Consider the following 141634-nt stretch of genomic DNA (forward strand, 5'->3'; position numbering starts at 1 on the left):
GCATTATTGCGTCGTCTTCAGACGTGCAGCAACCGAGCTGCAAGCCATGCATTATTGGCATTGCCACTCCTCTCAGCTACTTGCTCCTAGTCGTCGTCGCAGCTGGCGCAGCCGCGCGTCAGCGTATATTTGTGCTGCGTATGCGGATAAAGCTACTACGTGCAGTCCTCGACCGACCGACTAGACTAGCTAAGCCGGCCTGCATCATCAACTACTGCTGTGAACAAATAAATTGGCGCGCTCATCCCCATCACTACAGACTTCACACTAGTAGAGAATTGGGCTTTAGTCCCGGTTGGTAGGGCGCAAATATCCCGAAAATGCATCCGGGTCGTCGTCGTACCTGTCCGGGTCCAGCGTGCGGCGGAGCTGCTCCCCGCCGGCGGCGGCGTCGAGCCCCGGCGGCGGCAGGCCGCTGCAGTGGCCCAGGAAGGCGGCGGTCATGTAGTCGTAGTAGCTTCTGTGCATGCTAGCTAATTAATAACAGCAGGTAACAATTAACTAATAACAATGCAATCAACATCACGCGCAGTAGCTAGTGCAGGCACGTACGGGTGGGTCGGGGTAGCGTTGCCAGGTGCGCCGGTGCCGTAGTTGGGGGTGTAGCCAGGATCAGCCATCGTCACCGCCCTCCAGAGTGATCCAGCAGCTGCTGCTAGCTACACCAGCACACACACACACACACACACACACACACACACACACACACATATATATATAGCGCCTCCGATCCATGCATCCAGCAGCTCCTAGCCGGGGACGTTCAGAGACCTGACATGATTCGTTCAATCCATCTACCGCGCGTCAGCGTATATATTTGCAGTCCGCGCCCCGTGAAGCGAATCACATCGCATGCCGGCCTTGTCAGTCAGATGATAATGCATGGTGAAACGTACATACGTACAGTCAGCAACTGTGCGGTGCATGCGGCAGGCAGGCAGGCTCTTTATGCATTATTGCGTCGTCTTCAGACGTGCAGCAACCGAGCTGCAAGCCATGCATTATTGGCAATGCCAGTCCTCTCAGCTACTTGCTCCTAGTCGTCGTCGCAGCTGGCGCAGCCGCGCATCAGCGTATATTTTGTGCTGCGTATGCGGATAAAGCTACTACGTGCAGTCCTCGACCGACCGACTAGACTACCTAAGCCGGCCTGCATCATCAACTACTGCTGTGAACAAATAAATTGGCGCGCTCATCCCCATCACTACAGACTTCACACGAGTAGAGAATTGGGCTTTAGTCCCCGTTGGTAGGGTGCATATATCCCGAAAATACATCCGGGTCGTCGTCGTACCTGTCCAGGTCCAGCGTGCGGCGGGGCTGCTCCCCGCCGGCGGCGGCGTCGAGCCCCGGTGGCGGCAGGCCGCTGCAGTGGCCCAGGAAGGCGGCGGTCATGTAGTCATAGTAGCTTCTGTGCATGCTAGCTAATTAATAACAGCAGGTAACAATTAACTAATAACAATGCAATCAACATCGCGCGCAGTAGCTAGTGCAGGCACGTACGGGTGGGTCGGGGTAGCGTTGCCAGGTGCGCCGGCACCGTAGTTGGGGGTGTAGCCAGGATCAGCCATCGTCGTCGCCCTCCAGAGTGATCCAGCAGCTGCTGCTAGCTGCACCTGCACACACACACACACACACACACATATAGCGCCTCCGATCCATGCATCCAGCAGCTGCTAGCCGGGGATGTTCAGAGACCTGACATGATTCGTTCAATCCATCTACCACGCGTCAGCGTATATATTTGCAGTCCGCGCCACGTGAAGCGAATCACATCGCATGCCGGCCTTGTCTGTCAGATGATAATGCATGGTGAAACGTACATACGTACAGTCAGCAACTGTGCGGTGCATGCGGCAGGCAGGCAGGCTCTTTATGCATTATTGCGTCGTCTTCAGACGTGCAGCAACCGAGCTGCAAGCCATGCATTATTGGCAATGCCAGTCCTCTCAGCTACTTGCTCCTAGTCGTCGTCGCAGCTGGCGCAGCCGTGCGTCAGCGTATATTTGTGCTGCGTATGCGGATAAAGCTACTACGTGCAGTCCTCGACCGACCGACTAGACTAGCTAAGCCGGCCTGCATCATCAACTACTGCTGTGAACAAATAAATTGGCGCGCTCATCCCCATCACTACAGACTTCACACTAGTAGAGAATTGGGCTTTAGTCCCGGTTGGTAGGGTGCAAATATCCCGAAGACACATCCGGGTCGTCGTACTACCTGTCCGGGTCCAGCGTGCGGCGGGGCTGCTCCCCGCCGGCGGCGGCGTCGAGCCCCGGCGGCGGCAGGCCGCTGCAGTGGCCCAGGAAGGCGGCGGTCATGTAGTCGTAGTAGCTTTTGTGCATGCTAGCTAATTAATAACAGCAGGTAACAATTAACTAATAACAATGCAATCAACATCGCGCGCAGTAGCTAGTGCAGGCACGTACGGGTGGGTCGGGGTAGCGTTGCCAGGTGCGCCGGCACCGTAGTTGGGGGTGTAGCCAGGATCAGCCATCGTCGCCGCCCTCCAGAGTGATCCAGCAGCTGCTGCTAGCTGCACCTGCACACACACACACACACACACACATATAGCGCCTCCGATCCATGCATCCAGCAGCTGCTAGCCGGGGATGTTCAGAGACCTGACATGATTCGTTCAATCCATCTACCACGCGTCAGCGTATATATTTGCAGTCCGCGCCCCGTGAAGCGAATCACATCGCATGCCGGCCTTGTCTGTCAGATCATAATGCATGGTGAAACGTACATACGTACAGTCAGCAACTGTGCGGTGCATGCGGCAGGCAGGCAGGCTCTTTATGCATTATTGCGTCGTCTTCAGACGTGCAGCAACCGAGCTGCAAGCCATGCATTATTGGCAATGCCAGTCCTCTCAGCTACTTGCTCCTAGTCGTCGTCGCAGCTGGCGCAGCCGTGCGTCAGCGTATATTTGTGCTTCGTATGCGGATAAAGCTACTACGTGTAGTCCTCGACCGACCGACTAGACTAGCTAAGCCGGCCTGCATCATCAACTACTGTTGTGAACAAATAAATTGGCACGCTCATCCCCATAACTACAGACTTCACACTATTAGAGAATTAGGCTTTAGTCCCGGTTGGTAGGGTGCAAATATCCCGAAAATACATCCAGGTCGTCGTCGTACCTGTCCGGGTTCATCGTGCGCCGGGGCTGCTCCCCGCCGGCGGCGGCGTCGAGCCCCGGCGGCGGCAGGCCGCTGCAGTGGCCCAGGAAGGCGGCGGTCATGTAGTCGTAGTAGCTTCTGTGCATGCTAGCTAATTAATAACAGCAGGTAACAATTAACTAATAACAATGCAATCAACATCGCGCGCAGTAGCTAGGGCAGGCACGTACGGGTGGGTCGGGGTAGCGTTGCCAGGTGCGTCGGCGCCGTAGTTGGGGGTGTAGTCAGGATCAGCCATCGTCGCCGCCCTCCAGAGTGATCCAGCAGCTGCTGCTAGCTGCACCTGCACACACACACACACACACACACACATATATAGCGCCTCCGATCCATGCATCCAGCGGCTGCTAGCCGGGGACGTTCAGAGACCTGACATGATTCGTTCAATCCATCTACCGCGCGTCAGCGTATATATTTGCAGTCCGCGCCCCGTGAAGCGAATCACATCGCATGCCAGCCTTGTCAGTCAGATGATAATGCATGGTGAAACGTCCATACGTAGAGTCAGCAACTGTGCGGTGCATGCGGCAGGCAGGCAGGCTCTTTATGCATTATTGCGTCGTCTTCAGACGTGCAGCAACCGAGCTGCAAGCCATGCATTATTGGCATTGCCAGTCCTCTCAGCTACCCACTCCTAGTCGTCGTCGCAGCTGGCGCAGCCGCGCGTCAGCGTATATTTGTGCTGCGTATGCGGATAAAGCTACTACGTGCAGTCCTCGACCGACCGACTAGACTAGCTAAGCCGGCCTGCATCATCAACTACTGCTGTGAACAAATAAATTGGCGCACTGATCCCCATCACTACAGACTTCACACTAGTAGAGAATTGGGCTTTAGTCCCAGTTGGTAGGGTGCATATATCCCGAAAATACATCCGGGTCGTCGTCGTACCTGTCCGGGTCCAGCGTGCGGCGGGGCTGCTCCCCGCCGGCGGCGGCGTCGAGCCCCGGTGGCGGCAGGCCGCTGCAGTGGCCCAGGAAGGCGGCGGTCATGTAGTCGTAGTAGCTTCTGTGCATGCTAGCTAATTAATAACAGCAGGTAACAATTAACTAATAACAATGCAATCAACATCGCGCGCAGTAGCTAGTGCAGGCACGTACGGGTGGGTCGGGGTAGCGTTGCCAGGTGCGCCGGCACCGTAGTTGGAGGTGTAGCCAGGATCAGCCATCGTCGCCGCCCTCCAGAGTGATCCAGCAGCTGCTGCTAGCTGCACCTGCACACACACACACACACACACATATCTAGTGCCTCCGATCCATGCATCCAGCAGCTGCTAGCCGGGGACGTTCAGAGACCTAACATGATTCGTTCAATCCATCTACCGCGCGTCAGCGTATATATTTGCAGTCCGCGCCCCGTGAAGCGAATCACATCGCATGCCGGCCTTGTCAGTCAGATGATAATGCATGGTGAAACGTACATACGTACAGTCAGTAACTGTGCGGTGCATGCGGCAGGCAGGCAGGCTCTTTATGCATTATTGCGTCGTCTTCAGACGTGCAGCAACCGAGCTGCAAGCCATGCATTATTGGCATTGCCAATCCTCTCAGATACTTGCTCCTAGTCGTCGTCGCAGCTGGCGCAGCCGCGCGTCAGCGTATATTTGTGCTGCGTATGCGGATAAAGCTACTACGTGCAGTCCTCGACCGACCGACTAGACTAGCTAAGCCGGCCTGCATCATCAACTACTGCTGTGAACAAATAAATTTGCGCGCTCATCCCCATCACTACAGACTTCACACTAGTAGAGAATTGGGCTTTAGTCCCGGTTGGTAGGGTGCAAATATCCCGAAGACACATCCGGGACGTAGTACAACCTGTCCGGGTCCAGCGTGCGGCGGGGCTGCTCCCCGCCGGCGGCGGCGTCGAGCCCCGGCGGCGGCAGGCCGCTGCAGTGGCCCAGGAAGGCGACGGTCATGTAGTCGTAGTAGCTTCTGTGCATGCTAGCTAATTAATAACAGCAGGTAACAATTAACTAATAACAATGCAATCAACATCGCGCGCAGTAGCTAGTGCAGGCACGTACGGGTGGGTCGGGGTAGCGTTGCCAGGTGCGCCGGCACCGTAGTTGGGGGTGTAGCCAGGATCAGCCATCGTCGCCGCCCTCCAGAGTGATCCAGCAGCTGCTGCTAGCTGCACCTGCACACACACACACACACACACACACACATATAGTGCCTCCGATCCATGCATCCAGCAGCTGCTAGCCGGGGATGTTCAGAGACCTGACATGATTCGTTCAATGCATCTACCGCGCGTCAGCGTATATATTTGCAGTCCGCGCCCCGTGAAGCGAATCACATCGCATGCCGGCCTTGTCAGTGAGATGATAATGCATGGTGAAACGTACATACGTACAGTCAGCAACTGTGCGGTGCATGCGGCAGGCAGGCAGGCTCTTTATGCATTATTGCGTCGTCTTCAGACGTGCAGCAACCGAGCTGCAAGCCATGCATTACTGGCATTGCCAGTCCTCTCAGCTACTTGCTCCTAGTCGTCGTCGCAGCTGGCGCAGCCGCGCGTCAGCGTATATTTGTGCTGCGTATGCGGATAAAGCTACTACGTGCAGTCCTCGACCGACCGACTAGACTAGCTAAGCCGGCCTGCATCATCAACTACTGCTGTGAACAAATGAATTGGCGCGCTCATCCCCATCACTACAGACTTCACACTAGTAGAGAATTGGACTTTAATCCCGGTTGGTAGGGTGCAAATATCCCGAAAACGCATCCGGGTCGTCGTCGTACCTGTCCGGGTCCAGCGTGCGGCGGGGCTGCTCCCCGCCGGCGGCGGCGTCGAGCCCCGGCGGCGGCAGGCCGTTGCAGTGGCCCAGGAAGGCGGCGGTCAGGTAGTCGCAGTAGCTTCTGTGCATGCTGGCTAATTAATAACAGCAGGTAACAATTAACTAATAACAATGCAATCAACATCACGCGCAGTAGCTAGTGCAGGCACGTACGGGTGGGTCGGGGTAGCGTTGCCAGGTGCGCCAGCGCCGTAGTTGGGGGTGTAGCCAGGATCAGCCATCGTCGCCGCCCTCCAGAGTGATCCAGCAGCTGCTGCTAGCTGCACCTGCACACACACACACACACACACACATATAGCGCCTCTGATCCATGCATCCAGCAGCTGCTAGCCGGGGACGTTCAGAGACCTGACATGATTCGTTCAATCCATCTACCACGCGTCAGCGTAAATATTTGCAGTCCACGCCCCGTGAAGCGAATCACATCGCATGCCGGCCTTGTCAGTCAGATGATAATGCATGGTGAAACGTACATACGTACAGTCAGCAACTGTGCGGTGCATGCGGCAGGCAGGCAGACTCTTTATGCATTATTGCGTCGTCTTCAGACATGCAGCAACCGAGCTGCAATCCATGCATTATTGGCATTGCCAGTCCTCTCAGCTACTTGCTCCTAGTCGTCGTCGCAGCTGGCGCAGCCGCGCGTCAGCGTATATTTGTGCTGCGTATGCGGATAAAGCTACTACGTGCAGTCCTCGACCGACCGACTAGACTAGCTATGCCGGCCTGCATCATCAACTACTGCTATGAACAAAAAAATTGGCGCGCTCATCCCCATCACTACAGACTTCACACTAGTAGAGAATTGGGCTTTAGTCCCGGTTGGTAGGGTGCAAATATCCCGAAAATGCATCCGGGTCGTCGTCGTCGTCCCAGTTGGTAGGCTGGAGGCGCGAGGCTGGAGACTGAAATATGCGCGTGCGTGGTTCATGGGATTCGAACCCACAGCCTCCAGCCTCGCGCGTAGCTTCCTTGCCATCCCACCTACACACCACATCTGACTGTGTAGGGGATGCTATCCTTTTGTATTAACCCTTTTATCAAATTTCAGTCTGCATCTTTATTGTAGGATTTGTTAGGGTAAAAACCGTCCCAAAGAGGGGCCTACAAGTTTCTAAAATGAAGAGAACGAAATGAACGAGAAAGACAAGAGTTGTAAAATGACTTCGGGAGAGTTGGATAGAACTCCCCTTCCGTCCCTCAACGTCCCCCTTTACATATTCCTCTCGATTCCATTTTATAGAGCTATAATTTTTACACTTTATAACACATCGCCCTCCTTTATCACTTTATGCGAAGCATATTGGATGGTATTACAGTAACATTACGCCACTTTTGCCACACTCTTTACAACTCGTCCCTTTACAGCCAGGATGGTGTGGGGCCCAAACGCCGAAGACGTCATGTCCACTTCGCTGGAGGCTGAACACGCAAGCGGTCTTCCCAGATCTCCGCCGCCTGCACGACGACTTCGCGACCACTGCTCCGTCCAGGCCCTAGCCTCCATCGCAGCTCCGAAGTCCATCCGCTGCCTTGGTTGCTCACAACATCTCTTTGTGGGCCGGTCATGTTAAACAGTCTCGAAGTCCGGAAATGGCGGGGGGGTACCGCATGAAGTCCTCTTCCCCAACAGTAGCCCCTCGCTAGTGAGGGTCATCTTCAACGAGCCAAACTAGCGACTTAGCTCCTTCTGAGTTGGGGAAGTCAAGACCCCCCGAAGCGCCTCCCCATTTCGGCTCGTTCGCGCATTGACAACCCCCCCTTCTTTTTTTTTCTTTTTTTATGCATCCTATCAACAAGACGTCTCCTCGTATCACGTTAACCGCTTCCTCCATTTCGAATTTTGCGCCCCTCCCTTGGTCTATATATATCCGGGTGTCCTTTAGGGTTTTACACATTCTCCTTGCTCGCTGCCAGCTTGCAGCTTTTGGTTTTCTTGTGCCATGTAAGTTTTCCTTCGCTTCGCTCTCCCTCTTTTTTACTTCGCATATTTTTTCTTATTTTCACTTCGCATAGGATTTTTTCTTCTACCGCGGTCTTCGCCTAAGACGTCTTCGTTGCTTATTTTTTTCAGTATTAAACCATGGCTACTAAAGCTCCCAAGCTTCCACCCAACTACGGTCTTCAGCCGCAGTCGTGTGACTGATAAGATGATTCGTAACTTCGTTGCATCTGGACTGATAGAAGAAGGTCGAGGTTGAGCCCCTGGGTCCGAAACTACGCCTCTTCCCAAGGACAACGAAGTCGTCGTTTTTCACGATCTCTTTACGGCTGGACTTCGTTTTCCATTGGACCCAGTTATTGTTGAGATTCTGCGCAAGTATAATATGTACTTGCACCAACTTACGCCTAATGGAGTGCTCCGCCTGAGCAATTTTATGTGGGTTTGCAAAAGTATGGGCGTCACTTCGACCGTTGAAAATTTTGTGCGCGCCCATATTATTCATCACCAGCCGAAGAATGTGGAACGGATTGGAGAGAAAGGTTCCTTGATTAGGGAAGAGGCCCAATTCGGATGCCTTAATTTCCGTTACAGACCCGAAGTTGCCTCCCCAGTGACTTTGTACAAAAACAAATGGGAAGATGACTAGAATTGCTTCTGGTTCCACCATACTGTCGAAGTGGATGCTGCTACCGGTACTCATCTGCTCGTTTGCAAGGAATTCAAGAATATTCCTAAAGATAAGAGTTGTGATACTGAAGATACTAACACACTACCGGAAACACGAATTTTGCCGAGTGTAAATTCTTTGCCGAGTGCTTTCTTTCGGGCACTCGACAAACCACAGCTTTGCCGAGTGTATCCTGGCAGACACTCGGCGAAGATTATACACTCGGCAAAGTTGTGGTTTGCCGAGTGTCCCAAATAAGACACTCGACGAACGTACACACGACACTCGGCAAAAAATTCACACTCGGTAAATGCCAGCACGTGGCTCGCACGTGCACCCGCCGTCAAGGGGAAGTGGCCGGCCGTTAGTACTTTGCCGAGTGCCCGACGCAGAATCATATTGGGGGCAGTGGCCACCTGCACATCCTCCTCGGTGACTTGTTATTTGTGTGCTTGTGATGCAAACTTGTGAATTACTTGTTTAGACGAGAACTTCTTAATGTTATTTGTGTGCTTGTGATGCCTGTGGTGCAATTTATATGCCTGTGCTTCTGTGGTTGTTTTTTGAGAGGGGTCCTTTATACGTAATATTTCTATTTTGCAGGAGGTGTATGGACACTTTGCAGAGTGGCAAAGAGGCCATTTTCTGTTACTGGTTGACGACTTTGCCGAGTGCATCGTCAAAACACTCGGCAAAGGTGTCATAAAAATTTGGCAGGAGGGGCTTGTTTGCCAAGTGCCAAGAGGCAGGCACTCGGCAAACATTTTATTTTCGCCGAGTGTCACTCAAAAATACACTCGGCAAACATTTTATTTTCGCCGAGTGTCACTTAAAAATACACTCGGCAAACATTTTATTTTCGCCGAGTGCCACTTAAAAATACACTCAGCAAACATTAAATTTTCGCTGAGTGTCTTCCGTCTGGCACTCGGCAAAGGTGCCGTTACCGTGACAGTCCGTTATCGCCTTTATGCCGAGTGTTTTATTTTGCCGAGAGTTTTCCGACACTCGGCAAAGCGTTTGCCGAGTGCCTGATGTTCGACACTCGGCAAATACACTGTTTGCCGAGGGAAAGTTTACCGAGTATAGTTCGCCAAGTGTTACATTCGGCAAACCCTTTGCCGAGTGTATTTGGGCCTTCGCCGAGTGCCTGGGGCACTCGGCAAAAGTACTGTTTCCGGTAGTGACACTTCGCGACTGTTCATGGTTGCTTTTCGTGAACTCGCAAAATCTTACGGCATCCGTGACCTTGTCGAAGAATACTGTGCTGTGAAAGTCTTTCCTGTGAAGGTTGGTTGGTCCATTGCTGCCTGGAAAGACTTTTCCAGCTCGATCAAGATTCCTGACTTCGAGAAAAGTTTTAAGTTGTCGAAAACGGGTTGGTTTTTCCTTCGTCATTGTGCTTTGTAGTGAATTCTCTTAATTTTTATATGTTGGTTTGCTTACTTGTCTTTTTGTTTTATGTTAGACATTGATGTGAAAGATATGGAGGAGCGTGCTAATCTTATCCTGGGCCCGAAGGCGCTAAGGAGTATAATGAGTTGGAGAAAAGGTTGGACGGTTCTCGCAGCAACCATGTCTTCGAGTTCTCTAGGGGCCCCCGCGAAGCTACTGTACTTCGCAAAGAAGCTGCTCTGAAATGTGCCCTTAAGAAAGGCACTGCTACTTCTGACGAAGCTGCTGCCCTACCTGCCCCTCGTCGCAAAGCGCCAAGTAAACGAAAGAAGTCTCCAGCTCCTCGCGCTAAAAAACATTCTCGTTCTGAACTCGCCACTTCAACAGAAGTTGTTGAGTCTAGCCCCGAAGAGAGCCAGAATCAAGGTGCTGGGGGTGGGGGGTGGCACTACGGGAAACAGTAAAGTTGCCGAGTGTAAAATGTTTGCCGAGTGCATTATCTCGGGCACTCAGCAAAGGCGGTGTTTGCTGAGTGTCTCCGTGACAACACTCGGCAAACATTTTACACTCGGCAAAAATCCTATTTGCCGAGTGTCAAACAAAAAATACTCGGCAAACTCGCAACCGACACTCGGCAAACAACAGACACTCGGCAACCCTTAACCATGTGATCGGCACGTGCGGCGTCCGTTAGGGGGTGTGCCGGATGTTAGTTGTTTGCCGAGTGTCCGCCATCGACACTCGGCAAAGATGAAGATTTACCGAGTGTTTAATGGGACACTCGGCAAATCCTAAATAGTTGCCGAGTACTCGGCAAAACCAAAACAATTTTTTCCTCCTCCACCCTCCAAACTTTTTGTACTCCCCACGTATGACATTTGGCACTGCATGTTAGAAGGTGGACTATTTATTGACCCGTTTGCTATATATAATGAATTAATTTCATTTAGAGTAATTTGTTGATTTAAGTCAAATTTGAACTGCAAGTGATTGGAATAATGGAATAATATGAGTGGAAAAATCATATTCATGTTAATGAGTCCGAATTGAGGTCTCATCCGCGAAATGAAAAGAAATTTCGAACATTTTGTTAAGAAAAAACGATTACGAACATGTGGCCGAATGATTTTTTAATTCTCAAAAATACAAACGAAGTTTGAAAATCACGAGATTTTCCAAGATGCTATGATTTCATATGTGGAGGCTGTGGTAAAGAAATGAGAAGGTTTTGCACAAATTTTGACATATGATTCTTGGAAATCGAAGCATCTACAGAGAGGATTCGTACAAGTTGGAAGGATCCGGTAAGATTTTGAGTCGAATCGATACTTGAATTTGTCATTGAGTTCAAATTTTTTTTATAGGCCATAGACAACATAGATTGGTTCATGTCAAATTTTAGGAATTTTTCGGATCCGTTTGATATTTTTTATTTATTAATTGTAATTATATAAATTTAATATATATAAATTCAATATGAGCTATATATCCATGAAATAATGGAATAATATTAGTAAAAAAATGAAATACGCATTGTTTAGTGAATTTGACTAGGTTTTTACAAAGTATACAGACTTTAAATTACTAAAACAATGGTTTGAACATGAAATATAAGCGTACTTTGCCAAGTGTCGCATCGAGGCACTCGGCAAAGCAGTGGTTTGCCGAGTGTCAAGCCTAGGACACTCGGCAAACATCCACCTCCTGTCGCTTGTTTGCCGAGTGTTTGGGCTAACACTCGGCAAAGATCTACGTATTTGCCGAGTGCCACGACCATGACACTCGGCAAAGTTCCACGTATTTGCCGAGTGCCGAGGCGCCGACACTCGGCAAACAGCCTCGACTTTGCTGTGTGCCTCAAGGGCGACACTCGGCAAAGGTCCAGGTGTTTGCCGAGTGTCTGCCGTCTGGCACTCGGCAAACTCGTCGTTAGCCTGGACGCCGTCACTACCGTTGTCACCGAGTGTGTGTTTTCGCCGAGTGTGTTTTTGGCCGTCGGCAAAATGTTTGCCGAGTGCATGAGTTTTGACACTCGGCAAACATCTGTTTGCCGACACAAAATTTGTCGTGTGCCATATGCCGTGTGTTACACTCGGCAAACTCTTTGCCGAGTGTTTTTACTGTTCCCGTAGTGTGGGGGGGGAGGAATGAAAGTAACTTTTTGGAAAACGCATTGAATGCGAGCCCCACCCGCGAAGAGGATGTTGAGATTACCTCGCCCTCACCTTGCCGTGCTATAGAGGATCGAAGTGCTCCTTCCAACATCTCTGCTGCTGAAGATATTGCTGGCACTGCCAGCAAACCCTTTGAAATTGAGTATAGCGAAGATGAGCCTGAAAGCGACGACGAGCCTTTAATTCGTCCCCCTCGAAGTTGTATTTCCCCTCCCGCTGTTGGTACTGCTGCTCCAACTGTTTACCCCGAAGCTCCTCCCGCTCCCGTAGAGGAAACAGTTGTTGAAGAGGAAACGGCTGCTGCTGGGGTGATGTCTCAACGTGTGACACATACTTCTTCGGATCAAAGCCAAAGTTCTGACTCGAAGACTCAAAGTGACGATCTGAGCAGCGTTCTCTTTGTTAGCGCTGAGCCCCCCAGCATGGCTGCGACTCGCCTGGATTTAGCCGAAGGCACCCGTCTCTTTGGGGGTAATAAATGTAAACTGCTCTAGTTCTCTAGCCGCAATCGTGAACACAGTGTTTTGCAGAAGGATAAAGATAGCTTCAGTTTTCCCATCATGGAGGAAGACCTTGGCGAGGACTCACGCGCAGGATCTATCTATGAAAGCCTTTGTAGCCTGCCATGTCGCACAACGACACGTTTGCAAAGACATGCGCAAGAGTCAACTGTCTCAACAGACTTCTGAGGATGCACTATCCAAAGAGATTGAAGTTGTTAAGGGATTTCAAAACAAAAAAGAAAACTTTACTGCCGGCTTAGAGGCTGAAAAGAAGAAAACAACTGAGGTTGCTGTTGAAAAGGATTCTATTTCTAAGAAGAACAATGAACTTGAAGCCAAAGTTCAAAGGCTTCGCACTCTTGCTGAAGCTGCTGAGGCTGAAAAAGGCTAGAGCTGACCAGCTACAAAGATCTCTCGATGCTAAATCCAAAAAGGTTGAAAATCTTTCTGTTGTGCGCTCATGAAAAACTTAAGAAAGATTATCAAGAGTATGCTGGTGAAGTTGAAGATCGTTGTCGCCATGTTCATGCTGAACTTGCGAAGCTGCTCATCGACTTCAGGACATCGCCGGCACCACTTAATATGGATGACTGTTTTGCTGGGGGATATCTTCAAATGGATTTCCGAAGGCATTCATTCGCTTGGCGTCCAAGGACGAGCTTTTGGCGAGCTTGGCACTGTTGTATCTGCGCGAACCCTTGCTCATGCTATCTGTACATTGATGATTACCCCCTCCGACGGCGGTGATCAATTTATCACGAAATCTGAATTGAAATGACTTCGTGAGCGTGATTAATCATGCCCGAAGATGCTTCTGCTGACAAGATCCTGGCCTTCCCGAAGAATATTGCAAAGAACTTTATGAGAGATTTCTTCCAACGTGCAGGCTATGCTCTCACTGTTGAAGAAGGGCGCCATCTTTTCCGTCAGGTTCTACCTTGTTCCAAACTTTTCCTCTTCGTTTGACACTCCTTTGCCTTCTTCGCTTCACTACCTATGTTTTTACTTGTGTAGCAACGAAGTCAAAGCTCGGATCCAGTTGTGAATGACTAGCAATTCATTGTAAATATTTCTTGTCATTTATTGTTATAAAATGTACAAGTATTAGTCATTCATTTTTGTAGTCATTTATTGATACAAAATATATAAGTATTAGTCATTCATTTTTTAGTCATTTATTGTTACAAAATGTATAAGTTATAATCATTCTTTTTTAGTCATTTATTGTTACAAAATGATGTCTAGAATTATTTCTTTTAGTACAAAAGGATGTCTAGAATTATTTATTTTAGTTTCATTTTTTTAGAATTACTTTCTAAATACCTTGTTTTTTCTAGTTAAAATGCGAGACAGGGAGGAAGAGGAGTTCATTCAAAATATTATTAATGAAGGCAACAACTACAACGTAGAAGTACATGATGCTTTAGGTGAAGAGGATGATGGCAACCAGTACCTAAATACGATGATGGCAACCAGTACCTAAATATGACTGGTGATGGCGGTGATGATGCTCCAGCCGAAGAGGAGGAAGAAATTTCCGAGGTATATGAATCCCTATATAGATGTACATAATTTGAATTCTCTACCTATCAACAATGGTTATAATTAATGATACTATTTTTGTAGCCATCTGGCCTTGACGAGGCCTAAATGGAAACAAGGCAGGAAGAAAAAGTTGGAGGGGCATACCATCATCACAGAAGTGGATGATGAAGGCGCACCAATTGGTCCCCCCGGTGTTTAGACGACATTTGTCAATCAATGTGGGTATATTATTCGGGAAAACATCCCCATAAGCATTAAAACAATGGAGAGCAACCGCACTTACTGATGCACCTAAAGATCTCGTCCCTGACCAAGAGAAGGAATTGTATTGGCAATAGTTGACACTTCACTTCACATATCCAAAAGCGAAAGCAAAAGAATTGAAGAAATTTGCCTTTAAGAAGATGGAAATTGCTTTTCAGACGTACAAGAAAAACTTGCACAAAGACTTTATCAAGAAGGGCATTGAACCAGATTTGGAGAACAAGTTCCAGAAGCTAGCACCTTATTGGGACGAATTCAAGAAATACAAGTTGTCGGAAGATGCCAAAAAGCAAACCACACAAGCTACAGAAAATACAAGCAAAAAGAAATATTTTCATCATCTAGGCCAAGGAGGTTATAAGACAGTGATGCCGAAATGGCAAAGGATGGAAGATGACCTAATGGCAAAAGGAATTGTGCTGGCAACTCTCGATTGGCCATTGCGAGCAAAGAACTTTTTCTACGCTCATGGCAGCACGCTAAATAGGGAAAATGGATCGTTTATTACTACCGATTCATTAATAGCAGAATTCAACAGGTTGCAAGATGCACTAAAGGCCAAACAACAAGGATCTTTCAAGCCTGATAGAGAGAAAGACGAGCTAACTTATGCACTTAGGAATCTGGAACACAGTGGACCTGTCCGAGGCATGGGTGTAGTTCCATGGAAGAAAGGCTTCAGTGAAGATAGTCTTACAAAAGTTCAAGAAGAAGCAAGGTCGCAACAAAAGAGAAGTTGTGTGTCCTAGAAGAACAAGCAGCTTCATCTAATGAAAGAATGGATCGGCTTCAAGAGACATTAGCACTTAGCCAAGCAGGAGCTGCATCTGCTGCTAATGTGGGCATAATAAGCCCCACTTCCCAGCGTCGTAGCAGCATCGCTTCCACAGAGTTCCAACTAGTAGAAGAATCGTCTGACATGATTGAGGGCAACAACGAACACTACCCCATGGATGACACCACTGTGAGGACCCTATGTGAGCTTCTTACTCCGATGAGGAAAACAGTCAAAGTAGTGGCACATTGTAATGCTGAAGTACCGGTACCTGGCGGGATAATTCATGGGGTGGAGATTCCTAAAGGATATGCTAGAGTCCAGGTTGACCGAGTGGAAACAGGATGGAAAGACTTGGACTTTGAGATCCTTATAGGCAATGGTGAAACTGAACTGGGATACGCCATCCACACCTGGATTTGTTGGGACAAGCGCTACATAAGGTTTCTGCAAGTAGCCACAGTTCCCGCATCATCCCTTCAGAGCTCAAGGCACAGATCACCAACACCACCATCTAGGGATGCACCTACTCCAAGGGACCAAAGCATGAGTCCATTGTCCCCACCAGATATAAGGGACCATAGCATGAGTCCACCGTTACCTCAGCCTCCACTTCCTAAGAAGAAAAACTCAAAGGGTTGGGTCCCGCCACCTTCGAAGTAGAAGAAGAACCCACCTCCTAAGAAAGCAAAACCTCCACCTCCGAAGCTTCCATATGAACGAACTATGGAGGAAAGTGAAGCGATATCTATGGCTGAGGTTGTTCCTCACTTCGCGCCAAAGAAGAAGCCCGTGGAACCACCAATTGATGAAGCAACGAAGAAATACTTTAAATCCCTAGTGGTTAAAATAGTGGTGAAAGAACCCATCTCAGACAATGCTCGCTCAATCAAAAAGTCATTTCAAAAGAAAAAAAGATCACGGTCCACCATTCCCTAGCTCGGAGAACAATCTCAACAATCAATCGATCCACTCAAAGTGCTTTCAAAAGATGATGAGATTCTAGCTCAATGAATTGCTGAGACCAATCTCACAAAAGAGCAACTCCTAGGGGCGGACCATATCGAAACTCACCCAAGTGCTGGTAAATGGGAGTTTAAGTTGGGGGAACCTCTTATATGGCCACAGTTGGTGGATCACCTGCCAACGAAAATGTGTGCACTTCATAAATGGTACATGGAGGCACCTGGAATGTCACACCCTAGAATTTTCAAATTTTAGGATGTGATTAAAAGTAATAATTAAACAACGATTTTCTATAATTTAAAATTTTTGCCAACATTTATTTTCTTTACAGGAAATTTAGCATAGGAAAAATAATTGTTTGTTATTTGGAATTTAATAAGGTTGATGTTCTCTATCCGTGCATTCATGCTGATGTATCTTGGTGTTTCATGAGTGAAAAAGTTTCAAAAATGCGTTTATATGTTGTCCAAGTTCTTCTAAGAATTTTCCAGTTTTTCTGGAATTTATTCTCCTTTTCCTTAAGCTTAATCCAATTTTTTTGGATGGTTCTAAAATCCTTGTCACGAGCTCCAAATATTTTATTTGGATTCGTCGTATCCCAAAATGTCTCTACGAATTTTCCTGGAATTTTTGGGGTTTTCAGAACATTTTTCGTGGTTTAAATTATTTATCTAGAATTTTCTAGATTTATATTCCCACATAAAATAATTTCTAAAAATCAATCAATTTCCTTTGGGCTGAATCTTGGGCCCGACCCACCTCAGCTCAGCAGGCCGTTTCCACCGGCCCAACCGCCTCCTCTCTCCCCATCTTCCTTTCCACCGACCCAATGTTTCCTCATCGACCTAGCAGGACGGCCCACCTCACCCCTCCCTTCTTTTCCTTTCTCGGCCTATAAAATGCGCCCCTCTCTCACCCGGCTCCCCTCCGCCCGATTCTCGCCACCACTCGCCACCCAAAGTGCCACGCATCACATAGCGCCGCCGCCGCCGGATTCGTCGAAGCGCCGGTGCACGCCGGCCGGCCGAACCCACCCCCCCCCCCCCTTCCGCCTGTGCACAAGGTTGAAGAGGATAAGGTGGTTTTGCAATAAGTCCCCTGAAGAATCCTACAAATCTCTACCTTTTTCCTGTGTCTTACAAAATCTTCATATAACCCCTGAACCTTTCAAATCCTTGCAATCTAATCCAATCCTTGACCTTTTGCAGATCTAACCCTAAGCTTTCAGCTTTTCGCGAGCTCTATTCTCTGTGTCTTGGTCATCTTCTCTGCTAACCCCTGAAGCCTATAGTTAATCTTGTTTAGGTCCTTAGAACCTTATTTAGTCCGTAGATTTCACGTTTTAGATCCGTTTTACTCCGTTCAAGTTGCGTTAGATTCTTCACAACATAAAGTACACGTTAGTAGTGAACATAATTTCCTATCTTTGAAAATAAATTTATTGTTAATTTGATTAATTCCTATTGGAATGCCTTTTCCTAATAAGAATTTAAGTAGGATTTACACCGGTTTTTCATAATCAATATTAATTCAACTAATTCTTATTCAATTAGTTTTATAAATAAAAGTTGCTTAGGTTCTATTCCGATTTTCATAAACTAAGGTTTAATTGGTTAATTCCTAATTATAACTAGCTTTTCTAAATAAAAGATATCTAGGTTATACATCGATTTTCATAAATAAAGTTAAGATGCTTAATGATATCATAAATGCATTTTCAATAATAATATGTTTAGTTAAACACGAAATACAAAGTTATTCAATTAGATGTCTTATACATGCTCTGAGTTTCTAAAGTTAATTGTTAATTTTGAATAATCTGTACTTTAATATTTACAAATAAAATATAATTAAGTTTACCTTGTATTCAATGATTAAATGTAACTTGCTTAATTCCAAATAGGGTATTTCTCTGAAATAACCTATGTCCATGTTTTATTTAATTAAAATGGATAAAGCATATAGTCTTTTTATTTCTTTGATACATCAAACTTCTCGATAGTTCTGATCTCAGTGTTTCCTGTGTTTGCGTGACCTTAGATCAATCCTTGTCCTTTAGTACGCTCTTTTAAAGCCTTTCTTTTATTTTGGTGTATTATTCTTAGTTGTACTTGTTTGTTTGTTTGTTGCCGATGTTTTCTTCGATTAGAAGGATCGATGCTCGGAAGCTTTGAAGGTTAAGAGCGGCATGGACCCTCACATGATTAATTAAACTTGAAGATGGACTTAAATCGTTATTCTGGTTAGTTCATGTAGCCTTGCTGAGTTCCAACCATAAGTGTACTCACCCTTGCTTACTGCTGCTCAGAAGAAGAAGCTGCTATGAAGTTGCTATGAAGATAATGCAGAGTTCTAGGCGTACGCAACCCCAAGTTATTTGCCTGTGAAATTTGGAGCCTCCATTTCCAAGGTTTAAGCTGTGTGTCTCTGATAGTATTGTAAGTCTTTGTTTATCTTTTTGCGTGATATTGTTCCTGTTATTCACTTATGACGTCACTATATGTATAAAACTTGATCCTGGCATACATATAGGTAGCACTTGGTTTTGTTTTCAAACCGGGTGTGACATGCAAATGGACGGATCATGTTTACTGCTCGGATTCAAGATCGTGATTACTTTCGAGGGCCAGATGATATATGGATTGAGTTTGAAAGTCTATGGTACTTGTACCATCAAGACGCCCTTGACAAGTCCCTCATTAGTGCATGGGTTCTGTAAGTGTTTGCTCTCATTTCTACATCATAGCTCCTACATTAATTCTATGCCATCTCATCGGTACTCTTTTATTTTGTATCATGCAAAATAGAGATTCAACAATGCCGGTGAAAACAGATCTATCATGTCCGCTTCATGGACCCGCATATTATAAACGATGAAACCTTACTGAAATGGCCAAATAGGATCATGAAGACTATTTTCAACTTTCTGGATAAGCAGCATCACATGCAATTCATACTTTTGTCGTACAACTTTAAGTGAGTCATTCATCCCTTTTTTCATCTGTTTAAGTTAATAATAAGTATATCTAACATTGCCTATGTATATTTATATGAATAGATTCCACTAGATACTACTTGTTACCGAGATTGATCGAAGCTACATCACGGTGCTGGACCCGAAGAAGAAACCAACATCAGAGTATCAAAGCCTCGTAGACACACTTAATAGGGTATGGGCTCGCTTCATAAAAAAAAACACTCAGGACAGTTCAGGGATCAAATTCACATTAGGGATAACTTTCCGGTATGAATTCAATTTGAACAACTTATGTGGATGGAAACAATTTGAACAATTTGTTAACTTTCCTTTCCACTTGAATATTTCATAACCCATACATTTTTCCATATTTAGTGTTTGAGGCAGGAGGACGGAAACAACTTATGTGGATACTACTGTAGTCAGTTCATCCACAACTTTATAGTTCACAAGAAAAATCCGGACGAACAACACAGAGTACGTAAACACAATTCATAACTTTTTTCACTCTGCACATATATTGCTTTAAATTGATGATGTTAATTTGCATGTGACAGATTAAAGAAATAAAAGAAGAGCTCATCGCCCAAGAACGACTCAGGGCAATTCAGGAACAACTATGTGGATTCCTTTTGGAGGAGGTCGTAAATCCAAAGGGAGAATTTTATGACGATGGAACAAGTGTGGGTCAACTTCATCCAATCAGGGACTCGGATGAGCGTAGTGCATATTCAGAATACTTGGAACTTTTGAAGTGTATATAAATTGTATAAATATAATATGTGTAACCTTCACTATGCTAGATCAATATATATATATATAAGCGTAATATTACTACTATACGCAAACGGATACTGTACACAAATACAAATATGAATAAGAATTAAATGAATTAAAATGAAAGGAAAACAAAAAAGGCGATAACCATTTAGTACCACTTAGTACTACCGATCGGTACTAAACTGCCTTCCACAACAGTGCAACGTGGCTCGCACTTTAGTACCGGTTGGTACTACCGACCAGTACTAAATGGCTCCTTTAGTATCGGGCATTTTGGCTGGTACTAGTTGGCGTGGCATTTAGTACCGACCAAGCAGTACCGGGCGGCATTTAGTACCGACTGAGCAATACCAGTCAGGCGCCCGGTACTAAAGGGAGGTTAGTGACCGGTTCCAAAGGTCGATTCGGAGCATCAAGAAGATATACCGCAACTAGGCCACTCGCTCGTGCTACCCATACAATGATTGGTAGCATCTGATGCACAAATCTATTATGGTATCCCCTTTGTGTTTTCTTACTGAATAGCAAAAGCATGGTTATATCTCATATGCAAAGGCATGGTTGTATCTCCCAGAAGATTATTGACTCTGCCCGCAGGGCCCCACACACTCGATTCTAGCCATTCGGCTGTTAAAACGTTATACACATTTCGAATCGATGACGACGAAGGCGTATGACGCCCGTGCGCCTTCACCTTGCTGCGTCCACTGCATCACGCCCACGAGCCGCATACCCCATCCGACTCTGAAGATCGGTCATCCTGGCATGGAGCATCTGGAACTCTGCATTGGCACCCATTCCACATGAAACAATCCAATAGATCGAGCCACAGGTGGATCCCGTGCCCAATCCTTCAGGCTTCGAATGAATCTCTGTGAAATTCCTACATGGCAACTAAAGCTATCTTCTAAACATAACCCATTGTTGCTTCTCAAGTTCCTCAAGGGATGCCAACACAAAAGTTTACAAAATTCCATTCAGCTCACATCCAGTTTCTCAACTCTTCCTGCAATTTTCTTGTCAAACAAAATGTTGAGAGCTTCACAGCATCGTACTATCTCAACAATCAATACAAAAAAAAAAGAGCTTGACACTGTGTATCAGCTTACTTAGCAAGGTAAGCTAGAGCTTACCATAATACTATTATTATCATAGTGACTTTGGAGATTGATGATAACATTATCATTAGGACTAATGTGTTTGCAATATATATCTTTGTAGCAAGGGCGGAGTTAGCCTAGTTTTTTTTTAAAAAAAAGGAAAACTAATGTGGGGGAGTTCCCCACAGCAAATATATTAAAACTAACAGCAACACAAAGGTACACACGAGGGCATACTTACAAGAGATACGTACAAAAAAGGAGGGTAGAAAGAGAGGAGGAGGGGAAGACGATGGGGTTACAGAGTTAGATAGATTCTAGCCATTTAACAAAGGAAGATTTATGGGACTCTTTGAAACGGTGAAGTTGAAGGAGAGCCTGTTCTTTGAACCATATGGTCCAAAGCTGCTGATTTGGCCTTGGTGAATCGAAGATAATGGCATTGCACATCTTCCAAATTTCCCAGGAGGCGATGACGAAGATTTCCAGTGTGCAACATTTCCAAGAGATCGTGTGGATGCAATTCGCTCATGCACATCCGCTGCATCTGTCCAGATGATCTGCACTTTGAGCCAGCATGCCTGTGAAAAAGGGCAGTCAAAAAAGAGATGATCTCTGGTTTCTTCCAATCCTCTGTCACAGAGGACACATTGCACTCCTGATTGCACATTGAGGTGTCTTCTGCTCAACATATTCCTTGTGTTTAAACGGTCAACCAAGAGCAGCCAGCAGAAGAATTTGAGACGTCGGGTGCATTTAGATTTCCATAGCCAGTTGAAAGTCGGTTCCACTTGCAAGCTTGAGAAGATTGAGTTGTAGAATCGTTTGGCGGTGTACATATTGTTCCCCCAAAGGTAAGACCACTGATCTAGCGCATGTTGATCATATGGAATATTTTGCAGCAGGGCTTGAAGTTCTTGTAATTCAGAGAAAGCTTCCTCAGAAATAGGAAGATTGACAATGGTTGCCAAATCATCTTCCTCCATTATGTTCTGGACCGAAAGTTGGCTATCCAGAGCAACGGAAAAGAGCCTGGGGAATTGATCGGCTAAAACAGTCGAGACCCAGAGGTCCTCCCAAAACAAAACTGAGGATCCATTACCAATAGTGCATCTAGCTACACCTCTGAACATGATATTGAGTTTAAAGACATCGTTCCACCAGAAGGAGCCCACCTCCCTGCTTGCATGAGGTACCCTATTTGTATAGTAGGTGTCCCAGATCAAATGAACCTAGGGAATGTCCTTCCTGGTATAGAATTTATGCAAATGCTTGAGCAGCAGGGCATCATTTTGAAGTCCAGGTTTATAACACCCAATCCACCTTTTGCTTTTGGAGTTAGCCAGCTGATCCGATAGATTCTTGTAAATGCCGTAGAAGATCATTATTCTAGGGATGAAAACGGACGGGAACGGGCGGGAAAACCCCCTCTCCCGTTTCCATTCCCACCTTTTATTACCGAAAACGGACCGGGTCCGGAATAGCCGGGAACAGAAGTGGGAGCGGGATGAACGGGATTACGAAAACGGGTGGGGGAACCGGGTACTTCAACAGGAACTCATACTTTGGTACGCACACACGATATTGTTTGCTTTTGTTGACTGCTAGTTGACAACCATGTTTTGGTAACTCAAAGAACTCTTAGACTAACAATCTTTTAGAATAAATATAGGAAAATGTGAGCACCTATGCTGAGTCGAGGACTCGAATCTGGGTGAACAGGTTTCATTAAAAAAATGTTTCTCCTCAGTCCACATCATTCGAAATTGTTTGCCCTCTTTTACGCTGGTTATATCACTTAGTTGCACATGCCTTTAATTTAAGCATACTCTTCATTGATTTACTGTTGCTATAACTTAGCCGAATGTGCATGACCGCACGATAACTTAGCCCCATCCCTTAAACTTCCAATCTTTAAGATTCGTGCAGCTGTTCTCGACCGCACAATCCTACTTTCCTTCCTTCTTCCTCCTCCCATCACATCCCCGCATTTCTCTCTCATCTCACACGCGCGCCGCCGCTGGGATCCAAGGTCGTGGGAGGAAGCTTGCCGGAGGGGCGGGAGGTGGACAGGGACGGCCGGTGGCAGGTCGCCGCCGGCCGCGAGCGGTGATCAAGGCCGGTGGCACTTAGGGTTAGGGTTTCGAGTTTCTGGGGGGCAGGGCTTCAATGGCCGTCGACCTTAGAGGAGAAGGTCGGGAGGCGGCAATGGCGGTACGCCCGGCGGCGGAGGGTGAGGCGGCACGGGAGGGTAGAGCAAGATGGCCGGTGGCCGGTGGCGGGTGGCGGGTGCGACGACAAGCCTCAGGTTAGGAAGGATGGGGTCCAGGGGCGGATTTGGGCCCTGGGCTGCATCCCGGGGTGAGGCCCATGAATAGTGGAAAATTGCTTCATAAAAATGGCATAAAAAGGCCTATCAGCCCATTAGCCCACCCCGAGAAGGAGAAAGCCTAGCAGGCCAGCAGGCCGTCGCGACGCCGCCCTAGCCTGGTTAGCAGCATTCACCCTCGGTCCCTCGCGGCCTCGCATGTCGTCCCGCCTCCCGTGTCCGCCTCCCTCCCGACTCCCGCGAGGCCGCGACGGCGCGACCTTCTGCCTTATGGCGACCTCCGTCCCGGCCCCCGGGCTCCGGCAGCGCGCCTCCCATCTGGGCTAGCAGGCTGGTCCCGACTGCACCGCGCCTCAGCCAGCCGCGCGCACCGCCACCCGCTGCCGGCGGCCCTGGTGCCCAACGGCCGCCATCCCCAGCTCCCCACGCGCCAGGGCAACCAGTGGCCCGTCGCTCCCCCCCCCCTTCCCCCGCCGTCACGCGGTGCCGGCCTCATGTGGCCGCACCCCCGCCGGCCCCCTGGCCCCTGCGGACTGCGGCCCTGCCCCCTGCTGAAGTGTTGAGCGCCTGACTGAGGTTGATTTCTAGTTTCTTTTTTTTTGAAAATTGCTCCATGATTGCTACTAGGAAAGTCATGAATATTTCATTTCATTGAGCAGGACTGGTATTTGATACTTTGCAATTGCAACATTTCATACCTTAGAAGTTAGAATGGAGAAACACTATGCTAAAAAAGATGCGTCAAAGAGTGGTGGTAGTGCCGAAACTATAGAGAACCGGGTTGAGCAAAAAAAACCATGGATTGAACTTGATATGAGAGATATAATTGCTGATCCAGGAGAAAGGAAGCCAATTGATGATGTTCATCATGACATTAGGGATGAGGCAAGGAGAGCATATCTACAAATAGGTCCATGTAGGCCAGCTGGTCATAAGTTTCCAAAAATGAAAAAAGATGGTAAATGCCAATCAAGAGGATTTGCTGGATCATGGTTTGATCAATTTGATTGGTTAGAGTACAGTGTAGTCAAGGATGCAGCTTATTGCTTCTATCTCTTTAAGCCACAACAAGCTGGGTTTCATAGTAATGATACATTCACCAAAGTTGGGTTTAGAAATTGGAAGAATGCAAAGGATTCTTTCAAGGAGCATGCTCAATCAATTGATGGCTTTCATAATAGTGCAAGAAAGCGTGCACTTGATTTCAAAAATCAGAGGCAAAGTGTTGAACATGTGTGGACTGTTACAAGTGCAGCAGAAGAGGAGGCATATAAAGCTCATTTAACTATCATGTTAGACATTGCTAGATTTCTCCTTTTGCAAGCTCTAGCCTTTCGTGGACATGATGAGTCTAAAACATCAAGAAATAAAGGGAACTTTATGGAGATGCTTGAATGGTACAGAAAGAAGGATCCTAATGCTGCACTTGTGACCGGTGAAAATGCTCCAGGGAATAATCAAATGAGTAGTCCAATGGTTCAGAAGGATTTGGCTAGGGCTTGTGCAGAGGAGACAAGTGAGTTAATTAAAAGTGAAATAGGAGATCGTTGTTTTGCGGTGCTTGTCGATGAGGCTCGTGATGCATCTATTAAGGAACAAATGGTTGTGGTTGTGAGGTATATACCTCCTCTCCATTTTTTTATTTCGTTGGTTTTGTTTTGTTGCTTTCAAGTAACACTATTTTCTCTTTTCTCTTGTAGGTTTGTCAATGATAAAGTAAGTGTGATTGAGAGGTTTCTTGGCATTGAACATGTTTCTGACACCACATCAACTTCACTAAAAGAAGCATTGGATACTATGCTTAGAAGATATGGTCTATCTATTTCCAAGATTAGAGGGCAAGGATACGATGGAGCTTCAAATATGAGAGGACAATTTCATGGGTTACAAAGACTGGTATTGAAGGAAAACCCATGTGCCTTTTACATCCACTGTTTTGCTCATCAATTGTAGCTTGTGGTAGTTTCTGTAGCCAAGTGTTGTGGCTAAACTTTTGATTTCTTCAATTATGTCACTTCAATCGTCAATGTTGTTAGTGCTTCTTGCAAGAGGAAAGATCAACTCCTTCAAAGTCATCATGATAAGCTTGTTGAGTAGTTAGATAGTAGTGCTATTTTTTCTGGGAGAGGGAAAAACTAAGAAACTAGTCTTGCGAGGCCTGGTGATACACGGTGGGGTACACATCACAAAACATTGGCACGTCTTATAATCATGTGGTCCTCTATACTGGAGGTGTTGGAGAATATTAGTGAAGATGGAACTGATGGGGAAAAGAAAACTATAGCCTCTGGATTGATTCAAAGAATGGAGTCATTTGAATTTGTGTTCATATTACATCTTATGATCAGAGTACTAGGGATGACTCAAGACTTGTCACAATGTTTGTAAAAAAAAAATCAAAACATTATTCGTGCAATAGGATTAATTGGCTCTGTGATGAGAAATATGAATGAAATGAGGGAAAATGGTTGGGAAGCTCTTTTTGAAGAGGTAAAGGAGTTTTGCCTCCTCAAAAATATAGAAATTCCTAATATGGAAGATATGATACCAGTTAGAGGTCGTTCGAGATATCGTGGTGCTAAATTAGTGAGTTACTACCATCATTTTCATCATGGAATTTTCAATGTTGTGATTGATCAAGTTTATTGTGAGTTAAACAATCGATTTCCAGGAAGATCAACTCAACTCTTGAGATGTGTTGCTTGTCTTGATCTGAGGGATTCTTGATCTTCCTTCGTATATTCATTGATGAAGTTAGAAATGATGATAATTTTGACACTTGTACTGATCTTGGTAACTTTGCTGAGAAGATGGTTCAGACTGGAAGAGATACAGCTTTTCCTTTGGTGTATCGTCTCATTGATTTTGCCGGTAGCAACAGCAACAGTTGAAAGAGCCTTCTCTGCTATGAATATTATCAAGACTGAACGAAGAAATAAAATGAATGATGATTGGCTGAATAGTAGCATGATGTGCTATATTGAGCGGGATTTGTTTGCGTCGATTGAAGATGAAAAAATTCTAAAGCGCTTTCAAGGCTTAAGAAACCGTAAGATGAATTTGCCAAACGAGGGCTCAAGGTGCGTGTTGTTTACTTATATTAGTCTATTTCAATACATAATGTTATCTTGCTTTATAAAGGGCTGAGATGTTGAAAATTTTTATGTAGAATTGAGGACGTCGGAACAAGTGGAAGTGGTGTTAATTCATGAAGACATGTATGGTTCTTTTTTTGTCATGGAAGACTCTTAATTTGGTACTTTTCTACCTTGAATGTTCTATGTATTGTTTGAGTCTATTGGTTAAACACTTGGAATCTAGAGAATTATATAATTATTTGTGTTTTTTGAAAATATGTTATATCTAATAGTGTATGGCTAGTAAGATTTTAAACCTTATATTAGTTAGCTCGGGGCGGAGCCCGTTTCTGGATCCACCACTGGCGGGGTCGACGGTGGCGGTACGACCGGCGGCGGAGAGCGAGGCGGCGCAGGAGGGCAGAGCAGGATGGCCGGTGGCAGGTGTGACGACAAGCCTCGGGTTAGGAAGGGCGGGGTCGAGGGGGCAACGGCGGTTGGCGGGCGGGCGGTGCGGCAGCCACCGGCCGGGGTGGTGGAGGAGGTGGCAGGGATGGGGGCTTGCCGGGGAAGAAGATGAAGGGAAGCATGGATCGAATTTGGGTTGGAAGTTTCAAAGATAGATAGGAGCCTCACGCCATGGTCGGTCGTCGCGTCAGCACTGCGAGCATTGCAGCAGAATTTGGCGGGAACAAAGCGCGCGGGGGTCGATGACGCGCTCCTCGGCGTCCGCCACGCCCTGCTGTGCCGCGCGAGGGAGAGGGTCCGGCGTCAACGTCCTCAGCTCGGCTACTACAGCGCCGGCGACCCCCGCGTGAGGCGCCACGCCGGCCGCATATCGTCGCGCTCGCCGACGCGCCGGATGCCGTCCCCTCCGTCCCCTTCTTCGGCGCCCGCCCCAGCCGCGCCGCCCTCCACGCGCTACCTGGAGATCCGATGTGAACCTTGGTGGCTGGCGCTGTTCAATTATTGTAGGCCTTACATGACCGTGGACACGTGCACCGTCGAGATGATCCCGGAGGAGGGAGATGCTCACCTGCAACCTCACCGCCCTCATGTCGATCTGAACGCGCGTGTTTTGTGCTGCAGGCATGATTGCAGACTTTCGAGGAAGAGTTCTGAAACTGATCTTCTGCAAGTTGAACAAAGCAAGTGCAAGTCTGAAATTGATCCGGCAATCCTATCATCATCTTCTGATGCATAGACTGTAATCGCACTGGATTTGCATGGTACTTACTTTGGAAAGTTTAATTTAGCTGAAAGGAACCTGACGTTGTCATATAAAGGAGTTTGGTGTTAATTGAATGTCTAGTGTTATCTGCTCCCTTGATATCTACTGTTTGTTGCAAATGCTCAATGATTGTCCTAGGAGAACGCATAGCGATTGTGATGCTTCACGCATGTCGTTTGTTGTGCCGAAGGTATGCTGACTGAGTGCCTCCAGAGTGCAGAAACCATGACAGGGCCGGATCTACTGTGGCAGAACTGAAAACACCTTGTTTTATTAGTAACTCTAGAAGTGCAGTGTAGTGTAGCTATTCCTATTTTTTTTAAACTACCTTATGTTTTCTCAAATGGAAAGCCAACTGTTGGCTAGAAAATATGTGGTAGAACACCCTACGAGGCTACGACAATAAATCGGCTAAAAAAACTCTAAAAAATATGATAAAATACCCTAATCCGCCCTCGGTGGAACCTCTGTTGTTAGGTTGGTGAATTTGTTCCATTCTGCTACGGCTAAAACCACAGTTCTCAAAAACCTTGATTTCACCAATGTAAATAACAGCTCCCTTTTTCGCCCCGGTATAACATTCAGAGGCAATTCTTTATTACATAGTAGATAAAACATAACACGACATGCAGCTCATTATTCAGAGCATCCTATCCCCATGCTCAAAGCTGAACAGCATCAACATACCATCCAGTCGTTTATTACACCCAAACCATCAAACCATGCCCAAAGCTGGAAAACCTCAAAGACCCAACATGTACTCCACAAGATCATCGAGTGCCGAACTAGCCGGCCCTCCTTCCTCCACACACTGCCTCGCTTGCCGCATCAGGAGGCGAGCCCTCTCCCTCGGCGCCTGCGGCCCCAGCTCCCGCGCCATCAGCCTCCTGATCGTCCTCGCCATGGCCGTCCTCTCGAACACCCTCCCGACGTCCAGCCCCGTGCCCCACCGGTGCGTCACGTACCTCGCGCTCACCGTCTGGTCGCCGAAGCACGGCTGCACGAGCATGGGCACCCCCTCGCACACTGCCTCCAGCGTCGAGTTCCACCCGCAGTGCGTCCAGAACCCGCCGACGGCCGGGTGCGCCAGGACCTCCCTCTGCGGCGACCACGCCACGATCTTGCCCCTCCGCCGCACCGTCTCGATGAGCTCCTCCGGGAACGGCGGCGGCGCGTCGTCGTCGCCAGCGCCGCGGACGGAGCCCGGGCGGATCACCCACAGGAACGGCACGCCGCTGCCGGCGAGCCCCCACGCCATCTCCTCGAACGCGGTGAGGTCGATGGTGGCCACGCTCCCCAGGCTGACGTAGAGAACGGAGCGCGGCGACCGCTCGTCCAGCCACGCCAGGCAGCCGCGGTCCGGCGCGTGCTGCTCCTCCTGCTGCGCCGCCGGGGCGAGCAGGTGAAGAGGACCGACGGCGAAGGCCGGGCGGGACAGCTCTTGCCGGATCTTGGCCAGCTCCGGCGCCTCGATGGCGTCGAAGGTGTTGAGCACGACGCCGGACGAGGAGGCGCGCATGGCGTCGGTGACGCAGGCGATGAAGTGGAGCATCGTCTCGTCGTCGCTGCCATCGACGCGGATCAGGTCTCGCACGCGCAGCGGCTCGAGCCCCAGCACCACCTCGTCCAGCCGATCTCCTGCAACGAAACGAATCGATGGTTAGCAGGCGTGCCACAAGATTCGCAGCTAGATTTACTAGTGCACATGCCATTGATGGGGAAGTAGCCGTCGGCGCGGAGGCGCGGGGTGGATAGCAAGGTGAGGAACGCGGCGGCGCCGTCGGTGCGGAGCGCGAGGGCGGGGACGCCGACGCGCCCGGCGGCACCCGGCATCTTGTACCACTGCCCGTCGACCACGACGCAGGCGACCTCGCGCTGCCCCGACTGGCCGCCGCCGCCGCGCGCCAGCTCCGCCGCGAGGGCGGCATGGAACGGGGCCTCGCAGACGTCGTTGAGGCCGATCATCTGCTGGACCAAGTCGGCGCTGGTGGCAACCTCGTCGGGGATTGACTCGCGGATGGAGACGAAGGCGAGCTCCGGGTGGCGCGCGGGGTCGGGCGCGTTGAAGTCGGCGTGGAGCATGGTGACGCCGAGGCCACGCGCGCGGAGGAGCCCCGCGAGCTGGAGCATCGGGGTGGTGTGGCTCGCGAACGGGAAGGGGAACATCACGACGCGGCGGCCGGTGGTGGGAGAACGCCCGTCTCCGGCCATCGTCGCCATCGTTGCTGCTGATGAGCTCTGGCGGCTGTGGCTGCGAGAAGGGAGAGGTTTTGGCTGGCACTGGCTCTGGCACGCTGTCTTGGCGAGGTTGGCGAGGAGCTGTGCGAGTTATGCTGGCGTGGAACCTCGTGAGGCGTGTGAAGGGCGTCGTGAGGCATCAGTGCATGAGCTTGCTTACGTTGTCGCGTTACCTTGCAAAGTGAAACGGAAAAGAAGCGGCCGCTTCTGGGGATTGAGCTCGCTCGGAGTGGCATCCATATCGGTTTATTCAGGTCAGCTGTTTAACGGATAAGCCCAGCTCGTATTACTGTTCATTTTAATTTTTATAAGTACATGAGAAAAACTATATATGTAGATAAAATATATATTTAGATGAAACATGTATATCTAGAAAATTCAAAACGAATAGTAATTGGAGATGGGGTAGCTAAATTATCCGTGCCATGTTTGAGTAGTGTTCACCAGCTAATTTCAGGGGTGGATCGCCCCCACCAACCCAACTGCCCAAAAGCTCCATTAGAATCAGAGGAGGGGGTGAGGAGAAGGGAGGAAAAGAAGAAGAAAAAAGAAAGAAGCGGTAGAGAGATCGAGGAAGAAGAAACAAGCCCCAAAAACCTGCCTCCGCCAATGACTAATTTTATCTTATTCATGCCAGCTCAAAATAATAACCACCATGCATACTCGAGGACTATCTGTGCTAGCTCTCTATAGAGTCTCGAAACAGACCATTTCCGTCTTTTTATTTTGAATTTCATATTGTATCTGGAAATTTGTTACTTTTGCATATGGGCTTAGACTGAAACAATTTTTTTTGGAAAATGCTAGATTCCAACGAGGTCTATAACTTTGTTGTTGAAAAATTTTATTTGAAGTTATTTAGATGTCCTAATGCTGGATTAACAATAAGGTTAAAAAGGAATAGAATTCCCTATTGTATATATGAAGCAACGACATACAGGTAATATGTTAAGGAGTGATCATGTGAGGCGGAATGTCGTGAGTTCAAGGCTGGACGCTCATGCAAAAAAACATTTTTAGCTATTTTTATTGGCAAATTTTTATTCCGATGCGCAACTATGGGATAGATCAGGATGGCTCTTCGTGCTAAGAAATATTTTTTTTCAATCTTTTGCTATTTTCATTTGTAAGACATGTTCCTTCGCGTGGAGGAGCCCCATGAGCGGGAGCACGAGGGTGATGTGTGATTTTTTTGGTGTTGGCGCATGGCTCAGCCATTCGGGCTGTAGCTGCGAGAGGAAAAGGCTAGGTGTTGGCTGGCACTAGCATGCTGTCTTGGCAAGAAGCTGTGCGAGTTATTCTCTCCATTTCAAATTGTAGGTTATTTTGACTTTCCGATTGATGCATACATTGATACGTAAACATATGATACCTTAATAGATAACATCTACAATAAATTGTCTCGTAGCAGGCAACGATAACTCATACAATGTTAGTGGAGTCATCATTAGTTCTAAAATTTAATTTATGATATTGTTGCTTAGCAAAACAACCTCCCTCACTTGACTCCCTTCTCTATATCATCATAAATCCTATGTGCTGCCCACCTCTATCTATAGTTAATATGATTCCAGAAAGATTTTGAAACAAGGGTAAAACCACCATTTTATTAACAATGAGCAAAATATGTGGTGCATGACGGTGTATCAAATCCAAACAGCTATTCCCTCCACTCCAACAAAATGAAAGACGTTTTAAGTTTCGTTCTAAGTTAAGCTTATCTAACTTTAGCTAAAGTCTATAAAAAAGTGCATATACAATACCAACTAAATGCACAGTCAAATATATTTCATGACGAATTTAATAAAATCTAAAATGATATTTGTAGATGTTGGTGTCTTTTTTTTGTTGATAAACTTGGTTAAAGTTAGATAAATCTAAAGTAGGGATGGAGGAGTAGACAACATGGGAACATAAAGCCAATAGCCAACGATACAAAATGACCCACATCCATAATTAGCCAGTGAGACAATAAATATTATGCTACTAGGTATAACCGAACAAGGTAAGACCAATGATATAAACTGGTTGAAACAGTTTATCTTTTCAGAAAGGATACACATTCGCATCCATAAAACTAAAGGCTATGTTGCTTTCAAAGCTCAAACGAAGGGTAGATGTAGAATTTGGTATCAGAAACCTCACATGTTGGTTTTCCCTATTGCGCCACCAATAGAAGGATAAAAATTAGAGATGTAATTTCTCTCTCGAACACCCCATGTCACATTGGTTTACATAGTAATACATCAAAACCCTAGAACCAAAAAGGAAGACATAATATTGCACCACAAAATGAAATTTCATCTCAGTTCACATTTTAGGCTGATTTCCAAGAAGTTGTCCGACTAGATTAGTTACCTGAAGTAAATCAGAAAGAATGGTGAGAAATAAACTGAGGAAAATTGAAGGCTAATGGCATGTCATGTGAGTAATTCTAGTTTCTGTATCGATATATAAAACTAAAGCAAACAGAGATGTCGTAAGTATCTAATCAGAATTATTTTATGCTTGAATTAATATGAAGGCATATATAGCAGAAACATGAAAAACAAATAAACCTGAACCATGTGACACCATAGCTAGAACATGAGAAAAAAAATCTATTACCAAAATTTATTTGCTTCTTAGACATGAATGCCAAGGGAGGGAAAAGGCAGACTACCTTTTCAGGTAGAAGCATAAAGAAAACAATCAGAGACTAATTTTTTTGTTGAGATCAATGAAAAGTACTAAAAAGGGATTAAAAAGGTATTTGATTTTTTCTGTAGCACTAGTCCAAAAGATCAAATAGAAAAATATTTGTCTGCCCCCAGAGCCCAAAAGAACAATCAAGTATAGATGTCTCCAAATGCAGCATTTCACATTTTGTCAAGCTGGATTATCATGGACCAATTATCTCTTCACTAAAAAAGGCCAGTATACCCTGTAGGAAACCTGATGAGCATTGAATATGAAATGGACCAACATAGAAACAAACTTGCCTGCCAGTATTTTGAAACACATCGATCAATGCAGCTGTTCTCACCCATGTTGAGCTCAGCTTCTTTGTGCCTAGAGATACAGAGAATAGAATCCAACTCATTCACATGTTATTCACCAATCCATGCACTCACTGACATCATGGCAATGACTCAAAAAAAAACTGCGGGGGGTAAGACAGCCCCCGGGCTTTTTGCTAAGAGAAAACCTTCTCACGCAGACTGAGAAAACCCCCGAACCTCTAGCCCACCCTTACACAGTAAACTTTAATGTCGGGAATTCTTTCGTATAGTTGCATCTTTAATATTTTAACTATATTGTATGATTATCTTCTTCACATCACATATGGGTTTACAGAAGCACATATAACATCCTTGATCAAAATATAGTTCACATATATGAATGCTATAACTTAAAAAAAGGGCACATATGTAACAGGAATTTAGAACAAAACTAGAGGAAAATGAAAAACACATGCCAAATTCAGGTGTACCTCTTCTCGATGCACTTGGCAAAACATGTCTGTGTAAGCCTGCATACAGTGAAACAAAGACCAAAGATGGAACATCAGAAACTGCCATACATAATGTCATCCATTCTATAGTTCAAGTATAATACATCAATCACTTTGCATATTGTTTTGATTTAAGAACATATACACTAGCATGTTCGAGAGAGAAAAAAAAAGAATATAGACAATATGCCAGGCAGAAGAAAAAAACCCAGTGGTATAAGTGATGCAAGAAAACTCAAAACTCTTAATATAGTGAAAGAATCAAATAGATATTGGATCTGAACCCACTAACCGATTGAAAAGATCAACCCTGTATTCCATCTCTTTCTCAGCCAATCCAAACATCTATTGAGACACAAACGACGAATGATCTCAGAAAAGATTCAGGTATAATATAATGAAAAAAATATTATGAATGACATTGTTTACATGTAGAGGAACTACAAAAGGAAAAGATAGATTGGCATCCAAAGAACAACAAGGTTGAAACTAAATATCAGAAAATCTTGGAGGCATGGGTAGTGGTAACTGCAACAAAATGCTTCTGATACTTAGACATGGCTAGAAATCTACAACTGTATCGCTAGGCATAAATATCGACCATGTCCATACAATCATAACTAGCATGCTTACCTTCTTGCCAATTGAAACCATAATCTCATTAAAATTCCAGAGATGCACAATAAGTCAATGTTACGCTTTCTTGAAAATTTGGACTAGCATAAGCTTTAGTACGACTGCAGTTCTTCAGTGTCAGAGTGGTACTCAATGGAAAGGCGCATCAGAATAAAAGCTCAGTATCAATATAGCTAAAACATTAAATCCCTGGGACAGCTGTAATTATTCAGTGTAACCTGGTTACGAAAGTTAACTATTGTAACAGTATTGCTAAACATTCAAAATCTCAAATCCCTGAACAGATGCAATTATTCAGTGTAACCTGAAAAGATACCAAGTTAATATTATTTAAACAATATCATGTGTTCCTTCCTTCCATTTCAAGGATAATCAGCAAGCACTCGTTTCCTCAAATCACATGGTGTACATCAAAGGTGCGACAATTTGAACATGGGCAAGGTAATCTGCAAGCAATTAGGGGCACACACCTGTTCCTTCTGCATATTGGTCGGCGCACCACCCGCTGCCATTGCTGCGGCTCACTTCAAGCAAGCATCAAAAGGCTAGCAATCAGGAGACCGGACCAATCCAAGATCCAAGAAACAACATAGACGAAAGCCTAGAACCTGAGGGGATAGGAAAGAGGCCGAAGATCCGAGGACAACTTACCAGATGGAATCACGAACGAAGCGGGGAGTGCGGCGCGGAGTTCTGGAGCTGACGGGTTGGGGATGCCGGCGGCGGCGGGATCCCCGTTTCAGCGAGGCAGCGGCGGAGGAACGGAACAGAGGCGATGAGAATGTCGGAGGGTTTTGCTGGAAGTCTGGAACAAGAAAAGGTAGTGTGGCCCAGCAGCCCTTCACGGCCTTGTCTCGTCCAATTGGGCCTTGCAACAGATGTGCGCCTTGTCAGAAGGCCCAAGTAAAGAGCCTGTCTTTTTTTTATTTTTAAGAGTGGTACCTTCGTGCTCTAAAAAAGAGTGGTACCTTCTGTTTCTTTCCTTTTCTCAAGAATGTATGGCCATTCGGATTTTTGTAGTATATACTTTAATTCTTGTGATACGAGAGTAGTTCTCATTCTTAAACTAATAACTATACCTTTTTGTAAAAAAAACTGATAATGATGTGACGGCGAGGGATAAGGTGGGCTTAATAGATTCGTCTCGTGAATTACACTCCAACTGTGCAATTAGTTTTGTAATTAGTCTATATTTAATACTTCTAATTAGCATCCAAACATCCGATGTGATGGGTGTTAAACTTTAACAGGGTGGAGCCAAACAGGCCTTTATTGCATTGATCAAACTAAACAAAAATTTGGTTAGGTCATAGGTATGAAATCAGGATAGGATAACCCATCACTAACTCACCTTCAAACCAAAGACCGTATACAAAGTCAAAATATACAAATTGAAAACTTCTCATATCTACGAATAGATAGAGTATGACTTAGAGACGGTTTATCTGAGCTGCAGTTTTTGGAGATTTTAGAAAAGCTACTACTAGCTTTTGGTTCTAAAAATGTAACAATAGATTTTAGAATATGTATTTATCTTTTCGAAAGTTACACGAGAAGTTCGATGTTTGTTTGAGCTTGTGAATTTCACGCTGAGAGGCCGGTAGGAAGTTCAAACAAACAAACAGGTCCTTACGGGAGTCGTGCTAGGCTGCCACGGTCCAATCAAAGCATTTTACATATTTTTATTATCATATAATTAAAAAAACCCCACTTAAACTGCACGATTTAGCTTCAGAGATTAAAGTGCTGATGTCTGCAGACAGAAAATGCAACTTAAGTTGGGAGCATTTAACTTGCCCGTTAAAATGCCAAAATCCCATGGATATTCTGTCACCCACGAACTACCGCGAGGACCATATCACACATCGGCCGGTGAGATCACACAGAACTGAACTGCGCTGGTCCGGATAAGCCGCTTGTGGACGCCACGAGCTTCCGGGCCAGATACAAGAGCCTGAAACGCCACAAGAACTCTTGGTCCCCGTCCACGCACGCAGTACGCAGAGACACACACACCCATGGCGTCATCAGTAAGCTTCGGCACGGTCGCGCCGGCAGTGGCATCGCCGGCCGGCGGCAGGAGTACTCTGGGCCGCCGCGCGGCGCGCCCGTCCACCGCGCGCACCATCCCCGCCGCGACGAAGATGGTGGCGGCGGCGAAGCAGGAGCAGAAAGGCCTGTTTGACGCCATCTTCGGCGCGCTGTACAAGGAGGAGCAGCTGCTGGAGACGGACCCCATCCTCAACAAGGTCGAGGGCAAGGCCCCCGCCGCCGCGCCGGCGTCGAAGACAGTCGCCGGCAAGGCGGCGGCGGCGGCCGAGCAGAGCGGCGGCAATGGCGGGTTCCTCGGCGGGCTCTTCAACAACTCCAAGAAAGGGTGAACGTTCTTTGTCGGAGCCCATGGATTGGAAGGCTCGCGAACACAGGAGTTCTTGCTCGTGAAGTATATCTCGTCGATCAAATCTTGTTCAGCCGCCTCCATTGTAAAGCGCTTATTTTACCATTGTTTCAGAGGAGCCATATCTCTAGGCATCCCATTAAGGAGATCATCTCCAGTGCAACTATCTTCTTGCTCCTGTAGTCCTGTGTCACAGTATATTATTGTAAAAAAGCAACATCAGAGCACCTGAGGAGGGTTTTTTTTTTCAAGCAGGTTGGCTGGTGGCATTTGATCACCAGTATTAGCAGTTTTGTGCTCTTGAAGCCGGATGTTGCTTCATGTATATGCTACTACATCCTTTCCTGTCATTCTGGACGTCAACATGATCTCTAATTCCACATGCTTTTCATCGTCACCTTTTCATAAACATTAGTTTTCAAGAAGAAGAAAAAATGACCCAACCAATCCCTTCCAAAATTGTCACCATTAGCTTCCCTCGGCAAGCACCACCGGTAAATAATGGTCGACAGCACCGTCCACAGTACGATGTCACGATGATAACTTTTGCTTACAAAAAAAAAAAAAATAGCCAGTTACATAACTTCATATGCTGAAATGTGGATCATTCTGATTAAAGAAAAGGGACAGGAACCGCCCTTTATTTGCTACTCTGTTCCTTATATAGTGCCCTATACCACTGTTCTCTCGGACTGTAGCTATCTTTCGCCTCTACATGTACAATTACTTGCGTAAATTACTTCAATAAAAAAAAGTTGCCCTGTGCGCGCCAGCACTAGCTGAAGCTTATGAAAGAACCAGCAATGGTCTCATCTCATGGTCTGGCCATGCTGCTGGACTGCTGTGCGCTGCAGTTGCAGGTCCTCTGTTCCTTTATCCACACTCCAAAGTTCTTAAGCTGCACCGCCCGTCTTGTGATCTTTTTGCGCTGTTGAGGTTTTATTCACTGCATCGGCGTCGAACTCTGCTGCAAGCTTCAATGGCGTGTTTCAGAGGTAACACTTCATTGAGGGATTGGTATTCTGCAATTTACAGGCATGGATTCATGAATCAGTGACGAAGCATAGTCTCAAAGGAGTAACCAGGTATTTCAAAGCATGCATGTTTTGTTCACAAGAAAGCTTAACAGCTGGACTCTGTGCAACTGCCCATGCAGGTCTTTCCTCTGCCATACTACCTTATGATAATGTTTATTTGTACAAAACTATCATGTGCAGTTCCATTAAGACAAGGACTGGAACATTTCTAGTTGTTGGAACTTGGAAGCCAATACTGACCATCTGTGTCATATTAGAATAATCTTATATCACAATGCACAGCTCTAAGATCTTGCCCTAATAATAGATGCCTCATGTAAATCCAAAACATTGACTTCACTATGCTCCCTAATTGGATTTTTTTTTGTTGCATGTTCTTACCTGCAGACAGTTCCTATGATCTTCTAAATAGTTGTACCATCTGGAATCACTGCATTTTTAAGCACCACAGTTATCCCAGAACGAATATAAAATCCTTCCGCTGGCCTGTCCGCTTCTTGCACATTCTGCATTCACAAGCAAGGGAATACTGTGAACATCTATTCCTCAAAAATTTTGACAGCGAAGCGTTTCGTAGCATGAACAAAAACAATGTTAGCAAAATACATTATCCTAACTCTACATAGAATTGGCCAAAGTCCCACCACAGTATTTAGAGATTAAGCTTTTTCTATGTTGGTTTTCTAAATAAAAAATGCATATACCACTACTATTGTAAAGGTACCTGCAACCCTACCTACATGCTTCGGATCAAGTAAGTTCCAATGCATTAAAGCTGGCATACTCTATTATTCATAATTAGCCAAAATAAGGATGGAATCTACGAATCATTGACCGATAAATAAGTCAAACTACTCAAATTAAGAAAGCCTAAGCATTGCATTAATAGTTCACTTCCTTAATTCATCTTATTTCATCAGTAAATGGCTGAGGAAGTGAACTAACAAATATTAAAGTGTGTTGCATGTATGTATTAATTTGAAGGGATTCCCTCAATAATTAAAATATATCATGTTCTAAAGGGGGGTGGGGAGGAGGGGCATACATCTGAGTTCATAATGACAACATTCTTTCCGATTCGAGCATTTTTGTCAATAATACAGTTCCTGTATGACAAAACTCCAAGTCAAACGATTGTGCATGATACCTGTGCAACCAAGTTTATATACGACTGAAGAAAAATAACCTTATTATAGTATTTTCTCCAACACCAACTGGAACTTTTCCATCAGACAGTTCAGAACATCTCTCAGCTTCAGTTTGGTAGTAATCTGCCCCCATCATCATGGTGTCCTAAACCAGTTTATCATTCATGAATAGACTTGAAAAAAGTTAAGCAATCCATAATATTCAAAAAGAAAAAGAAACCACTCATTATGAATACTAGATATTAGCAATCCCATTAGCATAGAAAACTCAGCAATTAACTAAGCTTACGCATTTTGCTTCAAAACTAGAGAGCATTACAAAATCGGCAAGAAAATTGCTCAATGATGCATGGTGAAATTGCTATAAATATGTACTAAAATATGGTATAGTGTATTGAAGAAAACAAACAAAAATAGATAGGCACTGCAAAGCACTAATTTGATGACACTGGTTACAAATTGGGCTACTCATCTGATGATTTACTTAGCACTTCTAACTATCATTAGTAAGCACTAAGCAGTAGTTGCTTTTCAAAATAATTAAGATGATCAGCCATGCAATTTGAGTGCCAAGGGGCAAGTGCCAACGTTTTCCCCACCTGCCCAGCAGGTCAGCACTCTCATGCTTCCTCACTCAGGAAAGTTTTGGACTTGCTTTGCAACTGCATAAAATTAAAAATACTTTGTACTTTACCTTAAGCTGCACCCCTTGTTCTAATCTTGAGCGGATACCAATGACAGAGTGCTCAACACTGCACTCTGTTAGAAAGCAGCCATGTGAAACTATAGAGTTCAAAACCTGCATAGAAATAGGTATATCAAGCAAGCCTGCCAGGTATTGCATTATCAACAAACGATGTATAGTTGATAGGAGAATCTGACCTTGCAATTTTCTACCCTGGTTGGAGGTAAAAATCTAGGAGATGTGAAAATAGGCTTCACAGGATCGTAAAAATAGAAGTTGGGAGTCTACAAAGACAATAAATGAAATTATTATCATGCACAAAAATACTAGAGCTGGAAATGACGTCAATCAAAAAGTAAACCTGATCAGTGAGAGCAAGGTTTGCTTCAAAGAAAGACTTTATTGTTCCAATATCTTCCCAGTAACCATCAAACAAATAAGCCTGGAACCAACAGAAAAACATGGTATTCAGAAACATGTGTTCATGAAAACTAATAATGGGTATCATATATTCATTTTCGATTTTGGAGAACAGTAGAGCATAAATACCTGCACATCATAGTCTTTTGCAGCCATCGGAATAACTTCTGAGCCAAAATCATTAGCTGTAGGATAATGGCCTCTAATAAAGATGCACAACAAACAAAGAACATAAGTGTCATCAGGCCCAACTGCATCAAAACACGAATGCCAGTGCATGGAGAAATCACAAAGATGCAAAAGAAAACCCTAGGTCTTACAAATCAGAAGAGGTAACAATTCTGTGGCTTCTGAACAAATTTATGTTCATTACACACCACGAAAGAAAAAGGCTAAATTAAAGAAAGTTAGGTGTATGGTTATGCATAAGAGTGTGAACACAAAGTACCATAGATACATTGCTCTTTCATGCAAATAGATTTTAAAGGATCATGGAAATTCTTACCTGAGAAGCTTTCGGAGAACATCTGCCTTGAATACATATATTCCCATTGAAGCCATGTATTTGTATGTATCTGCAAGCTCTGGGGATAACCCAAACAAGTCCATATCCACTTGCTGCATTAACATGTACCTTAGATTATTTACAAGCTTTTCCATAAAGTAAACAAATAAAAGGGAAGCATTTGAAATGAAGCTGGGGAAACAGAGGCGTGAACTCAAATATTTTAGGCAACATTACAACAGAAAAGGAAGCCCCATGAATAAAAATGTTACTTAGCAAAAGAGGCAATATGCTTTCAATCTATACTTGTCCTAACAAATGATTGATTAGTTCTTTGTCTTCAGGGTAGGTGTGAGGGCATGTACCATTGATTTCAAACTTTCACCCTTGGGCTTTTCAAGAAAATCAGTAATGCGACCATTCCTGTCGGCCTTCATCAATCCAAAATCAGAAGCTCGACTGCATGTGGATGAGATAATAAATAAAAAAAATTACAGGAGGGATATATGCTAGTGTGGGATATGTCAATAGAAAACAACGCCATTATGCGCTGAGTACTTGCTGGTTCTTATAAAATGCAAAGCAGCATGAGATACCCAAAGCATTCCAGCATGTATATTAATGATGAGCATAAGACAAGTACGCTCTAGCGAATCAACAGTACAGTACAGTATTAATGACTAGCTAAGATATCACTTTTCTTTGTTAGCAAACCGAAGACTAGTTGGAGTATCAAGACAAAGAACACATTCAAAAGGGAGTAAGGGAGAAAAGTGAATGACCTCTCATCCATAGGAACACAAGCAACTGAAATATCAGCACCAGAGTCAACATGCTTCTGCAAAACAGTCACAATAGCATATCTTTGTGAAGCAGTGAGAAATAACACTGAACTTAAAGCATCAGCCTGGAACAGAGAGGAGACCTGCACAAAGTCCATGTAATCCATCCTGTACAGATGATCACCAGACAGAATCAGTATGTTTTCTATACATTTCAGCCTTGCATCCTTCACAAATATCAAGCAACATTTAATATTAAAAAAATTATAGCATCCTAAGAAAAATATTGCAATAAATAAGAGATGACCCAAGAAGAACCTCAAAAAGCCAGAGGAACTGCCTGACAGCATCAGCTGTTCCCTGGAACCATTTCTTTCCGGATTCCCCGGCTGTCTGGGTAGCTGCCAGCACCTGTCCAATATTCCAGTGTGTAAAACGGTTTCATCAGTTACACGTTCACTCACCCATCCCATAACCCGAAATGGTAGGATTACTTCTCACAATGACTGTTGTTAGAATCAGAGCGTACCTCTACGGACCCACCACTGAACCCAACTCCCTCACCAAAGTTGTATGTCCGCGCGATGTGGCGGTTGAGCGACTGGGAGTTGAATTGGGTGAGGACATATATCTTGTTTATCTTGCTGTTGATGCAGTTGCTCATCGGGATGTCAATCAGCCTGTAGCATCCCCCAACGGGCACCTGAAAGCAGAGACACAGCAATTGACGAATATCTCCTGCAGCTATCGCACAGCTTAATCAATGGCATTGGCATGGATCGCAACGGGAATCCGTGACTGCTACTCATAAGTCACAAATCACAATTCGTGTAAATGCTGAAGAAATGGCCGACGAAATGCGACTTGTGAGCGATCGAGAAACAGAGAGAGGAGGACGAGGGTGATTAGATTACCGCGGGCTTGGCCCTGGTCCGCGTGAGCGGGAAGAGGCGCGTGCCGGCGCCGCCACCGAGGATGATGGACGCCACCGTGTCCGGGCTGACGTCCCTCCGCGCCGCAGCCGCAGCCGCCGCCTGGGCGCCCGCATCCGCCTGCTCCACCTGTCGGCAGCACAATGTGACCACAACCCGAAAAATGTGACCGACACGCCCACTCCCCTACCACCACGGACACGGCCACGCGACGCGGATGACGCCGCGCTCCAGAGCAGCCAGCGTGGCGTGGCGCCGTGGCCTAGCTAGCGGTGTCCTGGATTTTTTTTTTTCTTTTCGAACCACGCGGGCCTCGGGGCAAATGCGATGCGCGGGCGCGAGACTGACCTTGATCCCCCGGGGGGCGTCGGCTAGGACGCAGCTGGTGGCGGCCGCCGCCGCCGACACCGACACCGACGCGCGGGTGGCGCGGCGCGGGGCCGTGGATGCGCGGCGCGCGGGACGGGGCGACGCCGCGGGGAGGAAGGCCGCGGTCGCGAGCGGCGCCGCTGGGGACGCCATCGGCCGTGCCGCCGCGATGCGTGCACGGGAGGAGGCCGCGTCGAGGGATTGAAGGCGGGGGAAATGAGACGGCGAGGACGCGAGGTGGCGCGCGGCGAGGCAGTGGGGAAGGGACACGGAGGGGAGAGTCTCTCGCAGTGGGGGAGCAGCTGGGGGTTTTGTACGGGACGGGACGGGACGGGACGGAGTCACGGAGCGGGGGTGGGGGGAGCCGAGAAGAGTGGGGAGGCGCGTGGGGGCACGGGGGGGGGTTTCGGATCCAGCTCCGCGCGCGGCTCGAGTCACGAGAGCTTGGCTGGCCGGCCGTGCGGCGGTGACCCGGCTCGGCGCGTTCCCCACGGGTTGCGTTCCACCGCTCGCGCTCGCGCGTGTTCCTAGGCGCTGCTGCATGGTCACATGTTGTGGCTCACACAGCGCCACACACCCCACACACGCGTGGCGGGGTAGAAATGGTTTTCTTTTCTTGAAGAGAAAGGCCAATTTGCTGCCAATATCCGGCGTATATTCGAGATGAATGATCTCTAGTATGGAAATAAGATGGATTATGCTCGAGAACAACATGCTACAATAACGGACTCTCTCAGTACCAAAGAAAGGTTTAACCTATAAATTTACCTCTCATTTTAAACTGTATGTCATTTTATTTTTTCTAAATTTATAGATACTATTATACACTTAAACATATACTATATCTAAATGCATAATAATACCTATGAACCTAAAAATCTAAAATGACCTACGATTCGGAGTTTGCTACAATAAACCATATGATCTCTGCACAAAACCTATGATGCAAATTGCAAGCATCCGCACGACATGTGCAAGTTTGATCGCGGGTCATATGGTGAGTTGAATATTTATGTATATCTTCCTAATCATGAGATCTAAACTTTTGCAGCTTTAACAAATACATTATAGTGCTATACGGTCTTTAACCTTTGTACTTGTACATATTGCATTTTGCGCAGTGGCGGACTTAGGATTTTACCATAGGGTATGCCGAAAAAAAAAATCTTAAAATCTTATGCAATTGGATAAAACCATTTACAATTTAGTAAAACCATATTCTAATTTGGAATGCCACATGCACTAAATAACATGATAAGTCTTAAATTTAAAGATTAAGCTAGAAACAATAACAAATCATAGTATAAATAGTTCAAATGAAATACAAATAGTTCAAAATATAGCATAAAAGAAACTTACAATAAAAGAATCATGTTTTAAACTTTCGTGTAGAAAACTTACAAATCACAGCCTCACAAGATATAAATTTAAGAATGTTGATGGATTAACTCACGAACTGAAATAAAAAAGCACTCATACATATATAAATAAAAATATTTAAGAACATAAGATTTTTCAAATAAGAAAAGAAATAGAAGATAGATTAATTTTAAACCTCCCTGTGGACGATCAGAAGTTCTCCTTGTGATCTTGTGGAAAACGAACTTGGTTGTGGTCTTGTGCGAGAAGTCCTGTGACAGGCGAAGGTGGCGGAGCTCCGGTGTGAGCTTTTGCCTCTGGTCGCCGCAGAACTGCAGAAGAAGACTCCCACGCGGATGCGGCACATGCTAGCCCTGGTGCGGCAGTGCCGCGGCGGAGGAGTCGTGGCATGGCGGCTCAACTTCGATGGATGATTGGATGACCAGGCGTCGGGCGTATCCGCATATACCATTACCATGCTCAACTTAGGGCCAGGCAGCCGGCGTACATAAGGCGACATGCATCCAGGCGCATGCCGCATACCGGCGTATATCTGATTAGTTGGGCCGACCCAGGGTACACCGTGGCCCACCCGATATACCCTGTGGGTCCGCCCCTATTTTCGCATGTTATGAAAAACACAATAAAGGCTAAGAATAACTAACAATGCTTTATCACGCGAAAGGCCCTCTAGTCTAGTGGTTAGAGCACATGAATAGCACCAAGCATGTCCGGATTCGACCCCTCATGGGATCAAATTAAATGGGCCTGCAATAAAAAAATAGTTAGGGCCTTCCCTGCTGAATCCTAACGATCGTGATGTTACCGACCATCCAAAAAAAAAAACCTAACCAGTTAGGGCTTAGATGTTTTCATTCTGCATTGTCATATTCCCCTTCCCAAATTCAAACTGTGATAATAGTGGAAGCTCAAATGGCTGTTGTGCCGTCTTTGAGGACATTACTCATGATCAAGCCATCATATGATGGTGTTTTATATTATCTGATTATTAGGGCAGTTGAGGGAGGTTCCAAGGTATTTTGTGATCTCTAGTATACTATATCCAAACGCCTTCCTCACTCCTGTGTTTCTCCTCAATTTTCGATTGGAAAGTGATGAAAAAAGAGCCTAAGTGCTATAAATACACCAGTCTCCTTTATAGCCATTTTTGTTTTTTCGCTATTTGTTCAAATTCGATCAGATCTTCTATAAACTCACTTGAAACTGAAATTGAAAAACTAGTTTCATCAAATTTGAAATTGACTAGAAGTAGTTAAAGTGTACAAAAAACTTGAACTTTAGAAGAACATAAACCTCCAATTCTGTATTTTTTGAACGTAAAACCTCCAATTATGTATATTATTACATACTTGATACTCGAAACATGAAACATAATTTGTTTCTTGAAACCTGTAATGGCTTGTGTTTTTGTGTCTCCTACCCTGCCTCTCTTACCACTACATCATCATACTCTTCACCGCACTTTTAACTCGACATCTATGAGCTAGAATAGCTATCCATAACACGAAATGAGATCCTCTACAGTCGGTTGGTGCCTCTTCAACTGCATCATTGATGTGTGGGACTGAGTCCACACGTTAGTGACTCAAATGCAGAGGATTCCTGTCCCATAACACCGCACTCGTATTTTCATCCTTTAAAGTTTCCTCATGGAGCATATGGGTCGTTGGGTTGTAGGCTTGTAGCTTACGTTACGTCGTACACCTAACTCCCTTTTATATTTTACTAAGCAAATATGCATGTGTGATGTAATGGAAGAAAAATACCTCGTACGCTCCTATGCCAATAAACATGACAAAAAAATCCAGGTGATAGCTCGTTAATTATGACCCACTCCAATACTGTCTTGTTGCCGTTGGCACCCTCGCCTACTCAATGAGAAATCTTGTTGCCGTTGGCACCCTCGCCTACTAATGAGAAGAATTTTTTTTTCTCACACATCCTTGACCCAATAAACATGCTCAGGTGATATATCAATACAATTAGTTTTCCGGTAACTTGGCCTACCACATGATGTATGCTCTTGCTGCGCCACGGCTGAACCATGAAAACTGTAAGATCTCCAACGGGTCCAGCTGAAGGAACACTTGAGAATCTATCATAAGCAATAAGTTCTAATTTTGACCTGTAGAAACGCAATCAGTAAAATTGCAATGCTTCTAGCGTTGATATGGGTAAATGATATACGTATAAATTATCACACTACAATGCTAAAACTGATTAAAATTGCATGCGCCAACGCAAATGGCCTTCTCTATCTCCGAAGACGGAAGGCTAGAGCAGGCACAGGACCAGCTCGTAGCATGGTCCCAGCCCCCGTGCTTGGTCCTCTAACAGGGTTGTGGTCGGCACACGAAACCCGACACCTCCAATATGGATGAGCCTGATGTATATCCTCCAATGGCGATGGAGTCGGCTCACAGGCTCCAATGTGGTTAGCATGCCTCCATCATCCATCAATGCTAGTCACCTCTTTTGCCTCGAGGGCAAGTGAGGCAACTTTTCCCTCATCCCTGATCTAATCTAGTGAAGAATTCTTTGAAATTGAATTGGATTTTTGCCTAGATTGTTTGTGTGCTGCGGTTACCATTGGCTGGCTGGGTTATCATACACCATGTATTGGATTTTTCTTGTTTCGTCGATCCGGTGGCACTTGTTGGTCTTCTTCTCGTTCTTTTTCTTCGATTCATAAAGTGTAGCCAAATTCGAGGATTGATGGTTTGAAGTCCTGTTGGTGCTATAAATCGGTCAACCGAATCCCAGCGACCGACACACGACCCGGGAGAATCTGCTTAGCTCCTGTTCGGGTGAATGCCCTGGTGCGGTTCGCGCGGCGTGCCAGCCAATCTGACCTGTTGATTGGCAAGGAAGAACGCGTGTCAGGTCCAGAAATTACGATCGGCTAGGTTTCCGATCGAGAGAGTTTATCGGCGAATCGGCCGATTTTCTGTGATAATGAAATCGGCTACAAGACAGCCTGATCTCTATAGCCTTGTAGACAGGAAATTACTAAAGTAATCGGAACAAAGCTTACGATGACAACACTAGGAACAGATCTAATCGGCAATAGATGAATCTAACGACAGAAAATAAAGAAAGCCGATACTACCGATTCCTAGCTGGATAACTGGTGATAAAAACTAGAAAAACAGGTAAAAACCTATGAATCTAGCAAATATCGATAACTAGTGAATAAATCTAAACGAAACAACAGCGATGCGCCGGAAGTTAAAGCTTAGATATTACTCGATAAACGGAACTTACAGAATCGGCCGGAGATCAAGATGATGCAGCCCTGCCAACCCGCACGAACTCGTGAAAAGAGAAAGTAATGGCGAAGTCGCCCGCTCGAAAGTAAGTACGAAGAAAAAGTAGCTTGTTGTATTGATTGGTTGATGACTACAGATTTACAAAGGTAGCTATTTATAGCCCCATACAGATAACTTCTTAACCGACTAGAATTCTATCTCTAATTCAAACAGAAAACGAATATCTACAAGCACAATTCGTGCTAGGTTAGTTATTCCACGCTTCGTGGGCTAACCTCCACCTTATCCTTCCATCCCTTTCCAAGCCCATACAGGCCCAATTAGTCCATCCTCCTAATCGGCTGATTTCTCATCGGCAAAAGATTACCGATTGGGATTCTGGCGCATTCGTCTTGAAGAAAGACAAAAGTCGCCAGCCGATTCCGCACTATAGAATCATCTGGCCGATTCCCAACTGTGCTTCCCCGATTTCCTTTCTTCTTGGCGCCGATTCTACTGGTGCCGAAATCCGGCGTCAACACATGCCCCCCAGTTTCGGAGTAAAACACAGTCTTTTATTTCGAAATTCTTTATAACTTCCCCTCCGAAACGGCCACAGTGAAAATATCCTTCCGTTTCGCGGTCTCCCAGCTGATCATTGCAATTTTTGAAACGGGCGCCCACGACAGCCACTACCCCCAAAAAACTCGAAGCGCCGGCGCGGTGAAAATTCCATTTTTACCCCCTCTTCAGGCATCCTATAAATAGTGCTTCACCGCACCTCATCTTCAAGCTCACGTCTCTTTTCCCAACGCGCGCGCATCCTTTTTCTTTCAACACTTTCCCTTGCCACCGAAGTTTTCTAGTTCCAGTTCCTGTTACTTCTTCCCTCTTCCCTTCAATGGCGGCTCCTTCCGGCAGCTCCCCCGCACGCGATGCTCCAGAGACAGCGCCTCCGGTGGTGGTGGCGACGACCGTCACTCCATCCACAGATGAAAGAGCTTCATCAGAAATCCCAATGGCGATCCCAATCGCGGCCCCATCATCCACATCCGCATCGGCGACCACACCGATTACTCAGAACTTCATCCCGGAGGTAAATACCGAATCCTTCCCCTATCGGCAACGTATTTATCTTAGATCTGTTCCTTACATTTCCATACCCCTTTTTCCTTTTTTAGGCAGTTAGGCATAGAATTACTATTCACCTCACGGGAAGTCCTGGCCTTGTTTGCCTCGGTCCTATGGAGGCCCAGATCCGGTAGATCTTATAAATTCGGAAACCGACCGGATACCCTTCAAACGATCCGATATGAACTTAGATCAATGGGTAGGTACTTTCAGATCCTGGCCGAATGAAACCCCAGGTTGGAGGGAATGGTACCAACGGATGGCTGCATCAAAGAGCGTCTCGTGGGAAGAGCTCAAAATCGGCCAGTGCATCAACCTCTCCCTGTCTCAAATGGAGAAAAATGAGCCGTTAGTGATGGCGGCTTCCTATTTTTGGTCTGACGCACTTAATGTGTTTTTATTTGGGCACGGTCCTATGACCCCTACACTGGCCGATGTGATCCTCTTGACCGGCCTGAACATATCTTCTCCTGATACACCCTTCCGCCTTTTGACCACAACGTAACATCGGCTGGAAACAAGGGGAATCGACGGCTGGAAAGGCTTCATCAAAAGTAACAAGAAGACCGGAACCGTTGATAACAGGGAGCACACAGCCTTCCTGATGATGTGGCTAGAAAAACACTTCTTCTGTGGAAGAGCCGCCGGTCCAACAACCAACACCCAATCCTTAGCTGAAGCACTGTCCAGAGGGGACCATATTCCTCTCGGGAAACATCTACTGGGTGCCGTGTACCACATGCTTCATCAAATCGGCACAAGACTTTCCAAGGGAGAACCGATCGGCAACCCAGGCGGGCCTTGGTGGTTTGTCAATCTATGGTTGAACCTTTACATGAGCAGAATCACCCGGCAGCCGGTGGACCATATGATGTTCCCCAATATCGAATCGGCGGAGGATCCCACCGAGCGTCGCCGATGCATGTCCTTTGGTGAAGCGGCGTCAGCTTTTCCGGGTTGTGCGTATTCTGCTACAAAGGTAGCCGAGTACTTTCGGTGCTTCTACAATGGATTTAATGAAGACGCAACTATTTGGTTTCCGTACCAGCGAGACAACCCGGTCTTTGAGCTCCCCACCTGCTTCGATTCAACTTCTGGTCGGTTTGATGAAGATCTTTATGAAGGACTGATCAAACCAGGACTCCTACCGGCCAACTTCTTTTCGGGAAAGGATGCCCCTACGTACGAATTCTACAACCCGTCCACTGCAACACGACAATTCAGCATGGGTCAACTGCCGATACAGGTGTATTTTGCTGGCCGAATCAAGTTCAGAGATGTGCTCACATCTGGCCTGGATTACGGTCGGTTGCGAGACCGAATTCCGGACTCCAGTACAATTAACTTGAATGACTGGCTATTATTTCCATTTGCCGTCCAGCCGTTCAAACTTTGGTGGGCCGAATGGAAGCAATTTCTATTTTGTAACTCAGCATCGGCATACTGCAATCTTCTGGACCCGGCCAACATTGATCCAAACGCCGAGGTACTTCTCATAGCTGATTTCTATTCTTTTCAACATGATTGAACACTAATGTTTTTATTGTTTCTTAAGGCCGGGAATCGGACCCCTCCAACGCACAGCCGCAGCGGACGGTTAATAGAGAGCTATCCATACACCACCTATCCTCTTATCGGCTACGACGCCCCGTCAGTTGACATGATCGCTGGCCGATCGAAGCAGGTTCATAAGAGGATCATCAAGAAAACGAGTCGCCGAGTCCGGGCTCGTACGGAATCGGCGGATCCTCCTGTGCTTGTATCGGCAGAAACTTTGACTGCACCACCTTCCCAGGTCACACAAAGTGCCGATACTCAAGCCATCACACAAGCCGGAGTAGCTGCCGCATCATTATTGTTGGAAGCTATACAAGTAAGTCCGAGCTTTACCATCTCCGATTGTCATTTTGGTGTTAGCTCTTCTTAACTTTGTACTTCTTAGAGCACCTCTATGGAAATACCACAATCGGCGACAACTCGACCGGACACCAATGCGCCCCTGCCCTCATCCATTGAGGTACGGTACTTATCTTACGGATTTCCTTCGGGTATTTGCGTAATGTACTTAACCGATTCTTCGTCGCAGGCCATCGGCACACCGAGCGCTTCTCGACCACCGATTTCTTCTCAGGAGGCTGGTCCGAGCACCGCGCCGATTGTCGTGGAGTCCTCTTCATCAGATGAACCTATGGCGCAGGCCACTGAGCAAGACACGACGGCTTTACAAGCGCAGCATGAAGAAATTCTCTTTAAAATGGTAAGTTCCTAAACCAGCTTTCAACCAGCCGATTTGCTCTGATTCCCTGCCGATCCACCCCTTTTCCTTATTTTCTTAGGAACAAGACTCCCCCGACAACAGCCTCTTCTCCTTCGCGGTTGCTCTTTCTGATGACGAGGAAGTCGCATCCCGCCAAGTTGCTTTAAGCTCCGTTCCTGATGACGTCCGAGCTAAACTTACCAACATCCGATCCCTCCTACAAGGGGACATCGGCCGACTAGTAGAAGATGCTTCGCCAATTCGGCAGCTCTTCAGTGACGTCAGCGGACGAGTACCAGAGGAAGCGGAAGAGGCCTTGGCACCGGCGGCTTTCATCGAGTCCATGAGGATCCCAGTCTTTAGGGCCCTTCGTCACATGGCCGATCGCGCGAAATTGGCCAAGACTCGTGAAGATGAAGACGCTTTCAAGCGTCAGGCTCAAGAAGCGCATCGGCGTATCCATATTCTAGAAGACTCACGCCCGGCGATCATTAGTGAAATAGACCGCCTCAAACGTCGGAGGGCGGAACTTGCCAAAGAGATGGAGCAAGTGACCAAGGCAATCAGTGCCGAAGAGAACAAACTTCAAGAGTTACCCTCTGCTATTGCCGATTTGACACGGGAGAGGCAGCGTTTTGCTCATGAAGCTCTGAAACTCCACCGCAGCGCATCGGCGGTCCCTGGATCGGCGGAAGAAGACCAACGGGTTCTTGACTTTGCCGATCAGATCCGGCGCCGGGCCATCACAGCTATCGATACCCTTTTGGGTAATCTGTAAAACACTGACCGCTTTGTACGAACATTTACTATCTTCTTTGACCGTCCCTTCGCGACGCCCTCTCTATTTACTGCCTTCCTTATTACCGATGGGACATGGCCTCACCAGATTTCCACGTATTTTTCCCCATAAATATCGACCTCGGTGCCTACTCCCGATAGTATCGACTCGGCTCCCATTTCACTTTTCTTCTTGTTCTCATCAGCGCGACTATTTCATCATGGCCTCATCGTCGTCTTCTTCTGTTAACCAGGTGAAGCCCCGACTTCTTCTCTTAGATCTTTAGGAAAAGAACGCTTCGCCTTATCCCTTCTTTGTTTCAGCCCCAACGCCTCAGTCTGGAGCTCGTGCGCGCCATCGAGTGCATTCACTCTGAAGATCCATTGACCCCGGAGGACAAGGCGCTGATTCTGGCGCACCGAGAGGAGCTCCAAGACCACATTACCGCAGAGGCTCGTGCGGTCTTGGATTCCGTGGAGAGCGAAGGTCATCGCCGATCTCCAACCGTGAGGGGTCGTCATCGTGACGCGCCTGAAGATGACGTCACCTCGGCAGCCCGCGCGATCCTGGACTTCATGGAGAGGAACGGCGGCCAGCGACTTCCCACCGATAGGACCCGTCTGCTTCCTCGGCCAGTCATCCTTGCGGCGGCAGAGGCCTCACGTCTCCGTGTTGTGAATGAGCTGGGGCGGAATGGGAAGGCATCTGAGAAGAAGAATAATTAGTTTGTTCTTTGTATTTTTTGTTCTAAGGGCGACTAATGTTTTGTCGGCCATGTAATCCGTCGCCCGTACCGAATGAATGTAATCAGCCGCTTCGGTGGACTTTATGTGCTTCTTAAACCGACTTGTATCGGCTATGTGTGATCGTGTTACGGTTGATTTCTTAGGCTCCGACCCATATACTTGGGTAATATCTTTTTAAGTACCTTCCATTCAGAGCTCTAGTGAATTCTTCTCCTTCTATTGTTTCCAAAATGTAGGCATTCCCTGGAGCGCATCTGCCAATTTTATACGGCCCTTCCCAGGTAGGGGACCATTTTCCGAATTTAGGATCTTTCGACCCGATCGTCAGTACTAACTTCCATACCAAGTCTCCGGGGGAGAATTGTTTGACTTTGACCTTCTTATCGTACCACCTGGCTACTCTCTTCTTATTTTCTTCAATACTCATTAGGGCCCTCAATCGTTGACTAGCCAAATCGTCGAGCTCCCTTTTCATAAGTGACGAGTAATCATCGGCCGATAACTGGTCCTGGAGCGAAATACGCCTCGATCCTGCCCTCGATTCCCATGGTAGTACTGCATCATGACCGTACACCAACTGATAGGGAGACAACTTGGTAGCCCCGTGACAAGCCATTCTGTACGCCCACAGGGCTTCAGTCAAGCATAGGTGGCACTTCTTCGGATATTTTCGATTTTCCGTTTGATCAACTTGATTATCCCTTTGTTGGAGGATTCTGCTTGACCATTGGCCTGGGCGTAATACGGAGAAGAATTTAACAATTTGATGCCCATATCGGTCGTAAATTCCTCAAATTCCCCGGGTGTGAACATTGTTCCTTGATCGGTTGTTATAGTCTGAGGGATGCCGAATCGGTAGACAATGTGGTCTCTTACGAAGTCGGCCATGATAGCCGATGTCACGGCTCTCAACGGAATCGCCTCCACCCATTTGGTGAAGTAATCGGTAGCCACCAGAATAAACTTGTGCCCTTTGCTTGACGGTGGGTAAATTTGGCCGATAAGGTCTATTCCCCATCCCCTGAACGGCCATGGCTTGATGATGGGGTTCATGGCCGATGCGGGCGCACGTTGGACATTTCCGAACCTTTGACATTCCTGACAACCTTTATAATATTTGAAACAGTCTTCAAGGATTGTAGGCCAATAGTACCCGTTGTTCCTAATCATCCACTTCATCTTATGTGCCGATTGGTGTGCTCCACACACCCCTTCATGAATTTCCCCTATTAGAGTCTTGGCTTCTTTTGTTCCAAGGCATTTAAGAAGAACTCCGTCGATCGTTCGGTAGAACAGATCATCTTCGAGCAGTACGTATTTGGTGGCATGAAAGCGTACTCGTCGCTCCACCTTTTTAGACGGATCCTTCAGGTAATCGGCAATTTCTTTACGCCAGTCGTCGGCTGCAAGTTCTAAGGCCATAGCACCTAGAATCGGCCGATACCCAGATGCGTGCTGGGCGAGCTTGTTTGCTTCTTCGTTGTGGTCCCTTGGAACATGCTCGATTACTGCCGATCTGAATTCTTTTAAAAGCTGTAAGCAATCTTCGTGATAAATTCTTAATACGTCATCTTTGCACTCAGCCCTTCCGGTTAGTTGATCCACAATAAGCATAGAATCCCCGAAGATCTCAACAGAATCGGCCTTGACTCCTCTCAATAGCTGTAAGCCTTTTAATACAGCTCTGTACTCTGCTTGATTGTTAGTAGCGGCGGTTTCTATCGGCAGAGAAAAATCATAGCTTGCCCCCCGAGGCGATATGAGAATGATGCCGATTCCTGATCCGACCCCGCATGATGACCCGTCGAAAAACAATTGCCAAGGCGCCAGTTCCACGAGGGCGATCTCCGGTCCACAGTGCTGGGCGACGAAATCGGCCATGACTTGACCCTTGACGGCTTTTGCCGATTCATACCGCAGGTCAAATTCTGATAAAGCTAAGATCATTTACCGATTCGTCCTTTCAATATCGGCAGTGATAGCATGTATTTTACTACGTCATCTTTGCATACGACTACACACTCTGCCGACAGTAGATAGTGCCTGAGTTTGGTGCATGAGAAGTAAAGACACAAGCACAAACGCTCTACCGGAGGATATCTTGTTTCGGCATCCAGGAGTCTTCTACTGACGTAATAAATTACCCGCTCTTTGCCTTCAAACTCTTGGACTAGAGCCGACCCAATAGCTTTTTCATCAGCTGATAAATACAGTTTAAACGTCTTACCAGTTTGAGGGGGAACCAAGACTGGCGGTGAGACCAAGTATCGCTTGATATCTTCTAACGCCTTGCGCTGTTCTTCTCCCCATATAAATTCCTGGTCTGGTCTCAACTTCAGAAGTGGCGTGAACGCCTGAATTCGTCCAGATAGATTAGATATAAATCTTCTGATGAAGTTTACCTTGCCGATCAGAGACTATAGCTCAGTTTTGTTCTGTGGGGCCACGACTTTGTTGATGGCCGCTATGGTCTTCTGATTGACTTCTATACCTCGTTCGTGCACCATGAATCCTAAGAACTGTCCGGCGGAGACGCCGAAAGCGCATTTGTTGGGATTCATCTTAAGACCGTGCTTTTTGGTACACTCTAGTACCTTTCGCAAATCGGCTAGATGTTCTTCGTGACTCTTGGACTTGACCACAACATCATCGATGTAGATTTCTACCAGGAGGCCAATGAGTTTGTGAAAAATGTAGTTCATGGCTCTCTGATATGTAGCGCCAGCATTCTTCAAACCGAAAGTCATCACCACCCACTCGAATAAACCAAGATGGCCTGGACATCTGAAGGCCGTTTTGGGTATGTCCTCTTCAGCCATAAGTATTTGATTGTATCCGGCGTTTCCATCCATGAAGCTAATAATTTTGTGTCCCGCGGCGGCGTCGATCAGTACATCGGCCGTAGGCATGGGGTAACCATCCATCGGTGTGGCCTGATTAAGATTCCTGAAATCAACGCAAACGCGCAACTTCCCATTTTTCTTGTACACCGGCACGATATTAGAAATCCACTCGGCATAACGACATTGCCGAATAAATTTTGCTTCAATCAGCCGAGTTATTTCAGCTTTTATGTCTGGTAAAATTTTAGGATTGCATCGCCGTGCGGGTTGTTGGTACGGCCGATACCCTGGCTTTATGGGTAGCCGATGTTCAACAATAGATCGATCTAAACCGGGCATCTCGTGATACTCCCAAGCAAAACAATCCTTGAATTCTCTTAATAAATTTGTCAATTTACACTTATACTCTGGATCTAAATTTGCACTAATAAAAGTCGGCCTTGGTTTGGTCCCGTCACCTAAGTCTATCATTTCTAATGAATCGGCCGACGTGAATCCGTGCCCTAGCTTCCCATCTTCTCGGGCGAACTGATCCATCTATTCTGAGTCTTCGGAGCCGACTGCTCGGATCGGCTGTAAACCAAAATCGGTGACCTTCAGGAAATCGGTCTCCCACACCCTTCCTGATATGCACCTGACGGTTTCGCAGCTCCATTGCTGTGCGTCGGCTGCTGCGATGCTGTACGCGGAGTCAGCTTTGACCACCTCGATGTTATCGCCGACCCATTGTACGAGGCACTGATGCATAGTTGACGGGATGCAGCAGTTTGCGTGTATCCAGTCTCGGCCAAGAAGCATATTATAGGACCCTTTGCCATTAATGACGAAAAATGTGGTAGGAAGGGTCTTACTGCCGATGGTGAGGTCGACGCAGAGAGCACCGCGAGCGTTTGACACCTTGCCTTCGAAGTCCTTGAGCATCATGTCCGTCCTGGTTAGGTCGTCGCCGCTCTTCCCCAGCTTCCGGAGTATGGCATACGTCATGATATTGACAGCAGATCCTCCGTCGACCATCAATCTAGTGAGGGGGCGACCGTCAACATGCCCTTTAAGGAACAACGCCTTCATATGTTGTCGTTCGTCATCTTCGGGCTTTTCGAACGTGGCCATCATTAGCTCTAAAGCCAACCGTGCTGTTTGTCCCTCTATCGCCGATACGTCCTGTTGATCGGCGGGGGTCATGAACTCCATTGGCAGTATGAAAACCATACCGATCTCAGCTGCCGATTCATCACCCGCTGACTCATTGTTTCCCTCGTCGTTTCTTTTGGGGCGCCACACCCGAGGCCTCCCTTCCTTCTTGTCCGTCGCGCTCTCTTCTTCTTGCTGTTCCCATTGGCGGAGACGTTGGATCCTCCGTTTTTGTGATTTGGTCAAACCATCGGGGCACCACCTGGGGTTTATTGGCCTCCCTTCTTTCCTGGCGCGTTCCCACTCCGATTCGCGTCCTAACGGGTTATCGTCCGTCACCCGAGCATCGGCCATGTCTTCGAGCCGGCTGTGAACGCTAGCTTTGTTGTTTGACTGATCATGTCGATCAGCCCTGCCCCCCTGCCTATCATGGCGTCTATCTTCCGACCGATCATATCGGTCACTTCTGCCCCCCAGCCGATCACGCACGGGAGGGCGTTGGTCATCTTGGTTGCGCCAATTCCTGCTGATCGGTTCTGGCCTTCCGTCCCTGGAGCGAGACCTGTTGAACGGCCGATTGCCTCGATAAGGACCGTTGCACTCTGGGCAAGTATCGGCCGATGGTAACCTGAGGTTATTTTCCCAACAATGAATGAAGAACGGGCATCTCCAGTGCTCCTCGTGCCGACGCATTGCTTCTTCTCGGGACCTTGAGCGTTCATGTTGTCGTTGGTACTTCTGGAGCAAGAACTGAGAGGTAATGCGTGGCCCTTTTGACTCACCATCGTCGTCCTCCATTCGCCGCTTTCCCTTGACATCTTCAGACGTAGCTTGATTTCTGGGATCGACAGCGCCGCTCTTTTTGGCCGACTCGGACGTCAGCACTTTTGTTTGGAGAGAATTCTTTCCCGTATCAACCATGTTGGTAGGAAAGGGGTGCTGGTCGATCTTCATTGGTTTGGCCGATTTTGCCGGTACTTCAAATTTGAGTCTGCCTTGCTCAATGGCCGACTGTATTTGTTGCCTGAAGATTTTGCACTCGTTGGTATCATGTGATGTGGCATTGTGCCACTTGCAATACTTCATCTTTTTTAATTGTTCGGCAGAGGGTATTGTATGGTAAGGCGAGAGTTTAATCTGCCCTTCCTGGAGTAGAAGATCGAAGATTTTATCGGCTTTAGTTGTATCGAAACCAAATGCTTCCGGCTCCTTTTTGCCGAATGGGCATGATATCGGCTTCTTTCCTTTAATCCACTCCGCAAGTCCGATTTCGACATCTTCCTCATCCTCTAATTCTTCCAGGAATGCCACTTTCTTCTGGAAATTCCTTCGCGGATCGAATGGACGCACTTCCTGCCCGGACAATCGGTGAACAATCTGGCTCAGGCTCTCGAACTCTTGTGAGGCATATTTCTCTTTAATGTGTGGCAGAAGGCCTTGGAAAGCTATATCGGCCAACTGCGCATCGGTTAGAGCCAGGGAGTAGCATTTGTTTCTGATTTCCCGAAACCTCTGTATATACGAGGGTATCGGCTCATCACTTCTCTGCCGGAGGCTAGTCAAATCGGACAGCTTCATTTCATGGACCCCAGCATAGAAGTACTTGTGGAACTGTCTTTCTAGATTGGCCCACGTGATAATTGAGTTTGGTGGCAAAGTCGTGAACCATTGGAAGGCCGATCCAGACAAGGATGACGAGAACAACTGTACCCGCAGGGCATCTTGCGTAGCTGCCTCCCCGCATTGAATGATGAATCTATTCACATGCTCTACGGTCGAAGTGTCATCCATCCCCGAAAATTTGGTGAAATCAGGAACTTTGTACCGATGGGGGAACGGCAACAAGTCATATGTAGATGGGTATGGTGTTCTATAGGTATAAGTTTGCATTTTCGGCTTCAAGCCGAATTGTTCTTGCATTACCTCCGCAATTTGCGCCGACCAATCTGGTTGTTGCTGGGGAATGGTCGGCTGCGGTACCGGCACGTGCTGATAAATCGGAGGCTGAATAAAAGGAGATTGATGAAAAGGTGGTATCTGAGTATAAGCCGGCGGTGTGGTAAAGGTTGGCTGTTTGAATGAACCACTCGTTTCATCATATAGCATGAGCTCTGACGTCTTGTTGACCTCCGGAGCGACAGGCTGGTATGGTGGTATGGTCGGCCGGGTGGCCGTTTGGGAGAGTGTCTGGAACGGAGGATTTCCTTGACTGTCTGATTGATTCAGACCGGCCGTGTTTAAAGGTGCCCCCCAGGGTGAAGGGCTGACTGGAGGGAATGGTGCAGAGGACAGTTGGATGGAACCATATCCCAAAGGAGTCGATGACGCAGAAGCACCGGATCCTCCAACAGAAGATTGGATCGGCTGTGAAGCCGGATAAGCCTGATTTGGTGGAATCGGCTGAAAATACGTCGGTCCCCTGTATCCTTGAGGTATGCCTCCGGCGAAGGAGTTGACAACGGCATTGTGCACCATGTTTGAAAGCACCGGGGATTGATTGATGAAGGCGTGATGAAGAGATTGTTGAATCATATCGGACATTTTATCCGAATCCTCAGAAATTGTGATCTGACGGGGAGTAGGGAAAGGAGTTTTCTTAACAGTTTCCCCGCTCCTGGAACGACTGAAGGATTTTAAGCAAGTTTTCCGGACTTGTTCCATATACTTATTCAGATCTTCCTTTTGGTCGTCCTTTAGATCTGCTTCCGTCACTTCGATGACGTTATCTTCAGAGACTTCAGCAGCTTTTGACATGATAGCGGTTGTATTGGTCCCACTGGGCGTGCCAAAAGTGTGTTGGTGCTAGAAATCGGTCAACCGAATCCCAGCGACCGACACACGACCCGGGAGAATCTGCTTAGCTCCTGTTCGGGTGAATGCCCTGGTGCGGTTCGCGCGGCGTGCCAGCCAATCTGACCTGTTGATTGGCAAGGAAGAACGCGTGTCAGGTCCAGAAATTACGATCGGCTAGGTTTCCGATCGAGAGAGTTTATCGGCGAATCGGCCGATTTTCTGTGATAATGAAATCGGCTACAAGACAGCCTGATCTCTATAGCCTTGTAGACAGGAAATTACTAAAGTAATCGGAACAAAGCTTACGATGACAACACTAGGAACAGATCTAATCGGCAATAGATGAATCTAACGACAGAAAATAAAGAAAGCCGATACTACCGATTCCTAGCTGGATAACTGGTGATAAAAACTAGAAAAACAGGTAAAAACCTATGAATCTAGCAAATATCGATAACTAGTGAATAAATCTAAACGAAACAACAGCGATGCGCCGGAAGTTAAAGCTTAGATATTACTCGATAAACGGAACTTACAGAATCGGCCGGAGATCAAGATGATGCAGCCCTGCCAACCCGCACGAACTCGTGAAAAGAGAAAGTAATGGTGAAGTCGCCCGCTCGAAAGTAAGTACGAAGAAAAAGTAGCTTGTTGTATTGATTGGTTGATGACTACAGATTTACAAAGGTAGCTATTTATAGCCCCATACAGATAACTTCTTAACCGACTAGAATTCTATCTCTAATTCAAACAGAAAACGAATATCTACAAGCACAATTCGTGCTAGGTTAGTTATTCCACGCTTCGTGGGCTAACCTCCACCTTATCCTTCCATCCCTTTCCAAGCCCATACAAGCCCAATTAGTCCATCCTCCTAATCGGCTGATTTCTCATCGGCAAAAGATTACCGATTGGGATTCTGGCGCATTCGTCTTGAAGCGAGACAAAAGTCGCCAGTCGATTCCGCACTATAGCATCATCTGGCCGATTCCCAACTGTGCTTCCCCGATTTCCTTTCTTCTTGGCGCCGATTCTACTGGTGCCGAAATCCGGCGTCAACAAGTCCATATCTGTGCATTTATTTAGTACTAACCCTCACTATTCTAGGACTTTGGGTATTTCTGCTTTTTTCAGAAATATGCTATAAATACATGAGAAATCATATAAATGGAGCATATGTGATTATGTTGAAAAAAGACCATAAAGTATGGCCAAAGTAGACGATATTGTAGATGATTTTAGATACGGAATTGGACTACACCATGTCGGAGGACGATCAAAATAAATATAAAGTTCATTTATTTTGGAGATCAGAGGAAAAAAAACAGCTTCGGAAGGATGTGGAATGATGATCTCATCGTATCACCTTTTTTTTTTTTTGTTTTGAGGGTCTTCGTGTTATCTGCTGTGGTGCTTAGCAGGTAGCACCACCGGCCAATTTGGCCTGGCACAAATGCGCGGATGGCATTGCCGTTGCTGGTTGATTGTGCGCACGCATGAGGGCTGGCCCAGGTGTATGAAGCTTGGCCCAGGAGGCGGCATCACATGCAGCAGCCAGGCCCAGGAGCGGGGAGCGGCGGCGCTACAGGAAGCGAGGGCGACGCAGCTGGTTTTTTGCGCGGGGGGTTTTCCTCATGTAGAAGTCCGCCTCAACTGGTTTTTTCACCGGAAAACGTGGGTTCACCGTTTTTTATTCCCAACGATTTACGATTACAAATAACTCGGAAAAACTCTGCAATTTTGTTGTTGAGCGCGTTGGAGTTGAGCACTCCAAGCTAATCTGACCCTCACCGCCGACGGCAGCGCGCGAAGAGTCTTGCATTGCAGCCAAGTCCCCTGACGAAACTTTCTTCTTCTTCTTTTTTGAATTAAGCTTTCTTTTTTCTCCTGACGAAACTTCAGCGTTCAGATCCGCTCAACTCCGAGCAGTCTCAAAAGTCAAAACTGAGGAACCCAAATCCCAATTCCCGTCACGCCTGTACGCCACGCGGAAACATCCGTCCCCGCCCGCTCGAATCTCGATTGCCTTGCCCCCGGCATCGCCACCTCCGCCTGCCTGCTCCCCCGCTCGCCCCCATCCTCGCCGCTTCCTCCTCCTCTTCCCCCCTCGCCGCGGGACGCCTAGGGTTTCCCCTCGCGGGCGGGCGGGGCGGGGGCGGGACGGGACGGGGATGGAGGGGTGGGCCACCGCGGCGGCGTACACGGCCGCCGCGCTGGCCTCCGCCGCGGCGGCGACGGTGATGGCGCTGCGCCTCGTGCACCGCCACCTCCTCCACTACGCCGAGCCCACGCACCAGCGCTTCATCGTCCGCATCATCCTCATGGTCCCGGTACGCCACCGCTGCTGCCGCGCCACCCTGTAGGCCGGTTCCGTAGGCGAATTTTAGCTGTTTGCTTCAGCTCTTCTAGCTCGTAGCTGCGATTTGTGGGCGAACTGTGACTTCTGACTGGATTTCTTCTAAAGCTATAACGTTTTGGTTATTGATGCTTCTATGAAGTTATGGAGTACCACGGGTAGCAACAAACCAAGAGTTAGTATTCATGCTTGGGTTGCATACTTGGGTATGCAGACAGATTGCTAAGCAAATGGTATGCAGCGGCTGCCTTAGCATCGATAATTTTGTCTCAACAAACAAAGGGTCCCTGTTTCAGAAGGTTGATACGCTGATATTTGGGTTTTGGGGAATAAGGTTGTTTTCTGAATATTGTACATCATTTTTATGTTTCCTTTGCGATGGAGGACGAAACCACTTTTTCTGAATTTTCCCACTTGCCACTGCAACAGATAGCTGGTGCACCTATAATGTCGCGATAAGCACATGCCAACAGATAGCTGGTGTACTTGAAGCTGAAAATGATGCTTGGAACTATTAAACCATATATAGCCCTGTGGGAGTTGAAGTAACTTGCTGAGTGGAATGGCTTATATTCTCGTTCTGCACCCTGCCTCAGATATTCTTTAATTAATCTCCTAGAATGAATTTTGGTTGTAGTGGAAGTGTGGAACTATCAGAACAACTAGAATGACACAGATTATCTTACAAATGTGAATTTTCAGTTCTGATTCCTGCGCAGTTTGTCAGCCACGTGCAGTTAGGATCCACTAGTTATATCACAGGGGTTTGGTTAGGCCATTTGTTCCATGCCTTTGCTCTCTTTGGTTTAACACAGTACATATGATCAGTATGCTTGCTCTCCGTGCATCTAAAGTGAATATTTGTCCTACATAGCTGGTATAAAGTGTCAGCATGGAATCGTATATGTATGCATGTGGATTGTGTTCAATTTTTTAGTTTTATCATCCTACAGATGCACCTTGTATCCACCTTTTATTAAATTAATAACAATTTATAAGTACATTATTTGCAGGTATATGCAGTGATGTCATTTCTTTCCCTTATCTTACCGCGTAAAGCAATCTACTTCAATTCTATTCGAGAAATGTAAGTTAACTCCTTGCAGCTAAAACCTATTTTGTTTTATTCTGTGTGTCACCTGGTTCATGTTTATCACTTGAAGCATGTATACATGTATTTCTGATGGATAATGATGCCCTCATAGTAAGAATTAATAAATAAAACTGCTCTAGTAGCACTCTTTTTTAGCACCCATCTGTCATAAGCCCTGTGAATTTATATGATCCATCAGACCATCACCTTAACCAATGACAAATTGCAGTGTCGCACGAAACAAAGCTTAAGGTGGGAAGGGTGTGAACTTTCAACTTTGTTTAGTTATGGTATTGCAGTAGTTGTATTGCCATTTAATATGCCTGACATAGGGGAGTAACTCAAGTTGCTTATGTCACTGAACTAGAATCTGTTTTTAGTCAACCCGACCAGTAGTGAGGCATGACCTAATGGAAAGCAAGAACGTTAGTTCAGAAGAATTAATGGATTATACATGAAATTATATGGGTAAGCTACTTCTAACACTGCAGTGCAGAAATGGTTTCTGCTGATCTTTTGGCGCATAATTGTGGGGAGTTTCCCACAGTGCCGGTTCCTGCTGATTAATGAAGTGAAGTTCAATTGTCTTCATACTTATCCAATCAAGGACTAAGTCATAGAGATAATTGGTCATGTGGGCTGGTTTTCTAGATATGCATGCCTACCATAAAATCATGATATTAGCTTTATGAGCAATATCTTACTTGGCTCATCTCATGACTGTGGTTCCTATGACATATCGTAGTCCATGGATCCATATAGCCTATCAAATAATTGAGATATGGTAAAAAATAATACTTTGTGTTAGTAAATGATCAGTGCTGAACTTACCCCACTTCTAGAAATGTTCATAGCAGGTAGATCCACAATCAAACAACTATTTGATCATGCCATGTATTTTGTGTTTTTTGTGTCGAACTGCCTATTGAATTAAAACTGTTCTATTTTCTAGAGACGTTGATCTATGTTTCATGATCGTTCCTTTTAAATATTATGGATACTTAAGTTCTATTGAGTTTGTGTAATTCCCTGAGTTCAGTTAGGTAAAATCAACCAGAGTACCTTACCCCATAACTAACACTCAGAACTGTTTCACTAACAATAACTACATGCTAATGCTTATGGCTCCAGTAAATGTGAAATTACCTAGATTATAACTCAGACTATTTTATTGTTCTTTTTTTAATGGATGATTTTATTGTTATAGTTTTTTTTTGAAAATGTATGCTCCAGATAAAATGATGCTTAGTTATTTGTTATCCCTAGTGGGCTCATTGTTGAACTATAGATCACATAACATTTCTAACCATCCTTTTTCAATCTTCATTATCATTGAACTTTTTATCTAATTTTGTCGTCTCCTTAATATTGTTCCTGTGACCAATAAATCCATGATATATTTTTCTTCTCAAACACGTAGAAGAACTGTGTGTCATTGGCTCATTGTACTAAGAAGATAAAAAAGGTTGCAGTACAAACAAACACCAAATACAAAAAAATCATGATATATTTACCCAGCATTTTTAATTGGAATTCTTAATCCTATATTTGGGTTGCATGTATGTGCTGACAACAGTTGTTTAGTGCCCTTGGGCATAGGAACCATGAACTCTTTATTAACTACTCCCTCTTGTCACAAGTGAGTGAAGTTTTGGAGACCATCAGTCTCCAAAACACAGTTTTACCATTAGTTTTTGTTAAAATACATTTGTAACACATAGCAAAAGTACACTATTGTGAACCTACTTTTCAATACAAATCTACTCATCTTTTCTTTCAAGTATCAATCTCAATGCACAAGAGATAATTTGTACTCTTTAAGTTTGACATGGTTGACTTCAGACAACCCTAAAATTTCACTTATTTGTGACTAGAGGGAGTAGTGGAGACTACCTCTCTTAAGACTCAGAGGCATGAGTGCATTATTGATTTATTGTAGCACTTATGCAGATTGCAGAATATCACTGATTGTAGTAATATGATGTCAAATACATTGAACAATATTTTGGTCCTCTTGAAATGATCTTTTGGCATGTTGTGGATTCTTCCCAACACCCTGGTGTAATTGCTGGCAAATGACAGACGTAATGATTCACTCTTTTATGTTATTATTTTTTATATCTGTTTATTTTCGTAAGTGGTAATTTGATTAGCTGCCCTAAGTATTATTCCTCCTGGTGTTCTTGTAGGATAGTCAAGGTTCATGTGTTGTACCTCCTGTTGTCTTTTATTGTTTCTGTAGTTCCCTGACAACTTTGAGCTATTTCAAGCAGTACAAAAGCTAGAATCATATCAAAACTTACTTGCTGAATTGTGTTTTAGCTATGATGCTTGGGTCATCTACAATTTCTTTTCACTTTGCTTGGCATGGGTAGGAGGCCCTGGAACTGTGGTGGTAAGTTTGAGTGGCCAGTCTCTGAAACCCTCATGGTTCCTGATGACTTGCTGTTTACCAGCTATTCCTCTAGATGGGTGCGTAATTCTCCTTTGTGTGATTGTTTGATCAACACAACTTCTTGTGCAAGTGCTAAATGGTCGTATTTTGTGTTCCTGACAGGCGTTTCATAAGGAGATGCAAACAAGGCTGTCTGCAGTTTGTAATCCTGAAACCAATCTTGGTTGTTATCACCTTCATACTTCATGCTAAAGGAAAATATGAAGATGGAAACTTCAGTGTGAACCAGTCTTATCTATACATAACTATCATCTATACAATCTCATACTCTATGGCACTGTTTGCTCTTGCACTGTTTTATGCGGCATGCAGAGATCTACTTCAGCCATATAACCCTGTCCCAAAGTTCATCATAATAAAATCAGTTGTGTTTCTCACGTATTGGCAGGTAAAGTCCATTGTAAGGATATATTCATGTCTTTCTCTGAATCTACTTGGGAGCCATTAGCCTGCAAGCAAAATGATCCCACCAGTATTTCCTGTTACTCAGTGAAATATTTTTTTTTTTGTATTAATTTGAAAGCTTTTCTCACAGGGCGTGTTGGTTTTCCTTGCTGCAAAATCTGGATTCATAAGAGATGCTGAGAAAGCAGCTTATCTCCAGAACTTTGTTCTGTGTGTTGAGATGCTGATAGCAGCCATTGGGCATCGATTTGCATTCTCCTATAAGGAATACGCTGGCTCCAATGCTCGTCCTTTTGGTGGTTTCAAGGGAAGCCTTCTTCATGCTATGAAATTCAACGACTTCTATCATGACACTGTACACCAGGTAAATTAGCAGTCCCTTCACAACTCATCCTGGTCCCAGATGCGAAACATACGCATGTTCTGTCTGCATCTCAATTTCCAGAGTGCAGTTTCAACTTTGTTTGATATAACTGTTTTCTCCCATGTTGCAGTTTGCACCTACATATCATGAATATGTGCTCTACAGTAATGAGGAGGAAGATGAACCTACAAAATACAGCCCCAGCACTGTTGTGCCAACTGGAGAGCAATTAGTAGAGCTGGCGGAAGTCACTGTCGTGAGCTCAAAAGCTCCAGCAATGTCAAGCTTACCGCTGAACAAGGCAAATCAGGCAGAAACAATGCCCACTCAAAGTTTGGAAGTCAAAACTGCTACTTCAGCAGAACCGTACGAGCTGTCGAACTTCCTCAACGTAGAGTTATCTGATTACCCTGCCGAGGTCCCCGTGATTCCTGATGTGAGAGAGCAATGACCTGGCGCTGTATATTTGGGGTGTAGATGGGCAGTAGCGCTGTTGAGCTAATCGTAGATTACGTTGTACATAGAAATGTTGCGTGTTGGTTACGTTTCATTGTTCGCCCATTTGAAGGGCATGCTCATTTTTTTTTTCTGAATGGGTTAAAGATGAACCAATCTCACAGATCAACTGAAGTTGTCAGGGGAATATAAGTACGGGGTAGGAGTGTGAGCAACATGTCTCGGATTTGCTGTTGCTGATGATGTGGGGTGTGTATTGAACGTGGTCTCTGTACTGACCTTATAAAGGTTCACGTGTATAGCTAGCTTGCAAGATTGCACTGAGATATGGATTTACTTCAGTATCCTTCATACGAGCTCATAAGGGAGTGGAATAATGCATTTGATTTTCTTGTTGCTGTAATGGCATATTTCATTCTTGAATGCTCCAAACTATGATCCTGTTTGGCATGGTTCCAGCTTTGGGTGAAGCTGCTCTACTCCAAAACTCCAGGTAGAGTCAGCTCCACTTTAGAAATAAAATGGGGTGTTTGGCTAAATGGGTACTCTCAGCTCCAAAAAAAATCAATTTCAGTGTTAATTGTCATTGTTGCCCCCAATTCAGGCCCCACTTGTTATTCTCTCCCCCTCCTTTCTTCCTCCTTTCCTTTTCCTCTCTCTGCCGTTGCCCACTGATCACCCGAAGGAAGAGGAGAGGAAGGCACCAGCAGGTGGGTGGTGCTGCCGGCGGTGGGGGGTGCGGCCGACGGCGGGGCTCGGGCGGGCGGTGGTGGGAGCAGCCGGCGGCGGGGCTCCAAGGCCGGAGCGTGCAGGACGGAGGGGCCACGGCAGCCGACGGCGGGAGCGACGGGCGGCGCTAGCGCGGTGGAGACCGGTGGAGACGAGCGCGTGGAGTCTCGGAGGAAAATAGAACGAACCGTTTTTTCTATGTAACCAATGGCATTGGTGGGTAATTATCCACCAACTCCACGAGGAGGTTCAAAAGAGTGGTTTCTGAAGTAGCAAAAGAGATGCTCCAAAACTCCACCTCCATTTGCACTACAACTCCATGGAGTTGGCAACTCCATGGAGTTTTGAAGTTAGGGTGTTTGGCTGAATTTTTTGATGGAGTTGCTGGAGTTTAGGGCCTGTTCGCTTCAGCTTATTCAGCTGACTTATCAGCCACCAAACAGTGTTTTCCTCTCACAACAAATCAGCCGTTTCAGCTTTTCAGCTGGCTTATAAGCTGAAGCGAACAGGCCGTAGGAGTGGAGCTGTGCCAAACAGGACCTATAGCTAATCCACATCACAAAGGACTGAATAATGATTAGTGAGTCGGGCCTGCTGCAAATTATACGTCTACAAAACATTGATAGTCATAGGTAGTATACAAATGCTGTTACTGGAGGAATTAATTTATTGATACTCTTTTCTGAATCCCATAGGGTGTGTTAGTGTACACTGACCGAGTCAAGTAACTCACTTTGGCAGTTCATATTCATCTGAAACAGGCCAACCTAACCGCATCCGTCATCTCCTCAGAAGGGTTCATCCCGGCAGCTTTCATCTGGTACATGACTCGCGCGGCCTGCTTGTACCGTCCGCCGCGAGCATACGCCATGGCCATGGCGTTCCAGCACACCGCGTCGGGCCTGCCACCGATCGCCTCGAACGCCCTGGCGGCGTCCGCCAGCCGCCCTTGCTTCGCGTACATGTGCACCAACCCAGAGCCGACGAACTGGTTCGTGTCCACCCCGCGCTTGATGGTGTCGGCGTGCACCTGCTCCCCGCAGCACCCTTGGTGCTGCTGGTTCTCTGACTCGGCAAACACGGCGAGGATGCTCGACAGCGAGAAGCTGCTCCTGGGAACGCCGGCGGACGCCATGTCCCTGAAGACGTCGGTGGCCTCGTCCAGCAGGCCGTCCCGGTGGCAGGCCGTGATCAGGCTCGTCCAGGCTGCTTCGGGAACGGTTTCATGGCAGTGGCGCTCCATCATCATCGCGAGCACTTGCCGTGCTCTTCTGTGAAGGCTGCCGCTCTCACAGTAGAGCTGCACCAGTGCGCTGCCGATGGCGCCACAGACCCTGCCTTCCTTGACGACAAGCGCCTGCACCTGCTCGCCGAGATGCAGCTCGCCCGCGCGGGTGCACGACCGCAGCACGGCCACAGTGGCGTGGGCAAAGCCGTCACTGGTGAGGTCCCGGGCTTCGTGGCACATGAACGCGAACAGGCGCATCGCGTCGTGGTGGAAGCGCGCGTCCGAGTAAGCCGAGACCATGGTCGCCCACGCCATGCTGTTCCTGGCCGGCATTTCGTCGAACACCCGGCGGGCGGCCCCGATGTCCCCGCACGCGGCGTAGGAGAGCAGCACCCGGTTGGCGAGCGGCAGCGGGAGGCCACCGCCGGCGGGGGCGCAGGCGCAGCGGCGCGCGAGGTGCGCGTGCACCGCGGCGACCTCCGCGGCGCTGGCGCAGTCCCTGAGGAGGGAGATGTAGACGTCCTCGTCGGGCGGGAGGCCGAGCGCGTCCATCAGGCGGAGAACGTCGCCGGCGCCCGACGAGTACGGAGGCGCGGCAGCGGATTCCGGCGGTGGCTTCTTGGTGCAGTCCTTGTCGTCGGCGGTGCCGGTGGTGGTGGGGTTGGGGACGGGGAGCTTCGGGCGCGAGAGGAGAGGCGGCGGCGGCGGTTTGGCCGGTTTGTTTAGGGCCGGGAACCGTGGCTTGCTGGTGGAAATGGCCGGGGAAGTGGCGTTCGCGGAGAGATGCCGGCGGCGGCGGCGTGAGAGGCGGGGAGTCGCGGTGGCGCAGAACGGCTTCGCGTGGGAGCAGCGCGCCATGGTTGGCTGCAACTTGCAAGGTTGGCTGAATCGCTGAAGCACTGGAGGAGGAATGGACCCAAAGGCTTTTTTTAACAGCCCAGCCTAAGGCTTCGTTGGAATGGCCAACTTTTCAAGCTGGACCTGCTCGTTATTGGGCTGGGCGTTGCTAGAACCCAGCCCAAATCTGGGAACTGCTTTTCCTATTTTTTGTTAGGATCAACCGATCAAACCACAAAAGACTAGACTGATGACAAATACTTTTCACAACTAAAAACATTCGACTGCCGATGAAAAAAACCCAAAAGGATCAATATTGTCCTCCAGTTTCACCAAATTTCGTTGTTTGGCTCTCGAAATTGGTCCAAATGTTCATTGCTTTCGTATACAGTGGCAGTGAGCCACGCGGTAATGTGATGCAGTAGTCATTTGGAATTGTAGGGATTTATATTCAAACAATTCCTTTTAGAAAATAGCATTGTTGCCCCTTCAATAAAGAATTTTTTTTTCTAAATTCTACCTCTGCCCCTGAGCTCATCTACCAGTGACTTGATATATTGAAGATGAAGCTCATCTTTTTCTCACCTTCTTTTTATGACTGCAATTGTAAGGGCATACTTGGGACAATCCGTGGTCATCTGTGCGCATGTAATGAGATTTAAACTTTTTTTCCTAGAATATTTTATTGCCACATGCTTTGTCGTGCTCTTCATGTTGGTGTACAACCCCACGTGATAACAACCTGCTGTACAGTGCAGCTTCTCCATGGAAAATAAACCAAACCTATTTAGATTTTAGACAGTCAGATCGAATTAATTTCAGGCATGTCTAAACCAAAACTATCTGTCCGAGGTTTAGGGGGTGTTTGGATACCCCACGCTAAAGTTTAGCACATGTCACATCGAATGTTTGGATGCTAATTAGGAGTATTAAACATAGGCTAATTACAAAACTAATTGCGCAGATGGAGTCTAATTCGCGAGACGAATCTATTAAACCTAATTAGTCCATGATTTGATAATGTAGTGCTACAGTAACCATTTGCTAATGATGGATTAATTAGGCTTAATAGATTCGTCTCGCGAAATAGCATAGGGGTTCTGCAATTAGTTTTATAATTAGCTCATGTTTAGTCCTAATTAGCATTCGAACATCCGATGTGACACTGCTAAAGTTTAGCACCTAGTATCCAAACACCCCCTTAGTCACGCAGAAATTTTGTGTGGCTTGCATGTATATATGTGTGTGTATATACATACATACACACACACATATATATAGTTTTCCTACTCAATTACAAAGGGGAACTGCAGAAGGGGAAAAAGAAAGAAACACCAAAAAACCTTTGAAAATTGAAACGATCCCATTCAGCTCATTTGTGTTACCCAACGCCGGGAATTAAACTCACTTCAACCGTTCCAAAAAATAGCCATCCTTCTTATATGATCGATCGATGAACACCCGAGAAACGCAGAGCCTAAGCATTTCACCATGGCCTCCCTCCAAGCTCTCTTCTGCGCCGCCACGCTCCTCCTGCTCGTCATCCCGCACGCGTGCACGGCCGCCGCCGCCGCCGCCTCCACCACGGTGCAGGAGCAGTGCGACAGCTACGCCGCCGGCGACCGGAGCAGCTACGACTACTGCGTCTACAAGCTGGGGCGCGACAGCGGCAGCGCCACCGCCGACGCGCGGGGCCTCGCCGCCATCGCGGCGCGGGCCGCCAGGGCGACGGCCAAGGCCACGGGGGAGAGGATCGCCGGGCTGCGGGCCAACGAGACGGTCCCGGCGCGGCGGAGCTGCCTGGCGGCGTGCGCCGCCGAGTACGCCGCCGCTGTGCGCCGGCTCGGGCGCGCCGCGAGGGCCGCCGCGCGGCGCGAGGGCGGGGACCTGCGGCGGGCGCAGGCGCTGCTCGAGGAGGTGACGGGCACCACCGCGCGCTGCGACGGCGCGTTTGCGGCCGCCGGGCTGGAGTCGCCGCTGGACGGCGCGGCCCGCGGGCTCGACGACGAGGTCGAGCTGGCCATCGCCCTCTTGCCCTCGCCGCCATCGCCGTCGCCACCGCTGCCGACTAGAGCGTGAAAGATGCGCACGCATGCGTGCGTTACGTTGAGCAATATTTTTTTGTTAAGTTAACGTGATGAACAATAAATCTTTGACATCATGCATGAGTTGTTAATGTTCTTGTATGTGCAAGGAACTAGAGAACAGACTGAACACAAGTTCGATCACCATTCCACCCAAGATCCATGTCCATGTCACGTTCTCTAACAAATTGGAACTGCACTGCATTTACCTAGACACAAAAAAATTACAACGGCAACTCATATGCATGAACAACTGATTGCTGAGTCAGCAGTTCGACGAAAGCTAATTTCATCGAACAGCTACGGCTCCATAGACGACGATGCTGGCAAGAACGGCTTGTAACAATGCGATGATGGAAGACGAGGAGCCCTGCAGCCTCGATGCTTCTGTGTATGTGCAGCAGGACGAAGATCCAGATTCGAATGAGAAATCAGCGTCAATCACGATATCACATCAAAATTTTCACAAAAACCGTTCAATCTATTAGCTGCTCACCCGACGACGATGGCGGCGGCGGCACCACGGCAGTAGTAAACGTAAACTCAGGTGTCAGCGGCGGGAGCGGCTTGCCTGCGAAAGAAATTAACAAAAAGCAAGAACGATCGATCACGATGAATCAAAATCCATGGCTCTAATAATATTTGCCAGTTGGAGAAACTTCACGGGGATTATTAATGAAGAAGGAAGAACCTGAGCAGTTGCGTGTGAGGGAGACGAGGACGTGGGCGTCGCCGAGGCACTCGGCTGTGACGTTGACCATGGCGCGGGTGCTGTCGTACTCGGGTCCGATGAGCCTGGCGGCGTTGCCGCGCATGACATGCATGAGGCAGCACGGCTGCTCCGCCACCGTTCTCCTCACCTGGACGCAGCACGGGACGGGGATCTCCTCCGCCCGGTGCTCGATGAAGTCCAGGCACGACAGCAGCCGCTGCAGCGACGGCACGCACGTCGTCGTCTCGTCAGGTGCCGCAGCGGCCGAAGCCGGTGCCGAGAGGAACGCCGCCGCCGCCGCGACGGCGAGGAAGGAGAGGAGGAGGGCACGGGCGAAGATCGGTCTGCTGGACCGCGGCGCCGCCATGCCGCCGTCGTGTGGTGTGGCACGCGTACGTGCGGCGTATGGAAGGGGTTTGGTCGTCGTCGTTGCATGTAATGAATGACCGGTTGGTATGTATAGCCGTGGAATCTGATGTGGGCACGGATGCTGGCCGCAGCATACGTGATGCACCCTGTCTCTATCCCGGAAGTGCACGTCGGTTCAAGTGTACGGGAAAAAATTGCGCGCAGGAGTCCTGCAACCTGCCGCGCGTGCAGGACGCTGCCAGATGAAAGACGCGTGGCTGTCCAGGAAATCGAACGCGCGCGCAGATCGGGCGGACGACGAGCCAGCGCCGCTGAACGCGCGCGCCCCTCGTGCGGAAGATGAGCCAGCGCTGAGCCGACGGAAGACGAGCCAGCGCTGAACGCGCGCGCCCCTCAAGCCGGCGGAAGACGAGCCAGCGCTGGAGCCAGGATTTCTGTGATTCGTTTCACAAACAAAATCTGAGATATTCCGTAATCTGAAAAAGGGTTAAATCTAAAGAGTGGTACATGGAAGTGATGTGTATAAAAGAATAACAGATCCATAAAGTGTGATGTGATCCTTATCAAACAATATAAATGAGTTACACAGTACCAACTGACATAATACAAATCTAAATAAAATTTTATGTAACACAACAAAGGTTACATGTTTTCTTGATTTGACATTCCACCAAAATTTAATTTCTTAACAACCGGCTGTAATGTGGCAGCTTGATCAACTCCAAGTAAGAGATTCGTATATCCTTCTTGGATATAAGGAGCGCTCACGGTAGAAGAATCTCTGTACATATTAAATTATGGCATTATTAAATTATGGCATTATGGCATTAGCGTATCCACCTTGGATGAAAGGAGCAGCCATGGACGAAGATTGTCCATACACATCATTTGCAGAGTTTGGCATCGTACTGTTAACATCGATGCTACCATCATTAAGATCCTGTACCACAGAAAATGAAACTGCCGATAAATAGTTGCATATAAGGAAATCAAATATGAAAAGTGGATATAGTCCAACACATATGACTTACGATAGATTGATCTAGATCAACGCCTTGAAATTAGAGGGACCTCACTGGCTTTTTGTTGCATCTTGCTTAGAGAATTATCTGCTTCCAAGTCCAACTTATCTACGACATTCTCCAAATCAACAAGAAGTTCTTTGGACAGTGAACACTTCAATGCAATGGATGTCGCCTTTCGTGCAATACGTGCAGCATGCGTTTTCAAGCTTTCCTTCTCAGATCCTTATTTCTCAATATAGAATCCTCTCTTTGCATATTTTGTCCATCTGTTCAATATGTATTGAGATGGCAATAAGAAAACATCGTTTGCATTGAAGACTTTGAGGGCATGCTTGCATAATAGACCTATATGTGGATATCATATTTCATTAATTTGTATTATAAACTATACAATTGCAATTAAATTTTTTTACTATGGATTCGTATTTTCTGCAAGCACATGTAATGGTAATATCTGCTTTGTTGAACACAATCGTTGCTCCATAATCAGAGTATATATATGTAACCGTATATGTCAAAATCGACACCTACAAGAGAATGAAAATTGTTCATTAAATTCTTCCTGAAACTCTTTATACATCCGACTTGTATATGACTTAGCCGCGGTCTTCAAAAGAGGTATGTGTGCAACTGGGCTCTTTCGACATGATTGAAAAGCTTCATCCAACTCATTATTACGAAGACTAGCAAAAACCTTATCACATTCTTCAAATAGTTCCGAAATACCCAGTTTTCTACAAAATCTTTTCTTGAATACGTTATTCATACCTTCGCTTCTTTGAGTGGAGTTCATATCAGTTGTAAATGAGTCATGGTATATAGCAGCCCACTTTGTCCTCAGATCATACAAGGTTTAACATCCATTCATTATCCTTAAGGTTGTACTCACACAACAATTCATCCCACTTCTTGTTCAAGTAAAACTCAGATATATCTTCATAGACACATCCCTTAAAATCATGAAGAAACTTCTCTGGATGCTGCTGGATTACATGACCGAGATTGTTAGCAGCATTTAGATAAATATGCCACAAACAAAGATGATGGCTTGTATCTGGGAATACATAAGCAATTGCACCTGCCATGGTCATATCTTGATCAGTGAAAATTGTGTTGGGATGCTTACCTGACATTGCTGTTAAAAAGGTTTCAAATAGCCAAACAAATGATTCAATAGTCTCATTAAACAATAATGCAGCCCCAAAAATTATAGTCTGCTTGTGATGGTTGGTTCCCAGGAGTGGAGCAAAAGGCATTTCAAACTTATTAGTCTGAAACGTGATGTCAAAAGGCACGGCATCACCAAAACATGTGTAATCCATGATAGATTGACCATTTGCCCAAAAGAAGTTAGCCATCCTGCCATCTTCATCTATTTGAATGGCATAAAAAAATGTTGGATCCTCTATCTGCTTATTTTTTAAGTATTCCAACAATGTTTGTGCATCATTGGATTCTAAGTATTTTTTGCACTGCCGACCAATCTCAGCATGAGAATGGCACTTTGTCGGCTCCTCCATAAAATTGCACCATAAACTCAAACACCTGGGCTGGCTTCATTCCGCCCTCACTCATTTGGCCAATTAGCTTCTTGTCCCCTTCTTGAACACGTCATTGGGACCTAAGATTCTGTCTTTTATTTGGACTTGCAAGGTAATGGTTGTGATCAAGCACAACCTTCCTGCACTGACTAAACCCCCTCCTTGCTGACACTAAACTGAATATGAGCATCGCAACCTGTCCTTGTAGTGTCCTTTGATGACTTAATTTGTCGATGACCTTGACTACTGCGAACTATATATTTGAGATAGATACTGCCATCTCTTCGACGCTTTGTGTCGCTCTTTCTAATATTGAACCCAACCTTGCCTGCATAGGTGTTGTACATATCATAAGCTTCCTTGTCAGATTCAAAAGACATTCCAACTTCAGGAACGATGAAATAATTTTCCGCAACTTCATCAACCACATGTTGTACAATGAGTCAAGAATTAAAGGTGCCTTACAACAATACAGACTATTATAGTATCACTTCAATTTGTTATTCACGTTCCTTCAGTTACCTCATCTGGCCCCTAATCACCGCTACTGCCGCTGCTTCTCCCCTCTCCTCACGTCACTGTACATGCAGAACGATAATCAGGGTCTGTACGCTAAACATTACATACTAGGGAACAATGACACTGCAATTCACTCCATGATGAAAAGATAGTCACCTCCAGATTCTGCTCCATGCGTGCCCTCCGTTCTGGAGCCATGAAGCACGAGCACGAATGCACCCCTGACGACGCCTTGCCCCCTCGGCTAGGTAGTCGATGGCGCCTACATGATGCTAAATGTCTCGATGCCGCCGGGCAAGGCATGCTCCAACGAGTTCGCCTACAGACCCGATGGCGCCAAGTCGATCGCTCCATCGCTGCCACCCGGCAGGGCATGCTCCAATGAGTCAGCCTCCAGATTCGATGCCGCCATGCCGATCGCTCCATCGTCGCCGCCCGATAGGGCTTGCTCCAACGAGTCCGCCTCCAGACCCGATAGCTTCATATGGATCTCCATCACCGCCACTTGATTCTGCACGCGTGACGGCTCAAACCCTAGGCGGCAATAATACGGAGGACGAGAGGAGCTCCTACATGTGGTGACTCCGTGACTAGGAAATCGAGACGCAGCATTGGCTCGTCTTCCGCTAGCTCGAGGAGCGCGTGCGTTCACCGCTGGCTCGTCTTCCGCTGGCTCAGTGCTGGCTCGTCTTCTGCCTGAGGGGTGCGTGCGTTCAGCAGCGCTGGCTCATTTTCCACCCGATCTGCACACGCGTTCGATTTCCTAGACAGCCATGCGTCTTTCATATGGCAGCGTCCTGCACGCGCGGCAGGTTGTAGGACTCCTGCGCATAATATTTTTCCCAAGTGTACACCATGTTCAAGAGTCAAGGAGAGTACACTTAGAATGATTAGCAAGGGGAAAGTGGGGGGGTTAGTTCCTAACCCCCTTTAGTACCGGTTGTGCAATCGGTATTGCTACTTCGGTACTGAAGGGGGATTTAGTACCGGGTCAAATAACCAGTACTAAAGAGGTATTAAAAAAAATAAAAAAAAAATCTCGCTGCCCTCCCTCCGCTGTCCGCCACCATCTGCCGCCGCCGCCCTCCCGCCTCGCCCTTTCGCCACCGTCCGCCACCGCCGTCCACCGCCATCTGCCGCCACCACCCTCCCGCCACTCCTTGCCCGGCCCCGCCGCCCTCCCACCGCCGTTTGCCGCGCCCTCCCGCCGCTCCTTGCCTAGCCCCGCCGCCTTCCCGCCGCCGTCCGCCGTGCCCTGCCACCGCCGTCCACCACTCCTTGCCCTGCACCCTCCCGCTGCTCCTTGCCCGGTCACCCCGCCCTCCTGCTGCCGTCCGTCGTGCCCTCGCGGTCGCTGTTGCCTTCCGCCACTCCTTGCCCAGCCCCACCACTCCTTTCCCGGCCCCACCGCCCTCCTGCCGCTCCTTGCCTCCTGCCACCGCCCTTGTCCCCGTTGCCGCCCTTGGCCCCGTTGCCGCGGTGCTGAGAGAGAGAGAGGACAGAGAGAGAGAGAGAGAGAGGAATATAGGGGGAGGGGGCAGAGAGAGACGGAGCGGGTATAGGGGGGAGATGGATAAGGTGGATGAGGTGACGGGGTACTAAAGGTTGGGAGCTCCTTTAGTACCGGTTGGTAGGTCCAACCGGTACTAAAGGTCACCCATTAGTACCAGATGGAGCCTCCACCCAGTACTAATGTGCTCGTGGGCCTTTAGTACCAAGTGGAGCTCTCAACTGGTACTAAAGGGGGTCATGGGGGGCTCCTGAGGAACTAGCCGTTAGCATTAGTACCAGGTCAAAAACCAACTGGTACTAAGAGATAGGACCAATGCTCAGTTTTCCAGTAGTGAAAAGTTCTTAATAATTTTAGTTTAAGAAAATCATTTGTGTGAGGACTGAGGGGAGTAGCATAGTGTGCACGTAGATGTGGTTTGGGCTTGATTTTTGTCAAACAATGGCATCAAGCTAGCTTGTTACTCTTGGCGTGGTTAGCAACACCAAGTAGGCTGTGGTGATTGCAGAAGGCCATTGGTGACGTCTTGGAGATTATAGGAGCCTACTGCAAGGAGAAGATCTGTACTTGATTTGAAGCTTGCCATTTTGGAGATTGAGAAAGCAACATTCTTGGTGAGCACTTGAGCTAGCAAAACCCTATGTGGCTGCACATCAAGGATTATAAGGGGAGCGTCAACTCCTTGTTACCTCAAGAAAGGATCTGGTCACTTCTTGCCCTCTCTTTTACTTCTGGCATTTACTTTCTTGTAAGTTTGTTTATTGCTCTTATTTGTGTCCTTAATGAGCAGCTAGCTCGTTAGTTGCTATCTAGCATTCCCTCATAGGTTAAGGTTTCTTTCAACTTACAATTCTAGGCTAAGGCTACTTGCTTATTCTAGTTTAAATTTGAATTAGTCCTAGTTCACCCCTCCCTCTTAGGGATGCTGAGGGTTGTAGCATTAGCTGGCTGGGGCGCTAGGCACTAACAAATATCTCGTCGAGCATGATGGACTATAAGTTAGATATCTTTTCTCGGGTCTATTTAGGGAAGATCTGGTTCCAAGTTTGGAGCAGATCAAGTTTGTCAGTGAAGGCCTTGTCAAGGCTTTTGTTGGCTCCTTGCACTAGTGTCCGACAACATTGTGCTCAGCTCAAAGGCAGGGTGTACCACATCGACATCACTAACGAACTCACCCATGAGCATTAAGGGTATGATTGGTTGCTGGCCATAATTTGCCATGCCTAATGTTAGCCACACATGTGGCAAGCCACGTAATGTGGGAACAATGGATTGTTTGTTTGATAACTAAAATGCGGCAAAATCGCTGTGGCTGCTATTTGGATTGCTGCTACATATATTTGGTAAAAAGTTATGTCACATGTTTGGTTGCCAGCTATATGTTGGTAAAAACACTTTAATACCATAGTGCTAAGATTACCGTCCATTCCTCACAAAACAATTACATTTCAACATAGCAAATAGGGATATATTTTAAAAATATTACAAGCACAAACACAAGCCTGATGTTTTCAAATATTAGTTCAGTGAAACAATAACATGATGGTATCCAATCAATTTACAAAATCAGTGGTGCTAACAAGTGTCTCCCGAAGTGATTTTTATCGTAGCACTGATTTCATCAATGGAGTCTGCAGAACGGCTCTTATAAAAAATAGTACATGCCAATATAATCTGATAATTCATCATAAATTCGTCAAGGAAAAAATCTAATCAAAATCGACACTTCATCATAAATTAATCTTATAAAAAAAATACAACATATTTCCCACTGGAGAAGTAGGGGAGGGGGCGCATTTTGCAAGCCGCATCGAGGCTCTATCATGCAGCATGTTGCTCCTCTCACAGGACGGTTGCTTCCTTTACTCATCCTGCTTCTGCCTCTGCAGTTGCCTTTTCTAGGACATGATTCTTCAAATTCGTCAGCAGAAGGTGGTGGTGACGGGCAAGTATATGAGAATCGTCTGTAGTACATGATTCAGTTGCTTCTGTAGGATGTAGAAGTATAGCTGGTGGGGGAAGAGCCCGCGATGGAGCAGCCATGAAGCAGATGTGGGATGTGTACTATCTAGAAGTACACAAGCTAGAGAACAAATTCTCTGGTTTGGGGTTCCACCATGTCGTCCATGACAACAACGTTGATGCAGACATCCTATCAAAGCTTGGATCTACACGCACTCAAGTTCCAGCAGGAGTTTTTGTCCATGAGCTACACAAGCCATCCATAATGGAGCCGACACCATTAGCAACCACTGATTGAGATCCTACCGTGCCAGATCGGGAGGTTATGATGATCGATGTAGACTGGATCGCTACTTTCATCGATTACATCAAAGAGCACAAGCTACTCTCAGACAACATTGATGCAGAACAAGTCTTATGGCGTAGCAAGAACTATATTCTAGTCAGAGATAAGCTTTACAGAAGAGGTGCATCGTTAGGAGTGCTCATGAAGTGCGTCTCATGGCAAGACGGTGAGGACATATTGGAGGAGATCCACAGAGGCATTTGCGGCAACCGCACGTCCTCAGGCACAATCGTGGGTAAAGCTTTCAGATCAGGGTTCTATTGGCCTACAGCTCTCGCTGACGCCGAGGAACTAGTCCGCCGATGCCAAGGGTGCCAATTCTTCACCAAGCAGCAGCACGTACCTTCCCACAAGCTGATCACCATACCACCCTCTTGGCTCTTTACGTGCTGGGGGCTTGACATGATTGGCCCACTTCCCACGGCGCCTGAAGGATTCAACCAAGTTCTGGTGACCATTGATAAGTTTACCAAGTGGATCGAGGTGAAGCCAGTCACCTGCCCCAAAGCAGATAGAGTACTTCACTTTCTCGACGAGCTTGTTCATCGCTACGGCTTCCCCAATTGCATAATTACAGACATGGGTTCAAACTTCAACAACCAAGGGTTCTGGGAATACTACGGAACAGTGGGATGAACGTCCAATATGTCTCCATCGCTCATCCGTGGGCCAACGTCCAAGTTGAGCGCGCCAACAGGATGGTGCTAGATGCTCTCAAGAAAGGTTGCACGACATCTTCAACACCAAGGAAGGCAAGTGGCTTAAGGAGCTACCGAATGTACTCTGAGGGCTACGTACCCAGCCATGCAAGCCTACAGGGTAATCGCCCTACTTTTTCGGCTACGGATCTGAAGCCGTGCTTCCTGCTGACGTCATGTGAAAATCCCCAACAGTCGAGCAATATGAGGAAGGTGCAGCAGAAGAAATAAAGCATATAGACATTAACAACCTTGAAGAAGCTTGCTGCACAACACTCGTCCAGTCTGCAAGATACGTCGGAGGCCTTCACCGCTACCATGATTGAAAAGTTAAAGAACGATCGTTCAACATAGGTGACATGGTCTTTCACCGTATCCAGGACACTAAAGGGCTGCACAAGCTCAACTTACCATGGGAGGGGCCTTTTATCGTCTCCAAGGTCACTGGACTTGGATCATATAGACTACAACACCCATCTAGTGAAGATGTTAACAACTCGTGGAACATCGAGCAACTTTGTCAGTTTTATCCTTAATTTAGATTTACATATTCATGTAATTGGCCATTGGCCCTAGTTGTAGATTTATAATTCAATAAAGCAGTCATATCCTCATCATAATTCAACTACTTAATTTTGCCTTATCGCGGCTTGCAAAAGCAAGTTTGCAGTACTCCTAATGAGATATTCAGCTCCCTAGGAAAAATCACCCAATCGCGGCTTGTAATAACAATTCTACAAAACTCCAACAAGCTATTTAGCTCCCTGGGCAAAATCGTCCAAATACGGCTCATAATAACAAGTCTGCAAAATTCTAGTGAGTTATTCAACTCAGTGGACAAAATCGTCCGGCACACGTCCTAAGTATTCTACAATGTGCATCTGATTAGGCTTACAAAAGAAGCCTTGTGCACAGACACTCACATTAATCGTACGAGCAATAATCAGGATTAATTGTGGGAGGCACTAAAAATAACAAGTCGCAAAGCAAGAAAATAATTGCATAAAGACTTCAATATATTAGAAGCATTGACAATTGTTCTTCATACAAATACTAATGTTTCTTCATCTCCATATCTACTCAAGTTCTAGCTGCTTGCTACTAGCTTCTTTAGTGATGGGATCCATCTCCCACATAATCTCCTTGAATTGCTCATCCGAGCAGTCTGACGCCATCCCTTCAACAACGGGTTGTAAATTTACTCGGGGATAGAAAGACTTCACAAAGCTCAAGACCTACTGGGAGATAGACTTCACCATCTTTTCAATGTAGCCAAAAATCTTCTCTGGCGCATCCTTGAGTATCTCTAAGCTCGGACAAGGCTCTACACCTTCAGCTAGGGGCTCTATCATATCCACAATCGGCTGGGTGGCCTTACAAAATGTGGCAGTTTCCACCTTAGCCTCACGATCTTTGATGGTCTCCATGGTAGTAACAAGATCAGCCTTGCCATCCTCATGCATCTTCTTCTCCTTCTCTAGGTTACGCTCCAACTTCTCAACTTGCAAGACAAGTTTGTCGTGCTGGTCAGTCACATGATAGAACGCATTGGTCCAATCAGTGGCTTTCTCCTAGAGTTCTTTATTTGACTTCTCAAGCTCCGCACATTAAGGCAGCAGAGGATCAGTACCACAAGTAGAATCAGTATTCGGAAAGCAACAATAATAACAATTAGCTTTAATCCACTGGTTCAAGGACTTGTTGCGTCCGCTGAGTCGGTCTTTCTCTTCTTCAAGTTGCAAGATGCGATTCCGGTATTCAGCAGCAGCTCTGTCATACTTCATCATTAATTGAGACAACACTCCCTCTCCTTAGCAAGTTCTTTTTCAAGGGCCTCAGCACGAAGTACTGTGTCCCCACATCCTTCAAGCATTTAGTATTTGTGGTGGTAGCACTTGATGGCATCCTACGACACACACAATAGGTACTCGTATTAGTACACGAGTACAAATTACAAGGCAACTATCAACAAATCAAGTCAGAAAGAACAGACCTCTACATAATTGATAATACGGCGGTGCATCTCCATCATTCCAGTGACCACGTCCATATTGAGCAAGGGGTCATCGATCAGTTGAATTTCTTCAAGATGAATTGCTCTGGCCAATAGAGGATTTGCACGAGCTTCAGAATCAGCTGTGCTTTGCAGAACCATAGCAAGGTTTGGCAATGGACCTGGTTCAGAGGATGCGTCGGTGGCCATGACTTCCACATCCTTCGCTGCTTCAATTTCCACCTATGGCTCGAGGGCTACAGGAGTAGCAACGGTGCCAGAAGTAGTCATCACTACTTCTTCGAGTACTTGTCGCTCAGGGGCTAGTGGCACAACATCGCTCGACGATGCCAATACCTCATGCATAAGAGCTACCACAGCAGACGTAGCCCTTGGAGTAGACAGCTTCTCCACAATTTGCTCCTGTGGAAGAAGTACTGCTTGAGCCTGGATGATGCCTTGAGCTGAGTGGCTGCCGCCATCAGTCACAGGATTGGAGTCAGGCCTAGCCAAATCTATGTCTGAGGATTTCCTGCAGAAGGGCACATATTTCTGTCACAATAACTTACTTACGAGTCATAATAAGTACTCGAAAGAACAACAAAGGATACCTTTAAGATCTCCTTAGTTTCAATTTGGGTTCTCCTGTTAGGCGTAGTGGCTTAATAGCTGGAGACAGTGCCTTTGGCGCGGCCTGAGAAGTCGCAGCTTGATCCTAGCCAGCCTTAGTTACTGCCCCCACTGCCGACATCATCTCTGCGCCAACAAGGTTTACCGCATCTCTAGAGGAGTTGTCATTGCTAACAACAGGCTCTGAATCATCTTCAACATCGATCACCTCCTCGGTGATCGGTGTCGCCTAGGCACTCCCGGGCCTACCGGAAGACTTGTACGGACCCACTCAAGGGAACGTTCCTGAAACCTACTCGGACATGAAGACTACTCTGCAAGGCACGTAGGCTTCATGGACTCCTCGAAGACTAGTCGGGTCAGAAGGAAACTATTCTACCGAGTTAGAGTAGGATTCTGTAATGTACTCGAATAGGGCTCTTGTACACAATCCGCCCTGTAACCCTGCTCCCCCAACTATATAAGGGCGGGCAGGGACCTCCTCCAGACAACCAAGAACAAGTGCAACTCGACACAAGTTCAATACAACCAACACACAGAACGTAGGGTATTACGCGATCTAGCGGCCCGAACTTGTTTAAATCGTGTTTCTTGCGTCACCATCGACTCCTTGATTCTCGATGACACCCACCACACAAAAGACCACCTTGGGTACTCCCTAGGTGGGTTGCCGGTCTAAAACACCAACAATCGGCAACTTGTCCTGAGCAGCTAAGGCAGCTGTCTTCTCAGTTCCCTTCGCCACCTCGAGTACCTACAAACCACTAGTGTCATCCTGAGCAAACACGGTGGTGACATTGGAGACACCTTTTGGGAGTAGTGATACTCAGGATCTTGTCCTTCCTTTACTACCAGACAGGTCTCCTAGCATGAGTCCAGTACCAAAAAGGGATCCAAGTATGACTCCACCTCCCCCTCCTACGAAGAAGCGTTCAGTTCCTCCTCCACTCCACCTCCTAAGAAGAAGCAAAAGGAGAAGGCACCATCTGAGAAATTACCTTATGATATGATAGATGAGGAGGTCAAGGCTGCAGTGACTGTTGAGTACGAAGCATCGAAGAAGGCTTGTAAAGAAGCATGGTTGAAGAAACAGAATCCGGAGCCACACCAGATAAGTGTAAGATTTGGTCTTTCATCGGAAGAATGGAGGCGGAGAAAAGGAAAAAGCCAGAGAAACCTCCGTTATTTGATTACGACAGGCAGATAACAAAGCAGGCAGCTCAGAAGAGGTAAAGAAGTGGGAAATCTATTGCTCAACTCAGATAGCAATCCAACCAATCGGTTGCCCCGCTTGTGGTGCTTTCTGACTTTGAGAAGAACCTGCTGGAATTCAGTAAAGATACAAATCTGATAGCAGTACAACTTCGAGGGGAGGATGAGATCCCAACGCTTCTTGTGCTTGATAAATGGAAACATGAGTATGGTAAAGAGCTCGTGTGGCCATGCTTGGTGTAATATCTCCCAACGAAGATGTACAAGCTACACCAATGGTACATGCAGGCTACAGCAAATGGTTTTGTCGTGATGGAAGTTCGGATTGGTGATCAACATTACTTCTGTGGCGATGACATCATAATGGTGGATCTGGAGGAATTGTACATGCTATAAAATCAAAACGCACTAGACAAGTCACTAATCAGTTGCTGGGTCCTGTAAGTCTTTAGTATATTCCTCTAATTTCAAAATCCTCGCTCTAGTCAATTTACGATGTCTTAACTCCTATTCAATTTTGTATTGTGCAGGATGGAGATTCAAACTTGTCGCAGGATGGGATACCATGACATAGGCTTCATGGACCCCTCAATTATTTTCCAGAATAATCTAAAGGATAAAACAAAATGGACCATGAAGAATATATTTAAGTTCCTCGACAACCATTGGGACAAAAGGTGCATATTATTACCATGGAACTTCGAGTGAGCGTTTTTCACATCTCTTTCTTTTCCGAACTAGCACTTAAACATAATACTAACTAGCTTCAATTTGGATGTACATGTACCACTGGGTACTCCATATTATTATCCCCGCTTCGAGCTTCGTGTATGTCTGGGACTCTTTGAGGAAACTAAAAGAAAAATTCGCTGACATTATAAATGCTCTGAACAAATGCTGGGCTCGATTCCTTCAAACTCACAAGGGTGATTTCGAGGAGCATTTTATTTGGAATCTAGATTTCCCAGTATGTGTTGAATTTTCACATCTCGTGACACTTCCTTTAATACAACAAATATTTCATAACTTTTTTCCATATATATAGTGTTCGAGATAGGCGGAGGGTACTCATTTATGCGGATACTACGTTTGTGACTACATCCACAACTTTGTGGGTCCGAACCGTATCACCGAACACGAATTAACCGTACATATTTCAATTCATATGCTTATACTTCAAAAACCAATCCATATGTACATACTTAGAAAAATTAGATTAAGTATTTCAATTCATTTGCTTGTACTTCAAAAACCAATTCATTTGCATGTACTTAGAAAAATTAGATTAAGTATTTGAATTCATTTTCTTATACTTCAAAAACCAATCCAAGTGCATATACTTAGAAAAATTAGATTAAGTATTTCAATTCATATGCTTATACTTCAAAAACCAATTCAAAAACTAATCCATGTGTATATACTTAGAAAAATTAGATTAAGTATTTCAATTCATATGCTTATACTTTAAAAAAGTTTCATTTGTCCAACAAATTTAGATTAAGTATTTCTAATTCATTTGCCGATGACACAGATGATGACCAGGAAGGAAAAACTCGTCGACACCGAAGTTTTCAGGGCAATACAAGATCAACTATGTGGATTTTTTCTTCTGGACGAGGTTACAAATCTTGTGAAGGAGTTTCATAGTAGTGGATCTTAGCTAGTGCACAAACCGGACTCGGGTTCAGATTAGTAATTAATTACGATATGTGTATGCATAATATGTCTATATAAATATGTGTAATATTATTCATATATGTGTATGCACAATATATATATATATATATATAATATTATCTCAAATGTTATATTAAAGATAAATAGAACTTTACATATATTAGCGTATTACAACTAGTATATGTAAAGGAAACTAATACGAAATACAAATATAGAATAAAGTAACAAAAAATAAGAAAAAAAGGAAAAAAATAGTACCGGTTGGGGATACCAACCGGTACTAATGAGGGCACACCCTCACGTGGTGTGGGAAGCCCTTTAGTACCGATTATTTGAACTGGTACTAAAGAATCCCCTCTAGTACCGGATAGCCAGTACCGGTTGCACAACCAGTACTAGAGGGGGTTTAGAACCAGTAGTAGAGGCGATTTCTCCGGTAATGATTTCATCAATTTAGTAAGTAATATACTCATTGCGCAGGCATGGTTCATCCGTGCAACGCAGTGACGCACTGAGTATATATGCTAGTAAGGTTTCCTACGACCAGCTCGTCGTCATCCTGTCGTGGCCCTTAGGAGCGAGGGAACACATGCCTAGTCAGTGAAGCAGCTTCCCAGCCATGAAGCAGGCAAACTTATTGCTCTGGGAGTAGTCATATGGCACGGCAGCCACTGTGAGCAGCCACTCCAGCACCTCCTTGGCCCGGTCAGGCTCCTCAGTCTCGCACTCGAGCTCGTAGCGTGTCCAAAAATCAAATCGCGTCTCGTCGAGCTCCAGCACGAGCCCCAGACCCTCGCCGTCCTCCTCGAGCTTGTAGACGGCACGCGTGTTTCGGAAGCCGCCTAGGCAGATGAACGGTGCGGCATCCCTGCCGACGCCGTACTCTCTGGCGACAAGCTGGATGATCGAGGAGTCAACACCACCGAGGCGCGCGGGGTCATCGGCGCACGCAAGGGCGAGGGTGGTGTCGATGGTCTCCACGATCTCTTCAACGCGGCTAACGCCAGCGTCGATGCACGGGCGGCGCTTGAGCACAAGAATCGCGAGTGTGGGGGCATCGTTGGGTCCGTAGAGGCGGACGCGGAGCTCGGCATTGGCCGTGGCGAGCGGGCACATAGCGGCGTCGAAGAAGAGGTTCCGCTGGGGGTGGATGCAATGGAGGCGTGGTGCGAGGAAAGAGGATAGGCGGCGGTGAGCAGCAGCATCGGGGAGACGGAGCTTGATCTCAACCTCCATAGGGTGGGGGGGTGGGGACTACGGTCTCGGGTTGGTGATGGGGGTCGAGGTGGACATTGGGGCCGATGCGTTGAGCCTTGGTGGGTTCGGGGGGCGGTAGGTGTGATGAAGGGGGTAGGAGATCTGCCTGCCGGGTGCTGGGTTAAGAGTGGTGTAGCCGCTCGGGGCGGTGGCTGCTGGGGTGCTGCCTGTTGGAAAACTTACACTCAAGCTCTTCCTAAGCACTAGCTGAGTAGCTAGTGTCACCTAATAACTAATACCAGCAACATACACAACTCACGCAGGAACACAATAGCAGCTCACGCAGGGCACTAGCAGAGCACACTCGCTCAAACTAGGAATGCAAAACTGAAAACAAAGCTAGCACACTAGAGTAAGTACATAACTCTGGGCACTCCTTCAAGGAGGCCCGGTGCTCCTTATTTATACAAGAGCTCAAGCACTATTCATCGAACAAGGATGGGTGTGTGCCCTCCCAACAGGAGGCATCACCATCGCGCTACAAGCGCGTTCGCTAGTGCTAGCACTACTCCACAGCACTTATCACTGCCGGCCCCAAACTGGCTCCCAAATTCGGCAGTGACGGGGTGTCCCATCACCGCCACATCACCGGCGGTGATGACTCCATCATCACCGCGGGTTTGTATCTCAAACCGGTGGTGATGATGGACACCATCACCGCCGGTTTATTCCACAACCTAATGGTGATGAGTCTATTTTACCGTCGGTTTGAACCGACTATGATGAGCTTTTTCAGAGAAAAAAAATTCAGAAATTTAATTAGAATCACCCATTTGACAGCAAAATACCTCCAATATATATATATCCTTTAACGAATCATGTACGAATGACACTAATAAATTCATTTTAATTATATTACCACTCGATGACAATATATTATGTAAGTTATTACATTTGAGATGTGCAAGGGCGGGTTGCACACGTGCTCAGTTTGGTTTGAGGGAAAAAGGCAAATGTGTGCACATTCAAGATGCATCTTTGTCTTTAGTGTTTTATTATCACTACTTTCTACAATGTAAAGTTCCTAGATATTTATTATTTCAAATAACAAAGCTGTTGTTTCATTTTATATATTCCACACAGCATTATAAGTAATATATATACACGGATACTTCTACAAATCCTTGGGGGCTTATCCTTAAAAGTTGTAAAAGATGGGCACCTTTCTATTCATCGACGAAACCTCATAATCCTATGGAGCCCAGATGCTCATCATATTGAATCTTATATATTTCTATTTCATAAAACGAGTGAAAAAAAATCGAACTTGGCTAGATCAAATTGTACGCAAAGAATATTAAGCAGGAAACGATGCTTATCAGCAGGGGGGCGTCACCTTTAACGATTCTGACTCCACTCACACTTCCTTTTGTAAAAATTATAAAGTTTTATGCTGAAGAAAAAAAATAATATTCTTCCTTAGCAAAACTTACAGCGTACAGATTCTTTATTTACTTTTTTTTCAACTACTAGGAAAGGACCCGTGCGTTGCCGCGGGAAATATGGGAGGATAAACAATAATTCTAAGGCCGAATTTAAATTACAGTTTTCAAATCAAACATTTCTAAGAAAACTTTAGACTACATGCACACCAATATTTTAAATCACCGGCTATGAGATTCAGCAACAACTGCTAAAAACACCGCTATATCCCGCTATTTCTATTGTAGTTAACGTAGCGGCACCTCTCTAGAGCTGCTACAGCGCCGCTATAGCTTCGCTATAGCCCACTATTTAAAATGCTGGTGCACGGTCTAAAACTTGGCATGATGAGTGGATTACTTGGCACATGAAATCAACCATGGACTAAATTTATTCCATCCTTCCTATCGACCTTCATTGCATCTGATCCGCTGTTTGTGCCGGAGTGCTAGAGCCTTTTACGCTCGACCTGTCCAGAGCATGGTTTAGTCGTGTCCCCACACGATGGCCTTCCCCATCACACCTCCCTGACCTAACTACCATCAATCACCGCAGCCCTTTAGTCTCTGACCACATTGTCTCATCCTGTCACGACTATGCTTATAGCTTGCGATAAGGCTACTTACAAAGGCGGACCTAGGATTTGAACTTTGGGTAGGCCTAACAAAAAAAATCTAAATGCAATTCGGTATAAACCAAAACACAATTCGTCAATTCGGTAACACAAATACAAAATTCTCCAATAACACAAATAGAAAATAACCAAAAGTATGATAATGTATTTAAAATGTCTCCTAATAATACATTAAATTCAACAACTAAGTTTCGAAGTTGCATAAATTACAATATAAAAAGTTTGAACTTAAGATAAGTATCATAAACAAATTGTTGCTGCCGTGGATTGACTATTTATTTCCCACGTGTTATTTTAAGCGAAGGATTTGCACAGCTTATTAAGATGTAGTCTGTTTTTGACACACAGGACGCATGCCAAAGAAAGGTAACCAGGAAGGCAAGATTATTTGTTTCTCATACAGATGTAAGAGGCATGGATTATTTGTTGGGCCGGCCTCTGAAATATACATGTAGTAGAAAAGAATTGGGCTAAATTTTTGGGTAGTCCTGGGCCTATATGGACTACCTGCTGGGCCCCCTATGGCTACTTAACCGCATGGCAACAAATTGCTGCCTACAGTCATTATGTTTGTTTAGTTTTTCACAGTTAACTTTACCTTGCTATATGGAAGGAGATTCTGTGAAATACTTGATCTCTACTTTTTGTTAACAGACGTTTTTTGTTACAATTTATGCATTCAGTTTTAATCCGATTGCTTAATCCATGTTAGTAGTTTTTAAACACAACTTTTCACTTTTATTTGATATATTGCAAACTAACCAAAACAGAGAAAATTGATAGGCCAAACAAAAATTCCCTTTGCTCAGCACGTGGAGTAGGAGGAAGTGGATGGCAGATCCCCCCTCCCCCTCCCCCGCCCCCCGGGCTGAGCACTCCGAATCCGATCCCAACAGGAAGAAGGAACAATGTGGGGCATCTCTGATCGCAGTGCGCGCCAGCTTCGCAGCCAATGATCTCCAACAGACATCATTCCCTTTTTGCTTGCACATGGTTTCCGCACCACTCCCCCACCCTACCCGCTGATAGGGATGGAAATGTGAAAATGGATATTCGAATTATCCAACATCGATATCCTCTAAAATGACAATATGAATATCCATATTCGTATTCGAATTTTAATGTGGTACTAAAATGGATACAACCAAATTTGTTTTTCTTGATTTTCTCTATCCGATTCCACATTCGTATTCAACAATATCCGACACTATCAGTATCCGACCATACGAAACTATTAGTTATCTCTATAACTAATGATAAATGATGTTAATTTAAATATAAATAATGAGAGTATATCATTGAAACTATTCAAAAGTTATCTTTATAACTAATAATTAATGATTTTAATTTTATTATTACCAATATAGTATCCATAAAACTATTTAAAAATTATCTCTAATTTTAGTGATCAATGTCATTAAATTTAATAATAAATATATATGAATATTCAATTTACTTTGAAATACTCTACTTTATCTATCTAACAATCAAAACTTTTTTTATAAATTTTTATTATTCATCGATAAATGTTTATATTTGTTGAAATGTATATTTATCCATATATTAATTTTTTTATAAAGTGCACTATTCTGAATAATTATTAATTAATGTAACATTTTCATGAGCTATCTTTGTTTGCACTTGTTAGGTCTAGTTGTATAATGATTTGTTTATTCAAAAACCATCAATAAACAAAATAGGTACATGTTATCTTCAAATCGAGTAAATATCCGATGGATATCCAAATTCGAGAAATTCTTTTTGTATTTGTATTCGAGAACATCCAAATTAGTATCCGTATTCGACTTAAAATAAGGTAAAAAGTGCTATCCGAATTCGATTCCATGTGGATCCGATCCGAATTCTATCCCTACCCACTAGCCCCCCGTTTCTCCAACCCCATGGTCACCCTAAACCCCAATTAACATATACATAATTTATATACATAATTTTGTGTAAACAAAAGTTATACACAAATATTATAACAAAAAATTATGAAAAAAATATTTATATATCACAAAAACATGCAAACAAATATTTGTACAACCAAATTATGTAGCAAAAAGTTGTGCTAAACATATTTTATAAAAAACTTATAACTTTTCCAAAAACAACTGTAACAAAATTATGTAGCAAAAAGTTACGCGAAACATATTTTATGACACTTATACACATAACTTTTCCAAAAACAATTGTATAAAAAGCTTTTCCAAGAAAAAGAGCTTTGCAAAATAAAATTGGAGAAAAAAAGTTGTGCAGATGCAAATCGGGGAAAAATTATCCATATAACTTTTTCACAACAGCAACATTTTCACATTAAAAGAAAAAAAATAGGCTTGCCGGTGCCAGTGCCGTGTCGTAAGCTTGAAGCCAGCCCTGCTCCATGGGCTCTGCCAGGAGCCAGATGTCCTCATCTCCCCCACCAAGCAGGCGTGGCTCTAGGGGAGGGGTAGGCCGTGAGACCGCCCGGGGCCCATGGAGCTGGGGGCCAAGACCATATAGGTAATTAGTACATATAACCATTTGAAGACCCATCACAAAGCATCCCATGCCGTAGGTAACTCTCCCTTCCAGTCCTATTCTATGTAACCATCCATCGAGCAGAGGGCAGGCCGCAGTTGACATTTCGTTTGATCATTTCTTACCGCCATGACCCTGCTTGCCCATCGACGTGCTCTGGCTGAGGAGAGGAGACACCCGTGTCAAAAAAGATCTGATTGGCTCCTTACCTGGTGAGGTGGCAACCGGCAATGGCAAGGACATCGATCCGATTTGCTCATCACAGTAAGCAACACACCGATTGATTAGTATTTTCAATTTTTTTTCTTATTTGTTTTTTTGTATGCGCTATGCTTTGTACCGATTGTGCTAGGATTAAAATTTATAATTCAATGTATTTATTTGAATATGATAGATGTTGCCTAAGAAGCATTTGTCGGGTGCTCAGAAAAGAAAAAAAAGGAAAACAAGAAGATCAGTTCGTAGAATCATAGAGAGGTGCTCTTCATAAGTTTTTTACAGTTTCAAATAATGCTAAAGTCACTCAAGATTAGGGATCCTTATTATTAAAAATTAGTTCAACATGCCCTTATCTTCTTGCTTGCCCAAGAGCCCTTAAAATTATAGAGCCGGCCCTGCCACCAAGCCTCGCTAGTGGCCATCACTACCGCCGCTCGGCTCGTCGGAAGCCGCCACCGGTCCTCCTCTTCGCTGGTTGCCACCACACGTGGAGCAGGCGGGCTCCCTGGATCCATGGAGAGGCATGCGATGGGTGAAGCCCAAGCCGCCTCTCGGCGGTGATGAAGAAAGGGAAGGAGGAGCCCTCGTCGAGGTGGCCACGCCACCCTTCGAAGTTACTGCTGTCGGGGATAGATCCCCAGTACCCACATGGAAGGAAGGAGACAGACTTCTACTAGGATTCCTCTGTAATCCTACTAGGACTCATGCCATGTAATCCTGCTAGGACTCCTCCTTGTAACCGACTAGTAATCCCGCTCGATGGAGTATATAAAGGAGGGCAGGGGTACCTAGATCAGCAGAACCCTCAGAACCACCATCAATTGCCAACAATCAAGCTATGCAACATCCAAGTGCAGGGCGCAATATACAACACACCAACAGGACATAGGGTATTACGCTACTCTGGCAGCCCGAACCTGTATAAATCCGTGTCTTGTGTCCTCGCGTTTACCTTCGAGTTCCAGGTCCGGCGAATCCCCACCAACCAATCTACTACCTCGGGGAACCCCCTCGGTAGGTTGCCGGTATAAAACACCGACATCTAGCGCGCCAGGCAGGGGTGACCGTCGAGATCATCGGGCGAGCTTGAAGGACCTCGTCTTCAAAATCAATTTACTTAACGAGAAGCAAGTCGCCAAGTTCCAATTCGAAGCAGAGTCGAGAAGCTTGGGAAAACAATTGGATCACGAGCGATTCCATCCCCACAAGCAGGGATCAAGTAGGAACTTGGTTCGGTAATCGAGTTTGAAACCAAAGCAAGGCATCTCCGAGTCTGAAGTAAAGTTAGCCTACTACACCCCACAGACTAATCAGCAGACTACCAGGCTATCATCGTGTTGTTGTTGTTCCAAAGGCAAAAAGAACATTGCAAAGCTGATTCCTTTTCGACCAAAGCTTGAACTCAAGTCTGAAAGCAGAGCATCATCAGGACCGAGAAAACATGCTGCCGTGGTGCATGAAGAAGATAAAAATTCAGCCTGAAATTGTTATGCACACACAAAGGAGTACAAGAAGACTTCAAGTGCTTCGCGGCAACATCGACATCCGGCCGCATACTACCTCGTCAACGACTACTTCAACTTCGCGAGGGCGCTTAGTGACCCACCGACGATTACCTCGACTACTAGTCTCGACTAGAAACTAGTCGGGACAGGCCTTGCACCATCAATACCTAGTCGGAATTGACTCCTACTAGCCAGCTTGACCAACAACCATCGCGCCAGGGACAATCTTGACTACTTCGATGGGCGACTTGCCGACGACTACTTCGACTACGCCGTGATGCTCACCAGCGACTACTCATCTCGACTAGAAAATTAGTCAGGGCGGGCCTCACACTATCGACAACTAGTCGGAATCGACTCCAATTACTCGGCTTCATGAACAATCATCACAGCTTCATCGACAACCGCCACAGCTTCGTCGACAATCGTCCACGAATCAAACTAAGTCACTTTTCTAATTATTTTCTGGCTTGTCTTCCACATGCGGGGCAACACACCGACTACTTATTTGTGTACGCCTCTCGATGGGAATTAACCTACAGAGCTACACTTTGCCAACTACTTGCCGGAGGGCAGCAAACTCTTGAGTGCAATTGTGCTCTCTTTTTTATCGCAGCGATGACTACTCATTTTTGTCTTCTCTTAAGGTCACTAATCTCCTTGAGTAGAACATGTCTTAATTCGTGAAAGCCTCAGGAGCATCTGTCATGCCTAAGTGCCAGCACACATACACGAGACAAAGATCTCAGCTATGCAAATGACAGTGCCCATACGTGTACAAGAGACAAAGATCTTGCCACGTAGTGGCTGCAGCTAACGGAGACTGAGAGCCTAAACGTAACTAGCTGACTACTTGGGAGAAATATGGACAAAATAAGAGCATGACACAAATTGTTTATATTGATCACTGAATAAATTCCAGTAGTTTCAATATTCCACAAATATGCTACATAATGTATGCATCTCTTCTTTCAGGTCAAGCTTTAGCGACGATGCTCCAGGACGCTAAGCGTACCTCCAAAGGTACCTCTAGCTTCCATGCTTGGGGGCTAAGCGCCAACTACTACTCCGAATATCTCCAATGGCTCAGCTTGTTTCCAAGCTCGGGGGCTAAGCACCAATAAATACTCGACGTGGCTCCTCTGGCTCACCTGACGCATAAGCTCGAGGGCTGGACGCTGCAAAACTACTCGGATGATGACTTGCATGAAGATTCAAGATCCTTGAGTTGATTGGGCTAATAAGCTATACCCAACAATTGTTTTTTTTTCAAGTTGAAAGAAGAAGATTTAAGATTTTTATTAACCCTCAGCCTGATTCTACGATTCAACCTAAGGCTTGAGGGCTACTCCATATGGAGTGCGACTTTGCCGCCCTCCATATATGAAGATTACAGAATCAAGACGATCAAGGCTTTGAGCACACTATAGCCTCATGGCAGCTTATTTGAAACTTTGAAGATTCAGCCAAATGAAGTACTTGAAAAGCACCAAAACTACTCGGTGAGGATCTTGAAACAACTCAAAGACTGCTGCATTCAACTACCTCTAGAGCTTCTATCCCCGTGTCTCCGAGTAGTGCTGAGAGAGGTGTGAGGGGAGAGAGAGAGAGAGAGAGAGAGAGAGACCATGAAAGAGTAGGGAAAGTAAATGAAGCAACATGTAGGCCCCACCACGTGGTGTGGTCACGAAGCTTCACGGAAGCTGCATCAGTCGCGAGCGAGCACTCGCTCGCAGATTCAGCTTTAGGGATGGCTATCGACTGGGTCTGAACTTGAGACCCACGAATTTTAGACCTGATGGGGGTGGGGGCAGGTCCAAAATTCCCCCCACGGGTCTCGGGTTCGGGGGCCCGAAATAGGGTGGGTGTGGGGTCGGGTTACGAATTCCCCCCATGGGGATACATAGAGCCTGAATCATAGTAAATTTGGCCCACGAAGCACAACTGCACATTCATAATATGGCCCATGAAGCACCATCCTCCTCCTGGGCCTCAGACTCCCACACCTCCCGTTCTTTCTAACTTACCCCGTCACCCACACTGCCTCCCCTTCCCCATCTCTCACCTGCTCCCCTTTCTCCCCCGTCTACCTCCACCACATCCCCAGTAGCGGTGGCGGCCGATGAACCCCCCCTCCCCCCCCCCCCCCCCCCGCCCAGGCAGCGCTCCATCCCACGAGGCCACCACAATGGCTGCCGGTGAGCCCCTCCCTCGGTTGGCCCTGTCCCTGGCGACGGATGGCATGCCAAGCTCCTGCACCTCATGGTCGCCTCATCGACAACTCGGGTGTTAGGGCCCTATCGGGTTCGGGGGCGGGTGAAGTTTTTAACCCATTTGTTGTTTCGGGCGGGGGGCGGGGCGGGTTTGTGGCTCGGGTTTCGGGGTGGGGCCTGTGAAAGCTCCACCTGACCCTGACCCATACCGTTGCGATCCCTATTCAGCTTTGCGAACAATGTACGACCCGTCTATGACATGTTCCTCGACCGACCAAATCATGAAACATTACTTGTTTTAGAGATGTTTTCAAATCACAGTAGCACCTCACTGTTGGTAGGCGAAAGAATCCTAATTTTTGTGATTTAATGACAACATACCTAATGGGACCAATAGGGTCTTTCACTATATGTTGACGCCCATTTTTGACTAGGGTCAACAACGGAAGACAGAGTCCAGAGCCGATGGGGCCCAAAGGACTCCGAGATAGAAACGTGTCTCCGTCGAATAAGGAAAAACGCAAAGGTTTATTTTAAGTAAGTTTTATAATTTGTAACAGTTCACTTCGTGACCGACCAAGACTTTAGCTTGTTTTCCGGGTATAAATATACACCTAGGATGTTGTAGTAAATCTATCAATTAATTAATCAATACAACTCTTTTTTCAGCTTCACGCAACCAAACCCTAGGAGTAGATTAAGAGTAGCTTCTTTGACGAGTTCTTTCTAGTGCGCAGGGCTGCATCGGCTTCGACCTCCAACAAGCTTGTAAGTACTGTCTTTATTGGTGTCGGATTTAGTGACCGGCAATCCACCAAGGGGGTGCCTAGGTGGTAGATTTGTAGGTGCGGGAGATCGTAAGACTAAGAACTCGAATGGTAACACAAGGGTGCAAGGTTTAGATAGGTTTGGGCCACCAAGGAGGTTTAGCACCCTACATCTTATGTTCTAGTGGATGGTATTGCTCGTGTCTGATCAGATGTCCTCTAGTGGTGCCCTTGGCTCCCTTATATAGTCCGATGACCTAAGGTTACTAGTCGGATTGGATCTAATCCTAGTCGGTGGTTACAAGGGAATCAATCTAAGTCGGTTTACAAGATATACCTCGTGATATCGGAGTGGGATCTGATTTGCCCGGCCTCCAAGTTTGTGTTCCATGTGGCTTCATATCTTGGGCCGCACGCCAAGGTCGAGCAGGGCCTACTTGCACGGCCGGCTAGTATACTGGTCGGTGGGGACTTGCTCCTGAGCCTTGAAGCGATTAAGGTAATCGGTCCAAGGGTCAAAGATTAAAAGTCCAGCAATAGATGCCATGAAATTGAGGAGCCCAGCCCTCGAGCGCGAGGGCTAGTAGAGCCACGAAGGCATGCAGACCAAAATTGGGCGCCCAGGCCCCAAGCGTGAGGGCTGGTAGAGCCACGGAGGCACGCCGATCAAAATTGGGTGCCCAGCCCCCGAGCGCGAGGAATGCTGGAGCCACGGAGGCATGTCGACCAAAATTGGATGCCCAACCCCCGAGCGCGAGGCCTGGTTGAGCTACATAGGCACACCGACCACAAATTAGGCGCCCAGCCCTCGAGCGCGAGGACCGATGCAGCCACGGAGGCACGCCGACAAAAATTGGGTGCCCAGCCATTGAGCGTGAGGACTGGTAGAGCCATAGAGGAAAGCCGACCAAAATTGGGTGCCCAGCCCTAGAGTTCAAGGACTGGTAGAGTCGTGGGGGCACGCCGACCAAAATTGGGCGCCCAGCCCCCGAGCGCGAGGACTGGTAGAGCCACAAAGGCACGCTGACCAAAATTGGGTGCCCAGCCCCCGAGCGCGAGGACTGGTAGAGCCGCGGAGGCACGCCGACCAAAATTGAGTGCCTAGCCCTTGAGCGTGAGCATTGGTAGAGCCGCAGAGGCACACCGATGAAAACTGGGCACCCAACCCCCAAGCGTGAGGACCGGTGCAGCCACGGAGGCACGCCGACCAAAATTGGGCACCCAACCCCTGAGTGGAGGAGTGGTATAGCCACAGAGGAAAGCTGACCAAAATTGGGTGCCCAGCCCCCAAGCGTGAGGACTGGTAAAGCCGTGAAGGTACACCGACAAAAATTGGATGCCCAACCCCCGAGCGCGAGGACTGGTAGAGCCACAGAGGCACGCTGACCAAAATTGGGCATCCAACCCCCCGAGCGCAAGGACTAGTAGAGCCGTGGAGGCACACCGACCAAAATTGGGTGCCTACTCCTCGAGCGTGAGGTCTGGTAGAGCCGAGGAGGCACGCCGACCAAAATTGGGCACTCAGCCCTAGAGCACGAGGACTGGTATAGCCGCGGGGGCACGCTGACCAAAATTGGGCACCCAACCCTGGAGCGCAAGGACAAGTAGAGCTACGGAGGCACACCAACCAAAATTGGGCACCCAACCCTCAAACTCGAGGACTGGTAGAGCTGCGGTGGCACGCTGACCAAAATTGGGTGCCCAACCCCAGAGCGCAAGGACTGGTAGAGCCGTGGGGGCACGCCGACAAAAATTAGGCACCCAGCCCCCGAGCGCGAGGACTGGTAGAACTCCGAAGGCACGCTTACCAAAATTTGGAGCCCAGCCCCCGAGCGCGAGGACTGCTAGAGCCACGGAGGCACACTGACAAAAATTGGGCGCCTAGCCCCCGAGCGCGAGGACTGGTAGAGCCACGGAGGCACGCCGTATAATAATCTGGATGGAAGTCCTACAAAAACCGTCCTTCATCCTTTTCATCGGGAGCAATGTGAGTGGAGTGTAACGGAAGTCCCACGGATTTCGTCAAACGCACGCGCCATTTCGATAGGGCATCATCGTCACTAGGGTTATGCTATTGGGTTCTTCAAAAGACGAAAGGGCGTGGTTCCAAATCCATTTTAGTTCCTCTGCATACAAGCGTCATCCTTCGTTCACTCCATCACCACTACACCCACGATCCCTGGTTCGCACCGCTCCATCCTCAAACTTTGCCTTGTGCCGCCACTCCCGAGAGCCTTTGCCGCCACCTTCCTGCCCTCCATCAAGTGTATGCGAGTCAAGAGCCGCGCCTACATCTTTTCTGCATCACGGGAATTAAAGACTGAAGAAATGGCCAAAGGACAAGTGCCAGATCTGTCCACCTACATGCCCAAATCAGTGATGATGGAGGAATGGATCCATGCGCTTGTCAATCATGGCTTGCTCGGCCCCAAGGCACTCCTCGACTGGAAGTCGACCATAGGCCAGGAGTTTTCGTCCGAGGACAAGATAGAGGCTGCTATCTTTGCATCATTCTTCAAGATAGGATTTGGGATTCCAACCGGTCATTTCTTACGTGGACTGCTCAACAACTATAAGATCGAGTTAGTTCATCTCAATCTTGGATATTGCAGTGTTTATCCATGTCTGCGAAGCTTTCCTCAAAATTCCCCCCATTTTAATCTCTGCAGATATTTGTATCAATTAAAGCAAACATCCAATAGGAAGAAGAGGGTTGTTGGGGGTTGTTCGTTTTCTCTCTATTCAAGGAGAAGTACCAAGTATTTGGATCTGAAATTGAAGGACTCGAACAAAGGGTGGCACAAGCAATGGTTCACTGTGGCCAATCAAAAGCCCGAGCTGCCACCACAGACTAGATTCCTGCCAATGTCAAGATCGGAGTGGTCTAACCAGCCGAGCTCCAACGAACAGATTCACGAAGATGAGCTACTGAAGGACATCACCAACCTGAAGAGGCATGGTGTTACTGTAGCAGTCGTGAGCATCAGTTTCAGCCGGCACCTAATGCAAGTGATCAAAGAGAGGGTCCACCCTGGCTACAAGTTCTCCAGGCCGCTAGATCCGAGTCAGGAGCTACAGTGCAAGGTTTCCGGGGATGAGGTCAATGCCTGAGTGTTGGAGTTTTTCTGTGGAACCATCAAAAGCAAACGTTGTACCAAGGCTTGTTCCCTCATGAGGCCAGCAGATCCGGTAAGTATTTCTTGGTAAACGAACGCTGCTACTGCCGACATCAGTATCTTTTTGTCGCAGGATAACTATTGTTAACACATCGACTGTGTTTGTTAGATTTGGGACTTCACGGACTACTGCCCGGTGTCGCTTCTTGGTGGTACAGAAGAGGCGAGACCTAAAATCTGTCTGACCTTGGAAGCTGAGCAGGCAGCTGCTGTATTGGATTGGGAGTCAGACTTCTCGTTTGAAGGGTCGGATGAGAATGTCTCGAACCAGGGTGGCGGGGTCGAGAATGCAACGCATGTTGGGCGCCAAATGCAACAAGCTGTGAAGAAGATTCCTCTCTCCAAGTCCTAGAAACCAAGTGGCACGGGGAAGAAGGCTACCGGGAACAAGAAGAAGGAGGCTGCACCGAGCGCCTCAGCTTAGAAGCATCGACCAGCGAGGTGGAAGAGGCCTCCAACTCACCGAGCTCGCCAGCCAAGAAAAAGAAAGCCGACCACCTTGAGACTACTGCTGCCGACACGGAGAGGATCAAGGAGAAGCTAAAGGCGGAGATCCGTAGAGGGAATTTGAGTGAGGCCACGCTGGCGCCGCCACTACCCTTGCACCCCAAGTTCTGGGTGAAGCGGAGCACCATGTAAGTGCAATATATCGACATTACTCGTCTTGTGGTTCTTCTGTTGTTTGTCTTGGTCACATTGCCCATCTAGCCGATCGAGCAAGAAGGCCGTTATGGATGATGAGTCCAACCCGCACCAGGCCACTACGCCAACCCAGACCGATGAGGCAAGCGGCCGTGCCACTCCAACCCTGCACTCCTCGTGTCAGGAGGCCGGTATGGATAAGAATCGTCATGCTGGAGAAGGAGAAGCACAAGATCTAATGCCGCTGGACGATGAGGTCGAGGGTGTCGGAGCTACAAGTGCGGGCACCACGGCTATCACCATTGTGGGCCCTGGAGCCACGGAAGTGACAGGTGAGAACGCTAAAGCTGTGTCTCGCTTGGAAGAACAACCCAGGGATGATCATTTGCTAGAGAGGGCCGCTGATGATGCCGATGTGGACATGCACAGAGAAGACTCACCATCCACTTTGGACTTCATCGGGACGAGCCTTGTGCAAGACATCCTTGAAGATAAGAGGGACTTTGGCGAGCTATAGCAGATGTCTTCCAAGGTGTCCACACTTTTATCTGTAAGTATGCTAACTCCTATTGATGTTTACCTCTACGTCTTGTAGTTTACTGAGTTTGGTGGATGTGTAGAATCTGGCCGCACGTATGCAAGTGAGCTGACACTATTCATCAAGCTGAGGGATACCGTCTTGAATTGCAGCGGCTTGAGGCTGAGCTGAAGAAGGTGAGGGAAGATGCCCAGAAGCAGCTCGGACAGAAGGACCGAGAAATCATTGAGCAAAAGAAGCCAAAGAGATCCAGGGCAACCTTGACGTGCTGCTGAAAGGTATGTGCCGCCGCTACGACCCGTTAGCCTGAATTTGCCTTTGGTCAACAGATGCTGAGAAAAGGGAGGAGAGACTCAAGAGGGAACTCAAGGAGTGTGAGACAGTGAATGCCCGACTCCAGCAAGATCACGATGTGGCAGTACACCATGAGTATGCTGTGTCTCAGAAGCTTTCTTACAAAGTCGGCTTGCGCAAGGGTGTGGACCGATGCTTGGTCACAGCAATGCACAGTCTTCAGCATGGTTATTGCAGGGTTGGAGGTAGAACTGGACATGATCCAGCCCAATGCCAATCCAGCTGTGCCGAAGCCACTTCAAGATCGCCTAAAGAGTGCACCTGGTCAGCTGAAGGAGCTCCTGATGGAGACTGTGGTGGTGTGCGCCAAGAACATCCTAGCAATATTGAAGACGCACTTCCCGCGGATTGCTCTGGGGCATGCCGATGAAGGGGTTGCAGTGGACTTCAACGCGGCCAAGCTCCCAGAACTAGCCGAGGAGTTTACCGGGCTGGCGAAGAACATTGTAAAGGAGTTGGACTTAGAAAATAGAACTTAGTTTGTATATCAAATGATGTAGCAGCATGTAAAAATATGACTTATCACAGGGTTTTTATTTGGAAAAACACCCCTTTCCTCTCTTGGTGCGTACTATAGGATGCCGTGTAGTTAAGACTTGTAGTTGTTAAAGCGCCCAGCCTTGCTTAGCCAACACTCTGTTGAGAGCAGATTTTAAGCTTGTAGAGGGGGCATGTACAAGGTTGTCTGAGTTTCACGAGCAAGGATGCCGGCCACACATGTTGATCGTACGACTTCAAGAGGTGTAGGAGGGAAAGAGGACCCAGAGATCGGCGTGTTATGAGGGAAGCCCCCGAGCTTAAAAGTGAGGTTGTTGGCCTATCGATCAGGTCGGACAGCCCTAGAGCATCGAGAAGAGCTCAGGAAGGAAAGTGGGAAGGGGGTAGGTACTCAAGGAACCTCAAGGGTTTTTATTAAATTATAAAAATGTGAAAGAAGTACATAGCTTGTAAATATTAAGGGTAGAAGCATCGTAGGGGTTGTATGTTCCATGGGTTGGGTACGCCTGAGTCGTCCGCCCATTGAAGCTAATAGGTGCCTGGCTGGATCACTTCTTTGACGATGAAGAGGCCCTCCCATGGGGCCGATAGCTTGTCCATTTCCTTCATGGATTGGATCTAGCGAAGCACTAGGTCGCCGACATTGAAGAAGTGTTCTTGGATGTTTTTATCGTGGTAGTGCTGGATCTGGTGTTTATGCCAGGCATGTTGGATCAATGCTGCCACGTGATGTTCTTCTAAGTAGTCAATATCCACCTGTCGGCTCTTCTCAACTTCGCCTTCTTTGTAGTACTAAATGCAAGGAGCACCAAGGACAACGTTGGTCTGCAGTAGCTTCGGAGCCATAGACCAGGAAGAATAGGGTGTAGCCAGTAGCCCGACTCTTCTGCGTCTTGAGACCTTAGATTACATGAGGCAGTTTGTGGAGCTATTTGGTGGCGTACTTGGAGGCATCATCAAAGATGCGTGATTTCAGGGACAGGAGGACCATCCTGTTGGCAAATTCAACTTAGCCATTGTAGTACGGGTGTACTACTGAGGAATAGTACACATTGATCATGTTGTCTTGGCAGAAGTCCCAGAATTCAGATACCGTGAATTGTTTTCCCAGGTCACTGATGATTCTGTTGGGGACCCCAAAGCAGTGCATGAGTTCTTCCACAAACTGGGCGGCCTTGGCTAACTCTATGCTGGTTACGGGTTTCACCTTAACCCATTTGATGAATTTGTCTACAGCTATGAAGACGTGGGTGTATCCACCCGGAATAGTTTTGAACAGGCCGATGATGTCGAGCCCCTAGCATGCGAAAGGCCATGACAGAGGGATGGTGCGGAGGGCTTGCAGGGGGAGGTGTTGCTACTTGGACAAGAACTGACACCCTTTGCACCTTTAGACAAGTTCTTTGGCGTCGATGACAGTTGTAGGCTAGTAAAATCCAGATCAGAATGCCCTTGCCAACCAAGTTTCCCAAGGCAGCGTGACTTTCGCAGGAACCCAATTGGATTTCTTGTAGGAGCTCTAGGCCTTCACTCCGTAGGATGCACTTGATAAGGCTGCTGGTTGACGCGACCTTCCAGTATAACTCCTTGCGACCACAAAATAGCTGGTGCTATGTCATGTTAGCTTTTCGTGCTCCACTTGGTCCGCAGGGGACATGTTTCCAGTGATGTACGCGATGAAGGGTGCTCTTCAGTCATCCTCCGCTTCAATCATCAGGACATCAAGGTTGGCTTGGTTGGGTTGTTGTTGTGTGGCATCGCCGACAGCCTGGTCGGGGTCCAAGATCTTGATTAAAGGTTTCCTTAGGTCCTGGACGAAGATGCTGACAGGGACTTGGGCCCGCTTGGAGCCAAGCTTGGATAGGACGTCGGCTGCGACATTATGCTCCCTGGGGACATAGTGGAACTCAAGGCCGTGAAAGTGGGCCTCAAGTTTTCAAACTTCAGCGCAGTAGGCATCCATGGTCTCGTTGGTGCAATCCCAAGACTTGTTGACCTGCTCTATGACGACCTTCGAGTCCCCGTAGGCCAGGACGCGCTTGATTCCGAGTGAGGCGGCTATGCAGAGCCTGTGGATGAGGGCTTCGTACTCGACCCCGTTGTTGGTGGTGTTGTAGTGGATCTGAAGAACGTATTTAAGCTGATCACCTTTAGGGGATATGAAGAGAACCCCAGCACCGACTCCTGTGAGGTTGAGTGCGCTGTTAAAGTACATCGTCCAATGCTCCAGCTTCTCTGTGGGAGACGGTTCTTGGATCTCTATCCACTCAGTGATGAAGTCCATGGGTATAATACAGATATGGTTACCTATGGAATGGAATTTAAAATTATTGTGAAAATAAAATATAATTGTAACGAGGAATAATTTTTCATTTATGATCCTTGAGTCCTCTTCACTGAAAATAGCATGTAGATATGATTATCCCTTTCGTATACAATGATTAATGATCATGTGTAATTGAAATTAATAGTACTAAATTAGCAAAATTATAGTTATTCTCTCACTAAAATAAAGTAATAATGATATTTGAAATATTGTAGTTATTTTGTCGAGGCTATAATGAAAGCAAGTAAATAATTAAGGAGTCTTAGTGGATTGTAGACGGTCAGGGTATGATGTTTTTGTTTAGATCGGATGGTGCAAATAAGAAGGTGACGTGACTGCACCACAGAAGAGAGAAATAACATTTAGTGCATTCAAATTTTCTGCAATATATGAAATTGCCTTTGATATTTTCAATATTTTATTTGCATCTTCAACAACTTTCTAGGAAAACGGTAAGTGGTTGAAAAATTCAGCAAATTTGAACCAAATGTCAGTGGTGAAAAACTCGCCTTTAGTCCCGGTTAGTAGGGAGCAAATCTCTCGAAAATCCATCCGGGATAAAGCAATCGAGATAAAAGGGGAGGTCTTTAGTCCCGGGTCACTCAATCTAAAGGGGTCGCCACGCTAGGCACAACCCCCACCCCCTTTAGTCTCAGTTGGTTGCGCCAAAAAAAATATTAGAAATTCCCAGGAGGCCCCCCACACGCGCACGTCCTAAGTCACAAGTCACACGATTTTTCACATGAAATATGCGCGTGCGCAGTGCGTGGGATTCGAACCCACGACCTCAAGCCTCACACATAGCTTCCTTGCCATCCCACCTACACAGCACATCTAACTATATAGGGGATGCAATCCTTTTCTATTAACTTGTGAGGGACCCTTTTATCCCGGTTGGAAACACCAACCGGGATAAAAGACCCCCATTTATCTCGGTTGGTAATCTAAAGGGTCGAGAGCTTTAGTCCTTTTTCAGCCACCCGTGGGGAACTCTTTTATCCTGGTTGGAAACACCAACTAGGATAAAAGACCCCCCCCCCCTTTTATCCCGGTTGGTACTCAGTCCCGATTGGTGAACCTTTAGTCATGGGCCAAATATTAACCGGGACAAAAGGGGTAGATGGAAGGTGAGTTTTCTACCAGTGTGTGTTGTTGATTGCCCACTAAATTGTATATATCTAAAAAACTAAGAGTGTTTATTTCAACTAATACGAAGCCAAACTCATCACCTGAGTGGGCTTGTTTCCTTGCTTCCTTGCCACAATTCCTACACCATGCAATGCTGCTAAATCTGTGCACACGCTATAATGATGGATCTTACAGCCTCATACTACATGGTTTACCGCACACTACGCCAGAAATGATTTATGCTGACACGCCGAAATTAGAGTGTTGGCGAGCGAAATTGGCACATGTCAGCACAAATGTGACTGGGACCGCTAGGCGAGCACCCGCCAGCACAGATGGCTCTATGCGCCCACCGCCACAGATGGGATGCATCTGTGCTGGCAAGTGCGTTAGGTGTCCCGCCAACAGACACGCCGCCCAAACAAAGCAGCGAGCTTCTTGCCCAGCCAACCTTCCATTTGGAGCTTGGCTGAGAGTAACTCGAGAAAAGCTCCAAAAATACAAAATCTAAGGAGGGAGGTTTTCCTCTTGTTTTTTTTGGAGGAGGTGATTATAAAAGGTAAGATTGTGCCATTCCAACCTTGTTTTTCAACTTCTATTCATCATTTTTAGCTTCATTAGGTTGTCATCTAGATCTAGATCTTGACCTAGAAAAGAGAGAAAATAATTAGTGATGGATTATTTTTATAAGTAAAATTCTATGGTTATATTATAACTATTATAATGTTATGTTTGTAATTTTAATGTAATATAGAATTGAGTTTGATTATATTTTTCCTACTTCTTAATTATCACATCCATAGTTTCAATTAATGAGTTTGATTGAATTTAATATATAATTGAGTTTGATTTTTTTTCCTTCTATTTATTAATTATTACGTCAATGGTTTAATTGAGTTTCATTTAGGGTAATATAGAATTATTTTTTATTATATTTCTTCCTACTTATTAGTTACTACATCCATAATTTAATTCAGTTTATAGAATTGTGAACCATAGCTCATTAAATTACTTAATATAACATAGAATTGTTGTCATAGGTTGTTAAATATGGATCATAGAGCATGAATGTATGGCATACAAAGACATTTGCATACATTCATATCAGAGGTATCAAAGTTTGTGGAGGTCGCGAAGAAGTACGCTCGCTGCAAGACAAGCAAATATGTTGTCCGTATTTTGACTGTAGCAACAATATTGTATGGGAGGATACTAATGTCATCAAGAGGCATTTGATAAAGCGAGGTTTTGTAGATGGATACACAATTTGGTCCCACAATGGTGAGGCAGGAGGTACTTTCAACAACATAGACATCAATACTGGCTCTGATGAAGTGGGTGGTGATGATGCAAACAAAAATGATCAAGTTATGATGGATAATGATTATGATCGTGGAGATAAAAATGGTGATCAAATAAATGCACGTGTGGAACCATCGGTGGGCAAGGAACGTGATGTTGATATGGAGGACATATTGTGCCACATTGAACCGGAAGTGTTGCTAGGGAGTGCTAAAGGGTTATAGAATTTCGAGATACTTAAGAAGGCAGCAAAGGACCGTATGTATGAGGGATATGGGAAGGAGTGGATAGTGTTGCGTTTCGTTCATCTTCTAATTCTAAAGGCTAAATATGGCTGGTCAAACAGTAGTTTCAATGATCTCCTTACTCTGCTGGGAAAGTTGCTCTCGAAGCCTAACTTTGTGCCAAAAAACACAAATGAAGCAAAGAAGATTATCAATACATTGAAGATGTGTGTGCAAAGAATACACGCGTGTAGCAACCACTACATATTTTACCGTGGTGAGTATACAGCATTGGAAAAGTTTCCAAATTGCGATGGTGGCTATTACAAAAGTAATGCCGATTTCTGTGAGGACCGTACCAGTTCCTCCATCGGGAATAAGAGTAAGAAGGGTGCAAAGAAAAGTGTTGGTGCTCAAGTGGAGGATGAAACCTGTATAGGTACTGACATGACGACTTAACGCAGAGTCCCTGCATTAGTGATGTGGTACTTGCTGATGTTGAACCGTCTGAAGCATTTGTTCTCAAACCCAAAGACCGCCGAAATGATGACTTGGCATGCTGATCACCCAGTAAAGGCTAACGAAAAGTTTCGACATCCTTCCGATGCTCACTAGTGGAGGACCTTCAATGCCAATCATCCAAAGTTTTAGGTGTAAAAAGGAATGTACGGTTCACGTTAAGTACATATGGCATGAATCTGTTTGGTGAAAGAAGCAGCACGCATAACACATGGCTAGTGCTGATGACCATGTACAACCTTCCCCATGGCTATGTCACAAGAGAAAGTTCCTTTTGCTAACCATTCTCATACAAGGCCCGAAGCAACCTTGCATCGACATAGATGTTTTCCTTGAGCCATTGATGGAAGATATGTAGAAGCTTTCCGAAAATTGGGTTCGGATGTGGGATGAGTACAAACAGGAGCACTTCACACTAAGGGCCATTATCTTTGTTACCATTAATGATTATCCCGCCCTATTTTCCCTGACAGGTGAGGTAAAAGGTAAGACAGCATGTGTAGTTTGCTTGGATGGTACATCATATGTGTACCTTAACGGATCTATGAAGATAATGTTCATGCAGCACTGGCATTTCTTATTGAAGACGCACAAATACCACAAAATGAAGGACTTTTTTGATGGCACCAATGAGAATGATTTTGCTCCAAAACCGGCTACGGGTAAAATAGTATTTGAAATTTGTGAGAAGGTCAAGTTCAAACTCGGTAAGAAGTCATTAGGTGGTGTTGATAATTCAAAAAGGGGAAGGAAGCAGGCTGAAACCACTACATTCTTGTATCGGTGGGATCTGCTGGAGGGCCCATGGGAACTGAATAAGTTGTATGGATGGATCATGAATGCAATGAAGCAAATTCTAGATCCCATCCAAGACTATCAACATCATCTTTGGTGGAATGCCGGGTACCGCCTCCAAGCGATCTCAAAAGCTAGTACTATGGGAAATCATGTCCATTGAGCCAGCTATCCCAACACCTCTTAAGTGGTCTGAGGTATCAATTACCTTCTCTCGAAAAGATCAGTGACTAATTTCTCAGAATTGGGACAATTTCCTCTCGTCCTGCTCCCGGATGTTGCTAGCTCCAAGCTCACTAAGGTACTCATTGACACAGGCAATGGCCTCAACATCCTGTTCACCAAGACTTTGAAGAAGATGGGCCTCAACATCATGGAGATGCTTACCCCAACAAGCTCTCCCTTATATGGAATCATCCTAGGCAACGTGGCTATACCTCTTGGACAAGTAGTCCTGCCAGTTACCTTTTTGACCAAGGAGCACTACCAGACTGAGTACATCTGGTTCGAGGTGACGGATTTCGAGACTTCTTATCATGCTATCCTCGAAAGATCCACATTGGCCAAGTTCATGGCTATCCCGCATTATGTGTACCTGATACTCAAGATGCCGAGACCCAATGGAGTCCTCTCCCTCCGCGGAGACTTGAAGAGATCATACGAGTGCGACATTGAGGTCGTGAAATTGGCCGCAACTACTCAAGTGTCTAATTCAACGCAACAAGTCTTCACCGCTTCAAAGAAGCTCTCCCCAACAAAACTCGAAATTCCAGAGAACAAATCGGGGGTTACCAAGGTCAAGCCGACAAGCGACGTGGACTTCAAAGCCATCGACCTCAAGACCAACGACACCTCCAAGACAGCCCTGATCGGCACAAGGCTAGATGCTAAATAGGAAAGCACACTCATTAGCTTCCTTCGGGCTAACTGGGATATTTTCACGTGGAAACAGGCAGACATGCTAGGTGTGCCCCAGGAGCTGATTGAGCACTCACTTAATGTAGATCCCAAAGCTACTCCAAAGAGACAACGACTATGACGATTTGCCCAGGACAGAAGGGAAGCCATCAAGAAAGAGTTGGCAAAACTACTCGCGGCAGCCTTCATAAAAGAAGTCTTCCATTCGAGTGGCTCATCAATCCTGTCCTGGCTCAAAAAAAGAACAACAACGAGTGGAGGATGTGCGTTGACTACACAGATCTCAACAAGCATAGTTCAAAGGACCCTTTCGGGCTCCCGAGGATCGACCAAGTCATCGACTACACAGCTAGATGTGCACTACTCTATTTCCTAGATTTCTACTCAGGGTACCACTAGATAGCTCTCAAAGAAGAAGACAGGCCAAGACCGCGTTTATCACCCCTTACGGACCTTTCTGCTACACGACAATGTCCTTCGGGTTGAAGAACACAGGCGCCACCTACCAACACGCAATCTAGATGTGCTTTGAGAAACAGCTACACCACAATGTTGAGGCATACGTGCACAATGTCGTAGTCAAAACTAGAAATCCAGATGACCTCATCGCCGACTTGGAAGAAACCTTCGCTAGTCTACAGACTTTCCGATGGAAGCTCAACCCAACGAAGTGCGTCTTTAGCATACTATCTAGAAAACCAGTCAGGTTTATCATTAGCCACAAAGGCATTGAAGCAAACCTTGAAAAGATATCCGCCATCATCATCAACATGCAAGGCTCCGTCTGGTATCAAGGACGTTCAGAAGCTGACTGGGTACATGACGACCGTCGACAGATTTATCTCAAGGCTTGGAGAACGGGGCCTTCCCTTCTTCAAACTACTCAAGCGGCAAGACAAGTTTTAGTGGACCGAGGAAGCAGACAAAGTCCTGCTACAATTGAAGGATTTCTTGTCAAAGCCACTGATTCTCACGTCACCCACTCCTAATGAAGACTTGTTCTATACATCACTGCAACTACTCATGTCGTAAGCTTGGAAATAGTAGTTGAGAGATCCAAACAAAGCCATGTATACAAAGTATAGAGGCTAGTTTATTTCGTCAGTGAAGTACTCTCAGATTCCAAGACCCGGTACCCACCGGTCCAAAAATTACTGTATGCCATACTACTTACCTTGCAGAAGCTGCGGCACTACTTCCAGGAACACAAGATCTCCGTTATCATAGACTTCTCCCCTAAGTGAGATTCTTCACAATCGAGACGCTACAGGCAGGATCTCAAAATGGGCAGTAGAACTTGGGGCGTTATCCCTAGAATTCAAGCCAAGAACCGCGATCAAATCCCAAGCTCTAATCAACTTCATGGCAGAGTGGTGGGAAAATCAACTACCAACGCTGGCAGAGCACCTAGAGCATTGGGTGATGTATTTCAACGGGTCACTCAAGCTTGAAGGCGCCGGCGCAAGAGTACTCTTGATATCACCCAAAGGCGAGCAACTCAAATATGTTCTTCAGATCTTCTAGGAGGCATCCAATAATGAAGCAAAGTACAAAGCGTTACTGCATCGGCTCCGCCTAGCGGTATCACTAGGAATCAAAAGGTTGCTAGTCTACGGCGACTCACTAATAGTCATCAACCAAGTTAATGACGAGTGGGATCGTAACAAGGAGAATATGGATGCGTACTGTAGAGAAGTACGCAAGCTCGAAAACAAATTTTCGGGCCTGGCGTTTCATCACGTAGTCTGCGACAACAACGTCACCGCGAATATCCTGTCCAAGATGGGTTCAACTCATGCTCAAGTCCCAGTAGGAGTCTTCATCCATGAACTCCGCAAGCTATCCATAGCAAACCCAACACCTGCTACAATCACTGATCGTGGTCCTGAGGCACCAGATCGGGAGTTAATGATGAAACACGTGGATTGGAGAATTCCATTCATTGACTACATAAAAGAGAAAAGACTACCCTTGGATAAAACGCAGGCAGAGTAGGTCCAATGACAAAGAAAGAACTATATTTTAGTCGGAGACAAGCTCTACAGACAAGGCGTATCATCAGGAGTACTCATGAAATGCATCACACGAGAAGATGGTAAGGACATATTGGAGGAGATACACAAAGGAATCTGCGGCAACCACGCATCCTCGCGCACGATCGTGGGCAAATCTTTCAAAGCAGCGTTCTACTGGCCAACCGCCCTAGAAGATGGTGAAGAACTAGTCCATCGATGCCAGGGTTGTCAGTTCTTCACCAAACAGCAGCATGTCCCCGCCTACAAGCTTATTACCATACCTCCAACATGGCCCTTTGCATGCTGGGGGCTCGACATGATTGGTCCACTTCCAATGGCACCCGAAGGATTCAATCGAGTACTGGTAGCCATCGACAAGTTCACTAAGTGGATAGAGGTGAAGATAGTAACCTGCCCCAAGGCAGATAAAATACTCAACTTCCTCAACAAGATCGTCCACCGCTATGGATTCCCCAACCAGATCATCACAGACCTAGGTTCCAATTTCAACAACCATGAGTTCTAGGAGTACTGTGAAAATAGTGGCATCGACGTCCATTACGTCTCCGTGGCTCATCTGAGGGTCAATGGCCAAGTCGAGCGCGCCAACGGGACGCTTTTGGAAGCACTAAAGAAAAGATTGCACGACATTGGCAACACCAAAGGAGGCAAGTGGCTCAAAGAGCTACCCAACATCCTCTGGGGGCTACGTACTCAACCGTGCAAGCCCACGGGGCAATCACCCTACTTCCTAGTCTACGGATTAGAAGTTATCCTCCCTGCTGACATTACGTGGAAATCCCCAGCAGTCGAGCAATACGACGGAGGGGCAGCAGAGGAAACAAGGCTCCGGATATAGACAGCCTTGAAGAATCACACTATGCAGCACTTGTCCAGTTTGCAAGATACCTTGAAGGGCTCCACAGCTATCATGATCAAAATGTCAAAGAATGTTCTTTCAGCATAGGCGATATGGTCCTCAAGCGTATTCAAGACACCAAGGGGCTGCACAAGCTTAATTCACTATGGGAAGGGTCGTACATTGTATCCAAGGTCACAGGCCTAGGATCGTACAGGCTACAACACCTCTCCGGCGAAGACATCGAGAACTTGTGGAACATCGAGCATCTCTGTCATTTTTACCCCTAGTCAGAAGACTACGGGGCACTCTAAATAGGCCACTGGCCAACATTGTAAGTTTTTCAGCATATTAATGCAGTATTTTTTGTTGACATCCGACTACTCGTCCTCGCCTCAATCGCGGCTTGCCAAAGCGGTTCAGCAGAATCTTATAAGCCATTGAGCTTTCCGGGCCACAACGCCCCAGTGCGACTTGTAATTACAAGTCCACATGAGTTATTCAACTCACCTGGCAGTTCGTAAAGCGGACTAGAGGCGTAAGAGCCACCAAGTCATCTGAGAGTACATAAACTACTCGTTCCACTACTTATTTATGACAATTTTTGTCTTGAGGACATTTTGTATTAACGAATTTTGCAGTTTTAGGATTCATAGGGTACATCAATGCCACCGCTCAAAGAAGTCGGGGAAACAAAAATACAACAGTATGCTCAACAACCACTACAAGCTTCTGCTTATCAGCAGTTATAATAGAAGTCCCAGGCTTTTACAATATCACGCAAAGCGTGTGTGAATAGCCCCAGGACAACTCTACACCTCGGAGCAAGAAGCGTCGAGGTGGAAGCAGAAAAGAGAGCGCATCAAGAAAGCTGCGCTCAATTGCTGCGCTCAAGGAAGCTATACTTCAGCCCTCCCCCAGCAATGACCTAGATAAAGATCGGGACGCACGGTGCTCTCTCCTTACGAGAATTCTTCTAGCATCATGGTCTCCGGACTTAGCCGAAGAAACTATGGAAGGAAGGACCATCTGGGCACTCATTACGAGAATCCTCCTGGCATCATGAGATCTAGTGGAAGCTACCCCTGGCGAAGAGCAAAAGCCTCAAACCAACTATCGCTATAACCCAAGCCATGAGCTCTCCGAAGGCAGAAGCAACCCTATTTATAGCCAAGACAACAAGCTACCGTTCCTCATCCACTTCTGCAGTTGCAGTTGCTTAGGGCATGATTCTTCATATTCTTTTGCAAAATGTGGTGGTGACTGACGAGTAGATGGTCGAGAATCATCTGCAGTACATGATTCAGTAGGCTGTAGAAGTATAGTTTGTGGGGTAAGAGCTCGCGATAGAGCAGCTATGAAGCAGATGTGGGAGAGATGGAGATTGATTTCTACGGTAAATGAGGCGATGGTTGCGTGGTAGGTGGGAACTTTTGGTGCGCCAGGGTGCTGTGGAATCGTAAAAACACTCATCACACTTTTGGTGGACAAACTTGTGGCGAGATGATTTCGTGGCTGCGTCAAGCCTAGTTTTATTTCTCAATCAAACACTTACCAAACTAGTTGTGGCAAGCCTAATCTTATGTGTTGCAATTTATGGCTGACAACCAAATACACCCCAAGAGCCAAGCCTTTGTCAACCACCATCTCCACAAATCTTGTGGCGGCCTAGTCAGTGCATGCCTCCAAGAGTAATGAAGCTAAAGGATGAGGGTAGAAAATGGGATTGGGAATTCAGAGCTTTAATATCTAGGATTGAAGTCCTAGGAGCAGTAAAATGGTTATAGAGGGAGAAGGGAAAAGGAAGGGAGAGGGGGAGTCCAGGCACGATGGCAACGGGAAGGAGGGCACCGAGTAGGGCTGGTCGGTGGCACAATGGTATCATATCCCATAAGTTTCCATGAGACTAAAAAATATGTTGTAAACATGAGAATGCAAAACAATTATTTTGTCCTAGATTTTCTGTTTTCAAAAGCTTCATTTTTCTACAATATTTTTTTTCTCGAGCATGGATCCAAATTTCTGCTCGGGATACATGGTAAAGAAGGTCCGGTGTAAAACAAAAGCTCCAAGAACCGTACTGTACATACTTCCATGTAAGATGCTGGATGCATTAGCATGGCATAACTTGGTGCAACAACAAACAATTCAAGCAAGCAAATCTCATACACCTCAGAAAATAAAGACAAAAGACATCTGGTACGACTCGCCTCAAAACCGAGAGAGGGATGGATAGTGGCACAATGGTATCATATCCGATGAGTCGGCCATTGATTAAAAAATAGTTCATAAACATGAGAATGCAAAACAATTATTTTGCTAGAGATTTCTTTTTTCTTCAAAAGCTTCATTTTTATATGAAACTTTTATTTTGCTAGAGCATGCATCCAAATTTCTTCTTGCGTACATGGTAAAGGTCCAGCATAAAGCAGAAACTGCAAGAACCGTTAATGTGCATCCTTCCATGTAAGATGCTGGATGCATTAGCATGGCATAACTTGGTGGTGAAGAAAACAATTCTAGCAAGCAAATCTCACACGCCTAAGGAAATAAAGACAAAAGGCATCTGGCATGACTCACCACTCTTGTCACGAAAAAGCAGATGATGAACATGCATTCAGTAAGACAGTAACAACATCAGAGTACAACTGTGCAGGCTGCCACACAGGCTACAGTACAACAGTTATAAACGTGAGTCTTCCTTCCTCTGTAAGCAACCCAGAAGCATAGTTGCCTGCGGCTATAAAAGGAGTTTACCCGTTCTAGTTTCACCTCTCTCTTCATTCACAATTATTACCCTCCATCCCTCCACAAACTAGAATGGATCTTTCCCCAAAGTTTTTCGCCTTGCTCGTCGTTATGGTCCTCCTCCTCGGTTCCAATGGTACGTCTATTGGTTGATTAGTACACACATGTATCATTGAGCCTAAAAGATTTTAGGACTTCGGGTTTTGGAATAATTCTGCACATAGCATGCTTGAATCCTTGTATCCATGTAGTCATTCGAGATAGCTCCCACGCATGTTGTTAACTGGATTTATTTGTGTATGCAGAGATGCAGGGTCCAGTGCGTGTGGCAGTGGCGAGGCAGTGCCAGTCGCAGAGCCACCGGTACAAGGGCCCATGTGTGCATGACACAAACTGCGCAAGCGTTTGTCAGACCGAAGGTTTCACTCGTGGCAAGTGTGTAGGCTTTCGTGGCCGCTGCTTCTGTCTTAAGGCTTGCTAGCTGCCTGGGCCTGGCGACCTGCATACATGTGCTCAATAGATCGAAATAAAACATGTATGCATCGGCTAATGGCATGAGCATATGAATAAAATAAACATCCGGATAATAAGTTTTGAATTTGAGACAATATATCTTCTTGCAAATGGTGTTTTTTGAATTCTTGCATATACATTTTTTGAAATGAATCAGGCAGGAGTATTATTGCATATAATGTTGTGAGGAAAAATGACGTACCTAACTAGCTGCTAGAGCGCTTGGACGTTCTTGGATGGTGCTTCCACTGCAACCCGATACCTCACGATAACGGTTGTTGGATCATTCTCAGTAGCACAACAAATCCTCTCCGTGCTTTCTTACTTCCATATTAATCATGATGCCCCAGCAATAAACAACGAGTAACAGGCACTGTCCCCCTCCCGATCTCGTTTGAGCTCTTGTCGTCACAAGTGCCATCTTGTCTCCGCTAGCTCGTTTGTTTTAGCTTTTGCTTTTCAAAAGATGCTTTTTAAAAAAAGGTAGCTTTTGATGAGCCAAAAGGCTGTATTTCTAGATTGGCTTATGAATTAATATGTATACGTAAAATGCATGCAATACCCCCCCCCCCCCCCCCCCCCCCCCCCAAGAGATATCCGCACATGCATATAAGATGCCACTGGGCCGAATCAGCAGCAAAATACACATCAAACAAAAAGGGCCCAAAACGCCGAAAGAAGACACAACAGGCATGACCCCGGAGCCCACGTTTGTTGGCAAGAAATGACCCATTCACCATCACGTTTCACACATAGGGCACAAGTGACGTTCTTTCAGAGGAGGAGCCAGGGAGATGGGGTTTTGCTTCCACTGGCCCAATTAGCCCACCAAACCGCGATCTCCTATCCCAATATACCACCTCCGTCTCCAATTACCTAGAAAAAGTTCCCAATATACCACCTCCGTTTCCAGTTACCTAGAAAAAGTTATGAACTTAAACAAAAGCTAAAAACAAACTACAATTTGAAATGAAAGGAATATATAAAAAGTAGTATCAGTCATCTGATCTCTCTAGCTACAAGGCTTGACGTACTTGACTACAAGTTAGCAAGGACTTTGGCGCGAAATAATCATACATGAAATTTAGATTTGCATGTGATGTTATCGGTAGGTATATAGTATAGGTCTTGCCAACGCAGTCTATTTTTTGTTCAGACCTGTTTCAGTTTGGTCATACAGTTTATTACCTAGGCCTTGCCATTTTTTTTTTCAGACCTGTATGTTTCAGTCTCGTCGTACAATTTATTGCCTACAGGTCCAGTCAAGCTCCGTTCAATTTTTTAATCTGACCAATAGACAGGCTGCGGGTTTCCACGTTTGACCAATCAAACTGATCCGCAAACATGAAGTCTGGATTGCGGAAATTCGGTTTTGTTAATGCTGAGAAATGATCTTTAATTTGCTTTCCGAATGCTAGCTTTCATTTGAGGCTGGAGCGCTTCACTGAAGATGGGTATCCCCTACGCTCTCAATAGAAGAACATCAGGTCTGAATTCGCAAGAGGTTCAAAACAGGACCAATTCTGGAATAAGGCCCTACGTATCACTTTCAACAAGTTTTTTTATATTTTCATTTGAATACGAATTACACGCGATGGCGCACATACTTTATCATTATATTTTCCAACACGATATCGGGACTTTTTGGGACCTCGATGGACATGAAGCCTCAAAAATCATCATCGAATATTGTTCTCGTGATGACTTCTCCTACATTGGATAAATAGCAAGGCGGATGAACTGATGATGAGCTGGATGGTATGGATCGCAGATTCCTGGTGCATGCATCACCTACCGAGCGAAGAAGATGCTTCGAGATCTGGATCATCATCTCGTGACGGATGACGTGCGTGTCAACATGAGCCAGCGCATGGTTCTTATCTTATTATCCCTTTGAGCAAAGAGAGGATAGGAGGTCCACGTAATGGGAAGGCTGTGCTCGGAGGACTGTTAGGTTACACTCGTCACGGTAGATCCCTTATCACCAACGCTGGATAGTAGCTTGGATCAATAGGGTGAAATTTAAGTTATTTTTGGATCGACGTACAAAAAATGTTTTCTAAGAAAAATTCAAATGTCCAATGTATAAACATTTCGAATTCCGAGTACATATACACGTGTGTAAATTGATAAGGAAAGGGCAACTGATCGATTGAGCGAGCGTGGACAAATTCATAGCGAAAAAAGGAACCGCTGAGGGCTCATCTATAAGGACCTTTACCAGCTCTATCGTTGCCCGCTTTGCCGAACCAAAACACCGTAGCATGAAACCATTTGACAAATCAAGATAAAAGTAAACTAGGAGTCGGTTGAAACTGGATCTTTTATCTTCATCGACTTCAACTTTATCGTTGAAGCGGTTTTAATCAAACCATTTCAGATGATTTCTAAATTTATAGATTGGAGATGAACATGCTACTGCCATGAATGAGGTGGGATGGGAAAGGAGGACCGGAGAACATGAAGACATGTGAAATGTGTGATTGGAGAAGGCCCATACGCCAAACAAAGAGTTCGTCCCCGGGGCGGCGGGTATTCTACAGCCCAATCCGAAACGTATTTTCTTCCTCCGGCTGCAAAACGTGCAAGAGCAAGCAAGCCACCCCCTCGCAGAGCACATGGCCGACCCTCTTTTCCGTGCACCACGTCCACGGATCCCGTGGTGCTCTGGACTCCGTAGATGGATCAGGCAGCCGCCGACCACGGCAGTGAGGCCCACCGCCCACGGTGAACCAGGCCCACGTGGGGTTCACGCGCCGCGGCCCCGTCGGTGACCCGCCGCATCCGACCCGGCTCCCGACCGGCCTCCCAATCAGCAGCGGACAGGTGGCGCACCAGTCCCACTTGGCAGTGGCTCTGAGTGGAACGAAGCGGAGTCGCCGTCGGCTAGCCGTGCGCTCCGTCCCTCTCGGCCTCACCCGCCTCCTTATTTAGACGAGCGGCGGGCGGGCCAGCGAGCCAGAGGAGACGAGACGCCATCGCGACAAGTCGACCAGCGAATCTTGGCGTCGTCATCCCCTTTCTCTCTCGCTCAAAAGTTGCCGGAGCCCCCTCTCTCCGTCTCCCCACCGCCATGGAGGAGGCGCAGGGTACGTCTCGCTCTCATCTCGTTCCCTCCCCGATCTTGATGGTATGCTACCGTAATTCAGGCGCTGCGTGGCCGTGGATGTGATTTCCGATTCCGCCCCCGCCCTGCCTAGGTCGAATTCAGGTTCCGTTCTTGATTCTGTTTCATTTCGAGCAGCAAATTCTGGTCCCATGCAATGAGGGCCTTGGCATCTGATCTTTCCGAATCAGGTGTATCCAGGTCCAGTTACGGGACGTAAATTGCCACCAGTCCTGGTTTAATGCCGATTAGAGTACAATTTCAGTACTTCAGCCGTTATATCCTGATGAATCATCATATTACATCACTCATGAAAATGCAGGATGCGTTGCCGCTAGTAGGCTCAAGCCGATGCTCCATACTTCCTGGAGCATGCACCTCTGTTCTTTGGGTCCCAGTTAATTATGCTTTTCTCAGGAGAAAGGGGTCCCGATTAGGTAGTTCCCCCCAGTTTTCCGTCAGAGCGCGCATCATTTACCGTATAAGCTTACTGTTAAATGGTTGGTGGATACACGCGCATGTGCCCGCCATCGATGTTGTGTTCTTCTGTACCTTCGAGATGCAGATCCATGTGTCAGGCATATTCCTATGCTTTTGCTCCGTGGCTTCCTCTGCGTGTGCCTTTGGAACCTCCATCAGTCTGCCTATTGCTCCGTTGGAAAATACACCAGCAGAGGATGCAATGCATGACATCTTGGGAAATTGTTTTCTTTCTCTAAACTAGAATATGTAGACAGGCCTTAGCAGTTGGAACCATGCTGTCAATCTTGTCTGTCATGCCTGCTCCTTTCAAAGACGTACTGCCACCAATGCAAATGCCAAGTACATATATATGTATCAAGTGGGAAAAAAAATAGTACCTGAAAAAAACTTGATGCTTCCCTCCATATGTAGGATTCTTTACTGAACTCACAGGCAGTTACGGCATTCTGGAATCTGACAGAAGAGTTATTGGATTTACAAGTGGCAAGTTATAGACTGTAACCCCTTTTCTTGCCAGCCTGCCTACCTGATTTCTTTGAGGTTAGCTAGGAAAGAAAATTTTTAGGACAACGAAGGATCTATGCTCAGTTTTTTTTTCTTTGTGGAATCAGTTCTATTATTATTGTTAGCTGAAAGGTCCATACTGCTTATGATTAATCATGATCTAAATGTTCTTTCCGTTTTTTTTTTACTCTAGTTGTTCAGTCAAAGGATGGAACCATCTCGGTTGCTTCTGCATTTGCTGGTCATCAGCAAGGTGAGACCATACAACAGTGATTTAACATCTTTTACTTCTAGGTCTCATGTAGGTGCACAGCTTACTGACAGAAGATTAAGCTCTTATGTTATATTTGAGCTATAATCTAAATGGTCACAACGTTCAGTGTTTTGTTAATTTGCAACATGTAAGGACTGCAACAAAAATCGTAAACATGTGTTCTCACAACTTCTGCAGCCATACAAGACAGGGACCACAAATTCTTGACAAAAGCAGTGGAAGAAGCCTACCGGGGAGTCGAATGTGGTGATGGAGGTCCGTTCGGTGCAGTTGTCGTCTGTAACGATGAAGTAGTAGTTAGCTGCCACAACATGGTTCTGAAGCACACTGATCCAACTGCACATGCTGAAGTAACTGCAATAAGAGAGGTAAATGCTTCAGGCCACTCTCAGAAGTTACCCTCCACCACATCTTTCTTGTGATCTCTAGTAGCTCATTCCATTCTTTGATATCTGCTTCACATAATCATTTATGTTCATATTTCAGGCTTGTAAAAAGCTAGGAAAAATTGAGCTGTCTGACTGCGAAATTTATGCATCCTGTGAGCCATGCCCAATGTGCTTTGGTGCAGTTCATCTCTCCCGGATCAAGGTTCATACTAGCTATTTTGATTTCTTAGCGTGGCGGACATAGGCAAATAGCTTATACTGTGGTCTAACATTCCCATTCGTTCTGCAACGCAGAGGTTGGTTTATGGCGCCAAGGCGGAGGCTGCCATTGCCATTGGATTCGATGACTTCATTGCAGATGCTCTGAGAGGCACTGGGTTCTACCAGAAGGCGAACTTGGAGATCAAGAAGGCTGACGGCAACGGAGCGCTGATCGCTGAGGAGGTCTTTGAGAAGACTAAGGAGAAGTTCCAGATGTACTGATGCCTAACAGAAGACAGATTTCAGATTTGTACAATGCTCACTCAGAAGGAATAATACAATGCTCAAATTTCCATTGCTTCGGAATACTATCCGTCCAAATGTTTTACGTTCCGAGGATACCCCAATTTCTTGTAAACTTACAAGGCAGTTCATTGCTGCCGCTTAATGTGCAGTTAATGGAATTCAGTTTCTGTCCTTCTCATGGTGCCTTACATACTTCCTTAGCAGGTTCTGAATTTGAGCTTGAACTAGCATAGAGTTGTCATGGTGCCATTGCATATTTGAGAATGAAATATACCACTTTGGCCTCATTGATGAACTTTTGTTCAGCGGAAAGTTGTGACTGAACCCGGACTTCAGAAAGTTCTTTAGACATAGGAGCATGTATATACCAAGATATGTTTCAAGACAAAAGTGTGTGTTTCGTGTGATCTTTATCATTGTTAAGGTTCACACACAACCACTTTCTTACTCAACTATTTTTGTATCAATATACTTTGTGCATGTATAGTTTTTTATACAGAATAGGGAGGCGTATGCTTGCTACTGCACCACGAAGTGCCACTGCACGAGACAGCGATCCCAAACTTGTCTCCATCAGGAGGTCTTCACAGCGCCGAGCGCCCTGCCCCCTCGTCTCCTTCTCCCCCACCGAAGTGTCGCTGGGAACTTGAGCTTTTCGATCTCTCTGCTGCTGCCAGTGCCATCCATGGAGGCTCCCCAGGGTACGTCATGTACGTTTTCTCTCGCTCTCTTCCATTCATATGGTGATGAACAAATGGGGACAGGATCTGTCGTAGTTTAGCTTTCGATTACCAATTTGCGCTTGTGAGCTCGACCCCGGGTCCGGGAGAGTAAAACTATGTTCTTGATCCGATCCGTTGGGGAATTAGGAGGTTCTTTTGGGATCGATAGAGGTCAAGACTTGAGCTCTGTCCTAGTGTTCTTCCGAGTTGGACCTGGACGAACTGCAGCTTAATAGAACTTGGAACAGATGTTCAGACTAGTCCTGACTGTTGGAATATGATCTCTGATTAATCACAAAGTATTAATTAAATTTAATCCGAGATTAATTAGAGATAAATCATGGGATAATGACCATCTAAAATATCTCGGTTTGTTGCTATAGTCGGCTGCAACCCTAACTTCTTGGAGAAGGTATGACCCTACCCATAAATATTAGAGGGACTCCTAATCGCGATTAACGAGTTAACGACGTGATTAGCCACCCAAACCGGATCTGTTCTTCCACAAGAACAGATCGTACCCACGTTCAGGCCACGGATCATCAGATTAAGTAGTTCTTAATCTGGTGATCAAATCTTCACTGCTACTTCTACATCAGCATCTACATCAACTTCAGAGGCAAATCATGGAGGTTCAAGGCCCTGGTTAGTCTAATCTAAATATTCCGCATTAATTATGATTAGTGATCATGTTTAGGTTAAGATTACCATAGAAAACTTCAACATTGTCATATTGGTGTCCCCATACAAACAGCAAGTTTTTCAGAATCTACGACACATCATGCTTTTGATCAGTACCTATTTTTTTGACTGACAGAAACCATGGAGGAAGTTAATAGAATGTTTTGATATTGGAGATCTGCTTTTTTTGTGATAACAGTAATAGCAGTATTTGTGTAGCAGAATTCTGGAGATTTTCTTGTTCAGGCCTGAGTTTCTTGCAATCGGTTTTTGGTCACCAGTAGTTGTGTTTCATGTTCCAATTTAACAGAATAATTTGATCGCCAGTAGTCCACTGTAGGAAAATGCAGGTGCTTATGCGCCTATCAGGTTCTGAAATTCAATGTATCAGAAGCTACATGAGGTTTAGAGTATATATAAAAATAGTGCATTATAGGATTGAGTGAATTTCAAAGCCACTTATGTAGTTAAATGATCCACAAAGAAATTGAGGAAGCAGCATAACAGTACTTTATTAAGATAAAGTACTGGATATGCAAAACAGTACTTTATTAGGCAAAAGTATGGTTTTCATTAGCCAATAATAATTATACCAGGCATAGACGCATCCTGTAGATTAGGATGAGATGATGTAGCTGTAGCATAACTGCATGTTCAGTAGCTACAGGTGCAGGCTTCAGATTCTATAGTGGCAAAGTTGAAATAGTTTCAAGCATAGATCCATTTGTAATAGTGCACCAGGGCCATTTTATTTTAGGTCTAGTAGCAGTTCTCTCTCACACAATAGATCCTTGATGTTCATATCATAATTGTTAAATAGGCAAAACAATGCAATTATTAGGCAATAATATGCTACTGAATTAGGCAAAACAATATACTTTACTAGGCAATAATATTGTTCTAGATTACGAAAAATCATGTACTTCATTAGGCAGTTAAATAATATACGAAATAATGTCACTAATTCATTTTTTGTTTTCTTTTTCTGTGGAGTTGCATATTTACATCAATTAGCCTTTGATATGTCTTTTGATTTCTGGTGATAATGCTTTTCCGGAGATGCTGCTCTTTATATGATAAACGGCTTGTGTAGCAGAATAGAAATTTTCCTGTTTGGGTCTGTCATTTTGCTGGATACAATGAAATAGGCGACTTCCAGTTTTTAGGATTTAATTGGTACAGCTACAATATTGCTAACAGGCTGTGTGACCAATTTGAGTTATTAGTGCAACACTGAATTTGAGTTATTTAGTTAGAGAAGGTATTAATGTCAGCTCTTGTTACTATATGTTTTTGTTGCAGCCATGATTGCGGTTTTCATATGCTTATGCATGCCGAGCACTGGGATGGGCGTACAATATATAACTTTCAGGAGAAAGATATGCCTAACATCCGGAAGTTGCTAACATATAAATGGTTCACTCACTCTGAGAACGACACTGACTGGAAGAGGAAATTAAGCTTGGCATAGGTACGCCCCACACCCACATGTAAGCAACTTAAACAACCTCTTTTATTGCATAAATAACATTAGCAAACCATCAAATTAGCTGTCTGCAAAAAGCAACTAACTGAAAGTTACAGAAATACATGTATTTTGTAAGCATGTTAACAAGCTTGATCATATAAGCTTTTTAATCTACTATATGCATATAGCAGTATGCTCACTGAAAGCATGTTAACAAGCTCCAGAAAATTTAAATAACCAATTTTAAAATAGCAAATATATGCTGACATTGTTCCTAAAGACCTTTTTATCTTCATGTTTTTTCGAAAAATAAAAATGCTAAACTTAACAGCAACATCCTGGAACCCCTCTCCTCTTTGTTCTTCACTCACATCACAGCGACAAAATCTATTGAACAGCCTCAACCACTAAGTCAAGCCCCTCTCCGGCTCTCCCTCTGCTTTCTTTGGGCACCTTGCAGCGTTGTGGTCTGTTGACCTGCAAAGCCTGCACTTGTTCTTCCTCTTAGGTTCTGCATTCATTCCTTTTTTTAGCCTTCTCTCCTTCTTGCGCCCCTTTACCTTGGATCTCGGCGGGTTCCCTACAGGTACTGCCATGTTACCTGAAACAAAGTTTCGGATTTTGTTCAAAGTTACAAAAGGAGGGGAATTTAGAGGGCTGCCTTTTATTCTAAATCATTTTGTTACCTGTGGTAGGTGCACTGGTAGTAGACAATAACATTGCAGAAGACCCTGCAGCACCATCAGTAGCTGAGACAACAGCAGGGACAGATGCTGCAATGTTGGTTCTGTGTTGCCTGCTGTTCTTCTTTCTTCTCTTAATTTCATCAACTTCAGAGCGCATCGCAGCTATGTGATTCTGCATAAGAGTATACCTTTCTTTTGAAACACAATCCTCAGCTGCCAACTCCGCAAACGCTGTAGACAGGTTGGTGAACCACAACGTTTTCTTGCTGGTCAACGGCATACCACGGGCAATAAAATCAGGCTGCGCACTCGCCCCTCCAAATGATTTCTCAGTGTTTTCAACTGCTTTTTGTGTCCACCTTTTCAGTATGTAGCGATCAGGAATTTGCTTCACACCTAATATTGTCAATACCTTCATAACATGGCAACATAGCATCCCATCCCTGTCAAACTTGCTGCATTCGTAGTAGAAATTCTCCTCCTCCTCAATTGCTGTCCCTAAGTATGATCTCTTGCCATATCCGTACACACGAAAGTTGTTAGGCACCAGCAAATAATGCAACGAACCTTCAGGGTTCACATCGTACTCTGCAGTTTTTTCAAACTCCTTGGAAAACCTGTAGAATAGGTTTTTGGTGTAGCCAGCACGTGCATGTCTCTCAATAGGGTATTTTGACCATCTTCTTCTTTCCCTGTCATCAGTCCTAAAGTCCTGCCCATCTTGAGCAACCAGGCACTTCTTCTGGATCTTTTGGTATTGCCTAACGAAATTCAGAATCGACATGTTAGGGTTAACATACTTTTTCAACACCGCATTGAACCCCTCACTGCGTTGGGTTGATTGCAAGAACGGGCAGAAGCAATGCATAAAGTATGCTGGCACAAAGCTGCTTCTGATCGCATAGAGGCGCTGAAAATGCTCATTCTCATGCAAGCCATATTTGCTTATCATAGCTGCCCATTCCGCTTCAAATTCAGCAGGAGTCACCGTGTGGTTGACACACTCCTTGAAATCATCTTCCAATTTCTCATCCTTCTCAAGGACCGGACCTATTGTACCTGAAAAATTGTCCATTATGTGCCAACGGCAATTACGGTGATTTGTATTGGGCATTGCTTGAGCAATCGCACTTCTCATAGCTCCATCTTGATCTGTGATAATGTTCAGAGGGGCCTTGCCTTTCATTGCCTCCAGGAATGTTTCAAACAGCCATACGTAGCTAGGTTTCTTTTCATCCCTGATGAAGGCACAACCCAACTGGAATGTCTGCCCATGACCATTGATCCCAATGAATGGAGTAAAAGGCATACCATACATATTTGTCATGTAAGTTGCATCAAAGGAAACACAATCATGGTATGATTCGATGTAAGCCCTCCTTGCATCACTGTCAACCCAAAACAGGTTCTGAACCCTATTATCTTTATCCAGTTTAACCTTGTAATAGAAGTCAGGATCCTCCTCCTGAAGCTGCACGAAGTAGTCCAAAGTTTCCAGCATGTCCCTGAACTTGAGATTTCTGGTGTCAACCGAGAGCGAGAGAGAGAGGTAGGAGTACCTTCACCCCTAGGGGTGGTAGCAGCAGAGCTGTTGGCCATCTCGTGTTCGCGTGAGGGAGTCTGCGCAAGGCAGCGACGCGCAGTGCCGTGTTGAGTCGCCGGCGTGGCGGCGGTGGTGCTTCCCGTCGCTACTGCGCAAGACCTAGATCGGTAGGTGTGTCGGTGGGACGGCCGGTAGCGGCGAACCTCGTGAACCGAGCCGTGGTCCCCACCTTGTTTATATAGCGCAGCGCGACAGGGGCCCACCACCCAATGTTAGGGTGGGTGCCCCGATCAGGACGCGGATCAGGGTCCCAATGGGCCTGGGGCCTTTGGGCCCATTGGGGAGGAGATCAATCTAACATTCTCCCCCTTGATCTCATCATTTACTTTTAACTTTACACTTTTTGCTTTTATTCGTTTCATCATAGATTAATCTGTAGAGCATGCCTCATTGTCACAGCTTAATCGCCGATAGAATAAACAGCTACAACACACCTTTCTATTTTGAAACAATTCTGTTTCTTTTTGGCCCTTTATAATCCAGGAATCATGGGCTTTCCCTTAAACTCATGCCGGCTAAGTGTTCTCTGAACACATTGGGTGGTAAGCCTTTCGTAAGCGGATCCGCAAGTATATCCTTTGTTCTTATATGCTCGAGACTTATAGTGCGATCCTGGATTTTGTCTTTCACAACATAAAACTTTATCTCAATGGTTTTGGAAGCATTGCTTGATTTGTTGTTGTGAGCATAGAATACTGCTGGCTCATTGTCGCGGTACATCTTTAATGGTCTACGAATACAATCGACCACTCTCAATCCGGGTATAAATTTCTTTAACCACATCACCTGCCCCGTGGCCTCATGACATGCAATAAACTCTGCATGCATCATGGATGACGTAGTTACTTTCTGTTTGGAGCTTCTCCACGAAATAGCTCCTCCTGCGAGAGTGAACACGTAACCAGACGTGGTTTTTCTATCATCTTTGTCTCTCGCAAAGTCTGCATTTGAATACCCTTTTATCTCTAGGGAATCAGATCTCTTATATGTAAGCATGAGGTCTTTTGTGCCTTGCGTATAACGCAATGCTTTCTTCACCATCTTCCAGTGTTCTACACCTGGATTACTTTGATATCTTCCAAGTACCCCGGTGACAAAAGCTAAGTCAGGACGAGTGCATACTTGAGCATACTGTAGGCTTCCGACAGCTGAAGCATATGGAACCGCTTTCATTTGATCGATCTCGTATTGGTTCCTGGGACATTGAAAATTCCTAAAACTGTCGCCCTTGACTATGGGAGCATGTGTGGCTTTACTCGCATGCATATTATACTTCTTTAGAATCTTTTCTAAATATGCCCTTTGCGATAATCCAAGAACCCCATTCTTTCTATCTCGGTGAATTTCTATACCCAAAACATATGATGATGCTTCACCGAGATCCTTCATATCGAAGTTTGAGGACAAAAACTTCTTTGTCTCTAGTAGTAGACTGATATCACTGCTCGCAAGTAAGATATCATCCACATACAGAATTAGAAAAATGTATTTACCATTTTTGAACTTTACATAGATGCAATTGTCCTCTATGTTCTCTTGAAACCCAAATTTCTTAATTATATCATTAAACTTTAGATACCACTGTCTAGAGGCTTGCTTTAATCCATAAATGGATTTCTTTAGACGACATCCCATATTCTCTTTGCCTTCCATTATAAAACCCTTGGGTTGTTTCATGTAGACTTTTTCTTCTAAATTCCCATTTAGAAATGCCATCTTTACATCCATCTGATGTAACTCTAAGTCAAAGTGTGCAACCAATGCCATTATAATTCTGAAGGAGTCTTTACATGAGACAGGAGAAAAGGTCTCATTATAATCTATTCCTTCTCTTTGTGTAAAGCCTTTTGCCACAAGTCTCGCTTTATACCTTTCTATATTCCCTTTGGAGTCACGTTTAGTCTTGTAGACCCATTTGCAGCCTACTGTTTTGGCTCCTTTAGGAATTTCTTTAAGTTTCCAAACTTGATTGGAACTCATCGATTTCATTTCATCTTCCATGACCTCTAGCCACTTTGATGAGTGAATGCTTTTCATGGCTTCTTCATATGAAGTGGGATCACCTTCCATATGGACTTCTTCTGTATTATAAACTTTATAGTCATCAGAAATAGCTGATCTTCTGACTCTTTGAGACCTTCTAGGCCCCTCACTTACGGGCACATTCTGTGCCTCTGCTTGTGGCACATCATCCAGAGGTGGCTGCTGCAACTTTTCCTCATGTGTAATAATGGGTTCAATTGGCTCCTGAAGGACAGGTTCCAAATTATCACTCATCATTTCCATGGGTGGAATCACAGCAGATGCTTGCACCACGACCTCAGGAACTGTAGCGGGTGCTTGCACCACGACCTCAGGAACTGTGGGTGCGGGAACAACAGGTAGTGAGAAGAATGGTTCCTGAATCATCGAATTGGGTGCACACACCCGCTTCTCCTCAAGGTCAATCTCTCGAGCCACCATGCTCCTCATCACCATTTCATCCTCTAAGAAAATGGCGTGTCTCGTTTCTACAAACTTTATATATCTGTCTGGACAGTAGAAACGAAAATCTTTTGATTTTTTCGGATAGCCAATGAAATGGCAGCTTACTGTTTTGGGATCTAGCTTCCCAATATTTGGGTTAAATATTTTGGCCTCAGCTGGACTACCCCATACACGCAGGTGGTTTAGTGAGGGTACTCTTCCTGTCCATAGTTCATACGGCATTTTGGGCACCGACTTACTTGGCACTCTATTTAGAATATGAATGGCGGTTTTCAACGCTTCCATCCACAGTCCTGTCGTTGTCAAGATTAGCGGATCAAGACTTAGACTAGTAAATTTCTTTTATGCGCGTAAAGCCTCAGGTGGTGGCGTGGGAGACACGGGTTAGACTGGTTCGGGCAAGGGAAGCCCTACGTCCAGTATCGTGGATGCTCGTATTGCCCACGCGGGGTTCTGTAGTAGGGGTTACAGATCAACGAGAGAGGGACTGGTCCCAAGTCTCTTTGTGCTTGAGCTCTCAGGGAGCGTACTAGTGTGCTATGGCTTGTGGGAGAAGAAGCCGATCGATCCCCTCCTCCGGCCCTGAGTTCCCCCTTTTATACCGCAAGGGGGGAGGCCGGAGTTACAGCTGGGATCGGGTGAAGAGGACCGTAAAGTGTAAACGTGGTACGGTAAAAATACGGTAGGAAGGGAGGAACAAGTTCCTAGACGCCCGACGCCTCCGCCGGCCCCTGACGAGCGCCGGCGTGCATGCTGGAGGGGGAGGCGGCCGTGTGCCAGCTGTCGTCCCACCCTATAGATAGCTCCTTCGGCATTCGTAGGCGTCGGGTGATGATGAAGACGCTTTGTCGTTATCCTGGTGTTCGTTGGGGAGGACGATGGATGCTACCGTTCTGATGATGGCTCCTGGAGAGAGGGCGTCACATCCTTGCTGCCGGATGCGCGGGACCCGAGGGCGCGCGGGGCCCGAAGTCAGGCAAGTCTCTCCTCCGCTCCGGTCGGCGCAGGCCATGAGTACCCTGCGGCGAATGAGAGTGAGCCGCCAGCACTGTAGCTTGTACAGTGTGGTCGCGTATGGGTACTTGTGGCGGGTTGCGTGAGGAGCGTGGTCAGCCTTCCCTCTGCCAGGCCTGCAGCGCATTTATGGTGAGGCCGACGGGGGGGACCCACAGGATTTGGTTATCTTGCCCACCTGGTCCGCATCCGAGGGGGATGCCGGCCTAGGGGGCCCTAGCGAGCCCGACCCCCGCGCTTGGGGTCGGACGAGGCGGAACCTTGTGGCGAGGGGTCGGGCGCCTCCGACCCCGGGGCCGCAGTCGGACGAGGTGGAAGCCTCATGGGGGGAGGTCGGGCGTTCCCGACCCTGAGGCCGCGGTCGGGCGAGGCGGAGCTTTGATTCTGCTTAGGTGGGCTCGGGGCCTTCGCGTTTCCCCTTTTGAGCGGTATTTAGGGGATCGTTAATATTTCCCCCCAACAAGTCCCAATGGTAAGGTGGAATAACTCATCATGCTGCGCACCATATCCATCAGTGTACGGTTACACCTTTCAGCTACTCCATTTTGCTGAGGCTTGCCCGGCATCGAATACTGGGCTACTATTCCATTTTCCTGCAAGAACCTTGCAAAAGGTCCAAGAACTTGGCCAAATGGGGTATGTCGACCATAGTACTCCCCCACGGTCGGATCTTACTATTTTAATTCTTTTGTTATGCTGATTTTCAACTTCAGCTTTAAATATCTTAAATTTATCCAGCGCTTCTGATCTTTCTTTAATTGGATTAATATAACCATAACGAGAGTAATCGTCTGTGAATGTTATGAATGAGTCATAGGCATCCACACTTTTCACAGGAAATGGTCCACAAATGTCAGTGTGGATTATCTCTAAAACTCCTGTGCTATGTTTAGCACCTCTTTTAATTTGCTTTACATACTTTCCTTTAATGCAATCTACGCATTGTTCTAAGTCTAAGAACTTTAATTGAGGAAGAATTTTATTCTTAACTAGTCTTTCTATTCTCCCCCTCGAAATATGGCTTAAACGATAGTGCCATAATTTCGATGATGTTTCATGAGTTCTCTTTCTTTTCTTTATTTCTTGCTCTGACGAGGATATATTCATATTCACATCACACACAGAATTTACTTTTTCACGCAGCCATAATAAATACAACTCATTGTGAAGGATGGCAACACCAACACATGCATTATCAAACCAAATGGCACACTTGCCATTTTCAAAATGATATTCATATCCATCATGGTCCATACGTGAAATGCTAATCAAGTTTCAGTATAATGAAGGAACATAAAGAACATCTCTAAGTACAAGCGTGAAACCATCAACTAGCTCTAGAGAGACATCGCCAACAGCTTCAACATCTGCTTGGACTCCATTTGCGACTTCAACGCATCTTTCGCTTCTTTGCGTAGTCCTCGTCGAACGAAATCCCTGTAAAGAATTTGCAACATGAACAGTTGCACCTGAGTCAATCCACCAAGTAGATTTCGAATACTGTGTATACAAGGATTCATTTACAAAGGAGATAATATTCTCACCTCTTTTTGCCATTATCGACTTCAACCAGTCGGAGCATTCTTTCTTGTAATGCCCCCTTTTCTTGCAGTGGAGACACTGATCTTTGTCTACTGCGAGAGGCTTTTGGTGATGTTGTTGCTGCATGGGAGCCTTTCCACGTGCCTTGAAAGAAGAGTTAGCATTATTTTTCTTGTTGTCCTTCACATAGTGCAATGAACCACCATGTGAGGATCTAATTCTATTCTCTTCCTGCACGCACATGGCTATCATCTTTTCCATGTCTCACTGTTCTGGCTGCATGTTGTAGTTGACAACAAAGGTGTCAAACTCTTTTGGCAGGCAAGCGAAAACCAAATGAATAATGTGCCCAGGCTTGAGCTCAAGATCCATTGGCTTCAACTGTGATGCCAAGTTGTACATCCTCAGGATGTGCTCTCTTATGCCAGTTCCTCCTCCAGTGTACCTTTCTGTGGCCAGCTGCTTGAACAGCTGGATAGCATATATCTTTGAGGAACCGGTGAACTGATTCCTTATCTTTTCTAGGTACTCTGCGACGGAGTCACACTCTGCGATCAAGTCTAAAATTGCAGGCTCAATCGTGTTCTTTACCAAAGCCATACATTTCTTGTTGGCAGTGGTTCACTGTTTGTTTTCAAGGGTATATACCAACTCTAGAGGAGCATCATCATCACCTTCAGCCCTCACTGGCTTCTCTGGAGCTGTTGGTCCTGGTGTAGTCACCACCCAGTCAACTTCTCCACAAACGAAGGAGAAATCAATCTTCTTCCTCCACTCTACATGTTTGTCTCCTCTCAGAGTAGGTATCTCTTTGAGACAAGCCATTAAGTTGATCCTCCTGAAATTTGCAATTCAAGGTGAGATGATAACAACAATTGCATGATTTATTTCCAACGTTGGTCAAAAAATAAAACATACAACTGTTTATGCAATTTAAATCTATATCACCGTTGGGCAGAAATAAAAATAAAAGCATGGAAACTTTTTAAATCATGATACAGTTATTAACAACATTGGTCAGAAAATAACAGCATCATAATCTAATTTTTTAAGAAAAAATTAACTTTATCATGCTCTCAAAAATTTAATTATCTCGTTGGTTCAAATTAGATTTAAAAAGAGCAAGAAATTAAACTTTTGCAGCGGAAACTGTGAAATAAATCTATTTTCAGAAGCAAAAACACTGTATAAACTTTAATCTCTAATACAAATTATCCCGTTGGTTCAAATTTGAATGGAGATCAAAACTATGCAAAACATCACCAAAGAAATACCCCTGAAAATAGAAAATAAAATTGTCAAGTGTTACTGTGCAAAACTCTCTTTTCGGTCCAGCAGCGAAAACGGCCCACAGTCCGTTCCCACACTCAGCCCGCTCGCGCGACGCGGCCGGCCCGCTAAGGCGGCCCATGAAAACAGCTAACCCATAGCTTGGCCTGCTCGTACTCCGGTCCGCGGCATCTCCCCATGCCACAACGTGGGCCTGGGCCGGGAAAGCTCGGTCCCGCCTGGGCCGTTTTTGGTCCGGTTGATCGTGGCTGATCATCGCGATGGACGGTCCTCCAGGCGTGTCGTTGGATCAAAACTCCCGACGTGCGCCCTAGCCAAAACCCTAGGCCCCATTCTTCTTTCCCCCCGCGTCCTTGCGCCGCAGCCGCGGCGGCGAGGTCGTCTCTCCCGCGCCCGGCGAGGCTCGCCGATGGCGGTTGAGGGATGGCTCCGCCGGCGCATGGCCGCGGCACCTCCCCCCTTTCTTCTTTCTGTCCCCCCTTTCTCCCTCCGAGCCTCCCGAACTTCGAGATCCAGAGGGCCATGGCGACCACGGAGGAGGGCCGACGCCATCGCGGGTCCCCTTGCCAGCGCGCGCGTCCACCGGAGGTTGGGCGCGCCGCCGTCGAGCGGTCCTGTGGTGGTGCTATTGCGCCCCCCGAGCCCTGAGTGGGCGCTCTGGCGGCTCGAGTGGAGCTTTTCCCCGGCGAGCCCGTGGCTCGGCCGGTCTTTGCCGCTCACCGTCGGTGGACGTGCAGCGGTGAGGACGGCGGCAGGTAAGCCGCTACACTTCTATTCTTTAGATCTAGGGTTAGGGTTAGGGTTTTTCTTTTCTTTTCTATTTCTTTTTCGATCTTTTTCTTTTTCCCGATCTAAAAAAGCTTCTAGTGTGGCGACTGATACCATTGTTAGATACATGCCTAGGATCTTTAGATGCATATCTAGTCGGGATCACGATTAACATAGAGTTCTTGAGATTTCTGGTGTCAACCGAGAGCGAGAGAGAGAGGTAGGAGTACCTCCACCCCTAGGGGTGGTAGCAGCGGAGTTGCTGGCCATCTCGCGTTCGCGTGAGGGAGTCTGCGCAAGGCAGCGACGCGCAGTGCCATTTTGAGTCGCCAGCGTGGCGGCGGTGGTGCTTCCCGTCGCTACTGCGCAAGACCTAGATCGATAGGTGTGTCGATGGGGCGGTCGGCAACGGCGAACCTCGTGAGCCGAGCCGTGGTCCCCACCCTATTTATATAGCGCAGTGCCACAGGGGGCCACCACCCAATGTTAGAGTGGGCGCCCCTGATCAGGGCACGGATCAGGATCCCAATGAGCCTTTGGGGAGGAGATCAATCTAACAGACTCCCTCGCTTCCTCATTGATTGCCCAGTGTATGGAATAGGCGGTGTATACCGAACCTCCTCAACTATATCATCATGAACAGTAGCATCATTGGCATCAAGGACAACAGTTTCAGCAACAGCATGACCCTGAGCGCTACCACCATAAAGGACAGCAACTTGATTGTCAGCATCAACAGGTTCGCCATTTGCAAAAGCAACTGGTGTCACACCAACATCACCCTGAGCATGTTGCCTTCCAAGGTGCTCACTGCCACCCAATCCAGCAGACTCTAAGATGGGCTGAGTGCAATAAGGTGGATTTGGACTTTCAACATCCAGGAAGTCAAAATCAAATTCTGGGGGTAACTTGTTCAAATTCATGCATACAAATCCTACAAACAAGGACCAGTTATTAGGGATACAACACTAAACATCAAATGCATTTTTCACAAAAGTAAACTTGTAACACACAGAAAGCAAACATGGACATGTATGAAAGCATAACAACGCATTATTTTGTAAATTTTTGAACTAAATGCTGCTATCTAATATTTTTTATTCTTTTTTTGGTTCAGCAACAGAAAGGCGCCATGCAGTACAGTAAATAACTAGAGAACTAAAACCAGTTCATTATGTGTAGTCATGAAGCTAGTACAGGATGTTGGAGCCAGACAACTTTTTGCGAAGCAGGAATCAGATCAAAGCGATGGGGAACATCCAGTTTCTTTTTCTCCAGGCAAATCTGTGAGTGACCTTTTTCCAGCATGTTCATGGATCTGTGTATCCCCCAATCCCAAAAAACACCGTGGGAGATCTGTGTACATACCTGGGATGAAGCTATTAGGCCCCTGTTTTGCTTTTCTGTATTCGTTAATCCTGATCTTTTTGTCATCCTGATCGTTTTTGTCGTCGCCGCCGCCGTCTTTGCTCGGCTGCCGGCGTCTAGATTCTGCCATCGTCTTTTTTTTTTTTTTTGCCTTTTTTCGTATCTATTTCTGGTGCAGGGGAGGGGTTGGTGGCGGGGCCGGGGGAAGTGGTGGGCCCTGCGCGGGTCGGGCTCGTGACCATCTCGGTTTTGCGCGCTTTTCGATTGACGTGGGGACCACGGATGGCTGAGAACGCAAACTGTGGCAGCAATAATTATTATTCTTATCTTATCTTACCTATTATTAAAGTTACATATTATTATATAATAGTGAGAAACGCTTCTACTCAAATTTTTTTATTTGGTCCAACCTCTATCATTGACGGGTCCACGGTGGACCTGGACCCTAGATGTCCTATGCGTCCTCAACTCCGAGCACACTGAGAACCGGTTAAGTCTGATCCATGTACATATCCGCTTCCCAGAAATTTTGTTTTGTTTCTTGGTTTATTGAGACGTTTAGGAATGGGTTTTGAATAATAATAATAAAAGGTTAACCTAGGACCGGTGAGATCGACGGAGTGACGTCGAGACGGAAGTTGTACTCTGTGGCAACGACGGGCAGCGGCGCCAGCGGGAGTCTCAACGCCCCGGTCTCGCGTGTCTCGCTCGCAAGCGTCGCTCCACCTCGCTCGGCACATCAATGAGTGCTGTGCCGCTCGCCTCGGCGCCTCGCCACGAATATGGGCCGGACGTGGCTGACATGCAGGCTCCACAAAACAAGATTGGGACACGCCCGCCGCACGGGCTCCTCGGTGCAACCTTCGTGGGCTCACCTGGCACTTCCTCGCTGCACAGACCGAACCACAGCTCGGTTTCGATCCCCACCGCCGACGATCCGAGCGTGTGAGGGGAGATCCGCCGCGGGGAGATAAACGAGGTCAGGATAGATGGATGGCCGATCCCAACCGAGCGGCATACATCCAGTGCCGCTGCCACCACGGGCCCCGCACGACCGCATACATCCAGCACCACCGCGGCGCCACGTGCTCGAACTGCATGCCCGCACATGCACGCCTGCTGCTGCATGTCGTAGTAGTGTCTCGCCAGCAAGATAGGATGGAGGGTGCAGGCCTTCTACGACCGGACAGGCAAGACGCAGGGTCGTTGCGCTGCTGTTTCTGCGGAAGCATCGGTTCCTCCGTCGAGGAGGTTGTGAGGAAGAATGGATGGCATCGAGGACATGCGTACGCAACTGTTAAGGAAGAACGGATGGGAAGACATGCGTACGCGGATGTTACTGCTAACTGCTGGATTGACAGTCTTTTTTTTCTTCTCTCCCGTATAGGCATAGCTAGCTGCTGGTGAGTGGTGACCGTCCAAAGTTTCTCATAGATAGGTTTGGTTGGGTCTATGGTTTACAGTCCCGTTTATTTGCCTTAATTCACGAAGCTTTTTCTTTTGTGTTCTCAATGCAATTTTCATGTTTATTGGTGCATTTTGATTTAATTTATGCATTGTGCTTTTATATTACTGTTAATCCTAAAGTTATGTAAAATTTTTACCCGTAGCAACGCACGAACATGTTTACTGATCTTGCCTAAAAAGAATAGCTAGGGTCGGCCGTAAATTAGACGCATCCGAAAAAAAGTTGGATGGTTTGCGAAAGGCAAAGTAACAATGCCATTGCCAATTTGCCATGCCAATGTTTCTGTTGTCTGGAGTTGTAGCTTGAGACGTCGTATGGCCTGTTGTGTGTTTCTTTGTAATCCATGCCTCCAGCTGTGACTTTGTACTAGTGCCCAAAGCATGCAAAATCCCAGAAAAATTTTCGTTTACTAAAGGGAGATGGGTGAATTTAGGCGCATTTTGATGAAGTTTGAACTGTCGCTGGACCTAAACACGGTGTTCCTTAAAACTGATTAATTAGGAAGACTTAGGGGGCAGTGTTCGGATGTTCGGATGCTCTAATTGCATAATCCTGTGCTAATTCGCGAGACGAATCTATTAAACCTAATTAATCCGTCATTAGCAAAAATTATGGACTAATTAGACTTAATAGATTCGTCTCGTCAATTAGACTCCATCTATGCAATTAGTTTTGTAATTAGCCTATGTTTAATACTCCTAATTAGCATCCAAATATCCAATGTGACTGGTGCTAAACTTTAGTGGGGTGTATCCAAACACCCTTACATGGGACTAAACTTAATTGGTTCATTTGGTGAACAGATATAGTAATATTTGGTGGGAAAAAAAAGAGGAGTAAGGAAAAAAATGAAACACACAAGAGTCCAATTAAGGATGTGTTTGTTTCTTAGGGTCTGAACTTTAGCCTCCGCCACATCAGATGTTTGATACTAATTACGAGTATTAAATATAGGCTAATTACAAAACTAATTGCACAGATGGAGGCTAATTCGAGAGACGAATCTATTAAGCCAAATTAATCCATGATTTGATAATGTGGTGCTACAGTAATCATTTGCTAATGATAGATTAATTAGATTTAAGGGCTGTTTGGCTAAGGGGGTTAAAGTTTAGCACCCGTCACATCGTATGTTTGGATGCTAATTAGGCGTATTAAATATAGGTTAATTATAAACTAATTGCACAGATGGAGTGTAATTCGCGAGACGAATCTATTAAGCTTAATTAGTCCATGATTTGACAATGTGGTGCTACAGTAACCATTTGCTAATGATGGATTAATTAGGCTTAATAGATTCGTCTCGTGAATTAGCACAGGGTTCTGCAATTAGTTTTATAATTAACTCATATTTAATTCTCCTAATTAGCATCCGAACATCCGATGTGACACTACACCTACTATCCAAACACCCTTTAATAGATTCGCGAATTAGCAATTAGTTTTACTCATATTTAATATTATTTGCGACAACGACTGAACTTTAGAGAATCAAACACGTCGCAAGTGAGGTTCTCGTTGGTCACGAGATAGCGACCCAACAACCATCGCATCACACGGCACCGCCGTCTGCCCGTCTTCACCCACCCTCCCTCCCCTGCGCACACGTTGCTGGGGACTCGAGCTTCGGTCTCTCCGCTCATGGCGTCCATGGAGGCGCCCCCCCAGGGTATGCGTATCTTTCCTATCACTCCCTCTTCCACGCATACATAGGAAGTTGTGAACTGGTGCCGCAATGCCGATTTTGATGGCCAGCCGACCTTGAACTTGGGGTCCTCGAAACTGAATTATGTCCTTTTGGATCCTCTTTGTTGGGATTCATCAGGGGATTCTCCTGGGATCGATAGGATAGGACGAACTGGGGATTTTGCCTGATGCGTTTCAGTCTGACAGCAAGACAAGCTAATTTACTGTTGCTTGCTGTGCTTTTCTTTTCTTTTCTTTCTCGTGAATTCGTATCTATTTGGCAGAGCTTCTGGAGCAGTTTTCAGGTTGATTTTAGGAGATTCCCTTAGATGAAATAAAGTTCTGTGAGCTAAAAAAACAGATTCTCTTTATCCACGACCACTCCCACGCATAATCACTTTGTCCTTAAAATTTTAATCCAGCCACCACGTAATCACTTCTCATGAAGAATCTTTCCTAATCACCAAAAGGAGTTTCGATCCCTGTCCTTTTTACAGTCCCCAGCCTTTGCACAATTCTCTGCAGGGCTCTTTTAGTTTTACACGGGTTTCTAACATGAGTTTCTGCTGATCAGCGGCTGCGCAGGACAGGGACTACAAGCTGATGAAAGAGGCCGTCTGCGAGGCTTACCGGGCAGTCGACCGCGGCGACGGGGGCCCCTTCGGAGCAGTCATCGTCCGTGACGATGCCGTGCTAGTCAGCTGCCACAACCTGGTTAGGAAGAACACTGATCCGTCGGCACACGCTGAGGTGACAGCAATAAGACAGGTAAAACAATAATTTCTGTGTGCCAGCGTGTGTTCCTCGCATGGCATAACCGTGCTCTGCTCGCGTTTCAGGCGTGCAGGAGACTGGGAAAAGTCGACCTCTCAGACTGCGAAATCTTCGCGTCATGCGAGCCATGCCCGATGTGCATCGCCTTGATTCGGGCATCCAAGATCAAGGTTCACGAAAAAAAAAATACCCTTTGTTTCCGTTTTATTTTGTTTGACAAGGAACGGCAAGGATTAACTTCTTGAAAAAAAAAAAGAAGGCCAAAATTACGAGTAGCTGGAGATGATTGTTCACACCATTGCTCGTCTCGTCCTGCAATGCAGAAGGTGGTGTATGGAGCCAAGGCGGAGGCGGCCGTCGCCGCCGGGTTCGACGCCTCCATCCCAGAAGCTTTCGTCGAGTACTACCGGAAATCCGGCATCGAGATCAGGCAGGTCCAGGGCGAGGCTGCTCAGATCGCCGATAAGGTCTTTGAGAAGCCATGGGAAATTCCTGGTGAAGCAATGCAACGGAGAAGAACAGGTGGAGGATGGTTAGAGAAGGCCAAGGGAATGGTGATTCGTTGTCTGTGGAACTAGCAGCTGAAATGTGTGGTCTGTGCCGGCCGTGCACATCCAGTGATGAAGATTGTACTAAGTTGTCAATAAACAGGAACATGGTCCATTGCGCTGCGTCTTTAGAATCGTCCCATCAATAGAACGTTAGTGGGGGATTGAATGAATGTTGTCAAGGGAAAAGATCGACTTCCCCAAGTTACCGCTTCAAAGCATATTTACAATGGCAAATGTGAGCTAATAAGTGCAGCTCAGTTGATTGTGTTTCTTATTACGGTGAAACTTATCTGTACATTTATGGCTAATTGTTACGTGTTAGATGATGCGCTTATCTAGAGCGAGGACATATTTGGTGTCACACATTCTTTATTTATGATTGGTTTATGCACCAACCAGTTCAACAAAAAGTTTAAACTGCAAAAAATTTAAACTGATGATGAGGAAAGGTCCTCCAACATTCTTACAAGATGCTAATAAAATAGATATATTTATGGCAGTAACAAGACATTACCTACCAAAATAATTGTGGCTACATTAGTTTAGGCATTAGATTTATTTAAAAAGGAAATGTTTCGCACACAACACAACTAGCCAAATTTATGTATGAGAACATCTATGTTTGCACTACGTTTGAAAAAATAATAACAATGGTAAAATGAAAATGGAGGTATAGAGTAAAAGTGGCACACTGGCACGAGAGAAATACACGCCTTCCCCGGTACGCACAAGAAAGGATATATCTCAAATCATTAGGAAAAAAGGGGGGTGTGGTACCAACAAAACTTTAATATGAATAGCATCCATATTTGAGACAAAATCGACATTGATGATTTCCACACTTTTAGTATAGAGCATGTCAATCGCAAAACAACGATTAATAACACTTTAGAATTTAGAAGATGTACGAAATCTAATGCACACTCACTACTGGGAAATATACCTTTCGTCCACTGCATCAGTACCGGTTGGTTTTTAACCGGTACTAATGTGAGCATTAAGTACCGGATCTAACGGATATTTCCCCAGGAACCTCCCGTGACCCCTTTTGGTACCGGTTGGGGGCTCCAACTGGTACTAAAGGTCACCCATTAGTACTGGGTGGAGCCTCCACCTGGTACTAAAGGAGCTCCCATCCACCTTATCCTTCCCCCCCGGCCCGCTACCACCCGCTCCCATCTCATCTTCGCCTCCCCCTATCTTCCTCTATCTCTCTCTCAGCACCACCCCCTCCCCCTTCCTCTCCTGTGCCGTCGGCACCTCCTCTGCCTCCCCTTCCCTCCCCCCTCTGCTCGCCCCTCACCGGCAGTGAGGAGCAGCGGAGGGGTGAGGTGAGGTGGCGGCGGGCGACAGCGGGCGGGGCGAGGTGAGGTGATGGCGGGGCGGGTGGGGTGAGGTGAGGCGACGACGGGCGAGGCGAGGTGAGGCGTCGACGGGCGATGGCAAGCGAGGATCTGCGGCAGCGGGCTGCGAGTGGCGGCGGGAGGCAAGGGCGGCGGCGGGGGGAAGGGTGGGGCTCGGGCTCAGGCGGGGGGAGGGGTGAGGGTCGGGCTCAGGCTCAGATCGACAGGGTGCAACTCGGCGCGGGGTGGGATTTCTTTTTTTATTTTTAATACCTTTAGTACCAGTTATTTCAACCGGTACCAAAGGCCCCTTAATACCGAACTAGCAATACCGGTTACGCAACCGGTACTAAAGGGAGTTCCCAATCGGTATTGATGGGGCTTTCCCCAGTAGTGATTTAAGAAGGGCGTTGCTAGCGCCTGGACATCCGATAGGAACTTTCCCATTGGATGCTCCGTTGCAACATTCAAAAACAACATCTGCAACATCAAAAGTATGAGGTTGCAACATTGAAAAATATGCGAAAAATCGTTCAATGTAAACATCGTTTCTGATTAAAAAATTTCCCACCGCAACATCAAGCGCATATTTCATGCAACATTTCCAAATAAAAAATTTCCCACCGCAACATCAAACTCTTGCAACATGTGTGCGAAGCATATGCAACATCGCAACATTTAGATCTACTTTGCAACATCAACATGAAATACTTACAACATTCTTCTGAAACATCCGAAACACGTGAAACATACGCTTGCAACATGCAGAAACATCTCGTCGGCCATGGAGACCGCTTCCTGCCGCGCACGCCCATGGTTGTTGGCCTTGCTCACTGACAGCCCCGCCGCGCCATGCGCCATGCCGGGAGGCGGCGGACGGCGAGCTCCGGGAGGCAACGCAGAGGAGGTTGGGGCCATGCCCGAAAGGATGCGGACGACGAGCTACAGGCGTGGGGCCTCCATGGCCAGCGAGGCGGGGGTGAGGTTCGGGCGCAGCATTCGCCATGGCTGGCGCGGCGAGCTCCAAGTGTGGTGGCCTTCATGGCCGGCGAGGTGGGGGCATGGTCTGGGTGCAGCGCCTGCCATGGCCGGGGGACGGGGTGAGCAACGGGCACGACAGCCTCCATGGCCAGCAGGTCGAGCTCGGGGCCCCGGCGGCAACAGGTGCGGGCGGCGGTGCCTTCAGAAAGGATAAGGATGGATCGTGGCTCGTGGGAGAGAGAATAATGTGGGAGTAAAGAAGATGTTTGTGGGATCCACACCAAATATTTTTGGTGGAGCGTCCGTCGCGTCCGGACGTAAGAGCTGTGGTATTTTCCATTTAAGAAACTATTTTATTCGATCACATAAGAGCTGTAGTATTTTTCTTTTAAGAAACTATTTTATTCAATCACATAGTATAGACGCTGACGCTCACGTACACGCACGCACACTCCACTATCTTCCTCTACCTCTCTCCTCTCTCCCTCTCACAGCCTAATCCACAGCCGGTAAAATCACCACTGTAAAATCAACTCACACTGTTCCACAGCCTAATCCTGCTGACCTGTTGCCCCTGCCGCCGCCGCCGCCGCTTCGCTTTGAGCTGTGCCGCGAGGCGACGAGCCGACGAGCCGAGAGGGGTTCGCTGCCGGAGGAGTGTCGCTTCTTGCTCGGCGCTGTCCCCTCCGGTGAGTGAAGTGCGCGCTGCTCCTCGCTTGCTCCTCTGCTCTTGATAGATTCCTTGAAAAGCCCTTCGTTGAGCTGTTGCGGTTCTTGCTTCTTGCAGGTCTGTCTTACCCGGGGTTCTCCCACTGACGGCGCGGTTGTGTTGATGGGGATTCGGTGACTGGTGGAGAGGGAGGGAGAGAGTGCTCGATTCAAGCAGGAAGATGAGTGGATCCGCCACTGTAAGGGGACAATGACTTCCTGTTCGATATCTGAATTGCGTTCTTGCAGTTGGTATTTGTATTTCCTTTCTTTGCGAGAGAATTTCTCAGCTCCTTTGCTGGAGTTGTGGGGGAGGGGGTGTTTGTTCAACTGTGCGCTCCGTGTCCTAGGAGTTATTGTGATAGATTTGGGGGCAAACGAATCAAATGATCCAGTAACCCAAACCAGAATTTGGCAGTTCCTTGAATTTCCAAACCATGGGTTTGGGCATTGTGCTGAGGGCCTGAGGCATAACCTTTCTGTAGGCAGAAGTGGAATGCTACATTGCTACTTGTGTCTCTTAGGCTAGGTCCACACTTGCTGTGTTCTTCATGCTCGAACCCTTTGAACTTGAAAACAAAAACAAAATCAACTTGTTACAAGTTTAGCTTGAACGATTCAGAGCTAACAACTTAGTTGCCATCCTTCTTTTCCTCCTTTTTCCTATGTGATTATGAACTTAAAGAAACAAAACAAGGCTGGCCCAAATATTTATCTGATTATTGATGGTTTGACTTTGCTGTGTTTCCCCCAAAACTCTTTAACTGATTGTTAACAATGAATGCCTTTTCAGTATTATCGAACTATGATGTTGCCTCTTGAAATTTTTTGCAGACATTTCGAGTCCTTTTGGTTTTTGCAACGTTTGTTGCTCAGACACAATGGTCTAGTGTATCAGGCATGTACTGCAATGACTTGACACCAAGTGTGGAAAGGCCCCACAGTGCCTCAATAACCGATTTTGGTGCCGTTGGAGATGGCGTAACTCTTAACACGAAAGCATTTCAGAATGCACTCTTCTACCTCAACTCATTTGCAAACAAGGGCGGGGCGCAGCTGTTTGTGCCTGCTGGAAGGTGGTTGACCGGGAGTTTTAGTCTAATCAGCCATCTCACGCTGTCACTGGACAAGGAGGCAGTAATTCTTGGATCACCAGTAAGATGATTTCACAAATGGTTTGTAGACATGCCTACTTCAAGTAAATTATTCTATTTTGTCTCACCACTGTACTTTTAAATTACCTTCTGGAACAAAAAAAAGGTAGAATGACCT

The 141634-nt window shown here is 46.3% G+C and overlaps 12 protein-coding genes across 14 annotated transcripts in view; 6 read left to right on the forward strand and 6 right to left on the reverse strand.

Moving 5' to 3' along the window:
* Positions 1-28458: 28458 nt before the first annotated feature.
* LOC117842552 (DIMBOA UDP-glucosyltransferase BX8) lies at positions 28459-29927 on the reverse strand. Its single transcript, XM_034723025.2, has 2 exons — positions 29426-29927; positions 28459-29354 (listed from the first exon to the last, which is right to left on the reverse strand). Exons 1-2 carry the CDS (start codon positions 29925-29927, stop codon positions 28459-28461), a joined length of 1398 nt encoding a protein of 465 aa, XP_034578916.1.
* A 2020-nt stretch (positions 29928-31947) lies between these two features.
* Positions 31948-34896, reverse strand: LOC117841993 (mitochondrial import inner membrane translocase subunit TIM10). 2 transcript variants are annotated; one of them, XM_034722324.1, is made up of 6 exons: positions 34735-34896; positions 34554-34607; positions 33740-33792; positions 33427-33465; positions 32936-33005; positions 31948-32312 (listed from the first exon to the last, which is right to left on the reverse strand). In XM_034722324.1, exons 2-6 carry the CDS (start codon positions 34593-34595, stop codon positions 32265-32267), a joined length of 252 nt encoding a protein of 83 aa, XP_034578215.1. In that variant the 5' UTR covers positions 34596-34607; positions 34735-34896; the 3' UTR covers positions 31948-32264. The 2 variants fall into 2 exon arrangements, with proteins under 2 accessions (XP_034578215.1, XP_034578216.1); XM_034722325.2 differs by having other exon boundaries at positions 34554-34597; positions 34735-34894.
* A 1102-nt stretch (positions 34897-35998) lies between these two features.
* On the forward strand, positions 35999-36732 carry LOC117845431 (uncharacterized). The gene has a single exon (XM_034726476.2). The coding sequence runs from the start codon at positions 36102-36104 to the stop codon at positions 36462-36464; it is 363 nt and encodes a 120-aa protein (XP_034582367.1). The 5' UTR covers positions 35999-36101; the 3' UTR covers positions 36465-36732.
* LOC117845430 (glucose-1-phosphate adenylyltransferase large subunit 4, chloroplastic/amyloplastic) lies at positions 36650-42673 on the reverse strand. Its single transcript, XM_034726475.2, has 16 exons — positions 42339-42673; positions 41973-42119; positions 41588-41761; positions 41377-41469; positions 41202-41285; positions 41059-41114; positions 40642-40735; positions 40277-40389; positions 39901-39973; positions 39713-39793; positions 39549-39635; positions 39361-39465; positions 38705-38811; positions 38564-38624; positions 37900-38024; positions 36650-37503 (listed from the first exon to the last, which is right to left on the reverse strand). The coding sequence occupies exons 1-15, from the start codon at positions 42510-42512 to the stop codon at positions 37923-37925; spliced, it is 1551 nt and encodes a 516-aa protein (XP_034582366.1). The 5' UTR covers positions 42513-42673; the 3' UTR covers positions 36650-37503; positions 37900-37922.
* A 17882-nt stretch (positions 42674-60555) lies between these two features.
* LOC117843796 (uncharacterized) lies at positions 60556-66146 on the forward strand. Its single transcript, XM_034724511.2, has 6 exons — positions 60556-60996; positions 62036-62109; positions 64438-64587; positions 64673-64958; positions 65106-65339; positions 65470-66146. Exons 1-6 carry the CDS (start codon positions 60838-60840, stop codon positions 65788-65790), a joined length of 1224 nt encoding a protein of 407 aa, XP_034580402.1. The 5' UTR covers positions 60556-60837; the 3' UTR covers positions 65791-66146.
* Positions 66147-67091: 945 nt separating this feature from the next.
* LOC117842792 (pentatricopeptide repeat-containing protein At1g31790) lies at positions 67092-68679 on the reverse strand. Its single transcript, XM_034723306.2, has one exon. The coding sequence runs from the start codon at positions 68608-68610 to the stop codon at positions 67273-67275; it is 1338 nt and encodes a 445-aa protein (XP_034579197.1). The 5' UTR covers positions 68611-68679; the 3' UTR covers positions 67092-67272.
* A 1401-nt stretch (positions 68680-70080) lies between these two features.
* Positions 70081-70739, forward strand: LOC117844061 (uncharacterized). Its single transcript, XM_034724837.2, has one exon. The coding sequence runs from the start codon at positions 70081-70083 to the stop codon at positions 70666-70668; it is 588 nt and encodes a 195-aa protein (XP_034580728.1). The 3' UTR covers positions 70669-70739.
* A 426-nt stretch (positions 70740-71165) lies between these two features.
* Positions 71166-71795, reverse strand: LOC117844062 (uncharacterized). Its single transcript, XM_072291938.1, has one exon. The coding sequence runs from the start codon at positions 71750-71752 to the stop codon at positions 71306-71308; it is 447 nt and encodes a 148-aa protein (XP_072148039.1). The 5' UTR covers positions 71753-71795; the 3' UTR covers positions 71166-71305.
* A 13176-nt stretch (positions 71796-84971) lies between these two features.
* Positions 84972-86617, reverse strand: LOC117846104 (triphosphate tunnel metalloenzyme 3). Its single transcript, XM_034727210.2, has one exon. It carries the CDS (start codon positions 86101-86103, stop codon positions 85465-85467), a length of 639 nt encoding a protein of 212 aa, XP_034583101.1. The 5' UTR covers positions 86104-86617; the 3' UTR covers positions 84972-85464.
* Positions 86618-116887: 30270 nt separating this feature from the next.
* On the forward strand, positions 116888-119393 carry LOC117845160 (guanosine deaminase). Its single transcript, XM_034726095.2, has 5 exons — positions 116888-117048; positions 118246-118305; positions 118504-118694; positions 118813-118917; positions 119010-119393. Exons 1-5 carry the CDS (start codon positions 117033-117035, stop codon positions 119196-119198), a joined length of 561 nt encoding a protein of 186 aa, XP_034581986.1. The 5' UTR covers positions 116888-117032; the 3' UTR covers positions 119199-119393.
* A 16438-nt stretch (positions 119394-135831) lies between these two features.
* Positions 135832-137587, forward strand: LOC117842572 (guanosine deaminase). Its single transcript, XM_034723048.2, has 4 exons — positions 135832-135988; positions 136580-136773; positions 136845-136949; positions 137103-137587. Exons 1-4 carry the CDS (start codon positions 135961-135963, stop codon positions 137355-137357), a joined length of 582 nt encoding a protein of 193 aa, XP_034578939.1. The 5' UTR covers positions 135832-135960; the 3' UTR covers positions 137358-137587.
* Positions 137588-140139: 2552 nt separating this feature from the next.
* LOC117843529 (probable polygalacturonase) overlaps positions 140140-141634 on the forward strand; it is a 3480-nt gene continuing 1985 nt past the window's right edge. The window contains exons 1-3 of one of the 2 annotated variants that reach the window (XM_034724145.2): positions 140140-140352; positions 140442-140562; positions 141197-141517. In XM_034724145.2, the coding sequence (XP_034580036.1) occupies positions 140545-140562; positions 141197-141517 (339 nt within the window). In that variant the 5' untranslated portion in view covers positions 140140-140352; positions 140442-140544. The remainder of the gene's footprint in view (positions 140353-140441; positions 140563-141196; positions 141518-141634) is intronic. The other variant, XM_034724144.2, reaches the window with a different exon arrangement.

The sequence above is a fragment of the Setaria viridis genome, chromosome 2 (genome assembly GCF_005286985.2).
Source record: "Setaria viridis chromosome 2, Setaria_viridis_v4.0, whole genome shotgun sequence".
NCBI classification, from domain to species: Eukaryota; Viridiplantae; Streptophyta; class Magnoliopsida; order Poales; family Poaceae; genus Setaria; species Setaria viridis.

What these genes read in the sequence shown, in the direction of transcription:
- LOC117842572 (XM_034723048.2), top strand. Translation starts at nt 135,961, where the DNA reads ATGGCGTCCATGGAGGCGCCCCCCCAGG. An exon ending in CATGGAGGCGCCCCCCCAGG is followed by an intron (nt 135,989 to 136,579) that starts GTATGCGTATCT and finishes TCTGCTGATCAG; the next exon opens with CGGCTGCGCAGGACAGGGAC. An exon ending in AGGTGACAGCAATAAGACAG is followed by an intron (nt 136,774 to 136,844) that starts GTAAAACAATAA and finishes CTCGCGTTTCAG; the next exon opens with GCGTGCAGGAGACTGGGAAA.
- LOC117844061 (XM_034724837.2), top strand. Translation starts at nt 70,081, where the DNA reads ATGGCCTCCCTCCAAGCTCTCTTCTGCGCCGCCACGCTCCTCCTGCTC.
- LOC117846104 (XM_034727210.2), bottom strand. Translation starts at nt 86,103, where the DNA reads ATGGAGGTTGAGATCAAGCTCCGTCTCCCCGATGCTGCTGCTCACCGC.
- LOC117841993 (XM_034722324.1), bottom strand. Translation starts at nt 34,595, where the DNA reads ATGGCAGCGGGTGGTGCGCCGACCAATATGCAGAAGGAACAG. An exon ending in CCAATATGCAGAAGGAACAG is followed by an intron (nt 33,793 to 34,553) that starts GTGTGTGCCCCT and finishes GTGTCTCAATAG; the next exon opens with ATGTTTGGATTGGCTGAGAA. An exon ending in AGGGTTGATCTTTTCAATCG is followed by an intron (nt 33,466 to 33,739) that starts GTTAGTGGGTTC and finishes CACTGTATGCAG; the next exon opens with GCTTACACAGACATGTTTTG.
- LOC117843796 (XM_034724511.2), top strand. Translation starts at nt 60,838, where the DNA reads ATGGAGGGGTGGGCCACCGCGGCGGCGTACACGGCCGCCGCGCTGGCC. An exon ending in TTCAATTCTATTCGAGAAAT is followed by an intron (nt 62,110 to 64,437) that starts GTAAGTTAACTC and finishes ATTGTGTTTTAG; the next exon opens with CTATGATGCTTGGGTCATCT. An exon ending in TGTTTCTCACGTATTGGCAG is followed by an intron (nt 64,959 to 65,105) that starts GTAAAGTCCATT and finishes CTTTTCTCACAG; the next exon opens with GGCGTGTTGGTTTTCCTTGC.
- LOC117844062 (XM_072291938.1), bottom strand. Translation starts at nt 71,752, where the DNA reads ATGGCGGCGCCGCGGTCCAGCAGACCGATCTTCGCCCGTGCCCTCCTC.
- LOC117845430 (XM_034726475.2), bottom strand. Translation starts at nt 42,512, where the DNA reads ATGGCGTCCCCAGCGGCGCCGCTCGCGACCGCGGCCTTCCTCCCCGCG. An exon ending in GGACCAGGGCCAAGCCCGCG is followed by an intron (nt 41,762 to 41,972) that starts GTAATCTAATCA and finishes CTCTGCTTTCAG; the next exon opens with GTGCCCGTTGGGGGATGCTA. An exon ending in GGAGAAAATACTATAATAAG is followed by an intron (nt 38,625 to 38,704) that starts GTTATTTTTCTT and finishes TTTGTCATACAG; the next exon opens with GAACTGTATTATTGACAAAA.
- LOC117842792 (XM_034723306.2), bottom strand. Translation starts at nt 68,610, where the DNA reads ATGGCGCGCTGCTCCCACGCGAAGCCGTTCTGCGCCACCGCGACTCCC.
- LOC117845431 (XM_034726476.2), top strand. Translation starts at nt 36,102, where the DNA reads ATGGCGTCATCAGTAAGCTTCGGCACGGTCGCGCCGGCAGTGGCATCG.
- LOC117842552 (XM_034723025.2), bottom strand. Translation starts at nt 29,927, where the DNA reads ATGGCCGGAGACGGGCGTTCTCCCACCACCGGCCGCCGCGTCGTGATG. An exon ending in CGGCTACTTCCCCATCAATG is followed by an intron (nt 29,355 to 29,425) that starts GCATGTGCACTA and finishes GTTTCGTTGCAG; the next exon opens with GAGATCGGCTGGACGAGGTG.
- LOC117845160 (XM_034726095.2), top strand. An exon ending in ATTTGCTGGTCATCAGCAAG is followed by an intron (nt 118,306 to 118,503) that starts GTGAGACCATAC and finishes CAACTTCTGCAG; the next exon opens with CCATACAAGACAGGGACCAC. An exon ending in TTCATCTCTCCCGGATCAAG is followed by an intron (nt 118,918 to 119,009) that starts GTTCATACTAGC and finishes TCTGCAACGCAG; the next exon opens with AGGTTGGTTTATGGCGCCAA.